The 115,526-nt window shown below is 43.4% G+C and overlaps 5 protein-coding genes across 10 annotated transcripts; 3 read left to right on the forward strand and 2 right to left on the reverse strand.

Moving 5' to 3' along the window:
• Positions 1-1,538: 1,538 nt before the first annotated feature.
• Positions 1,539-25,287, forward strand: LOC109872129 (anoctamin-8). Its single transcript, XM_020463248.2, has 17 exons — positions 1,539-1,784; positions 7,897-8,007; positions 8,638-8,770; positions 10,476-10,614; positions 10,737-10,833; positions 10,920-11,036; positions 11,249-11,376; positions 15,201-15,362; positions 16,539-16,691; positions 20,093-20,219; positions 20,879-20,934; positions 21,069-21,143; positions 21,248-21,910; positions 22,157-22,348; positions 22,693-22,824; positions 23,315-23,425; positions 23,915-25,287. The coding sequence occupies exons 1-17, from the start codon at positions 1,637-1,639 to the stop codon at positions 24,587-24,589; spliced, it is 3,219 nt and encodes a 1,072-aa protein (XP_020318837.2). The 5' UTR covers positions 1,539-1,636; the 3' UTR covers positions 24,590-25,287.
• A 194-nt stretch (positions 25,288-25,481) lies between these two features.
• On the reverse strand, positions 25,482-29,642 carry LOC109871913 (DET1- and DDB1-associated protein 1). The gene is made up of 5 exons (XM_020462939.2): positions 29,056-29,642; positions 28,663-28,743; positions 28,392-28,443; positions 28,128-28,189; positions 25,482-28,004 (listed from the first exon to the last, which is right to left on the reverse strand). The coding sequence occupies exons 1-5, from the start codon at positions 29,062-29,064 to the stop codon at positions 27,900-27,902; spliced, it is 309 nt and encodes a 102-aa protein (XP_020318528.1). The 5' UTR covers positions 29,065-29,642; the 3' UTR covers positions 25,482-27,899.
• A 1,001-nt stretch (positions 29,643-30,643) lies between these two features.
• On the reverse strand, positions 30,644-31,758 carry mrpl34 (mitochondrial ribosomal protein L34). Its single transcript, XM_020462988.2, has 2 exons — positions 31,597-31,758; positions 30,644-31,150 (listed from the first exon to the last, which is right to left on the reverse strand). Exons 1-2 carry the CDS (start codon positions 31,650-31,652, stop codon positions 30,832-30,834), a joined length of 375 nt encoding a protein of 124 aa, XP_020318577.1. The 5' UTR covers positions 31,653-31,758; the 3' UTR covers positions 30,644-30,831.
• Positions 31,759-32,850: 1,092 nt separating this feature from the next.
• Positions 32,851-42,063, forward strand: LOC109872387 (protein ABHD8). 2 transcript variants are annotated; one of them, XM_020463597.2, is made up of 5 exons: positions 32,851-33,241; positions 37,424-38,223; positions 38,625-38,795; positions 39,101-39,317; positions 39,558-42,063. In XM_020463597.2, exons 2-5 carry the CDS (start codon positions 37,433-37,435, stop codon positions 39,771-39,773), a joined length of 1,395 nt encoding a protein of 464 aa, XP_020319186.1. In that variant the 5' UTR covers positions 32,851-33,241; positions 37,424-37,432; the 3' UTR covers positions 39,774-42,063. The 2 variants fall into 2 exon arrangements, with proteins under 2 accessions (XP_020319186.1, XP_020319185.1); XM_020463596.2 differs by lacking the exon at positions 32,851-33,241 and adding an exon at positions 33,686-36,865.
• Positions 42,064-46,866: 4,803 nt separating this feature from the next.
• LOC109871450 (lysine-specific demethylase 4A) lies at positions 46,867-73,886 on the forward strand. Of its 5 annotated transcripts, none has more exons than XM_020462346.2 (22): positions 46,867-47,000; positions 47,506-47,669; positions 47,856-48,031; positions 48,400-48,514; positions 48,806-48,999; positions 49,234-49,283; positions 49,378-49,481; positions 49,637-49,774; positions 52,138-52,340; positions 52,476-52,627; positions 53,842-54,512; positions 54,737-54,962; positions 55,130-55,308; positions 55,558-55,777; positions 56,547-56,623; positions 60,222-60,277; positions 60,842-60,950; positions 64,266-64,454; positions 67,859-68,032; positions 68,502-68,621; positions 70,943-71,035; positions 72,456-73,886. In XM_020462346.2, exons 2-22 carry the CDS (start codon positions 47,529-47,531, stop codon positions 72,594-72,596), a joined length of 3,528 nt encoding a protein of 1,175 aa, XP_020317935.1. In that variant the 5' UTR covers positions 46,867-47,000; positions 47,506-47,528; the 3' UTR covers positions 72,597-73,886. The 5 variants fall into 5 exon arrangements, 4 of the variants coding, with proteins under 4 accessions (XP_020317935.1, XP_020317936.1, XP_020317937.1 ...); XM_020462347.2 differs by having other exon boundaries at positions 54,851-54,962; XM_020462348.2 differs by having other exon boundaries at positions 54,854-54,962.
• Positions 73,887-115,526: the final 41,640 nt, after the last annotated feature.

A 115,526-nucleotide genomic window follows, 5' to 3' on the forward strand; every position in this document is an offset into this window, starting at 1 on the left:
ACTGCCCTGTGTAGGGTGCTGTCTTTTGGATGGGACGTTAAATGGGTAACCTGACTCTGAGGTCATTAAAGATCCCATGGCACTTATCGTAAGAGTCGGGGTGTTAACCCTGGTGTCCTGGCCCTCAAACCATCACGATCACCTAATAATCCCCAGTTTACAATTGGCTCATTCATCCCCCTCCTCTCCCCTGTAACTATTCCCCAGGTCTTTGCTGTAAATGAGAATGTGTTCTCAGTCAACTTACCTGGTAAAATAACTAATAAATCAAATTAATTAATTGTTAATTTGGCATTATCTGGCTCTTACATGATTAATTTGAGCTGACCCAGTCATCTACAAGTTTTCAAGTACTGTAACGCTGCTCAGAAGCCTGGTATCTTTTCATATTTAATCGTCAAGTTATTGTAAGCAATTTAAAAAGTATGCTGAAATCCTCACTTGCATTGCAAAATGAATGTTATAATCCTATTCAAATGAAGACTAAACCAACATTTACAATGAATACTTAATACAAAAGCTTTTTCCTTTACATAGACTAATAGCCTCTCCCCAACAAAAGCCCAACAAGATTAACAATCATCCTCAACGGCAATTCAGTTGGATTTTGCCATGTCACCAGACTAGATCTACTGTACTCTATCAACCCCATTGATTAGCCATCAACCAGAAAGCCCCAATGCCTATGGTATTCTGCCAGAGTAGGGAGAGACAGTGGATTACAGAGCATTTACTCAGCTCAGCAGCAGCACTGCTACCTGGGCCCATATTCATAAAGCATCTCAGAGTAGGCGGGTGCTGATTTAGGATCAGTTTTGCCTTGAACATTATAGTGAATATGATTATATGGACAGGACCTCAGCAATCTGACTCTGAGACACTTTATGAATACAGGCCAAGATCATTTACCTAGTGTTCCCTGTAGGAGTTTAGTTAGGGCCTCAAGGTAGCAAGCAGGCTGGCACCTCATCGGGATGTCCTGTCTCTTGCCCTTTATACCAACAAGAAGCGTCTGTCTTTGTCATACTTTAACACGACTGCTCTCTAGCGGCCATGACACTGTACGGCAGAATCTGAAAGTATAACGGCATTGAGAAGTATCTCCTATAAATCGGTGCACTCCAAAGGGGCTTTTTAAACACAAACTATATTTATTGCAAATACGGGTTTCTCATAGGTCTATCCAAAGACTCTCTTCGTGAGCATCTATAATAATGACTTGCAGATCACATCATTTTGATTAGAGGTAAGGGGTCCTTTTGAGATAAAAGTACTCTGAATGGTTTGATATTTTGGCTCTACAGTACAATCAGGGCCCGTATTCATAGTGTCTCGGAGTAGGAGTGCTAATCTATGATCAGTTCTGTATTTTAAATCATATTAATGAATGAGTTACATGGACATGGGGGACCTGATCATAGATCAGCATTCCTAATCTGAGACTATTTATGAATACACGGCCAGACCTTCTCCATATGAACGCTCAAGGGAGAGAGAACCTGTTACAACCAAACTCTTTCTGCCAGGTTCAGGTCATAGCACGAACAGGTAGGATAGGCGGGTATCACCAACCCTGTTCATACAATGCTCATGCAACATCACCTTCCATAGTTGTAGCGCTGTCTTTTAATGCACCATGATCGTGACGATTGGGGCACCTGATCCCACCGCGTCTGTAAACAGCACCGCGGACGGCGACAGAGTAGGGGAGAGGATGGTGCCCACTGAAGACGACAAGATAACTAAGCAAAAACAGACGTATTCAATGTCGTTCGGTGTCCTGGGTGAGTGTCTTGAGGAATAGAGTATTTGTCGTCGTGAGGTGCATGAATTCAAGTTAGATGGTTGTAGGGAGGAAAATGATCAATGCTATTTGTGGTAGTACGAGACTATGATGCAGTATTTTCAAACATTCACGCAAAATGCCATTTACCCCAGGATTTGAGGTTAGTCTCATACAACGTTCATATTAGGCTACATGCCACGATTGTTTTTGTTTTTGGTGCGTCGCGTCCGGTAGCATTGTGCGCATTCCGATGAGCAGGGCCGAATGTGGCAGCTGTCTTTTGTGGTCCCACAGGTGTAGCCTAGCCTATGGGTCCAAGGCAATGGGACTGCATTTCAGTCTATTATATTGTTATGATGTCAGCTATGTATTGTAATAAATAATGGATTACATTATTTATTTCAGTAATCTAGCAGTCAAACAAGGGAGTTTAAACGGAAACTACGATTAAAAGCTAAATATTTAATGTTGGATTTGAGTAGCCAAAAGTGGCTATTTTATTAAAACTTTGTCTTGAAAAAAATGGATTGCGCAATGTGCATACATTAAGCAATCACACACATGTCTTACACGTCCACACTTCTTACGCAAATACTCAGCACACAGTTCACAATATTACAGCAAGCCGGCAGTCATCAGAACCATCTCGGACGCATTTTACCGCACTTCCTTTTGTTTTTGAAAATTCTGTCACAACGTGGTAGAGGCGAGAGCTAACTGACTGGTAAATTCTGTCACAACGTGGTAGAGGCGAGAGCTAACTGACTGGTAAATTCTGTCACAACGTGGTAGAGGCGAGAGCTAACTGACTGGTAAATTCTGTCACAACGTGGTAGAGGCGAGAGCTAACTGACTGGTAAATTCTGTCACAACGTGGTAGAGGCGATAGCTAACTGACTGGTATGTTTCGCAACGGTTGAAGAAAGTCATCAGCAGCAGTGCCAAAAAAAAACTCTATGGCACAGGACATGGCTTTATTATCAATTTGGAGATGGAGATCAAACTGGTCTCAGATCATTTGGTATTATTCTATATGTAAACCCGAGACATTCCATTTAGTCCATTTGTGGATGTCCATCACACATTTCATATATGTTTAGAATTACAATTTGTATTTATATACATAATGAAGTAGCAAAACTCAGAATATGTTACAAATTCGCAAAACGTACAATATGTTACGACATTTTCTAAACGTATGCTATTTTACGAATTCTAGCTAGTTGGCTAAGTGGCTAACGTTAGCTAGGTGTTAGGGTTAAGTTTAGGAGTTAGGTTAAAAGGTTGGGGGAAGGGTTACGGTTAGGGTTAGGCAAATAGTTATCTAAAAGGATTAGGGAAAGGGTTAGCTAACATGCTAAGTAGTTGCAAAGTAGCAAGTAGTTGAACAGTTGCTAATTAGCAAAAATGCTAAAGTTGTCCGTGATGGGGGATAATGACTCAATGCTCAGGGCCTGTATTCATAAAGCGTCTGAGAGTACAGTGATGATCTAGGATCAGTTTAGCCTTGTCGATTATAGATAAGCTCTGCTACTCTGGGACGCCTAATGAATACAGGCCCAGATATGCTATTGAATGAGGGGACATGGGGATAACCCACATTCAGTAGGCTTTGGACTGCATTTCTACTTTTTTTACAGTCAGACTATTATCCTCCATTAAGTACACACACTCACACACACAAAATTGGCCTGTAATTGATATTGGGCAGAATTGTGTTGATCATAAAGTAAAAGTGTTGGTTAGGAAAAGAGCACCACAGTAAAGTCAGTAGGTACAATCAAAGGAACATGACCCCATTTCCTATATCTGCTGATAGATGGCTTTTGACACGCTGCTACTAGTAGAGATAGCAGTCCCAGCACTATAGCAGTACCTAGGTTTAAACAGTGTTGGCAGTGAAGATAAAAGTATACAATTTAGTTGTGTAAGAATGGGGAATGATAGAGTAGTTGATGCTGTTCATAACTAAAGCCCTACAGTGGCACCTGGTTAGAGTGACAAGATTCATTTCCCTTCACAATCTAGACATGGCTCACACGTTAGGGGAGGGAAAGAGGATACCTAGTCAGTTGCACAACCGAATACGTCCACCGAAATGTGTCTTTTGTATTTAACCCAACCCCTAAATCAGCCTAGTGGTGTGTGTGTGTGGGTGTAAATGTGAAAGAGAGAGACAGTGAGAGAAAGAAAGTGAGAGACAGAGAAAGTGAAAGAGAGAGAGACAAAGAGAGAGAGACAGAGAGATGGCAGGGCATTTTAGAGGACAGGACATGTCAGTAACAGAACATTTATGGGATTGCCAGTCAACGTTTCTCATTCTTATTTGGTGTCACGTGGTTTGACTGGATTAAGTTGGATACTTTAAAATCAGCAGATCCTCTGTTTAGTACCTCCCATGTAGTGGTTGGTTTTCAATTGCAGTGCGCCAAAGCTACCATACAAGTACTGCAGCTTAGTAGAGTAAATACTGTGTGCATTATCTTCTTTGTACAAACAACTTAAATACACAGACCCTGTGTTGTACAAGAGGAGCCAAACTCTTTTTCAATCATACCAATGTAGAAAATGATAATGTCTAATACTTTCTGTTTTGGGATGATCTGTGTCCATTTCTTTTATTATTACCCACATTTTCTCCCCAATTGTTAGTAGTTACTGTCTTGTCTCATCCCTACAACTCCTGTACGGGCTTGGGAGAGATGAAGGTCAAGAACCATGCGTCCTCCGAAACACAACTCAAGCAAGCTGCACTGCTTCTTTAACACAGCACACATCCAACCCAGAAGCACCAATGTGTCGGAGGAAACACCGTACACCTAGCAACCTGATCAGTGCACTGCGCCTGGCCCGCCACAGGAGTTGCTAGTGCACAATGAGACAAGGATATCCCTACCGGCCAAACCCTCCCTAACCCGGACGACGCTAGGCCAATTGTGTCACCCCATGGACCTCCTGTAATTGATATTGGGCCTCCAGAGCCTGGGCTTGAACCCAGAGTCTCTGGAGGCACAGCTAGCACTGCAATTCAGTGCCTTAGACCACTGAGCCACCCAGGAGGCCCTCCATTTCTAACTTTCAGACAGCAGAATGCAGTAACACACTGCTTTGGCCTTGTTGATGGGCAGAAGAATGGGGAAGCTGACAATGAGGATTTGGCATTTTGGCAGAATCCTCCCTCTCCATCTGTCACCCATGTCAATCAATCAATCAATCAATCAAATGTATTTATAAGCCCTTTTTACATCAGCTGATGTCACAAAGTGCTGGACAGAAAACCCAGCCTAAAACCCCAAACAACATGCAATGTACATGTAGAAGCACGGTGGCTAGGAAAAACTCCCTAGAAAGGCAGGAACCTAGGAAGAAACCAGGCTATGAGGGGTGGCCAGTCCTCTTCTGGCTGTGCCGGGTGGAGATTATAACAGAACATGACCAAGATGTTCAAATGTTCATAGATGACCAGCAGGGTCAAATAATAATAATCACAGTGGTTGTATAGGGTGCAACAGCACCTCAGGAGTAAATGTCAGTTGGCTTTTCATAGCCAATCATTCAGAGTATCTCTACCGCACTTGATGTCTCTAGAGAGTTGAAAACAGCAGGTCTGGGACAAGGTAGCACATCTGGTGAACAGGTCAGGGTTCCATAGCCACTATGGTCAGGGTTCCATAGTTGAAACTGGAGCAGCAGCACGACCAGCGTGACTGGGGACAGCAAGGAGTCATCAGGCCAGGTAGTCCTGAGGCATGGTCCAAGGGCTCAGGTCCTACGAGAGAGAAAGAAAGAAAGAAAAAGAGAGAGAGAGCATGCTTAAATTCACACAGGACACTGGATATGACAGGAGAAATACTCCAGATATAACAGACTGACCCTAGCCCCCCGACACATACTATTGCAGCATAAATACTGGAGGCTGAGACAGGAGGATTCGGGAGACACTGGCCCCGTCCGACGATACTCCGAGACAGGGCCAAACAGGCAGGATATAACCCCACCCACTTTGCCAAAGCACAGCCCCCACACCACTAGAGGGATATCTTCAACCAACAACTTACTATCCTGAGACAAAGCCGAGTATAGCCCACAAAGATCTCCCGCACAGCACGAACCAAAAAGGGGGCATCAACCCGGACAGGAAGATCACATCAGTGACTCAACCCACTCAAGTGGCATACCCCTCCTAGGGACGGTATGGAAGAGCACCAGTAAGCCAGTGACTCAGCCCCTGTAATAAGGTTTGAGGCAGAGAATCCCAGTGGAGAGAGGGGAACCAGCCAGGCAGAGACAGCAATGGCAATTCGTTGCTCCAGTGCCTTTCCATTCACTTGGGCCAGACTACACTCAATCATAGGACCTACTGAAGAGATGAGTCTTCAATAAAGACTTAAAGGTCGAGGCAGAGTCTGCATCTCTCACATGGATAGGCAGACGATTCCATAAAAATTGAACTCTGTAGGAGAAAGCCCTGCCTCCAGCTGTTTGCTAAGAAATTCTAGGGACAATAAGGAGGCCTGCGTCTTGTGACCGTAGCATATGTGTAGGTATGTACGGCAGGACCAAATCGGAAAGACAGGTAGGAGCAAGCCCATGTAATGCTTTGTAGGTTAGCAGTAAAACCTTGAAATAGACTTAACAGGAAGCCAGAGGCTTGCACTTGGGTAATATGCACTAACATCTAGGAGCACGAGGACAGATGCAGAGCCATTAAAAGGTAATTTAAGTAGGCCTATTTTGAGATATCACAATATCTTTCAATAATGACAGGAATGGAGGTCTTTATTCCAGTGAGATTGCTATGGCGAACATCGGCATGTTTAGTTTTGCCCAACCTAGATTGAGGTACAGACACAGTCTCAATGGGAATAGCTGAGCTGACTACACTGACTGTGCTAGTGGCAGACTCCACTAATCTAACAGCCTGCTGTCTGGCCTGCACCCTATCTCATTGTGGAGCTAGGGGAGTTAGAGCCATGTCTATGTTCGTAGATAAGATGAGCACCCCTCCAGCTAGGATGGAGTCCGTCACTCCACAGCAGACCAGGCTTGGTCCTGTTTGTGGGTGAGTCTCAGAAATAGGGCCAGTTATCTACAAATAATATATTTTGGGAGGGGCAGAAAACAGTTTTCAACCAGCGATTGAGTTATGAGACTTTGCTGTAGAGCTCATCACTCCCCCTAACTGGGAGGGGGCCAGAGACAATTACTCGATGCCGACATATCTTTCTAGCTGATTTACACACTGAAGCTATGTTGCACTATTGACCTCTGACTGTTTCATCCTAACATCGTTGGTGCCGACGTGGATAACAATATACCTATACTCTCTACACTCGCCAGTTTTAGCCAGCACCATTTTAAGATTAGCATTAATGTCGGTAGCCCTGCCCCTTGGTAAACAGTGTATGATCGCTGGATGATTCGTCTTAAGTCTAATACTGCAGGTAATGGATTCACAAATTAATAGGGTTTTCAATTTGTCAGAGCTAATGGTGGGAGGCTTCGGCGTCTCAGACCCCGTAACAGGAGGAGTAGAGATCAGAGAAGACTCGGCCTCTGACTCCGACCGGTTGCTTAACGGGGAGAACCGGTTGAAAGTTTCTGTCTGCATTTCCTATCAGCATTTCCCTCCTGAAAGTTGTCCGGCTGCGGGGACCGTGCGAGGGGATTTATACTATCCGTACTTATTTGTGGCACAGACGCTGTTTCATCCTTTCCTACACTTAAATGACCCTTTCCTAACGATTGTGTCTGAAGCTGGGCTTGCAACACAGCTATCCTCGCCATCAGGCGTCCTCCTTTATATTATGAATACAGCAATTGCAATTGGAAGGTTAATGTTACTACTTAGCTTCGGCTGGTGGAGGTCCTGACGATAAAACTTCCGGGTGAAAAAGTTGAGCGAGGGAAAAAATGTAAATATGAAACGTTAATTAAAAAGTAAAAACCGTAAAGTTGGCAACAAACCGCACAGCAGCACGTAAACAAGTCTACAAGTTAGGACCAGAAATGATGTCCCCATTTCACTGTACTGACTGATGTGGACTATTCTTACCCTCCATCTCTCTCTCTCTCTCTCCTCTCTCTCTCTCTCTCCTCCCCCCCTTTAGATAATTTGTTTGGGAAACGCCTCTCGCAGGCCAGACAGTACATCATGTCCCATAAATCCTGGCTGAAAATGGTGCCCACGGAAGACTGTGATATCCTAATGACATTCTCAGGTACGCTAAATCACCACCTTCACCTTCCACAGTTCAGTCTCCTCAATCATGATGGGAAACTTCGAGGGGGAGTCTTATTGGCCGATGTGGGCAATGAGCCAATCACTCGTTGATGTCCGCAGGGACGATTGAATAATATCCATTACCTGTATGTTTGTTTCAGAGTTAGGCACTCTATAATTCTGCACACATGCTGTGTGGGTTCACACAAATGGATCTCATTGGTCAAAGCAAGTTTGCCACATGGATCCCAACTAAAATTGGGTTGGATATGAATTATTGCACTCATTCTTGCAGGATGGGATGAAATGAAGACCCCATAAACACTAGGGCGTTTACCTCATTTGATTGTATTGACCTTTTCATGGGTCCACCCTCCCACGGTTACCGTTGCTACCTCTGTCAAGCATTGAAGAATGTTGTTGATGCAGCCTCCTTATTTGAATGTTCCAAGAGTCTGATCAGCCTGATGAATTACTAGAATGTGAAGTGTTAAAAAAATGTCAAGCATTGAATGACTGTGACAGAGGTTCAGTATTAATTCATGGCAATTGGGCTGTGGCTGTATATGGATTTAAATGAATTAAATACAAATTCTGACATAGAAACTGACAATTTACTCCTTTGTAGACACCATAGACGACCACACCTTGCTATGGCTGCTGAACCACATCCGACTGGGAATCCCACAAGTTACAATCCAGATCCGACAGCATCAACACACACAGGGCTACGCATTCTTTATTACAACCACATTTGAGAAGTAAGACACTCCACTTCTTACATGACATTTATGTCGGAATTGTAATGGTTAAATGTTAATTATATGGTCGTTACCTAACAGGGTTAAATTCTCGGGCCGACTCTCTTCTCGGTATACATCAATGATGTCGCTCTTGCTGCTGTTGATTCTCTGATCCACCTCTACGCAGACGACACCATTCTGTATACTTCTGGCCCTTCTTTGGACACTGTTAACTAACCTCCAGACGAGCTTCAATGCCATACAACTCTCCTTCCGTGGCCTCCAACTGCTCTTAAACGCAAATAAAACTAAATGCATGCTATTCAACCAATCATTGCCCGCACCTGCCTGGCCATCAAGCATCACTACTCTGGACGGCTCTGACTTAGAATACGTGGATAACTACAAATACCTAGGTGTCTGGCTAGACTGTAAACTCTCCTTCCAGACTCACATTAAGCATCTCCAATCAAAAATTAAATCTAGAATCGGTTTCCTATTTCGCAACAAAACTTCCTTCACTCATGCTGCCAAACATACCCTCGTAAAACTGACCATCCTACCGATCCTTGACTTTGGCGATGTCATCTATAAAATAGCCTCCAACACTCTACTCAGAAAACTGGATGTAGTCTATCACAGTGCCATCCGTTTTGTCACCAAAGCCCCATATACTACCCACCACTGCGACCTGTACGCTCTCGTTGGCTGGCCCTCGCTTCATACTCGTCGCCAAACCTACTGGCTACAGGTTATCTACAAGTCTCTGCTAGGTAAAGCCCGCCCTATCTCAGCTCGCTGGTCACCATAGCAGCACCCACTCGTAGCACGCGCTCAAGCTGGTATATCTCACTGGTCACCCCCAAAGCCAATTCCTCCTTTGGTCGCCTTTCCTTCCAGTTCTCTGCTGCCACTGACTGGAACGAACTGCAAAAATCACTGAAGCTGGAGATTCCCATCGCCCTCACTAGCTTTAAGCACCAGCTGTCAGAGCAGCTCACAGACCACTGCACCTGTTCATAGCCCATCTGTATACAGCCCATATATCTACCTCATCCCCATACTGTATTTTTTTATTTTGCTCCTTTTGCACCACAGTATCTCTACATGTACATCCATCTTTTGCACATCTACCATTCCAGTGTTTAATTGCCATATTGTAATTACTTCGCCACCATGGCCTATTTATTGCCTTAACTCCCTTATTTGACCTAATTTGCACTCACTGTATATAGACATTGTTTTCTTTTTTCTACTGTATTATTGACTGTATGTTTTGTTCATTCCATGTGTAACTTTGTGTTGTTGTATGTGTCGAACTGCTATGCTTTATCTTGGCCAGGTCGCAGCTGCAAATGAGAACTTGTTCTCAACTAGCTTACCTGGTTAAATAAAGGTGTTCTCAACTAGCCTACCTGGTTAAATAAAGGTGTTCTCAACTAGCCTACCTGGTTAAATAAAGGTGTTCTCAACTAGCCTACCTGGTTAAATAAAGGTAAAATAAAAAAGATATTGTTACCACATCATTCGTAAACATCACATTCATAAATAGTGGCCTGGTTCCAGATCTGTTTGTGCTCTGTTGCAATGGTTGGTTTGACAATGACCATAGGAGGAGTTGACAAGACAGAACAGTCAGATATGGGACCAGGTAAATAGCATCTGAAACAGGACTGTCAAATAAAGCTTGTGTCCTACTCCCCTCTTGTCTTCCTCTCCTCAGCTTGCTGCGTGGTGCAGAGCTGACGGGGATGCGCAAAGTGGTCAAACCACAGTATGGAGGTGGAACACATAGGTTTTCCTGTGCAGAGGATAATATATACGAGAACATAGAGAGCGAGCTGTGCTTTTTCACCTCCCAGGTTCGTATCAGTAATGGCTATGATCTCCAAACATATTTAAACAGCTCTGATATATGTCCTGTTGCTGATTTTGACCTTGTTCCCACAAACTCTGTGGTTGTTCGATCACATCTTTTCTTCAGGAGCGTCAGAGCATCATCAAGTACTGGCTGGACAACCTGCGAGCCAAACAAGGAGAAGTCCTTCACAACTTCCACTTCCTGGAGGGACAACCAATCAGTAAACAATTGTTTTTGTATTTACTCATTGCCTGACTCTTCAGCATCACAATCAAATCTGAGACAGCTTTGTTATTGACTGATCAGTTCCAGAGCTGATGGCCAGAGGAGTAATCTATCAAGTGTTTCCTCTACACGAGCAACGGATCCTCAGTCAGCTGATGACGTCATGGGTCCAAGCTGTCTGTGAGAGACAGCCTTTGGGTGAGCAGCACCCGTTGAGACAATATAGCATGCTTAATTGTTACAATTAATTGATCATTCTATCATAGAATAAGATAATATCATTTGCACTACAAATACAATATCAATGGAAAGATACACATTTCTTAAAAATATAATTTACTAACTGAAGCCAAAAACCCATTGTGTCTGTCTTTGTCTGTCATGTTGTTGGTGTCATGTCTGTGTGTCAGATGACATCTGTGATTACTTTGGGGTGAAGATTGGCATGTACTTTGCCTGGCTGGGTTTCTACACCAACTCCATGCTGTACCCTGCAGTCATCGGCTTCCTGCTGTGGATCCTGGCTGAGGCTGACCAGGTAGGTGGTGCAGCATCACATTACCTAATGGAGATCTCACACTGGTCAACACCTACTCATTCAAGGCTTTTTCTTTCTTTTTACATTTCCTACATTGTAGAATAATAGTGAAGAAATCAAAACTATGAAATAACATATGGAATCATGTATGAAAGTAACCAAAAAAGTGTTAAACAAATCAAAATATATTTTATATTTGAGATTCTTCAAATAGCCACCCTTTGCCTTGATGACAGCTTTGCACACTCTCAACCAGCTTCATGAGGTAGTCACCTGGAATGCATTTCAATTAACAGGTGTGTCTTCTTAAAAGTTCATTTGTGGAATTTCTTTACTTCTTAATGCATTTGAGCCAGTCAGTTGTGTTGTGACAAGGTAGGGGGGGGGGTATACAGAAGAAAAAGACCAAGTCCATATTATGGCAAGAACAGTTCAAATAAGCAAAAAGAAATGACAGTCCATCATTACTATAAGACATGAAGGTCAGTCAATATGGAACATTTCAAGAACTTTGAAACTTTCTTCAAGTGCAGTCACAAAAACCATTAAGCGCTATGATGAAACTGGCTCTCATGAGGAACGCCACAGGAAAGGAAGACCCTGAGTTACCTCTGCTGCAGAGGATACGTTCATTAGAGACTTGCTTGGGACAAGAAACCCAAGCAATGGACATTAGACTGGTGGAAATGTGTCCTTTGGTCTGGAGTCCAATGAGATTTTTGGTTCCAACCGCCGTATCTTTGTGAGACGTGGTGTGAGTGAACGGATGATCTCCGCATGTGTATTTCCCACCATAAAGCATGGAGGAGGAGGTGTTATGTTGTGGTGGTGCTTTGCTGGTGAAACTGTCTTTGATTAATTTAGAATTCAAGGCACACTTAACCAGCATGGCTACCACAGCATTCTGCAGTGATACGCCATCCCATCTGGTTTGGGCTTAGAGGGACTATAATTTGTTTTTCAACATGGACAATGACCCAACACACCTCCAGACTGTGTAAGGGCTTTTTTTTTTTGCAAGAAAGAGAATGATAGAGTGCTGCATCAGATGACCTGGCCTCCACAATCCCCTGACCTTCATTAAGTTGAGATGGTTTGGGATGAGTCGGACCGCAGAGTGAAGGAAAAGCAGCCAGCAAGTGCTCAGCATATGTGGGAACTCCTTCACAACTGTTGGAAAAGCATTCCAGGTGAAGCTGGTTGAGAGAATGCCAAGAGTGTGCAAAGCTGTCATCAAGGCAAAGGGTGGCTACTTTGAAGAATCTCAAATATAAAATATATTTAGATTTGTTAAATACTTTTTGGGTTACTACATGATTCCATGTGCGTTATTTTATAGTTTTGATGTCTTCCCTATTATTCTACAATGTAGAAAATACTAAAAGTTAAGAAAAACCCTTGAATTAGTAGGTGTTCTAAAATGTTTGACCAGTAGTGTACCTGTCAGTAGTGCAATCTTAGAAAAAAATTTCCAAAAGGGTTCTTCAGCTGTCCTCATAGGAGAACCTTTTTGGTTCTAGGTACAAGCCTTTTTGGTTCCAGGTATAACCCTTTTGGGTTTCATGTAGAGCACTCTGTGGAAATGGTTCTACATAGAACCCAAAAGGGCTCTACCTGGAGCAAAAAGGGATATCCCTGGAACCAAATGTGGTTCTTTAACCCTTTTAGGTTCTAAGTAGCACCTTTTTTCCTAAGACTGTATCATACACAATATAGTTTAGCCTTGTCCATAATCTGACAATGACATAGTGTAGGAGTTTGCAAGATAGCACAAACAGATCTAGAACTAGACTACATGTAGCTATTCAAATTACTCACTTGTATCTCCACCCGGCACAGCCAGAAGAGGACTGGCCACCCCTCATAGCCTGGTTTCTCTCTAGGTTTCTTCCTAGGTTTTGGCCTTTCTAGGGTGTTTTTCCTAGCCACTGTGCTTCTACACCTGCATTGCTTGCTGTTTGGGGTTTTAGGCTGGGTTTCTGTACAGCACTTTGAGATATCAGCTGATGTAAGAAGGACTATATACAGTGGGGAGAACAAGTATTTGATACACTGCTGATTTTGCAAAGCATGTAGAGGTCTGTAATTTTTATCATAGGTACACTTCACCTGTGAGAGACAGAATCTAAAACAAAAATCCCGAAAATCACATTGTATGATTTTTAAGTAATTCATTTGCATTTTATTGCATGACATAAGTATTTGATACATCAGAAAAGCAGAACTTAATAGTTGGTACAGAAACCTTTGTTTGCAATTACAGAGATCATATGTTTCCTGTAGTTCTTTACCAGGTTTGCACACACTGCAGCAGGGATTTTGGCCCACTCCTCCATACAGACCATCTCCAGATCCTTCAGGTTTCGGGGCTTTCGCTGGGCAATAAGGACTTTCAGCTCCCTCCAAAGATTTTCTATTGGGTTCAGGTCTGGAGACTGGCTAGGCCACTCCAGGACCTTGAGATGCTTCTTACGGAGCCACTACTTAGTTGCCCTGGCTGTGTGTTTCGGGTTGTTGTCATGCTGGAAGACCCAGCCACGACCCATCTTCAATGCTCTTACTGAGGGAAGGAGGTTGTTGGCCAAGATCTCGCTTTACATGGCCCCATCCATCCTCCCCTCAATACGGTGCAGTCGTCCTGTCCCCTTTGCAGAAAAGCATCCCCAACTAATGATGTTTCCACCTCCATGCTTCACGGTTGGGATGGTGTTCTTGGGGTTGTACTCATCCTTCTTCTTCCTCCAAACACGGCGAGTGGAGTTTAGACCAAAAAGCTTTATTTTTGTCTCATCAGAACACATGACCTTCTCCCATTCCTCCTCTGGATCATCCAGATGGTCATTGGCAAACTTCAGACGGGCCTGGACATGCGCTGGCTTGAGCAGGGCGACCTTGCGTTCCATGACGGCGTAGTGTGTTACTAATGGTTTTCTTTGAGACTGTGGTCCCAGCTCTCTTCAGGTCATTGACCAGGTCCTGCCGTGTAGTTCTGGGCTGATCCCTCACCTTCCTCATGATCATTGATGCCCCACGAGGTGAGATCTTGCATGGAGCCCCAGACCGAGGGTGATTGACCGTCATCTTGAACTTCTTCCATTTTCTAATAATTGCGCCAAAAGTTGTTGCCTTCTCACCAAGCTGCTTGCCTATTGTCCTGTAGCCCATCCCAGCCTTGTCCAGGTCTACAATTTATCCCTAATGTCCTTACACAGCTCTCTGGTCTTGGCCATTGTGGAGAGGTTGGAGTCTGTTTAATTGAGTGTGTGGACCGGTGTCTTTTATACAGGTAACGAGTTCAAACAGGTGTAGTTAATACAGGTAATGAGTGGAGAACAGGAGGGCATCTTAAAGAAAAACTAACAGGTCTGTGAGAGCCGGAATTCTTACTGGTTGATAGGTGATTAATTACTTAAAAATCATACAATGTGATATATATATATTTTTTTTGATTCCGTCTCTCACCGTTGAATTGTACCTATAATAAAAAATTACAGACCTCTACATGCTTTGTAAGTAGGAAAACCTGCAAAATTGGCAGTGTCTCAAGTACTTGTTGTCCCCACTGTAAATACATTTGATTTGATTGGATTTGTTGGAATCTATTTGTATGTGTTTTCTCTCCTAATCACCACATAAAAATGTATGTGAAAAAATATGGATGTGTTGGCCTAGACTACAAAACTGTATTTCACCCACCATAGCATTTACCATCTCTGTGCTCTGTGATACATTTCCAGTGTTATTTGTTGTTGATATTTAGTAGAAAGATTCCCCTATTCTGTATGTATCTCATGTGGCTCACTCACTTCTCCACTCCCCCACAGACCAGCCAGGACATCTGCTGTGTGGTGTTTGCCCTCTTCAACGTGGTGTGGGCGACACTCTTCCTGGAGAGGTGGAAGCGGAGAGAAGCCGAGCTAGCATACAGGTGGGGGACACTGGACACTCCTGCCGAGTCCCTTGAAGATCCTAGACCCCAGTTTCGGGTGAGCGTCTTGTTATTGCATCCTATTCATTCAGAGTTAGGCCAAGATTCAATCTGGGCACGTTGTAGAGCACTTGACATTTAAAGATACTTTCCGATTGAGCTGAAATCTGCCCTGTTACCATGAATGTCTGCAGACGTTGAGAACATTGCCTTTAAAAGACACATTGTCGACAGCGCTCTACAACGCATCATAGATTGAATCCCGATCTTAGATTACTACCCGTGCTGTTTGGTTCCTTCAGGACAATGGCCAAAGTAGAAATTCCATCAGCTGTCCCAGGACCGGAGTTTACGGGTCTACAGGGCCGGAGTTTACGGGTCTACAGGGCCAGAGTTTACAGTTCTACAGGGCCAGAGTTTACGGTTCTACATGGCCAGAGTTTACGGTTCTACAGGGCCAGAGTTTACGGTTCTACAGGGCCAGAGTTTACGGGTCTTCAGGGCCAGACTTTAGAGGTCTACAGGGCCAGAGTTTAGGGGTTTACAGGGACAGAGTTTAGGGGTCTACAGGGCCAGAGTTTACGGGTCTTCAGGGCCAGACTTTAGAGGTCTACAGGGCCAGAGTTTAGAGGTCTACAGGGCCAGAGTTTAGGGGTTTACAGGGACAGAGTTTAGGGGTCTACAGGGCCAGAGTTTAGAGGTCTACAGGGCCAGAGTTTAGGGGTTTACAGGGCCAGAGTTTAGAGGTCTACAGGGCCAAAGTTTAGAGGTCTACAGGGCCAGAGTTTAGGGGTTTACAGGGCCAGAGTTTAGGGGTCTACAGGGCCAGAGTTTAGGGGTCTACAGGGCCAGAGTTTAGGGGTCTACAGGGCCAGAGTTTACGGGTCTTCAGGGCCAGAGTTTACGGGTCTACAGGGCCAGAGTTTACGGGTCTTCAGGGCCAGAGTTTACAGGTCTACAGGGCCAGAGTTTAGGGGTCTACAGGGCCAGAGTTTACGGGTCTACAGGGCCAGAGTTTACGGGTCTACAGGGATAAGTAATATGAGATATAGGTTCGGAGAGTGTTGTGTGAATTCCAAGGGGCCCTGGGGTTTCTGAAGGGGAAGTTGTCTCTGTCCTCCTTAGGTCCGGTTAACTCAATTGGTAGCGTGTGAAACTCTGGGTCGTGGGTTCGAGCCCCATTTTCGGGGCTAGCATTTTAGTTGGTGTGTGTCTGACTGTGTGTGTTTTTCAGGGTGTAAAGCGGTGTAGCCCCATAACAGACTGTGAGGAGTTTTACTACCCAACCTGGAAGAGGACGATTTTCAGGTGGATGGTCAGCCTCCCCATCTGTCTCCTCTGTCTCTGCTTCGTCTTCCTGGCCATGCTTGTCTGTCTGGAGATGCAGGTAAGAGACAGAAATCAACAGAAAATAGCTATATTGACATTTAAAGGCATTTTTAAACACTGCATATGTCGGCGGCAGTAGGAAATGACCTTTAAATTTAAACCGTGCTACAGATTGAAGCAAGCCCTTAGCCATCGGAATCAAGCATGGTCCACTATTGAAGTATTGAAAGAAGGTTGAGGACTGCAGCTTAATTCTCTGTAATAATATTTATTGTTCACATGTTTCCTTCGTCAAAAAGCACTAAGTATCGTTAGGGCTCGATTACAATCCAAATCGCGGTGGTTCAGCAGTACAAAATGTACATGTAATTTCCGATTGAGCCGACATACTGTACAGTGCATTCAAGACCCTTTGATTTTTTCCACATTTTGTTACGTTACAACCTTATTCTAAAATGGATCAAATAAATGTTTTCCCTCATCAAATTTACACACACTACCCCATAATGACAAAGTGAAAACAGGGTTTTAGAAATGATTGCAAATGTATTAAAAATAAAAAACAGAAATACATTATTTAAATAAGTATTCAGACCCTTTGCTATGAGACTCGAAATTGAGCTCAGGTGCATCCTGTTTCCATTGACCATCCTTAAGATGTTTCTACAACTTGATTGGAGTCCTCCTGTGTTAAATTCAATTGATTGGACATGATTTGGAAAGGCACACAAATCAAATCTAATTTTATTTGTCACATGCGCCGAATACAACAGGTGTGGACCTTACAGTGAAATGCTTACTTACAAGCCCTTAACCAACAATGCAGTTTTAAGAAAAATACCTAACAAAATAAGAAATAAAGTAACAAATAATTAAAGAGCAGCAGTAAACGTGTCTATATAAGGTCCCACAGTTGACAGTGTTCCGTCATCATGAAGTGCTTTGAGAGACTAGTTAAGGACCATATCACCTCCACCCTACCTGACACCCTAGACCCACTCCAATTTGCTTACCGCCCAAATAGGTCCACAGACGATGCAATCTCAACCACACTGCACACTGCCCTAACCCATCTGTACAAGAGGAATACCTATGTGAGAATGCTGTTCATTGACTACAGCTCGGCATTCAACACCATAGTACCCTCCAAGCTCGTCATCAAGCTCGAGACCCTGGGTCTCGACCCCGCCCTGTGCAACTGGGTACTGGACTTCCTGCTGGGCCGCCCCCAGGTGGTGAGGGTAGGCAACAACATCTCCTCCCCGCTGATCCTCAACACTGGGGCCCCACAAGGGTGCGTTCTGAGCCCTCTCCTGTACTCCCTGTTCACCCACGACTGCGTGGCCACGCACGCCTCCAACTCAATCATCAAGTTTGCGGACGACACAACAGTGGTAGGCTTGATTACCAACAACGACGAGACGGCCTACAGGGAGGAGGTGAGGGCCCTCGGAGTGTGGTGTCAGGAAAATAACCTCACACTCAACGTCAACAAAACTAAGGAGATGATTGTGGACTTCAGGAAACAGCAGAGGGAACACCCCCCTATCCACATCGATGGAACAGTAGTGGAGAGGGTAGCAAGTTTTAAGTTCCTCGGCATACACATCACAGACAAACTGAATTGGTCCACTCACACAGACAGCATCGTGAAGAAGGCGCAGCAGTGCCTCTTCAACCTCAGGAGGCTGAAGAAATTTGGCTTGTCACCAAAAGCACTCACAAACTTCTACAGATGCACAATCGAGAGCATCCTGGCGGGCTGTATCACCGCCTGGTACGGCAACTGCTCCGCCCTCAACCGTAAGGCTCTCCAGAGGGTAGTGAGGTCTGCACAACGCATCACCGGGGGCAAACTACCTGCCCTCCAGGACACCTACACCACCCGATGTTACAGGAAGGCCATAAAGATCATCAAGGACATCAACCACCCGAGCCACTGCCTGTTCACCCCGCTATCATCCAGAAGGCGAGGTCAGTACAGGTGCATCAAAGCTGGGACCAAGAGACTGAAAAACAGCTTCTATCTCAAGGCCATCAGACTATTAAACAGCCACCACTAACATTAGGTGGCTGCTGCCAACACACTGACACTGACTCAACTCCAGCCACTTTAATAATGGGAATTGATGTAAATATATCACTAGCCACTTTAAACAATGCTACCTTGAATAATGTTACTTACCCTACATTATTCATCTCATATGCATACGTATATACTGTACTCTATATCATCGACTGTATCCTTATGTAATACATGTATCACTAGCCACTTTAACTATGCCACTTTGTTTACATACTCATCTCATATGTATATACTGTACTCGATACCATCTACTGTATCTTGCCTATGCTGCTCTGTACCATCACTCATTCATATATCCTTATGTACATATTCTTTATCCCCTTACACTGTGTATAAGACAGTAGTTTTGGAATTGTTAGTTAGATTACTTGTTGGTTATTACTGCATTGTCGGAACTAGAAGCACAAGCATTTCGCTACACTCGCATTAACATCTGCTAACCATGTGTATGTGACAAATAACATTTGATTTGATGTCAGAGCAAAAACCAAGCAATGAGGTTGAAGGAATTGTCCGTAGAGCTCTGAGACAGGATTGTGTCGAGGCACAAATCTGGGGACGGGTCCCAAAACATTTCTGCCACATTGAAGGTCCCCAAGAACACAGTGGCCTCCATCATTCTTAAATGGAACAAGTTTGGAACTACCAAGACTCTTCCTAGAGCTGACTGCCCGGCCAAACTGAGCAATCAGGGGAGAAGGTACTTGGTCAGGGAGGTGATCAAGACCCCGATGGTCACTCGGACAGAACTCTAGAGTTCCTCTGTGGAGATGGGAGAACCTTCCAGAAGGACAACCATATCTGCAGCACTCCACCAATCAGGCCTTTATGGTTCAGTGGCCAGCCGGAAGCCACTCCTCAGTAAAAGGCACATTAAAGCCCGCTTGGAGTTTGCCAAAAGGCACCTAAAGAACTCTCAGACCATGACAAACAAGATTCTCTGGTCTGATGAAACCAAGATTGAACTCTTTGGCCTGAATACCAAGCGTCACGTCTGGAGGAAACCTGTCGCAATCCCTACGGTGAAGCATGGTGGTGGCAGCATCATGCTGTGGGTATGTTTTTCAGCACCAGGGACTGGGAGACTAGTTACAAAATGTGGAAAACGGGTCTGAATACTTTCTGAATGCACTGTATGCAACTTTTACCGTAAATGCAGTCTCGACTAACGTGGGAATAAGTCCTTTAAATTACAATCGCTCTATAGGATCCCTTAGTGTCAGAAATGGTTAGTGTGTACTGCCGTTTAAATCACAACTTTTCAGGGATAAGTGCTTTTAAGATCAAAGATAATGGCCCAAGGGTTAATTACCCTGTCTTGCTGTAATTCAATTTTTCTATTTTTTGGGTTGATCTCTTCTTTCTTTTTATAGGAGTTTGTGATGGAAATTAAGGAGTTACCCAGTATCACAAGATTCATTCCTAAAATTTTGCTGGCCATCGTTGTGACTGTATGTGGTGAGGTGTATAGGAAGATCGCCCATTGGCTCAATGATATGGGTAAGCCGTTCAGCTGAGATTCACTGATATGAGCAACAGGTGAGGAATGATCGGAGCAATGAGGTCGTCTCAAAAACCTGACCTAGGCAACAGCGACTAGGATCTGGTTTCAATGATGAACTCTTTATGACATGAACCACATCACTACTTTATCCGCTTGAATAAAATACTAAATAGTAGCTAGCAAGATGGAGATCACAGAGGTTATTTTTAGAGTGCATTTCACAAATGGCTAGTTTACATCAACTACCCTTCACTAAAACAACTGCAATGCTTTTGCCTGCAAACTTGTGTTTTGAATCGCCACATTCTGGCATGTCTGCCTCGTGGTTTGATGGGAGAGTCTCCGGGAATATTTTCCCCTGAACGACGTAGGAAGTGACATAGTTCCTCTATGCCAAAATATTCCATCATTGAAACCAGACCCTCTGTGTTGCCTAGGGTCAGGTTTTCCAGACTAGCAGTGAGGGCCCGACTCAGAGAAGGAGTAGTGATCTGGGATCAGGTCCCTTCCTGTTCATGTCATCTACAAGGCAAACGCTTTACGAATACTGGCTCTGATCTCTTCAGGTTTAGTACAAAGTGATCATACAGGTTTGTTCAGTAATCAGTATCAAATGGAGCGATGTATTTTAATGATTCTTATCACTTTGTTACAGAGAACTACAGACTTCAGAGTGCCTATGAGAATAATCTCATCATTAAAATGTTTTTTGTAAGTTAGACTTTTCATGTTTATTTTATTCCTACTGTTCTCTATTATCCAAAGGGCGTTTTATTGACTAACACTGTTGTATATATGTTTAGAAATGTCATGTCTCATTCAGACTCCTTCTCTTAATTTTGCAGTTTGAGTTTATAAATTCTTACCTTAGCCTTTTCTACATCGGATTCTACCTCAAGGACATGGATCGACTAAAGGAGGTAAAATCTGTCAATTAGGTTTGAAAAATGGAAAACATGATTGAACAAAATTATTCTTGCCAAAGAACAGCAATAACAGAATCACTCAAATGATCTCTTCACAGATGCTAGCCACTCTCCTGATCTTCCGCCAGTTTCTCCAGAACATCAAGGAGGTGCTCCAGCCTTATCTGTACGAGCACCACAAACTAGGAGTATTTACTCCCAAGATCGTGTGGGAAGTTCTCCAGGCCATAGTGATCAAGTACAGCCGCCTGGCTCTAGGAAAGGCCCAGGCTTCATGGACTATCCAATCACTGCTAGGCCCCAAAGGCCTTGCCACACATCCTGTGAATGGACAGACAGAACAGAACAAGAGAGGAGATCTAAAGGCTGGCTACAGGTTCACAGAGGAAGAGTGGGACATAAATGACACATTGAGGCAGCGGAAAATTAGCTTCAATGAGAAGGTGGATGTTGCCAGGGACGTTGCCATGGCGACCCAGCCCGAGGACAGCTTCCCGGAGGACAGTCCCACGATGGTGGAGGAGGGCATGGATCCTTCCAGCATCTTTGAGATGGGCGACGATGACAGTGACTATGAGTTATCTGAGACCAAGGAGACTAGTGTCTCCCCACCAAGTGGCTATGACACAGTAGTATGTCAGAGACGGAAAAATCCAATCCCAGAGAAAGAATCCACAAAGTCCTGGATTGACCCACCTGAGGAGCCCAAGTCTGTCATCCTTACCCAAGCAGAGATGGAGAGCTGCATGCAGACGTATGAGGTATGGCTTAGTTGTCAGATCTGTTGTTATGAACTGGATCTGCTGTCTATGTATCAATGCATCACAGTGCATTAGGTTATAGGTGTACACATGTTTAGTTTCATTTGAATGGACTTGAGTTAGTATTTGGTGCATACAAAGCATAGTGCATTCAGATTTGAAGTAAAAAGTGATTCAAACACAAATGCTATTCAATGACAGCCCATGCAGTTATATGACTTAGATTTTTGACCTCTGACCCAACAGGACACCCTGCAGGACTACCAGGAGATGTTCATCCAGTTTGGCTACGTCGTGCTCTTCTCCTCTGCCTTCCCATTGGCTGCCATGTGCGCACTCATCAACAACATTATAGAGATCCGGAGTGACGCCTTGAAGCTCTGTACTGGCCTGCAGAGGCCCTTTGGCCAGAGGGTGGAAAGCATCGGACAGTGGCAGGTTAGTGGTCGCTCACATCTGGGCTCGTGTTCAAAGACATCTCTGAGTAGGAGTGCTGATCTAGGATCAGCTCCCCCTAGTGCCTGTAATCTTATGCATTGTGATTTAAAAGGCATAGACTAACATAGACTATCACTCCTATTCTCCAATTATGAGTTTATCATGGTACAGTATGTCCCAGGACATATATTTAAATACATATTTACCTCACCTGCAATTAAGCTTAAACTTAGAGAACCATTTTAAAATCATGCAATTCTTCAAAAAAGCAAGACAACAGCTATTTCTTTCATAAAGATAATTTCCCTCTGAGATATTTTAATCTCTTCTCTTTCTGTGTGCAGACTGCAATGGAGGCCATGGGCTTGATCGCCATCATGGTGAACTGTTACCTCATTGGCCAGTGTGGTCAGCTGCAGCGTCTCTTCCCCTGGCTGAGCCCAGAGATGGTCATCATCTCCATCGTGGTACTGGAGGTAAAATAATGCAGTGGACATTGTGTTTTAGCACCTTCCTCAAAACTAAGGAGGCTGTACATAAATCACACAGAGTACGGACTATAAAACAATGTGGGGGGGGGGGCTGTTTAAGCACAAGTCAACAGCCTTCACTCAAATACGGCATTTTGTTTTGAAAATCAATTTCAGCGTTGTACAATAATGTAGATGCATATTGTGCTGTCTTTTTTTTTATTGAAAAAGACTTGACAGGTAATTGAGAAGAACAAGAGCTGCTGAAAGGCATGAGCCCAACGTGGGTCTCGTACCCACAACCCTGTGACTAAGAGTCTTAGGCTATACCAACTGATCTTGCCGGCTTGAAAAGATCAAGCAGCTCCCTCTACACATCACACACACAGCATGGCATCATCACACTCTTTCCACTCTGGTATAGATGAATTGCACTTTTCTGTGTTTTTATGTCACTGTTTGCTCAGTCTGTCCTTTGTTGTTTTGGGGCTGACAGCATTTTGCCATCCTCCTCAAATACGTCATCCATGTGGCCATCCCTGATATCCCTGGATGGGTCGCAGACCAGATGGCCAAACTGGAGTACCGTCGAAGGGAGGCTTTCAAGGTACAGTTGCATAGGTTGAAACACTTGGCTAAATCCACAGAGCAAGCTGTTATATACTGTCCGTGTCTATCACTATCATCCTCCCAAGTTTGTGTCCTTTATGTGTCTTCATAGCGTTTTAAAACATCTTTGAATCGTGTATGCCTGCATCATACAGACACTGTAGTATGTTTGAGTCCATCAGGGCATCTTTGAATCGTGTATGCCTGCATCATACAGACACTGTAGTATGTTTGAGTCCATCAGGGCATCTTTGTACTGAATGCATCAAAAGGATATGCCTCTGACACTTCACTTGAACAGTAACGTTGGTCTACATAACGCTGTCCTTATAATTTAATTACTGAACACATTTCATACAGTCATGAAAGTTGATGTCAGCATATGGTGTTTAACTTTACACAGTCATGACACAAACCAAAGCTAGATAGATAGAAAGTGTCTGCTCTCTTTATGCCACATATTGTATATTACCTTGTTCCTATGCAGAAGCACGAGCATCAGGCCCAGCAGCACTTCCAGCAGCAGCTGAGGAGGCGGCGTGAGGAGGAGGAGCTGCAGCGTCAGGCTCAGCTCCAGTCCGAGGCCCGGCAGGAGAGCGAGTACCACAAGGCTGACCACCAGCACCACCACGACAAGACCCAGGGCAAGCCTGGGGACAAGCCCAAGAGACCCAGCTCTCTGCTGGGCAACAACAACGTGATGAAGCTCAAGCAGATCTTCCCCCAGCAGGGGAAGTTCTCTACGGGCACTGCCCGATCCCCTCAGTCCCCAACCGGGGCAGAAGCAAAACTACCAGGTTTCCTCAGCTTCAAGTTCCGGAAGTCTCCGGAGTTGAAGAAGGAACCGTTGTCAGTAACACCAGCGCCGGGGACCGTGGTGACGACTGCTTCCGTGAACCAGGAGAAGTCTCAATCCCCCAGCAGGACCTTCAGCCCAGGGAAGCTGTTCAGCTTCAGCAGGTCAGAGGGCGCAGTGGTGTGTGCAAACGGAGCTCAGCCGTCCAAACCAGGTGATTCTGGCCCCCAGGCCGCTCCTAACACCCAGGCCACAAGGCAGGACTTGAACACAACTCCGTCAGGCGAGGAGCTACCCTCGTCTGAGAGCGAGAAGGGAGAAACAAGACTATCTAGCGATACTGACAACTCTGGCTCCAAGTGTTAGTCCATTGTCATGGCAACATGGAACGTTTAAGAAAGGGAAGCAGAGTACGATACATTTTTATCCTTGTTAAAATGTCACCATGTTAGATGGAGAGTATGATAAAAATTGTTATCCTTGTTAAAATGTCACCGTGGTAAATGCACTTCCTGTAGGTCATCCTGAACAAGCTAAATTATGAAGTGTAAGGTCAGAATGCATCAGGTTTTGGGATAATTCTCCACAATACAAATGACAGTAAATATAGGCTATATCTGTTCTATATACTGACTGTATAAGTGGATACTATGTACAAATTGTAACAGTTTAACCCCTTGAATGAAGCCCAAGTACTGTCATTAAATACAGTTATAAGACTGCATGACTTGTGGTTCTGATAATCATAAAGCATTCCTGTAAGATCTGGATGGCAGTTTCCAGTAAAGATTTTGTCAATCCATTCATCAGATTTGATGTCTTAAAAGCATGGCAAATCATCTGCATGCCTGAAATAAATGTCTCCAGTTATTCAGCACCTTCTAAACCAAGCCATCATATATTCCTGCAATAGGACAGAATAAGTACATTCACTGTGACTGTAAGAGATATTCTATTTTTCTTGACTTTGTTTTTCTATGAATTATTTTATTACATGAAGTAGTGAATGTACCTCAATGATGCAAAACGCACTTCAATAAACTTCATCATGAGACCACAGAAAATGTAAGGCATCACGTTTTTAACACAGCTACCATGGCAACTTTATCATGTAGCCTGCCTATTCCTGTCATCTGTAGTTATATTCATTTACTAGCCACCTCTGTGTGTATGCAAAATATGTTTTGGTGAATTACAATATAAGGAAACACAAACGTCATGGAGGCTCAGACAGAACAAACAAACGTTCATCAGCAACTTGACACTTCCCAGATCACTTTATTGAGACCAACGATCCAAAGTATTGAAACATAAAGTACTGTTGAAAGCACATCTTTGCAGAGGGTCATTGCCATATGGAATCAACCAAAAAATGTGTTGTTGTTTTTTAGCTTGCAGCTGTTGGTTTGAAAGAGAAACAATCAATAAACTTTTGCCCATTGGAAAAGTCAATGGTCAAAAAATGACCTCAAAATTTCATGGGCAAATATTTAAAGTGTTTTCATTGAAATCAACAGGAGTAAGGTCCCAAGACAAGTGCTTTTATATGGCATGGCCCCACATTCACACAGTTTAAATCACAGCACACAATGTCTATACAGGTCATCACACAGTTTACGGTTGAGAACTGAATGAGGGAGGGAGTGCATCATCTTCAAAACACGTGTCTACCTTTGGAAAGAACTCTCAACATTAACACATGTAGACAGCTAGCTTCACCAAGGAACATAAATGGTAGCTGATCGTCAGCCAGCCTCAAGATCAACTCAAACAAGATGAGCTGACACCACCTTAAACATATGGCCTGCAGAGTTTAAACTATACATGCATTCAAACAGGTAAGATACAAGGATCGAATGATCTAAAGGTTCTGGACCCTGCAAGTCCTTGAACTATTACTTGATAATGGTCTGAAGAACCAAACCATATACACACAAACTTTATAACCCATAGTTTTGGACAGGATTAACGACTCATTAGACAATACCAGATCTTTGTAAGTAGCAGCAGAAGGATAGAGAGAGCGGATCAGGAACAATACTCTCCGCTTGTGTATTTACAGCTGTCGATAATGTTACAAACAAAACTATGCCCCACATTAACAGTTTAACAGCATGCCTTATACGGCAGACAACTTTGAGACAAGGTTCTATACACCTGAATTGCACATGTATCCCACATATTGACTAAAGCAAGACATACTATAGGTTCACACAGATCGATTATACCAAGTTGCAATTTAGCAGCTTATGGTTTTACTTGTGGAGCCATCAAAGTACCTGAGCCAAGTTTAGTCTTGGCAGCTAGCTATACGTTTACTTGTGGAGCCATACCATGTTAATAGTCATAAGTGTTATAATATCCACAAACACTTATCTGTTTCAAGATAATTATAGATGTGATGGCAATCTAGCTGCTAGAGTCTAAGGGGAAACAAAGTTTTGACAAACACATTGAGCATCATTTGTTATGCGTTGCTACAAAATTGGTCTGTTTTTATACTGTAGAGAGCAATAGTGATGGCGTCTTTTTGTAGGCACTAACTCAGTCATGGCTCGTTGGCCAAAGCCTATGAGGAAATGAATATGGTTTTGGGAGGGGTTTTGGATAAATGCCAAAAAATAAGGTCTGTGGTAAACACAGGCTTAAATCGTATAAGTTTTCTTTTATGAATTAACATTAATCAGCTAACATCACCTCTTGTGAATTTTTAAGCATTTATGTAATTAAAACAGGGACAAAGGCTTCCTAATTCAAAAAAGTCCTGTTAACTTACTCATTATCTCATTGAACAAAACAGTTACGATGTCCTAAACCATTTATCCCAAAACACCATTCTTTCTCCCATAGGAATATAACACTTTTGGGGCTCAGTTTTTTAGGAGTACAAGCTGGCAAGCTCTAAAGGTTTGCATTTGGTATGCCTTTGTAGGAGCCCCAATATGACCCCGTGGAAGCATTCTCCATATGCACACTCTCCTTAACAGTGTGTATTTCCTCCAATGACATCACAATGTAAACAGAGGGAGGTTCCTTAAATGACCAAGAAACACATTTCCATTAAGGCAATGAATCACTCAAACCAGGAGAGACATAAACACCTTCACGAATACAGCATTCCCCATAACAACCTGAGACTAATTCAATCTAAAGTCTAAACACTGTCGTCATTTTCCAGTCACCGTAATAATTGTTGGGGATCTCTCATGCATCTTTCAGTGTAACAGTATAAATCACAAACTTAAACTGAGGCAATGGAGACCATATTCTATTCACTCCAAGCCCAGAAGGATATAAATGGCATGCAATTTAATTGATTAAATGGACATGACTTTAAAAAACACAGGTCAAAGTACAGATGAAGTACAAGTAAATTAATGAAAGCAAACAGAGCAATAGAAACATGGTCAAGCAAAAATGAATTTGAGGGGGAGGAGATAATGTTATTGTGCCTTTTGTTATCAAGGCAGAACTTTTCAGCTATGTGCCAATCGAAGTTAAGGGAAAGAAAAGAAAAATACAAAAGGAAATAAAATACAAAGAGACAAAACTGTCAGCGTCCCAAGTTCATGTTGAACAATGTAGGCAGTGGTCTGTCCTGTCTGTCAAATGCACTTTGCTTGTGTGCTTCTCTATCCATAATTGTGTGTGTGTTGCATGTTGATGACACAGCACTCTACGAGTCCTCATTCAACTCCTGACTGTCCGTTCTGGCAATTTTCCGTGGAGGTGCAGTGTTCTCCCCCTCACTGTGCTCCTGCTCCCGCTTTTTGGCTGCATTCTGTTAAGACATGGAGAGGGGTTGGAAAACTAGCTAACATATATGAAACAATACAGTGCCCATATCGTGTAAAGGAACGATACATTATGACTTTCCAAGGTATCAACTTTCCCATTACTTTACCTTTTTGTCCCACTGTTGGTGAAGGTATCTCAATAGAATATTTGTCTTCTCTGTGACAATGACTTGAAGGAAATATATATATTAGATCAAAACCAATATAAATCACAAAGAATGCATTAATGTTGTAAATATAGATCAATAATGTGTAACCTTTATTACTCAAACTTCACACTATTCTCATCCAAAGTACACATCAGCACAGATACTGTGGCAACAGCACAGATACTGTGTCAGAGTACCATTTGAATCGGAGGGGACACTCACTCTGTTCTGATGGATACTCCCGAATTGGAAGATACACAGAGGGCCTCCGGTTCTGAAACAAATACAGAAATCAGTGATAGAGTTTAAATCAAGTATAAGTCTCAAACATCAATAAATATAAACAAAGCTCAACTAAATGGCATTGTTTGGCACAATATCTATTTTGGACTTTAGCAATTCATGACCTCCAATATAGGTGAAATGCCAAACAATCCCATTCATTTGAGATTGCATTGACGTACAGAAATTGTATGGCTAGGATAACACTTACTGAAGTTTTGCAGACAGAGTCTGCGTGAAATCTGCTGAAATTGCTTTTGTTGAAGACAGGTAGTCCTTTTAAAAAATCTGCCTGTTTAGGAAAAGTGGGCAAGTGTGAGAAATGACCCAGGCTGACAGACTTTTCAAACTTTTTAGGCTGCTTCAAGTCTGAACAGTAGGATTGGGAAACATGTTCCTGGGATAGCCAAGCTAGTTAGTGAGCTAATAAATAAGATGAGTAGTTAGCAAGGGACAATGTGTTTCATGATAAGCCCAATACGTCTCTTTTCTAACTGTCATATCCAGTTAGCTAAGTCAGTTGAGGATCCAAAAGTAAAACACATTTCCTAACTGTTACACGTTTAGCTTGATAACTACATAATAGAAATGAAAGAGACGTTACCTTATCCATGGTGGCTTTTCACCCCAGAAAGACGACACAGGCAAAAAAAAAGTTGCTAGCTAACGTTAGCTGATGCGCGTGGAAAATCTGCTAGCAACAACACGAAACTGCTTAGCTAGCTATGAAATGTGATATTTAGCCGTGGCTTTCTCAAATATTCAAGATTACACAAAGTACATCGAATATGTACATAAATTCCAAGTCATTTCCAAGTATTTAATAAACTAGAAATTGACCACCAGCTAGCTAACTAGCCAAGCTTGTCTCTCCAGCTAGCAACTCGCTAACGTTAGCTAGCTACTATTATAGCCAGTGTTTTGTCGTAGCTAAGAAATCACTGGTTGTTTACAAATTTGAATAGAATATGCTACAATCAAATAAAGATGTGTTACTTGTCAAATTAGTTTTGACTTAGACACTAATAAAAATGTGTTGCATCGAATTACAAAGTATACTGTACTTCATTGATTGCTAGCTTAGCACGCAACTTAGCGTAACAAGAGCTGCGGTATAAGATAACAAGTCCATCTACTCCATTTCTGTTCCTAGTCCGTGTATGGGCGTTCCTCGTCTTCTTGCCTGATGCTCCATTGGCTACAGGAGAAGATGGACAATCGTAGAATGACACAGTACAATGCTCATTGGGTCACTAGTGTTTCCGTGAGAAACCAGCCCGCCAATGGGAAGAGGATCTTTGACCCTTACTGCAGATGCCTTCACATGTAACGTCACGGCAACAAGGTGTTCAGAAACATGCGCAATAGCAACAAATTCATTATTTTTAAATTTCAAGTATCTTTTCAAATTGGTAATTTCCTAACAAGTAGATATTATTCCCAGAAATGTATATATTTAATTTGTTGCGTCATCTCAAACCCCACTGACTTGTACCAATTACACACGCTCATGCAACTTTACAAAGTTTATTTATTCAGAAACTCAAGACAGCTCTTATTTATTTATTTTTTATTAACAACAAATCAATACATAAAGCACATGAGGGAACACAAGCATACATAGATTACAAATAATAGACAATCGAGCTAGGGGGTACAATATCACATTACAATTACACAAGGACCTTAAGGGACATGCATATACTTACAATTCTAACAGCTTTTTTGTTAGTAGAGCATTTAACCGTCTTAAAATACAGTTCAATTTCTTTTTGTAGGGTACGAAAATGTGGTTTTCTGTTTGTAAATTTACATTTGTGTATATGAAATTTGGCCAAAAGAATAATACAAGACAGCTCTTATTAGAGCAAGACAAAAAACTTGAATGACACATGTATTAGATTTAAAATTGATGAAGGTCAGAAGGTCTATCTATTTTAGCAGCAACTGAATAGCACAGATGCTTATAGCCCAGCACCTATTTATTAAAGTACAACATTCAAATTCTGGACCTAGTTCAACCCCACCACTGTATGTTGACATGTACAACTTTGGGTCTTTTATCACAACTTTCATCCTGCATGAATTAACAAGGTCATAAGCCATTTCAAATTCACTGATTGCAACAGCAAGGCTCTGAACTACTTCTAAGCCTCTACAAGATAGTTGCTGAAATACATGATGGGAAAACATTTGTCAAAGTGTGTAAAATATATATTTACATGGACAAACATCTGCCTTCGCATATCCAATAACTGACATTCAGTTCTACACACAACTGGGCCAGTAAGTCTTGAAGTTGTTATGCTTTTTCTCAACAGTGGTGGCAAAACCTGGGTACTTCAATAAGTTCACCAAAAAACGTTTGTCCATTGGGTGCTTAGTGTGACAGGGATTTTCGCCCTTTCAGCATTCTTCGGAGAATCACCTCAATGCCACCCTGAGTGCTGATCCTCTTGATCCAGCCATGGGTCCTCTTACGCTTTATATTCTTGGGCTGATACTCTGTGCCCCGCTTCCTTGTGCGAATCTGCTGGTGGTGCCAGGGGAGTTGTTGAAACACCCCTGCCCCCTCTGCCTGTGATGTGAGAGGTCCACACCGAGAGGTCTGGGGAGGTACACTGGCCCAGGACAGCACCCAACCACTCAGTGCTCGTGGCTGGTGGCCACTGGATGCTGGAAGCTGTGGTGCAACAATCCTGTTTGATAATAAACGTACCGGATGTTATTAGTTTTATGATTTAACCATGCAAACTATTCAGCAGAGTGGGAACGCATTCAAGCTTTAGGAAAATATGGCTGTTGGTTTGTGAAAATGTATAGCTAGTTTAGTTGTTTTTTTTTAAGCAGACTGTCATGAGAGTTAGTTAGCATCAGTTCATGGATAGCTAGTTCACTTAACATTCAAACATTTATTTTTTTAAGTAAATCCAACCATGTATGCAACACATTTGATGTGGTAAGACGTGGAGTGTGGCATCAAACGTGCAAAGAAAGCCCGCAACACCGCTGCAGCAACATCATTCATATATTCAGAAAGTTAGCCATCTTACGGTAGCTAGCTACCTAGTATACGTGGAACCTGAACATTTCATGCCACGAGGACTTCTAACACACATTCATTAGAAGATCGTAGCTATTTTACCTGGTGGAGCATATCACTCCATGAAACCGGGAAAATGACGACCTGATAATATTCATTTTAGACAATATTTTAGACGGTTTAATCGCTGACTTGGCTAGCTAGCTAGGCCACTGGGGTATTCGCTATGCACCCTCGTTCCATTCAGAGCTACGATTGGCTCTCGTTTTTCATCCAATCGAAGTGCAAGGTCACAAGCGTTTGAACGCAAAGATGTTGAATTGAAATGGAGATAATCCACTTAAATATGGAGATTTTAGACAAATACATGCGTATTTAAGTACTTGTATTTTAACGATTTGATAGATATACGATTTGATAAACATTTGATAGATATATTACAACATATTTCTAAATGCATGTTTTATTTATCACAATGTATTTCGATATATTACTTATAGTAACATATTTTCTACAGCCTTTTACCGCTTACAGACAGAGCTTCGAATATGATAGTATTACACACGTGGGTGAGTAGTTGTTTTATGCTTTTTATGCTAAATTAATTACAACTTTATGTGCCATTTCTTTGATAATTCAGATGATAATTAAGTTGTGAAACTTCAGGGGGTTGTAGGTAACCTTTTTCATGGCCCCCAGCACCATCTTGCCATGCAGGTGCTTTTCTAATTCTCTTAAATGTCTTTCATGGTTCATTTCGGCTTGGAATAGGAAGAATAATGCAATTCCACCTGTAGCAGTGGAGAGGCTGGTGGAGGTCAGTTATTTCTCTGATTTCGCTGTGACCTCTTGAAGAAGGCTGCAGGATGCTACAGGACTCCCCTTGAAAGGACCTGGCCAATGATCTAGTTACCAGACAGAAGAAGGAGTCATGTAGTCCCAGATGCTGCAGTGTTGATGCTGCTCATCTCACGCACATCTTTTTCCACATATATTCTACATTTCTATTTCATCTGTATGGGTTCATCCATCCATTCACCCATCTAGCTACATGTCACATTGACTTATATAAAAATCAAGACACACATACACACACACACACACACACACACACACACACACACACACACACACACACACACACACACACACACACACACACACACACACACACACACACACACACACACACACACACACACACACACATGCCTATGGAATGTGGATCTCTTGATTTGATCATTTCCCCACCCGGCCTTAGCAACAGGAATACAAGACATCCTATTGGCTTTAGTAGAACCAATGTTTGTGGCCTATTCGCTATATTTCTTGTCATTCAACAGCAGAAGGAAGCTGAGAGGAGAATTCCGTGGATGCGGAAAACAACAAGGGCAAAAGGGTTGGTAGAATCTCGCCCGTGTGCGCAGCGCCGAAGGATGCTGATCGAAAAAGCATTGCTATCTGTCATTACTATGGTCACTTTAAAATTGCAATTGGCACACTTTCCTAGTGTGCATTACTTCGATTTAAAGCATTATTCCATTTGTTTGATTAGTAAGATGTAAACTATCTCTAGGTAAAGACAATTATCAACTTCTCCATCTGGCAGGTTGCTTTTGAATTATACTAATATTGCAACCAATGCAACAGATTTTTCAGCTGCAGTTAATTATAAACAACCTATTGACTATCGTTTTATGGGAGAGGAGCATCATATTTCTGATCATCCTTAATCATCATCAGTAAGGTAAGAATTTCGTTTAAAAATAGGCCTGTGTGCACCAGTAAACGTTATTACTATATGTTGTTTCAAATTGATACCATATCTGAAACAGTATATTTTATGTTTCATAATGGGAATTCAGATAAATAGATGTCAATCATGATGCATTAATGCGCAACACACCAACTCAATATTGATTTATGTTGTTGGTATATACTGTATCTTGCTCATGGTCCTCTTACCATATATATAGGCTACTGTAGTGGCTATTTGGCAAATGGTTAAATATTTCATAATAGTTTTGAAAAAAATATTTAAAAAATGATCGTATGCTCAATTGTTTTACTTGAATTTGACTGCGCTCTGTGGTACATTATATGTTTATAGGTAGTACAAACATAACTAGTTATAAATTGCACATTTGCATTTCTTTACAGACTTGATACATTATTGTAATCGTAGATTCAGTGGTCCTCCAAACCAGGTATTTTGAATACTGTACATATGCATCAGAATGTATTAGGCTACTGGAGGCCTAGTGTGTGGGTGGAAAACTAGAGCACATAGCCTACCAAATGTGTGTTAAACATGACGCTTGAATAATCAACCTAATTCTGCATTGCAGATCAAATAGTAAAATGGCTGAGTAACATGGGTGAGAGAATTTAGAGGCAGTCCACTTGCAAACTCATTTAATTGACATTTTAGTCATTTAGCAGACGCTCTTATGCAGAGCGATTTACAGTAGTGAGTGCATACGTTTTCGTTTTTTTGTTGTTGTTACAGTTCTGGGCCACTACGGGAATCGAACCCACAACCCTAGCGTTGCATGCTCGAGAATGCTCGAGAATTCATATTCAAATCTCCATGCTCGAGAATTAATATTCAAATCTCACTTTAATTTTCGACCTTAATACGTGGGATTAAATGTCAGGGAACGTTGAGTCGAATGGTCCTTTGCATTTTAGGTCGTTTTCGCGCATAGTTTTGAGCTATAGTTCAAATCAGAGTTCGACTATTGTTATTATCGTTTGGATTTTTTATAATTTGGTCCGGTTGGTTTCACATTGCCAAATGTAAACGAACTACAATTCCCCCCCAAAAAGCACGTGTTCCTGCAAGTAATTTGTTTATTAGACAAAAATGCTCACGTTAAAACCCTTTGTGATTATCATGAAGCATCACTTGTCGCAATCTTCATATTACTTTCGCTTTGGGTTGACGGGAGGAAACAGCACTGCGACGTGAATTCAGTAGCCTATATCCTTGGTATAGCCCCGGTATCCTCTAATCTACATCGGATGCGCACTTAAATGCGCTGCTACTCACCGAACGTTTCAGAGATCTCAGGTTATGATGCTGCGTGTATTTCATCAAATGCTCGCAGTCAAACAATAACCATAATATTTTCCATTGTACGGACTGCGTTCTCACCAGCAGCGAACCGCACCACGGCACGAATTGAATCGGAACCGGGACTACCCTTTTTTTGGCGAACCACGGTGTGCGGATAGAGTATTCACACGAGTGTAGTGCAAGTCTCTTCGAGGTTTATCAATCATCACCTCACCCCGTGGAGGGAAGTCCACCTCCAACATACTTTCTGTTCAGTCTTATATCATGCCTGATACGATCAGATGATATAATAACCTCAATATGATATGCAATTACATAAGGGAGATGCAGTATATGCCTATATGTCATGGCTTTCGCAGTGCTATTACACATATTATCCACTATCCTGAACCCTAAACTTAATGTAATGATTTAGAGGTCATCACGTTAAATAAATACACATTTAGATGTGTCTATTGAATGTTATGATGGTAGCAGATGTTCATATGATTAATGACTCACTCACTGCTTGTAGCAGCTCACCATATTGACCCACCAAGGAAAGGCAATCCCAAATTTCACTTGGCTCCTGGATGAAACAGGATAGTACAGGATGCATCAACCTTCACAACACTCGATAAATTCTCTCCGTCTTTCCCACTCTATTTTTCTTTCCTTCCTTTTTTCTCGCACCCTCTCCGTCCCTGCCTCCCTCTCCTTATCCACCTTCACTCCTCCACTCCCTCTTTCTCATCTCACTCCCTCTCTCAATCCCTCTCCCCCTCAGCCAAACATTGATCCCTGTGAGCCACTTCAATACGTTAATGAACTCCCCTGTGTGTGTGGAGGCAGGGATAGAGTGAGCAATAAGCTGCACCTCATGCAGAGGTGTCATTTACCAGGATCCATGGCCCCTCCTCTCTCCCCATTACCTGCTTTCTGATGTCCCATCTGTATATTAAACCAAACTTCATTAACTTACCTTCGCCGAACCTGCACTCTCAAAATCGTTAAGCTAAACAAAACTTGTTTTTGGCATAAGAAGCCTCTCATTTCCCAGTGCACCTCATTTTCTTAATAAACTTCGCTAGGTCAGCGTCAGCGATTAGCATACACATCTGGGTCGGGAATTGGAATATGCATACACAGCAGTTTTATATGCTGCTATTCAGCATTTTAATGGCAAGCATTACACAGATGGACATTTCAATTACATGTAAGAGTAAAGAGATAGAACAATGAGACTTAGTCTGTTTAAAATGCACCCGTGAGTATTAATCATTTAGACACATCTCCCCTTATTGTGAATAAATCATGTGTGAAGCTAGAATATGAATCCGGGGTTGAAGGTGATTGGATTTGGGTAGTGAGTGAGAGAAGGGTGAACTTGAGTCACATCACCCTTCTCGTCAGAGCTCTGCCATTATTATTGTGTGTGTGTGTGTTTGTGTGTGTGCGTGCGTGCGTGCGCGTGCGTGCATGCGTGTGTGTACGTGCGCGTGTGTGTGTGTGTGTGCGCGCGTGTGTGGCTTGACATTTATATAAGTCAATGGTGTGACCTTGGTGTGAATAACAGGAGCGAAATATAAATGTTGATTAAAGCCAGTGTGTCAGGTCAGCTTTTATAGGAATGGTTTCCACAAACTCATCATTAGAAAAGCCTCCCTGTTGTGTAGGCAACACTTTCCTGAGAATTGAAAATGGCTGTGGGAGCTTTCCCCAGACCTCACTGACTGTAGCTATGAGCATGATTTAATCATATCGGTGAATGTTATTGACTGGAAACTCAATCAAATGTCTTGCATGTCCGGGATCTTAATTTCTAAGCATAAATAGATCATAAACTCCAGCTTTACATAAGATAATTAAACGATAGACCAACAGTTTAAATTAGGTTACGTTAACAGAGACACAGTTACTGTACTTAGGAAACAATGAAGTCTGGATCCAAGTTCCAACACATATTGTAGATATGCCACTTCCGTTCTGCTTCCTGTTGACAGTCTATGTGTCTAAATTTAAACAGTGTGATATAAAATACTCCAATACCCGACTGCCAAAAACCTCTTGAGCCATTATTGGACATAACCGTCTTCGGAAAGACCATCGTCTGCTGGTGTACTGAAAACCAAACCCCATTGGCACATGGAATACATACAGTCAGTGAGCAGTTGGCATGAACCCAGCTGTGCCATTGCTAACATTCTATTTATACCCTAGGGTCCAGGGGCCATTTTAGAAGAGCCTTGTCTATTCTTAGTTTGTGTCTAGGTCATTATGTGAATGGATTCTGCTTCTCCACACTAAGACAAAGTGGGTATTGTTTTTACTGTTATATATGGACTGATGTTGAACCCAGTGTGAAACTGGTACTTTTTGAATTGAAAGCTTAATGATTGAGAAACCCTAGGGTGTTTATCATGGAGCAATTGTCATGTACAAATAACTGTTTTGTAGTTTTCTGTGTGGTGAACTGTTGTGGTGAGAGCCAGGGGGAACTCCTTTTTAGGTTGTTATACTATGTTTGTTGTGTATATACGGTATGTTATAATCAGAGACTTTGTCGACACTCAGATTATGTTACCTACAGTGGAGGCTGCTGAGGGGAGGACGGCTCATAATAATGGCTTGAATGGAGCAAATGGAATGGCATCAAACACATGGAAACCATGTTTGATGTATTTGATACCGTTCCACTTATTCCGTTCCAGCCATTACCACAAGCCCATTCTCCCCAATTGAGATGACACCAGCCTCCTGTGATTACCTCATGTTCTTACCACAGTACTTACTACCTATCCATTTGAAAATTTCATTTTTTTCAATGAAAAAGATAGCTCGTTGGCATTTCTCATGGATTTGTCTCTGCAGGCAGGCACCATGCTGACCAGCATTACAGATGGGATCCTGTGCTGTCTGACTGGGAAGGCTGCCAGCCTGGTGATGCCCGTCGACTCTTCTGAGCCAGCGGACACCTTCGAGTTTGTAGAAGTGAAGCCTGGGAGAGTCCTCAGGGTTCGCCACATCATGCCCGAGCGCCGGGCACCCGTAGTGACGGAGGAGGACCAAGTAAAGGAGCCAGAGCAGGAGAAGAGCAGTGGAAACAGCAACAACAGTAGCAGTGTGCACTGCAAACGCAAGATCACTGTCTACCGCAACGGCCAGCTAGTCATTGAGAACCTTGGTGACGTGCTGCACTCTGAGATTGTCCAGTGCCAGAATGGAGACGTGGAGCCCTGCAGCACCGTGGAGGTGGAACTGGCCGACTATAAGGAAGTGCCCACATCTCCTGAACCCAAACCCGCACCTCCCCTGTCCATGGTCGGGGAGCAGAAACCCGCGCCCCCGCCTCGCCGGCGCCGCCGAAAGCCCAAGCGCATGGTGATGATTGACTCGGAGAGGGAGATCTCCAGCTGCAAGGGGACGCACTCGGACGTGGCGCTCTTTTTCGTGCACGGGGTCGGCGGCTCGCTAGACATCTGGGGCAGCCAGCTGGACTTCTTCTCGCGGCTAGGGTATGAGATCATCGCACCTGACCTGGCGGGCCACGGGGCCAGCACGGCCCCCCACATTGCGGCGGCCTACACCTTTTACGCCTTGGCCGAAGACATGCGTGCCATCTTCAAGAAATACGCCCGTAAACGCAACATCCTCATTGGGCACTCCTATGGGTCAGTATGCTTGCTTCTCTGTTAAAAATGAACGGTCAATTGATTACCAAGTATCATCTTATGTCTTAGGTCAATTAACAGATGGAATATCATGATAGTAAATGAATAACAGTATTTGAACATGCCTTGAAACACATAATAAACCGGTGCTGACAATGACTGATGAAGAAGAACCAATCAAAGAGCAGCATTATGACGATGTCACAATTAAGGGACCAATTAGAGAGCAGGGTTATGACGATGTCATGATGAAGGGACCAATCAAAGAACAGGGTTATGACGATGTCACGATGAAGGGACCAATCAGAGGGCAGGGTTATGACGATGTGATGATGAAGGCACCAATTAGACAGCAGGTTCCCAATACATTGTTTTTACACGTTTGATTATATCCCTTTCAGGGTATCGTTCTGTACCTTCCTGGCCCATGAGTATCCCGACCAGGTTCACAAGGTAGTGATGATCAATGGAGGGGGGCCCACAGCTCTGGAGCCCAGCCTCTGTTCCATCTTCCAGCTGCCTTCTTGTGTGCTGCACTGCCTGTCTCCCTGCCTGGCCTGGAGCTTTCTCAAGTAAGGAAATCATCTCTTCTATTTGTAGACAAAACAATATTGAAGTGCAGACAAATCAACAACACATTTCCAGACAAAACAACATTTGTAGACAAAATGGCAACACATCGCTTTACAAATAGAACAACAACCTATTGCTGTAGACAAAACAAAACCAATATTTTCTTCGTACAGAATGTATACTGTAGTGTACAGTGTCAATGCTTAGCTTCTACTGCATACAAAGAGTAAGAGGAATTTACTGTAACACATAATATCGAATGTCAAGTAATACTGATGGCTATGAGTCTTTCCAACATGTTCAGGGCTGGGTTTGCCCATCAGGGAGCCAAAGAGAAGCAGCTGCTGAAGCAGGGCAATGCCTTCAACGTGAATCCATTCGTGCTGCGTGCCATGATGAGCGGGCAGTACTGGCCCGAGGGGGATGAGGTGTACCACGCTGAGCTAACCGTGCCCATCCTGTTGGTGCACGGCATGTACGACAAGTTTGTGCCCATTGATGAGGACCAACGCATGGCCGAGGTAAGGAGACATACATTTATGAATACCAATCCATGTCAATTGAGTAAGGAAGCTCTAATACCCATATATAAAATATACATTATATCAATTAAATTTGAAGTTGTTATGAAAGAGGAATTCAATTAAATTAAGATATGAATTATGAACAGTCCCTATATCAAGCCCATCATATTCAATGACTAATATCATATTGTAAAAAAATGTATATCTTGACTGTAGCTATTATCCTTTTAATTTCAGATCCTTCTGTTTGCTTTTCTGAAAGTCATCGAGGAGGGCAGTCACATGGTGATGATGGAGTGCCCTGACACAGTCAACACCCTCCTGCACGAGTTTTTCCTATGGGAGCCTGACATGTCCAAAAAGAAGGCCGCCAAGACTGATCCTGACAAGACTGTCATAGTCAATGGTGTTGTCGCCCAGACACCAAAACCAAACAAGCCCATGGACAAATAACCAATAATGAGTCTCATTTTACATGAGCAAACCCAATCCGAGGGCCTGTCTTTGGCAGGTGGCACGTGGTCTTAAGGCTGCTCGCAGGCTGAGAGCTGTTATTAACTGGGCCAGAGTTTGTTGTGGAAGTGGAGGGGAGGCACCTGGTGCTCCAAGCTAGAGTTGGCATTTGAGTAGGACTGTGGCAAGAAAAATGAAGAAAAGGATGGAAAGAAGAGGAATCTGACAGAGATGCGTGTTTCTCTTTCCCCTTTGACAGCTGTCTGTGCTTCATCATGTGGTGTATGTAATCAGACAGACCTCGGGTCCAGAGGATGTTATTAAAACACAATATCCATTTGTAATTCTCTTGAGTACCAAACTTGGTTGGTGAGTGGACCATTGTGAACCAAAGCGAGGAAGGCATGACCATTAAATGGTGTGTGGATCGCCTTGCTACCTATCATCCATTATCTTGTGAGTAATATTTCACTGCTGATTGGTGTCCTGATGAAATGATGATCTTATAAAACTGGGTCCATATTATGGATTCACTTCAAAGCGGAAAATAATTCACTTGGAAAACTGTGAAACTATCCAGACAATACGGCAAGTAGCCTTGTGGTTAGAGGGTTGGGCCAGTAACCGAAAGGTTGCTAGATCAAATCCCCGAGCTGACAAGATAGAAATCTGTCATTCTACCCCTGAACAAGGCAGATAGGCCACTGTTCCCCGGTAGGCCGTCATTGAAAATAAGAATGTGTTCTTAATTGACTTGCCTAGTTAAATAAAGGTTAAATAAATGTTTTTTTTAAATGACAATTAAAAAATACAAGTCAATGAGTGACTGGTGTATTATGGGAGTAAGATTTGTCACGTCACATTGCGATCCAGTTTGCATGAGGTCATCATCATGGTAATCATCCCCTACTAAGCAGGTTATAGTGTTGACTGGATGGAAGTGGTGGATGGATTGGTAATTGTTATGGCAACAAGTTACTACAAGACATACACCACACACCTAAACAAATGGGCCATACAAGTTCAACAACCTCATAAAATATAATCAAGCCAAAGTAAAGCTGTTAAACATGTCCTTAAGCAAACTAAATATCTGTCCGTTGCAGTCAGTATCTGTCTGTGCATTCATTCACACCTGCAGTCTAGGATACAGGTTCGCTTTTGAAACATAGTGATTCATCTATACCCAACATGGAGCATTTTGCCTCAAGAACATTTTGCGGTGTTATCTGATATTATGCATTTAGAAACCTATGCTTACTCTGTGTCTAACCTAACTGGACTATTTGAAGTTGCTGCATGAATAGGCTTTTAAGATATTAGAGAATTTTCTTGTCAATATACAGTTGAGAAATCCAAAAACCTCCCCTGTCCTCTGAGAGTATAATCTAAGTGGCATTATGGACAGAGGAAACGTTGGACCAAAGCTTTGGTGATAGGCAAACCAAATAATGTAAGAGTAGTCCATAACAATTATTTTTAAATACTGATGCTAGTTATTCAACTAACAATAGGGCAACTCATTTTGCCTCTGAATTTGATATAACACCATTATGAATGATGTTGTTCTTCTGTCTACCAGATAGTATAGAAAAGCATTGTCCTCCACTACCCTCCAGTCAATCTGTTTGTGCTTGCAATGTCAAAGGTCGTCCATGATAATAAGCTAAAGGACATAAGTTTTCAGGTGCTCATTTGTGAACGTTTTCTTGTCTCATAATGAGAGTGTGTGATTTGATCTGTGATTAAGAAGTAGGAAGCACAGTAACACATGTATCTGATTCAATCTCTCCGACTGTTAACATGCTTTACTCACATATGCATTAACCTGAGAAAGGATCAGAGATGATTATGCAATTTCTAAGGAGATGAGTTATGAACTGTACAGAAAGATAATGCATAAGTAATGGAAACAAGTAGGTTGAGGAACAAATAAGTTTGAATTGGCTGTTGAAAAGAAGATGTATTCATGTAGACTGTCAAAAATACCATGAAGTGCTGCTGATCCAGTCTGCTTAGGCACTGTATAGATTGTTCCGACAGCTATATGGATTGAAGGGCGCACATTTGCTTCCTCCGCTTAATGTCTAAAAAAAACAGTTTCTCCTATCCAGTGTGCTATCATTTGTGGTTCAAAATGTGTAAATGTCATTAATGCATTTATTCCTAGACATCAGAACTCATGCACTGCCTGAATGTAGGTGCATATACAGTTCAGATATATGGACATGTTCAGTTGAGTGTATGAATGTGCCTTTCCTGGCATGAAATAAAACAAACGTTTACATTATATGGTTGTTTTTGTTCTTCTGTGAATTAATGACTGAATGAATGAAAATGAATGAATGAAAATGATTGAATGTAAATGAATGTGTGAATTAATGAATTAGGACCATTTTATTGTGACAGACAAAAGTAACGATGGCTTTGAGTGTACATTACTGGCTCTGAGGCCTGGGTACCCCCCCAGGAGCCCCCCTCCCACCCCCCTGTTAGGCTTGTGAGGCTATCTTATATCATAACATTTTTGACTATGGCAGACTCAGTGTTCATTATTTTGCCCCATCATATTGCCTAAAGGAGATGTCCTTGTCCATCATAAGAAACAAGCCTTTTCACCTCCTCACAGAAAGATGCCACCAAATCAAATCATATCAAGTCAAATTGTATTTGTCACATGCGCCCAATACAACAGGTGTAGACCTTACCGTGAAATGCTTACTTACAAGCCTTTAACTTAACCAACAATGCAGTTTTAAGAAAATAGAATTAAGACAATATTTACTAAATAAACGTAAGCAAAATAAGTAACGATAAAATAACAGAGGCTATATACAGGGGGTAACAGTGCCGAGTCAATGTGCGGAGGTACAGGTTAGTCAAGGTAATTGAGGTCATTTGTATATGTACACTACCGGTCAAAAGTTTTAGAAAACCTACTCATTCAAGGGTTTTTCTTTATTTAGATTATTTTCTACATAATAGTGAAGACATCAAAACTATGAAATAATACATATGGAACCATGTAGTAACCAAAAAAGTGTTAAACAAATCAAAATACATTTGACATTTGAGATTTTTCAAATAGCCACCCTTTACCTTGATGACAGCTTGGCATTCTCTCAATCAGTTTCACCTGGAATGCTTTTCCAACAGTGTTGAAGGAGTTCCCACATTCTGAGCACTTGTTGTCTGCTTTTCCTTCACTCTGCGATCAATCCAAACCATCTCAATTTGGTTGAGGTCATGGGAATGTGGAGGCCAGGTCATCTGATGCAACACTCCATCATTCTCCTTCTTGGTAAAATAGCCATTACACAGCCTGGAGGTGTGTTGGGTCATTGTACTGTTGAAAAAAAATGATAGTCCCACTAAGCCCAAACCAGATGGGATGGTGTATCGCTGCAGAATGCTGTGTTAGCCATGCTGGTTAAGTGTGCCTTGAATTCTAAATAAATCACAGACAGTGTCACCAGCAAAGCACCTCCACACCATAACACCTCCTCCTCCATGCTTTACGTTGGGAAAGACACATGCGGAGATCATCCGTTCATCCACATCGCGTCTCACAAAGACGGCGGTTGGAACCAAAAAATCTCCAATTTGGACTCCGAACCAAAGGACAAATTTCCACTGGTCTAATTTCCATTGCTCGTGTTTGTTGGCACAAGCAAGTCTCTTCTTCTTATTGGTCTACTTTAGTAGTGGTTTCTTTGCAGCAATTCGATCATGAAGGCCTGATTCACACAGTTCCCTCTGAACAGTTGATGTTGAGATATGTCTGTTACTTGAACTCTGTGAAGCATTTATTTGGGTTGCCTTTTCTGAGGCTAGTAACTCTAATGAACTTATCCTCTGCAGCAGAGGTAACTCTGGGTCTTCCATTCCTGTGGTGGTCCTCATGAGAGCCAGATTCATCATAGTGCTTGACGGTTTTTGCGGTTGCACTTAAGACCTTAATGTCTTAAAGTAATGATGAACTGTCATTTCTCTTTGCTTATTTGAGCTGTTCTTGCCATAATATGGACTTGGTATTTTACCAAATAGGGCTATCTTCTGTATAGCCTCACTACCTTGTCACAACACAACTGATTAGCTCAAACGCATTAAGAAGGAAGGAAATTCCACAAATGAACTTTTAAGGCACACCTGTTAATTGAAATGCATTCCTCATGAAGCTGGTTGAGAGAATGCCAAGAGTGTGCAAAGCTGTCATCAAGGCAAATGGTGGCTATTTGAAGAATCTCAAATATAAAATATATTTTGATTTGTTGAACACTTTTTTGGTTACTAGATGATTCCATATGTGTTATATTCATAGTTTTGATGTCTTCAATATTATTCCTCAATGTAGAAAATAGTTTTTTAAAACGAGTAGCAGCAGAGTAAAATAATGCAAATCTAAAATAATAATGTAAATAATGTAAATAATCCGGTGCCCATTTGATTAATTGTTCAGCAGTCTTATGGCTTGGGGGTAGAAGCTGTTAAGGAGCCTTTTGGACCTAGACTTGGCGCTCCAGTACCGCTTGCCATGTGGTAGCAGAGAGTACAGTCTATGACTTGGGTGACTGCAGTCTTCGACAATTTTTTTGACATTTCTCTGACACCGCCTAATATAGAAGTCCTGGATGGCAGGAAGCTTGGCCCCAGTGATTTACTGGGCCATACGCACCACCCTCTGTAGCGACTTATGGTCGGATGCGAGCAGTTGCCATACCAGGCGGTGATGCAACTGGTCAGGATGCTCTCGGTGGTGCAGCTGTCGAACTTTTTGAGCATCTGGGGACCCATGCATGCCAAATCTTTTCAGTCTCCTGAGGGGGAATATATGTTGTTGTGTCCTCTTCTCGACTGTCTTGGTGTGTTTGGACCATAGTTTGTTGGTGATGTGGACACCAAGGAACTTGAAGCTCTTGACTAACTCCACTACAGCCCTGTCGATGTAAATGGGGGCGTGTTCGGCCCTCCTTTTCCTGTAGTCCTCGTTCAGCTCCTTTGTTCTGCTCACGTTGAGGGAGAGTTTGTTTTCCTGGCACCACACTGCCAGGTCTCTGACCTCCTCCCTGTAGGCTGTCTCATCATTGTCAATGATCATGCATCAACCAATGATAATCTAGTTTTAACCCAGTCTCTTTTACAGTGCCTTCAGAAAGTATTCACACCCCTTGACCTTTTCCACATTTTGTTGTGTTACACCAGCATTTCAAATGTATAAAATGTAGGTTTTTTTGTCACTGTCCTACAGTCAATAACCCATAATGTCAAAGTGGAATTATGTTTTTAGAGATGTTTACAAATGAATTAATAATGAAAAGCTGAAATGTCTTGAGTCATTAAGTATTCATCCCCTTTGTTATGGCAAGCCTAAATAAATGCAGGAGTAAAAATGTGCTTAACAAGTTACATAATAAGTTGCATCAACTTACTCTGTGTGCAATAATAGTGTTTAACATGATTTTTGAAAGAGTACCTCTCATCTCTTTACCTCACACATACAATTATCTGTAAGGTCACTCAGTTGAGCATTGAATTTCAAACACAGATTCAACCACTAACACCAGGGAGGTTTTCTAATGTCTCGCAAAGAAGGTCACCTTCTGTATTGGTAGATTGGTACAAATAAAAAAAGGAGACATTGAATATCCCTTTGATCATGGTGAAGTTATTAATTCCACTTTGGATTGGTTATCAAATACACCGAGTCACTACGAAGATACAGGTGTCCTTCCTAACGCCATTGCCGGAGAGTAAGGAAACCAATCAGGGATTTCACCATGAGGCCAATGGTGACTTTACAACAGTTACAGAGTTTAGTGGCTGTGATAGGAGAAAACTGAGGGTGGATCAACAACATTGTAGTTTCTCAACAATACTAACCTAATTGACAGAGTGACAAGAAAGAGGCCTGTACAGAATAAAAATATTCCAAAACATGCATCCTTTTTGCAACAAGGCACTAAAGTAATAGTGAATTTGTTTGGGGGAAAGCAATTCACTTTTTGTCCTGAATATAAAGTGTTATGTTTGGGGCAAATCCAATACAACACATTACTGAGTATCGCTCTAAATCTTTTCAAGCATAGTGGTGGCTGCATCATGTCATGGGTATGCTTGTAATCATTAAGGGGTGACTAAGCACAGGCAAAATTGCTTACCAATAAGACAGTGAATGTTCCTGAGTGGCAGTTACGGTTCTGACTTAAATCCACTAGAAAATCTATGGCAAGACCTGAAAATGATTGTCTAGCAATGATGAACAACCAATTTGACAGAGCTTGAAGAATTCTGAAAAGAATAATAGGTAAACGTTGCACAATCCAGTTGTGGAAAAGCTCTTAGAGATTTACACAGAAAGACTCACAGCTGTAAGTGCTTCTACAAAGTATTGACTCAGGGGTGTGAATTCTTAAGTAAATGAGATATTTCTGTATTTAATTTTCAATATGTTTGCAAAAATGTATAAAAACATATTTTCCCTTTGTCATTATGGGGTATTGTGTGTAGATTGGTGAGAAAAACATATATTTAAACCATTTGAAATTCAGGCTGTAACACAACAAAATGTGGAATAATTCAAGGATGTATAAATACTTTCTGAAGGCACTGTGTATATTTTTTAGTGGTATACTCTAATTTATTTGGACAAAAGGGATACAGCTAATTCAACTCACCTTCCTTTTCTGCTGAAAACTGGCTGTGGGAACTCCACTCAGGTATTTCTTTCTACGCCTGCTACATTAGGTTAGATATTGCACGTCTAGTGGAATAGGTTGCTGTTTATTAAATGATTAATTCCTTAATAAATAATGTATTCCTTATTTGTATATACACTGAGTGTATAAAACATTAATTATAATTATATATATATATTTTTACATACATTTGTATTATTTTTTTAATTAAATAGTGGTATATAGGTGTAGGGTTGGAGGTGGGGCCATTTTTTCCCTTTCCCCCCTTTTCATTTTCAAAATACAAAATATCACGTGCTCGACTACACACTCCCGCACAGTAGGTGGCGGCATGCACAAAACAAAGGTGCGAACGCCATGATTCCAAAGAAGAAAGTGCCCGTCGTCAAAATCGTTCATTGATTGGCTACGTCTGATCCTGTGCGTGCGCTTGTGTACTATTAGTAATGGAGAACAAATCCTCTTCGGGGTAAAATCGGAATTAAGTGCTATCGATATCAAGTCACCAATTGCGCAAGATTTATCAGTGTTGGTAAGGTATCTTGTTTTAAAGATGTAATTTGACACCATTTTTAGATTGTTTATCACGAATACGTCGTTGACGATGGCTAGCTAGTAGCAATAATAAGATGGCTTGCTAGCTAAGTTAGCTGTCATGTAACTAGCTAACTATCCATGAATCATGCAGACATTCATTAAACTAAATATCTAGCTAGTTATTTTTTTATCATACATTCACGTTCACAGCAAAAAGTCATCTTCGACCGAACTGCTTCATCCTCATGTTTACAAAGCTACTCTTATCTTATTTACAATCGACCAACAGTTTGTAAATACGCAGTAGTCTAACGGTGGTGTCACTGGGTGTGTTCCAACAAACCTGTCACGCTGTCCAGTCATGAACCAACATGACGGAACAACCCCCCCCCCCCCCCCCCCCCTTTGCACAGATGTCCGTTGTATTCGCTTCCTAACACATCACTGTCTGTTGTTAAAATGTCACAATTATTATGATTTTGAAACCTGTTTTAATTCAGATCTGCAGGGCTTGCTATTTAGTATGTCGTCTGATTCGGGGTCCCAGACTCCTGGCTCCAAGGGGATCATGACCTTTCACCCCACTGCTGAGGAGTTCCAGAACTTCAGCCGCTACATTGCCTACATGGAGTACCAGGGAGCACATCAAGCCGGCTTGGCTAAAGTGAGCACTGACACAAAGCCTTGTGAAGATTTTTTTCTGATTTGTATTACCAGGCCTCCAGTTAGGCAAAGCAGCTATGCACAGAAATACACACATTGTGAATATCTTTTAAAAATATAAATGGCCCAAGTTTTTGCGAGTGAAATACTTTACTGTAACCGATACTAAAACGGACTGTTTTTACAGGTCGTGCCACCAAAGGATTGGAGGCCCAGGAAGTCCTATGACGATATAGATGGCCTGGTGATCCCAGCTCCCATCCAGCAGGTAGTGACGGGCCAGTCAGGCCTGTTTACCCAGTCCAACATCCAGAAGAAGCCCATGACCGTCCGAGAGTTTCGTAAGACGGCCAACAGTGACAAGTGAGTCTGACTGCACCAGAACTGGAACAGCTATAACAAAGTTTCATAACATATTACACACAGTCTATCTATGAATGAGCTATACTGTTTGTTTCCTCTTGTATGAAGAATTTGTTGATATGGTCTGTGCTTGGGGAAAGTCACTCTGTGTACATGCTTTTTGTCTAAGGAAATGATACAGCGAACAAAGTTAATAACGTTATTTATAACAGAGGGTTTGTATGATTCACGTTGTTAGTAATTCATGTGTTTCTCAAGATCTCTTGGGATTTTGAAAGGCTCTGGCTCACAGGCACTTATTTGAAAAAATGTATAGTTTCTAATCAGCTGTACTGATTGACCCCCCCCCCCCCCCCCCCCCATCATAGGTTCTGCAGTCCTCGCTACGCCGACATTGAGGAGCTGGAGAGGAAGTACTGGAAGAGCGTGGCCTTTAACTCGCCGATCTACGGTGCAGATGTGAACGGAACACTTTACGACCCTGTGAGTCATTACGAATCCCCCCCAGGGGTGGTTTTACTATTCTATGGTGTTAACATGTTGTTATTGTTCCTGGTTATAAGAATGCTGCCTGGTGAGTGATGTATTTTGTGGTTGTGTAGACAAAGGTTTTGTAAACTACTTGTACGTGTTTCTCTCAATCATGTGTTACACCCACAATTTTAAATTCACAACCAATCTAGAAGGCTGCAGAGTGGTTTTGTTCCACTACAGCGCTGAAGAAGATAATGATATCCAGCAACAATAGTTACATTTTTCTGTCATTCTCTCCAGGATGTGACTGATTGGAACATCGGAAAACTGAACACCATCCTGGACACGGTGGAGCATGCGAATAGCATCACCATCGAGGGGGTGAACACGCCCTACCTGTACTTTGGCATGTGGAAGACCACCTTTGCCTGGCACACTGAAGACATGGATCTCTACAGTATCAACTACCTCCACTTTGGAGCGTCCAAGTCCTGGTAAGTAGCTACACTATTACTCACATACCGGTAGTAGATGTATTGGTAGTTGTGTGTGTGTGTATAAGAGCCACGTTTTTAAGCATCAACATGCTGATGATGGTTATGTAAGTGTAGTTTGAGGACTCGTTGTCACGATTGAAAACAACACTCGCCAAGTGATAGAAATGGCAACAATTTGAACGTCAGTGTTATAACAGAAGATAACTGATTCATGTTCTGATACCCCCACAGGTACTGTGTTCCTCCAGAGCAGGGGAAAAAAATGGAGCGTTTGGCTCAAGGTGAGAGGGATGATAATGTGTGTGACACGTTTTACCTAATTAGAAAACAACTGCTTTTTAACTAGTTTTAATCCGACACACTGTTTCCTTTCAGGGTTTTTTCCTGGTAGCCACCAAAATTGCAAAGCCTTCCTGAGGCACAAGATGACCCTCATCTCGCCCTCCATATTAAGGAAATATGGCATTCCATTTGAGAAGGTAAGCCCTCATGAATAGTAATGATTTTCTACTTTTTTTTAGCTGCATTTATTGTATACTAACCTAAGACCATGTGGGATTTTTATCAACTTATGTTGATCACTTATATAAAGCCTTGTACAGTATGTGATAGTTTTGTCCTGTCCGTGTTTCAGATCACTCAGGAGCCCGGTGAGTTCATGGTAACATTTCCCTATAGCTACCACGCCGGATTCAACCATGGCTTCAACTGTGCCGAGTCCACCAACTTTGCCACCGAAAGGTGGATTGAGTATGGAAAGCAAGCCATGCTGGTAAGGAAGAGTTACATTTTCTTTAAGTGCTCCTCGTTTAAACCATGTACATTAGGGATGTTAATCGGTTAGCCGCCGAAAGCATGACAGTCAAATATATTTATTGATCTATAGGTTAATTTGCATAATTTTGTTGAATTAAATTGTGGAGTGTGTATTTTTCATTAGTCGCCAGGTATCTTATCGCACAGCATACAGAGCCTAGTTTGAGAATAGGAATATCCTGTCACCTGTCAGACAGAATGAGAGCAGCTCCTGAAAAGCTGCTACTGGAGTGAAACAGGCTTTTATAAGGCCAGTCATTCCGCAACAAATATCCATTTTTAAATGCAATCACATGTTAAAAAGTGTTTTGATGAACACAATTATTTTTACTATTTTCTACATTGTAGAATAATAGTGAAGACATCAAAACTATGAAATAACACATATGGAATCATGTAGTAACCAAAAAAGTGTTAAACAAATCCAAATATATTTATATTTGATTCTTCAAATAACCACCCTTTGCCTTGATGAATGCAATGCTAAGCACTTGTTGGCTGCTTTTACTTCTCTCTGCGTTCCAACTCGTCCCAAACCATCTCAATTTGGTTTAGGTCCGGTGATTGTGGAGGCCAGTGCATCTGATGCAGCACTCATCACTCTCCTTCTTGGTAAAATGGCCCTTACACAGCCTGGAGGTGTGTTGGGTCATTCTCCTGTTGAAAAACAAATGATAATCCCACTAAGCGCAAACCAGATGGCAGGGCGTATCGCTGCAGAATACTGTGGTAGCCATGCTGGTTAAGTGTGCCTTGACTTGTAAATAAATCAGACAGTGTCACCAGCTAAGCACCACCACAACATAACACCTCCTCCTCCATGCTTTACGGTGGGAAATACACATGCAGAGATCATCTGTTCACCCACACTAATTCAAAACTAATTCAACAGAATAGCAAACTTTGAATTATAAAATAATTCAGTCCTTACACAGGTTTTGGGAAAGTCCATCTCACATAGACACGGCGGTTGGAACCAAAAATCTAAATTTTGGACTCCAGACCAAAGGAGAAATTTCTGCCGGTCTAATGTCCATTGGTTTCCTTTAGCCATTGGTTTCCTTTAGCCATTGGTTTCCTTTAGCCATTGGTTTCCTGGTTTCTTTGGAGGAATTCGACCAAGAAGGCCTGATTCACACAGTCTCCTCTGATCAGTTGATGTTGAGATGTGTCTCTTACTTGAACTTTGAAGCATTTATTTGGGCTGCAATTTCTGAGGCTGGCTAACTCTAATGAACTTATCCTCTGTAGCAGAGTAACTCTGGGTCTTCATTTCCTGTGGTGGTCCTCATGAGAGCCAGTTTCATCATAGCACTTGATGGTTTTTGTGACTGCACCTGAAGAAACTTTCAAAGTTCTTAATGTTCCATATTGACTGACCTTCATGTCTCAAAGTAATGATGGACTGTTGTTTCTCTTTGCTTATTTGAGCTGTTCTTGCCATAATATGGACTTGGTCTTTTACCAAATAGGGCTATCTTCTGTATATACCCCTACCTTGTCACAACACAACTGATTGGCTCAAAAACATTAAGAAGGAAAGAAATTCCACAAATGTAACACCTGTTAATGAACACCTGTTAATTGAAATGCATTCCAGGTGACTACCTCATGAAGCTGGTTGAGAGTGTGCAAAGCTGTCAAGGCAAAGGGTGGCTATTTGAAGAATCTCAAATGTCTTACCTTGCTCCAAAGTAGCCTAGCCAAATCCAACCATCGAAACGTAGAGGCAATTATTTGATACAGACTTCCTCATGCCAATAACCAATGTTTCTTTCCTGTTCTATTGGTTTTCATATCTATATTCTTTTGTTGTTCAGAAGCCATAGTCATATTGGTAACCCATTCTAGTTGTTGCTGTTAGATTCCCCCGCTTTCTAACAGAGATTTTCATCTCAGTCGCATATGGAACAGACCCCATTAGGTGTTTTCCCGAAGATTTCATTTTAGCAAATGTTTTATTAGCTGCTTCATTACAGCAGTTGCATGTTCAATATAAAGGCTATTAGCCCTTTGACTGTAACATTATGGGCTTGCTATTGTTGCATGTGTCCATTTTAAGATCTTATTGAAAAATGTCTTCCTTGTATGCATGTGTAATAACGTAATTTTACTGTTTGGCGAAAAATATAACCATTGTTGACCAGTTAATGGGGTGTCGGTTAGTCTGTAGAAAGAGGGCAAGTGGGAAAAGACTATACTTAGTATTAATAACAATCTCGTATGACTCTCTATTAGACTGACCTTGGTTTATTTACCTCTGGGAGCATTAGTACATCCCTTAGTACAGAACTTATTCTCCCTACCTCTTGCCTCCAGTGTACGTGCAGGAAGGACATGGTGAAGATCTCCATGGATCTGTTCGTGAAGAAGTACCAGCCAGACCGCTACGAGCAGTGGCTCGCGGGACGGGACACGGGCCCCATCGACCACTCAAGGCCCACTCCAGAGGCCAAGGAGTTCCTGGGGGAGGAGCAGGGGAAAGACTGCATTTCCCAGGAACCAGAGGTGGAGAGAAAGAGGTCAGAAGAGGTTCATTTTTATGTTGGTAGAGGGTGCTATAGAGCAGATTTAACAGTATATGGATGGAACATAAAAAAAATTTAAAAATGCTTGACATAAAAATGATTCAACTTGAATGTTTTATGGCTCACCAGCCCAACACCGAGGATAGGGACCAAGAGGCACTGGGTGTGTCTGGATGTACCTGACAAGGTGGTCCCTAAAGATGAAGAAGAGGAGTATGACAAGAAGGCCAGACTAGGCCTCACCGCTCTGGGCACGGGAGCAGAGGACTGCACAGATACAGGTACCCTCACTTTAAAACCTAGAAAATGACACGCAAAATCAGCACAGAGGATGCATGATACATTTGTAAAATTAGGGGGTAACACAAAATATCAGACTGATACTTGTGACTGGATTTAAACCTGGAATCTGCATTAGGGAAACATTTATTGTTTTTGTTTTGTTTATGAAAGGGAAGAGAGGAGCGTCTGTCACACGTGTAATGATGTCTGCGGGGGAGAAAGTGTTCTTTGTTTTGAAGTTATTTCTTTGTTGTAATATCGCAAACTGCCATTTTGGATTCCAGCTTTAATAAGCTCCAGTGTCCCGCCACAGCCACCAAATGGTTTGAATACAGGCCACTTGTCAAATCAGTTTATTGGTTGCGTACACAGGTAAGTAGGTGTTGAAGTGGTTGCAGTGAAATGCTTATGTTACTAGCTGCTAACAATTCAGTAAACTACAAACAACTTGTGTAGTATTGTAGTAAATGGGTATCGATCTTCTGCCTGGCTGCCCAGACTCCTTGCTCCAAGCAAACACTACGTCATGTCCCCGGATGTTAGTTTCAGTGGAGGCTGGTGGGAGGAGCTATAGGAGGACCATCTCATTGAAATGGCTGGAATGGAAAAACATGGAACGGAGTTGACCATGTGGTTTGCATATTTTTGATACCGTTCCATTTATTCAATTCCAGCCATTCCACCCCCCCTCCCATAGGCTGTCTGATTAGTCCATAAACCGATTGGTTGGGCCAGAACACACGTGGTTAAAGCCTAGTGGTTAGAGCGTTGGACTAGTAACCGAAAGGTTGCACGATCTAATCCCCGAGCTGACAAGGTATATATCTGTCGTTCTGCCTCTGAACAAGGCAGTTAAGCCACTGTTCCTAGGCCGTCATTGAAAATAAGAATTTGTTCTTAACTGACTTGCCTAGTTAAATAAAGGTAAAATATATATATATATCTTTTTTTAAAGTGGTGGTTTGAAAATTTGTAATTGGCTTTGATACTCTGATTGGTTAGAGACGAGCCAATCGCTGATGACTTTTTGTACAATATCCCTCGTCACCACAAACGACTTCAACGATGGCAGTCTCAGACTGAAGTTTGTAGTGACAGAGCAGCGGAAGTCGTCATGATAATCGATCTGCGTCACTCATCCACTATGGGACTCAGTGGATATTTGGAAATGCTATCCCTGTTGCTTCTCCTGACACAAATGTTTGTATTTCAGACACACCAGTGAAGCTCACCTCGAGGGAACTGCCTAATTTAAAGACGGACCCTACGAAGGGCAACAGCAGCACAAGCCCGGCTCCACAAAAAGTCACCATCCCCTCCACCAGCAATCACGCAGCGACCATTTTGGCTCAACCCCAGTCGCACAGAAACGGCCACCTCCCAGTAGTGGCTCCCCCGGCCAGGACCGGTCCTTCCGCTCAGCCTGTCCGAAAGCTGGGGTTGGCCAGCCTCCTCTTCCACAAGACCCAGAGCCCGAAGGAGACCATGCAGGTCCACAGCTATGCCCGTGAGAACCAGCAGCCGATTCACCACACCCAGCTCCACGTGCACAGTTATGCCAGGGAGCACCTGCCACGGCACCTCCAACCCCACCTTCAACTCAAGGCCCAGCTCCAGTCCCAATTCAAAGCCGGGCAGCAGGAGTCCCAGGTCCCATTCACCAAAGATGAGCATATCCAGGCCGAAGCGCAGAGTCCCAGGAAGGGAGAACAGGTTGAAACAAAGGCCCAGACCCAAGGCCTCACAAAGTGGCAGCAGCCAGGTGAGGCCCAGGCTCTGGAGGAGAAGTCCGAAGCTAAGGCCCCTAGCCTCCCGGAGCCTGTCCAAACCCACGCACATACCAGGCCAACCAAGAGGGCAGAGGTCAAGAGGGACAGGTGGAAGGTTAGTTTACCCTCTTTCATGATTCTATCTTTAGAAGTAATTTATTTTTGGTTATGGGTATGTGATGATAGTAGAGACTGATATTAGAGGCAAATATTTTAAAGATTAAAATGTCACATTGATGTTTTCACACTTGCCATACAATAGAAAATGGCATTAGATGTGGAAACCACACATATGAGCCAGTTGATGGTCACTCATCTTCTTCCTGTCTCTTTCCCCAGCAATGTCTTTCCCCAGTGCAGGCGGAGTTAACGTTAATCAAGCAGACAAACTTAAACTTAAGTAAGCCGATGATTTTACATCCAAGTAAACTGACTAACATAAGTCCAAATAAGCAGATGGACTGCAAGAGCGTGAAGAGCGTGAAGAGCAAACAATATCCTCTCCTCCGCCAGCTGCCCAAACAGCACCCACTCCTCAGCTCCAGTGAAAGCCACAGTGATGACGGTGAGCACCTGCTTCTGGTGCGTTAGAACAGTATCCCATCATAGACTTCTATAACAAGCAACCTTTTCAACACAAGTACATATTCACAGTGATAGAACAGGGCCCTAGTCTCTCTTTCTCCTCTCTCTTAACCTCCTCCGTTACTCTTTCCCACCTCTATCTTGTAGATGAGCTGTATGTTGATATGAAGGATGAACCAGAGGAGAGGGAGGAGTGGGCCAAGCCCCTGGCCCAGCTGTGGCAGAGCCGACCTTACAACCCCCAGGCGGAGAGATCGTACAACCAACGCATGGGCCTGCAGGCCCCCTACTGCTCCATCTGCCTGCTCTTCCACACATACGACCAGGTAGAGTGGAGAGGTCCTTGGTCTTTGCCTTATACTGTAGCTGTTGTTAATGGGCCCTCAATCCAGCTGTTAATGAGTTTTATTTTAGAAAAAATAATAATAATTCAAGTTTGAATTATCAATTAGTTTTTATGTACCTTATAAAGACATTTAGGCAACAGAAAAGCAATTCAGCCACCAAGCCAGCTATGCACAATAGTAGTCGTAGAAATGACAATTAGACCTTTAATAATACACATCTCTCTCCAGTCGCAGTCGAGCAGCAATCCCAGCTACACTGTAAAAGGCCGGCGCGGGGACAGACAGAGGTCCAAGCCCCTGATCCCGGAGATGTGTTTCAGCACCACCAGTGACAAGACCAACAGCAGCAGCAGCAGCGGCGAGGGCCAACTCTACACCCCTCACCTGGAGGAGGACGGCACCAGCCTGCTGGTCAGCTGTTCCCAGTGCTGCGTCCGCGTCCACGCCAGTCAGTAGCTACAGTCTCATTCACAATCCCCAAGTCTGAAGACTGTTCCATGTGTTTCAATTGACTGTAGTACTCCACATTTCAATGAATATTAGTTCATTCACACCCGTTGTTAGACAGCACTTTTCCATTGATAATCACTAATATGCTCTTGCTGAATTCCATTTAATTCACATCAACAGTCTAACACCAATGTTTAGAGCATTTCATTTATTTTAGAATTATATTCTCAGTCGTCATTGAAATGACTAACAACAAATTGAAACTAGTGTAGAAATAATGGACCTGTGTAACAGAACAAATACAAGCACCCCCCAAATAATATTTATTATTATTATTATTACATTTAGTCTCTTGACTCTGTCCCTCTTGCTAACAGTCATAAAAACTAAAGCTAGACAGTCTGGGAGCATTGGAAATTCCAAAGCCTTTGATAGGGGACTATTCTTTGCAAATTATGACGGCGAGGAAATGTAATCTATTTTAAGTGCGGTGAAGACTGAATGTGGCCCGCGGGGGGACAATGAGTTTGACACCCCTGTGTTTAATGTGTTCCATATGTTTAATGTAATCAATGATATGCTCTCAAGGAATACCAGTTCATGTCAGAGTTCAGTAATCAATCCAGAATGTCCATTCTCATTTATTAACAATGATTTGCAATGACGTGCACTTTAATCAATTGATTTGCATGGCACATAAATGCTAAGTGCCTTTGTCACCTCTGTCAATAGAAAATGTCTTCTAATGTTATCTGTGTGTCCCTCAGGTTGCTATGGAGTGTCTGTTGACCAAGTGTCAGACGATTGGTTGTGTGCTCGCTGTGAAGCCAACGCTTTGACTGAGGTCAGTACTGCAATGAAGTACAACTGAAACCATATCACTACACAAGCAAATCAACACTACATGATCTTAGTTATGGCAACCCTAACTAAGCTCAGGAGTAAAAATGTGCTTAACAATTCACAAAAGTTGCATTAACTCACTGTGTGCAATAGTGTTTAACATGCTTTTTGAACGACTACCTCATCTCTGTACCCTACACATATAATTATCTGTAAGGTCCCGCAGTCGAGCAGTGAATTTCCAACATAGATTCAACGACAAAGACTAGGGAGGTTTTCCAATGCCTTGGAAAGAAGGGCACCTATTGGTAGATGTGTAAAAAATATATATAAAAAGCAGCCATTGAATATCCCTTTGAGCATGGTGAAGTTATTACACTTTGGCTGGTGTATCAATACACCCAGTATCTACGAAGATACAGGCGTCCTTCCTAACGCAGTTGCCGTTTTTTGTATTTTTATTCCAAAACATGCATCCTGTTTGCAACAAGGCACTGAAGTAATACTGGGGGGGAAAATGGCAAAGCAATTCACTTTTTGCTCCGAATACAAAGTGTTCAATTTGGAGCAAATCCAATATAACACATTACTGAGTACCACTCTCTATTTTTTTCAAGCATACTGGTGGCTGCATCATGTTATGGGTATGCTTGTAATCATTAAGGACTGGGGAGTTTTTCAGGATAAAAAATAATAGAAATGGAGCTAAGCACAGGCAAAATCCTAGAGGAAAATCTGCTTCAGTCTGCTTTGCACCAGACACTGGGAGATGATTTTACCTTTTAGCAGAACAATAACCTAAACACAAGGCCATATCTACACTGGAGTTGCTTACCAAGAACACAGTGATTTTCCTGAGTGGTTGAGTTACTTTTGACTTAAATCTGCTTGAAAACCTGAAACTGGTTGTCTGGTAATGGTCAGCAACCAATTTGACAGAGCTTGAGAATTTTGTAAAGAATAATGGGCAAATGTTGCACAATCCAGGTGGGGAAAGCTCTTAGAGACGCAGAAGGACAAACAACTGTAATCACTGCCAAAGGTGATTCTAACATGTATTGACTCGGGGATGAATATTTATCTAATCAAGAGATAGTGTTTTTAATTCTCATTATTTTTATTTTTTTACAAATATAAAAAAGAAATCTTCCACTTCGACATTAGAATATTTCGTCAATCGTTGACAAAAAATGGCAATCAAATCCATTTTAATCCCAGTTTATAACCCAACACAATGAGGAAAGTTAAAAGGGTGTGAATACATTCTGAAGGCACTGTAGATAATAGCAGAGCCATACGTATACATATGTGGATGTTAATCCTAGAATTAAGCCTTGAAGAAAGTGGAGGATTCATGTTCAACAAACAATACACTTCTGTAAGATTAGAACCAATATTGTCTGAAAATGAAAAGGGTTAGAATGACTGTAGCTAGCACCTTCTCCAGTTATTTCTCAATGACTCTGTTTTCCCTCTGGGATGACTTGGACAGAAGCCAAAAATACAGAGTAACAAACCGTTACATAATTCCTCTGCTGAGCACCACAACAGAGGATAGTTCAAGTCCTATCCTGTACCGAGTCTCACACGCCAAGTCATGAATCAGATTTTGGACGTGTGATTCTTGATTATTAATGGACTATTTTAGTGAAATTAATTTCTCCCCTCCGAATACTGCTACCTGTCAAGCTGTGAAATATGTCTCTTTTTGATGGCCTCGCAACTTGATATAACCAAATTTATCCACTAGATGACAGTGTTGTCTAAGGGAACGGTCATGAACATTCCTGCTTTTAACTCTCTGTGGTACCCAATGTGTTTGATCAGAATCACTGATCTTTATCACTTCAGTAATTATTTGGGATGCAAGGTGATTTGTAGATCAGTGATTATGTGCAGTCCAACTAAGTTAATTATAAACCATGCACAACGGCAAAGTATTGCCGTTAATCATTGTACCTGTGTTCCTTGTTGAAATAAAGGTATAATAAATTGCCATAGCTCTTACTTGTGGACATGCACATTTCTGGCTTACCCCCGCCACTAACTGTAAAGTTACTGATTGACCAGAGTTAGCTTAACGTCCTACGTCCACAAGATTCTGGAAAACCCACTGCCAGGCAGTCGCAGTACTCTGGCCAGCTTTCTTTGTGAAGGGCATTGCCACAGACAACGTGGAGGAAAGTTTCACATAAATTCATTACCTGAATGTTCTATTTATTAAAGTCAGTTAGTATTTGGTATTTTATTAGGATCTCCATTAGCTGTTGCGAAAGCAGCAGCTACTCTTCCTGGGGTCCACACAAAACATGAAACATGACATAATACAGAACATTAATAAACCAGAACAGCTCAAGGATGGAACTACATAATTTATTAATTCACTGGCACCAAGTGGCAAGAACTGGGTATGTTTTAATGATTACCAATAACATAAAATACTATAATTACCATTTTACTATGTTGTTTACTGTATACAGTTGAAGTCGGAAGTTTACATACACTTAGGTTGGAGTCATTAAAACAACATTTTCAACCACAAACTATAGTTTTGTCAAGTCGGTTAGGACATCTACTTTGTGCATGACACAAGTACATTTTCCAACAATTGTTTACAGACAGATTATTTCACTTATAATTCACTGTATCACAATTCTAGTGGGTCAGAAGTTTACATACACTAAGTTGAATGTGCCTTTAAAACAGCTTGGAAAATTCCAGAAAAGGATGTCATGGCTTTAGAAGCTTCTGATAGGCTAGTTGACATCATTTGAGTCAATTGGAGGTGTGGCTGTAATTCAAGGCCTACTTCCAAACTCAGTGCCTCTTTGCTTAACATCATAGGAAAATCAAAACCATCCCACCTGTGAAGCACTGGGGTGGCAGCATCATGTTGTGTGGATGCTTTGCTGCAGGAGGGACTGGTGCACTTCACAAAACAGATAATATCATGAGGAAGGGAAATTCTGTGGATATATTGAAGCAACATCTCAAAACATCAGTCAGAAAGTTAAAGCTTGGTCGCAAATGGGTCTTCCAAATGGACAAGTCAAGGTATTGGAGTGGCCATCACAAAGCCCTGACCTCAATCCCATAAAAAATGTGTGAGTAGAACTGAAAAAGTGTGTGTGAGCAAGGATGCCTACAAACCTGACACCAGCTCTGTCAGGAGGAATGGGCCAAAATTCACCCAACTTATTGTGGGAAGCTTGTGGAAGGCTACCTGAAACGTTTGACCCAAGTTAAACAATTTAAAGGCAATGCTACCAAATACTAATTGGGTGTATGTAAACTTCTGACCCACTGGGAATGTGATGAAAGAAATAAAAGCTTAAATAAATTATTCTCTCTACTATTATTCTGACATTTCAGATTCTTAAAATAAAGTGGTGATCCTAACTGACCAAAGACAGGAATTTTTACTAGGATTAAATGTCAGGAATTGTGAAAAACTGAGTAAATGTATTTGGTTAAGGTGTCTGTAAACTTCCGACTTCAACTGCATGTACCACATAATGGACTATAACATTAAGTGTATCCAAAATGTGATGTTAAACACTAGGTCAGAGGTAATCTGTGTGCGTCTTTTGCTCCCTCAGGACTGCTGCCTGTGTTCACTGCGAGGGGGAGCTCTACAGAGAGCCAACAACGACAAGTGAGTATAGTACAGCAATTTGAGGAGCTACCAATTTAATGGAGGCCTCAAGCTCTAGGCTAAATACATTTTGTTACACCGATGCTACAACCACTCTAGTCTGGTATTTTATTAGGATCCTCAGTCTGTAGCCAGTGGTCACACTTTACCCTCCCTGCTGAATCTAGGACACTTCAGTCAATGAAAAAGGCAGGGAATGCCTGTAGTCCAAGCTAGCCTTCTCTGTCAAGTCTCTGTAATGGCTTGTGACAGTGAGGAGCCTGTGCTAGTCTACAGTAAGATTATATTATAAGTTGAAGGATGATGTTGTCTATAGCATAGCGATATATAATGGAAACCTGTTTTTGTCTAGGCTACATGTGATCCTAACATTTTTGTATATTAACAAAATAAATGTTTAATGCCCACCCTTAAAAAATATATATAGTTTTTGTCCATGTTAGTTATAAATAACATGTTGTAATTTCCTTGAATTGGGAATGAAGGCTCAGTGGAAACTTTCCCCTGATGTGTCACACACCTATAGTCTGTTTATTGTGCCGATCTATTTGCTGTGACACACAGGTGGGTGCACGTGCTGTGTTCGCTCGTGGTCCTGGAGGCGCGCTTCCTGAACGTCGCCGACCGCAGTCCCGTGGACCTCAGTTACATCCCTCTGGCCAGGTTCCAGCTGGTGAGCTACTGTTCCTCAATGGTCACAGTCAGGGCCACAACACTACTTCTGTGCCTAAAATGTGTTCAGATTTTGCATTGGTGGTTAAGATGTCTATTTCAACCGTGTGGTCTGGGCTCCACAGTGCGAGCATTTCACTCGCATTTGTGAATGAAAATAGTCCAGGATGATCACATTTATAGTAAAATAAATGCTGTATTAGCTGGGGGGAGGGGTTCAAAGTATTTCTGCTGTTTTGTTTCATAGCTGGTAAATGTTATTGCACAAAGTCAAAGAACTATGAATCCTATATAGCCTATTCCACCTCGCGCTGCAACACTGCCTGGCTGGGGGTATAACAAAAGTGAGAATTTATTCTTGTGTTTCTTGGCTATTTACATTTGTTTTGTTCACAAGCTAGGTTGTTTTTCTATGTTTGAGTTTCATTTGCTAGGGAAGACAACGCTTCTACTAGTCAGATTCAATCTCACAGGCACTGACATGACTGGACTCACCTTATCACAGTAACATCTGGCCCTTAAAGGGGCAGGTGAACATTTGTCTCATCTATGATATTTTGGTTAAAAGACAGGTCATAAAATGTTTTATTAAACAATAAACTACATTACTACTTACTAGTAATACATTTGTTTTAGAAACATTACAAAGCATGCTCATCTGTTTTTGTGTGTTATGTTGGTTTAAATTGAGCTAAAAAACTATATTTTTGTTGGTAAACACTGAGTCATGGGAGATTTTTTTTAAATCTACCTTCCACAGTGGCTGGTGAGGAGAAAAGTTATTTTAGGGTCTGCTTCTGTGTATCGACTTCCTGTCATTTAATTTCCATGGTTGTCGTTTAACAGTGGTTTTCTCAACTGCTGAGCAATACAGAATTCAAGTTCCCTATAGACTTTTCTCATTTGAGTTTAGGACTAACTGTTTTCCATATGATGGGTATAGTTACATTTTCCATATAAATATTTGCCTATGCTGGTGCCATTTGATAATTTTTTATTTTATTAGGACCCCCATTAGCTACTGCTAAAGCAACAGCTACTCTTCCTTGGGTCCACATGAAACATGACATAATACAGAACATTAATAGACAAGTACACACCTGTGCAAAAGTTTGGGGTCACTTAGAAATTTCCTTGTTTTTGAAAGAAAAACACTTCTTTTTTTTTTCTCCATTAGAATAACATCAAATTGTTCAGAAATACAGTGTAGACATTGTTCATGTTGTAAATGACTCTTGTAGCTGGAAACTGCAGATACAAAAAAAAAAAAAAGGAATATCTACAGAGGCCCATTATCAGCAACCATCACTCCTGTGTTCCAATGGCACAATGATGAATATCTACAGAGGCCCATTATCAGCAACCATCACTCCTGTGTTCCAATGGCACAATGATGAATATCTACAGAGGCCCATTATCAGCAACCATCACTCCTGTGTTCCAATGGCACAATGATGAATATCTACAGAGGCCCATTATCAGCAACCATCACTCCTGTGTTCCAATGGCACAATGATGAATATCTACAGAGGCCCATTATCAGCAACCATCACTCCTGTGTTCCAATGGCACAATGATGAATATCTACAGAGGCGCACAGAGGCCCATTATCAGCAACCATCACTCCTGTGTTCCAATGGCATGGTGTGTTAGCTAATCCAAGTTTATCATTTTAAAAGGCTAATTGATCATTAGAAAATCATTTTGCAAATATGTTAGCACAGCTGAAAACTGTTGTGCTGATTTTAAAGAAGAAACAAAACTGGCCTTCTTTAGACTAGTTGAGTATCTGGAGCATCAGCGTTTGTGGGTTTGATTACAGGGTCAAAATGGCCAGAAACAAAGAACTTTCTTCTGAAACTCATCAGTCTATTCTTGTTCAATTAAAAATCAGCCGTTTCCAGCTAAAATAGTAATTACCAACATTATCAATGTCTACACTGTATTTCTGATCAATTTGATGTTACTTTAATGGACAAAAAAAAAAAAGCTTTTCTAAGTGACCCCAAAATTTTGAACAGCACTACATACATTCATGCTCCTAATCATCATCAATGTTAATGGCTATACTGCAGCCATTCATGTCTTCTCATACATTCTCTACTGCTACCTCTAAGCCGGCCCTAATATCCTGATCCCACAGCCACCCGTGTTCTGTAAACACCAGAGGGAATCAACAAGGTCCGTGTCCTTGGTCTTTCAGTCTGACATCAATACTGTGTCTAATCATGTGGCATTCCACCGAGGTCGTTGACTTCTGCTCAGTTCCCCTGATGTGAACAAAGCCACACATAGGCTGCTCATGCAATTTCACTATCCTGTAACCTTTATTTAACGAGGCAAGTCAGTTAAGAACAAATTCTTATTTACAATAACGGCCTACAGTGGGTTAACTACCTTGTTCAGGGGCAGAATGACAGATTTTTACCTTGTCGGCTCGGGGATTCGAACCAGCAACCTTTCGGTTACTGGCCCAACGCTGTAACCACTATGCTACCTGCCATCCCTGAATATGAAACAAACAAAAGTGTGTCATATGGAGCTTCACCAAGGGTCCTTCACTCCCATTCAGTTCACGAAATGAACATAATAATTTGTCATATGGGCCTTCAACGGAGTCCGTCACTCCCTGCTCATATGAAATGAGCCAAATAGGCTTATCAAAAGGAGCTTCCTCGAGCTAAGGCTTCCCCTCAGCAACCATGAACAGTGCCTCATATGGAGCTTCCTCCAGCTAAGGCTTCCCCTCAGAAACCATGAACAGTGCCTCATATGGAGCTTCCTCCAGCTAAGGCTTCCCCTTAGCAACCATGAACAGTGCCTCATATGGAGATTCCTCCAGCTAAGGCTTCCCCTCGGCAACCATGAACAGTGCCTCATATGGAGCTTCTCCAAGGCTTCATGTTGGTGGGTCAGTCTGTTTTCATGGCTGTCACTTCTTACTCTGACCACTTCAGTGTGATTGCTTTGTTTGTCCAGTTTGGTCTACAGTGAGGAAGTGGACTGTATGTATTTATTGGAGTCATATTCTAAACTGGGAACAACAGACAATGTGTCATCTGGGAGCTTGAAACGGTGAGAAAGGAAACGTAATATCCTATATGCCCCCCCCCCCCCCCTGTTTCTTTCCCTTTATCCCGCCTTCCATCTGGCCCTCTCCTCCTCCTCCTCCCACTGGTGATCCTCCTCTACTTCCTCGCCCTCCCTCCCTCCCTCCCTATTCTCATCTCCCCCTCTTTCTTGTCACTGCCTCTTCCCTACAACCTTTTCAACTCCCACTGTACTTCTCCCCACCCCCCCTCCACCCCCCCTGCAGAAGTGTTTCTACTGTAAGCGCCGGGTGAAGAGGGATGTTGGCTGCTGTGTTCAGTGTTCCCATGGCCGCTGCACCACTGCCTTCCACCCCACCTGCGCCCAGGCGGCTGGCCAGCTCATGCAGCCTGATGACTGGCCCTTCATCGTCCACGTCACCTGCTACAGGCACAAGTCACCCGTCCTACCAGAGGTAGCTTCTACTGGGGTGGGGGTAAACCTTTGGTTCAGGGAAGCATTGCATCACGTTTGTAAATGGTCAGAAGTGTCTTCTGACTCTTTTTGTCCCAAAAAGCAACTATTTTAATTGAAATAAATCCTGCTCATAGGTTTACCTAGGCATATTTAATTTCTTGGCTTTTGTTATTGCCGCCACCATCAATTGGTTAATAGATATTATTTGTGTAGCAGACATGACATGTATCTTAGTTGTCAGGTTGGAATCCAGTTTGACGCCAGACTAGGTGAAACAGGTCAAATCATGCTTCCCTAATCAAATGTAGAGCAGCAGAAGAAACCAGAGACCATGTGGCCATAGGAACATCGCCTCCCTTAGAGTGAGAACTGGCAAGCCCAAGCACGTACAGATCATTTGTCATGCGACATGATGAAAGATCACATTTACTCTTTGTCCTGATTCCTGTTGTGAGCATTGTGTCAGCAAGTCAGAACATGTTGCAGATTCAATCAATGACATACTCTCCCCTGGTGTAGAGTTACTGTTGTGGGTTAGCCTGTCAAGCATCCTTGGCTCGGATTTAGATTTCTTGTCTTTGTATACAGCTATGTAGCCTAGGCCAGTGTTTCCCAACTCCAGTCCTCGAGTACCCCTAACAGCAGACATTTTTTGGCAGCGTGTGGGCATCTGGCACATGACTTTAAGTCCCTTTTTGTAAAACTCTGCTAAAAGGCATATATTATTATTCAACTTGTCAACTAATCATCAGGCCCTAAATGAGTTGAATCAGGTGAGTGTCTGGGGCTACCACGCAATGTGTGCTGTTGAGGGACTGGAGCTGGAGACACTGGTGTAGGCCATTGGTTGAATCATCTACAGCACGTGTCCAACTCATTCCACAGAGAGCCGATTGTCTGCGAGTTTTCGCTCCACCCTTGCACTTGATTAATTACCTGGTTGTCTTGGTCTTAATTGAAATGGAAAAACCAAAAACCCGCAGATACGTGGCTCTTCGTGGAATGAGTTTGACACCCTATGATCTATGGCCCTTCTGCTCCACACTGTATTCAACTGGATTTTTCTCCTCGGGGGCAATACGAAGGTTCCAAATGTCAATCCTCCACATAACATAGTATACAGACAACACATTCTGATTCCCAAACATTATACAGACAACACATTCTGATTCCCAAACATTATACAGACAACACATTCTGATTCCCAAACATTATACAGACAACACATTCTGATTCCCAAACATTATACAGACAACACATTCTGATTCCCAAACATTATACAGACATCACAATGTGTGTATGAGTACTATATAAAAAGCTGTATCTATAAATGGTTGCATGTTCCAGACAGATTGTTTCTTTTATGCTAATACTCCTGTAATTGTCAACGGTTGGAACAGAGGGAAGATCAACGCTTCAGCTCTACAGGTTGTCTCTGATGTAGTCAGTCAGTGCCGCAGGCTGCACAATATGTCCTCTAACGTGCTGCAGGCTCTCTCTGGCTTTTGTCGAAGCTCAGTGCTTAAATTAGCTAGTTGGGGAGGGGAAGTTATGTTCTAGTTGAACCGAAGACATGCGGAGACCGAACTAATGTTCAGCTAAATGCAAATGAATCTTCTCTGGTGTATGGTTTGTCTAGATTTAAATACCTCTGCTGAATGAACTTTAAAATAAGCTGTTAATGTCTCACGTGACCAGAACAATTCGCCACTACTGAAATAGCTTTTCTGAATCCTCTTTGTTTGCATTTATTTTCTCTTACCAAATGTAATACATCAATTGGAAGTATATGCTGTGTGTTATCTTTATGGTCATCTGTTAATGGTGCTTTATTGAGTGGTATAATAATTGTAGACTAACTCTTTAATCTCCCAGCGTAATAAGGCAGCCAAGCAAGATTTGATTTCTAAACTGAGTTAACCGAGGGCTCATGCATTGTCTGGTTCTTAATACTTTAGCTGAGTTCAAAAGCACACAGTGGGGATAGAAAGGCACCAACCCTTTTAAAATGGTTCACCTTTTGTTGCCTTACAGCCTGAAATGAAAACGCATCAAATCAGACTTTTTTTCCAGCTTTATTAACACACAGTAACACACAGTAACCTACAATATCCAAGGGATTTGCTGACGGGTGTAAAATCGAGCACACAGCCATGCAATCTCCATAGACAAACATTGGGAGTTGAATGGCCTTACTGAAGAGTTGAGTGACTTTCAACGTGGCACCGTCATAGGATGCCACCTTTGCAACAAGTCAGTTCATCAAATGTCTGCCCTGCTAGAGCTGCCCCGTTCCACTATAAGTGCTGTTATTGTGAAGTGGAAATGTCTAGGAGCAACAACATCTAAGCTGCGAAGTGGTAGGCAACACAAGCTCACAGAGCGGGACCGCCGAGTGCTGAAGCGTGAACAAATCGTCTGTCCTTGGTTGCAACACTCACTACCGAGCTCCAACCTGCCTCTGGAAGCAATGTCGGCACAAGAACTGTTCGTCGGGAGCTTCATGAAATGGGTTTCCGTGGTCGAGCAGCTGCACACAAGTCTAAGATCTCCATGCGCAATGCCAAGCGTCGGCTGGAGTGGTGTAAAGCTCGCTGCCATTGGACTCAGGGGAAACAAGTTCTCTGGAGTGATGAATCACGGCAGTTCAACAGACGAATCTGGGTTTTGCGGATGCCAGAAGAACGCTACCTGTAAATGATGGTCTGTGGCTGTGTTTCATGGTTCGGGCTAGGCTCCTTACTTCCAGTGAAGGGAAATCTTAATGCTACAGCATGGTGACATTCTAGATGATTCTGTGCTTTCAACTTTGTGGCAACAGTTTGGGGAAGGCTGTTTCCTGTTTCAGCATGACACTATCTCCCGTGCACAAAGTGACTTCAATACAGAAATGTTTTGTCAAGATTGGTGTGGAAGAACTTGAATGACCTGAGCCCTGACCTCAACCCCTTCATTTACCTTTGGGATGAATTGGAATGCCGACTGCGAGCCAGGGCTAATCGCCCAACATCAGTGCCCAACCTCACTAATGCTCTTGTGGCTGAATGGAAACAAGTCCCTGCAGCAATGTTCCAACATCTAGTGCAAAGCCTTCCCAGAAGAGTGGAGGCTGTTATAGCGACAAGGGGGGGGGACCAAATCCATATTAATACCCATGATTTTGGAGTGAGATGTTCGACGAGCAAGTGTCCACATACTAAATATTATATTTTATTTATCTAAATGTATGGCTCTTAAAATAAGAAATGATTAGATAACAAAGGAGTAGCTTTTACAGGTCCACATTCCTTCATTTGTTTCCAATTACCAAATGTCATATTTGTTTAACGGTGTCTGGTCTTTATGGTCATCTATTCATGGTGCTATATGGAGTGTTTGATCTTTGACCTCATGTCCCCCTAGCGTAATATGGCGGCCATGCAAGAGCTTGAGGTCGGCCAGCAGGTTATCTGTAAGCATAAAAATGGGCGCTACTACCAGTGTGAGGTGCTGGAGCTGCTGACCACCGCCACCTTCTACGAGGTCGTCTTCGACGACGGCTCCTACAGTGACAACCTCTTCCCCGAGGACATCGAGGTGAGGAGACTATACCTTTTGTCGTTGGATGCATGCGACAGCCACAAGTTCTGAAGCTCTATCTGAGGGTGTTGAGAAACATCAGAAGACACATCTATGTTGTTTGCTGTAACAAATAGACAATGCAGTTGTATTGACATTTAAATATATTCTAAACAAACTAATCACTGTGGCAACAAATGAAACTAAGTTTTGCCGGAAACATTTCCGTTCTAAATGTTGTATTACAATGAGGAGCCCTAATGCAGCAGTGTCAATAGATCTGTCTGCTTTTATCAGTGCTGTGGTATTCAGTGGTATGGCAAACACAGTGGTAGTATTGGTCATAGAAATTGACCAATCCTAAAAAGTGGAAACAAATCAATCCAGTCGTGCTGTGGGCTATATTGACTTGATTTAATGGGCCTGGCGTATTTAACTGTGGCTCACTGAACTAATACGATGGCTCTTGTCTACGGTTTGGTTTCAGAACCGGGACTGTATCAAGCTGGGCCCTCCAGCAGTGGGCGACGTGGTGCAGGTGCGCTGGACGGACAATCTGCTGTACGGGGCCAAGTTTGTCGCATCGCACTCCATCCTTATGTACCAGGTACCACATTCACTTTTTTTTTTTAAACCTTTATTTTAACTAGGCAAGTCAGTTAAGCACAAAGTCTTATTTACAATGTCGAAATAAAGAACAATAGCTCCCAGTAGCAACCAAACGGCAGGCCAAGAACTCATTGAACTAAGAATTTGTTTGGAGAACTTGTTTGAGAATTTGTTTAGAGCATCACATATTGCCTTAACCCAGCACACCCAATTGGAGAGAAACCATACCAATGCTCACTTTAAGTGGATCCATTGATAGATCATCATTATACACACTAAAAGGAAACAGACATTTTGTAATTTAGCAGAAGAGCTTATCCAGAGCGACTTACAAGAGGAATTAGGGTTAAGGGACTTCTTCAAGGGCACATTTTTTTCACCTAGTTGGCTCAGATTCCAAAAAGCGACCTTTCGGTTACTGGCCCAACACTCTTAGCCGCTAGGCTACATACTTTCGGTTACTGGCCCAACACTCTTATCCGCTAGGCTACATACCTTAACACCTACAGATGTCGCCACAATAAACTTAAAGCTACAATATGTAACTTTTGGGGTGACCTGACCAAATTTACATAGAAATGTAACTTATAGATATTTTATTCCCATAGAAAGCAAGTAAAGAAGCACTAGATCATCTGTTCTATGTGTAGCTATTTCTATGCTTCCCATTATGGAAGTTCCGTTTCTGTCTTTCACTTTCGGTTTTGTACACCTGCTTCAAATGGCTGAAAGTAAAAGAAAAAAAAAGAAAAAAATAGTGGTTATGGAAAATATAGTTCAGTGGTTTAGATGGTACAATGATTCTCTACACATTGACTGCTTGTTTTGTCAAACTGAAATGGGGCAAACTATTAGAATTTTAAGAACCAGGAAATGTCGCTGTGATTTCTGCATAGTGCACCTTTTGAGGATTACTTCAAATCAAATTTATTTATATAGCCCTTCGTACATCAGCTGATATCTCAAAGTGCTATACAGAAACCCAGGCTAAAACCCCAAAACAGCAAGCAATGCAGGTGTAGAAGCACGGTGGCTAGGAAAAACTCCCTAGAAAGGCCGAAACCTAGAGGAACCAGGCTATGTGGGGTGGCCAGTCCTTTTCTGGCCAGTCCTTTTCTGGCTGTGCCGGGTGGAGATTATAACAGAACATGGCCAAGCATGGTCAAATAATAATAGGTGTCACATGATCTCAGAATATATACACACCTGTGGTCTTCAAGCGGCACCATGAAGACCAAGGAGCTAACCAAACAGAGCTGGGCTTTACAGAACAGTGGCTTGAAAAAAGACATTGCTTAAAGAAATAAATAAGCAAACACATTTGGTGTTCGCCAAAAGGCATGTGGGAGACTCCCCAAACATATGGAAGAAGGTACTCTGGTTAGATGAGACTAAAATTGAGCTTTTTGGCCATCAAGGAAAACGCTGTGTCTGGCGCAAACCCAACACCTCTCATCACCCAGAGAACACCATCCCCACAGTGAAGCATGGTGGCAGCATCATGCTCCGGGTATGTTTTTTATCGGCAGGGACTGGGGAAACTGGTCAAAATTGAAGGAATGATGGATGGCCCTAAATACTCTTGTCTTCCAGAGTTTTGAGACTGGGACGGAGGTTCACCTTCCAGCAGGACAATGACCCTAAGCATACTACTAAAGCAACACTCGAGTGCTTTAAGGGGAAACATTTAAATGTCTTGGCATGGCCTAGTCAAAGCCCAGACCTCAATCCAATTGAGAATCTGTGGTTCAACTTAATGATTGCTGTACACCAGCGTAACCCATCCAACTTGAGGAGATGGCGAAATTGTGCCTTGAAGAATGGCCATCCCAGTGGCTAGATGTGCCAAGTTTATAGAGACATACCAAGAGACTTGTAATTGCTGCAGCTGTAATTGCTGCAAAAGATGGATTTACAAAGTATTGACTTTGGGGGGGTGAATAGTTATGTACGCTCAAGTTCTGTTTTTGACTTGAAAAATATTTTTTATTGTATCTTTAAAGTGGTAGGCATGATGTGTAAATCAAATGATACAAAAATATATATTTTAATTCCAGGTTGTAAAGGCAACAAAATAGGAAACATGCCAAGGGGGTTGAACTTTCACAAGCCACTGTAGTTAACATATTTTACCCTTCATACTGCTGCATACACTTTGTTCCTTGTGACCAGGACAAATTCCAGGCCCTAATTTGGGTGCTGTTAAATGGATAGTTAACCGGTGTTTTTGATATATGGTGACTGAAGTACCTTCTTAAGTAACGTTGGATGGAAGCTTGTTTTTGCGTGACTTGTCATTGTTTTTTTGTGCTGACTCAGATGGAGTTTGAGGACGGGTCGTCGTTGTCTGCCAAGAGGGAAGATGTCTACAGTCTAGATGAGGAGCTGCCCAAACGAGTCAAGTCCCGAATGGTGAGACGCGTCTCTCCCAATGTTCCTTAATCCAAACTGATTTATATCAGATTAGGTGATATGAAATCATGCATTTTTATGACATTTTTTCATGAATATTGGATTCGGTCCATGTTTAATGCCAATCTATGTAAATGTATTTCTTCATAATTCATAACAAACTCAGCAAAAAAAAGAAACGTCCTCTCACTGTCAACTGTTTATTTTCAGCAAATTTAGCATGTGTAAATATTTGTATGAATCTAACAAGATTCAACAACTGAGACAAACTGAACAAGTTCCACAGACATGTGACTAACAGAAATTGAATAATGTGTCCCTGAACAAAGGGAGGGGGGTCAAAATCAAAAGTAACAGTCAGTATCTGGTGTGGACACCAGCTGCATTAAGTACTGCAGTGCATCTCCTCCTCATGGACTGCACCAGATTTGCCAGTTCTTGCTGTGAGATGTTACCCCACTCTTCCACCAAGGCACCTGCAAGTTCCCGGACATTTCTGGGGGGGGGAGGAGAGAATGGCCCTAGCCCTCACCCTCCGATCCAACAGGTCCCAGACGTGCTCAATAGGATTGAGATCCGGGCTCTTCGCTGGCCATGGCAGAACACTGACATTCTTGTCTTGCAGGAAATCACACACAGAATGAGCAGTATGGCTGGTGGCATTGTCATGCTGGAGGGTCATGTCAGGATGAGCCTGCAGGAAGGGTACCACATGAGGGAGGAGGATGTCTTCCCTGTAACGCACAGCGTTGAGATTGCCTGCAATGACAACAAGCTCAGTTCGATGATGCTGTGACACACAGCCCCAGACCATGACGGACCCACCACCTCCAAATCGATCCCGCTCCAGAGTACAGGCCTCGGTGTAATGCTCATTCCTTCACCGATAATCCGACCATCACCCCCAGTGAGACAAAACCGCGACTCGTCAGTGAAAAGCACTTTTTGCCAGTCCTGTCTGGTCCTGTGACGGTGGATTTGTGCCCATAGGCGACACTGTAGCCGGTGATGTCTGGTGAGGACCTGCCTTACAACAGGCCTGCTCAGACTATCAGCCTATTGCCGACTGTCTGAGCACTGATGGAGAGCGTTCCTGGTGTAACTCGGGCAGTTGTTGTTGCCATCCTGTACCTGTCCCGCAGGTGTGATGTTCGGATGTACCGATCCTGTGCAGGTGCTGTTACACGTGGTCTGCCACTGTGAGGACGATCAGCTGTCCGTCATGTCTCCCTGTAGCGCTGTCTTGGTCTCACAGTACGGACATTGCAATTTATTGCCCTGGCCAATTCTTTGAAAGACAGGGTCCTGAAAAAGGGAAGTACATTTTTTTGCTGATTTTACTATGTTAATGGCACTTTACTCCTAGATAACTGGATGCTAATTTATTCATGGCCTGTCTCTCCCTCGCTCTCTCTTTCAGTCCAAGGCGTCAGACATGCGTTTCGATGGGATTTTCACAGAGGAGGAGGTTAAGCAGGGCTCCAAGAGACAGCGAGTCATCAACTCCCGTTACAGAGAGGACTACATCGAGCCTCTCCTATACAGAGTTATGATGGAGTAACCCTCCACTACTTTATGAACTCTCCACACACCCAGAGAGGGGGGTATCTTTGGGGCACCCACAGCCTGGACAAGTGGCTCCAACCCTGGGTACTATTCGGAACAAACTCCCTCTCTGGGTGTGTAAGGCTTCCATGCCCCTGGGGCATTTTTTTAAAACCACGGCTGGGATTTTAGGGGAGTTTCGGTTCTTTATGAAACTCTCCTATTTCTGTGAATTGTTTCTTCTTCCTTCACTGTCCGTTAATGACGATAGGAACATGCTGGGCATTTCAGTATAATCATACTCTCATCTGACAACTTGCTTGAGTCGGCATTCTAATCTCTAGCTTTACCCATCCAAAAGCATTCATTTGACATTTTTACATAAAACACGAAAGATGTTATTTCACAGTGCCAGCCATAATTCAATATGATTTTCAATAACATGCTGTTAACTGTGATTACAAAAAATCTGAAGTGCTTTATGTGCTTTGCAATGCATTTTATGGACTTCATATTATCTCCAATAGGAATGTGCAGGTTTGATTGTGTCTGTGACAATAGGAATATCTCAGTTAGCAGGCCAAGCCTTAAGGCCAGTGTTTTCTTGTTGGGTTCAGTTTAGCTTTACAACTTTAAAGCTTTGGATTTATTGCATTTACATTTGTCAGTTGTGTAAGTTTGAGAACAACTGTTTTACCACAGCTCACTGCGCTTACAATCTCCAAAAATCCCCAAGATGTATTTATATTTATGTGGATAGGTGTTTGGGTGCACATTTGTTCTCGTTTCTTGAATTGTTATTTTTTTTATTGCCATCCCATGTTGAATTGGTAGTATGTATATGCCAAGGTTAGTCAAGTTACTCATTCTGCTAAAAAGCACTTATTAACCCCCCTGTTAAGTCCAACTACATTATTACTATCTGAAAGTTCCAAAACGTTGTGTCCTGCTGAATGTGCACCTGGTCAATTACAGCCTAGGTGTAGACTAGTTGGTGTGTGGTCTTATCACAACCAAGGATGCCAAAATGTTTTTTTTTGGACAGGGGAAAATTATATTTTCTAATCATTTGAAGATTGTTTATCCTTCTCATGCTTTGTCGACGTTCCTTGTTGACATGAATCGTTGGTATTTGGGTAGTGTTGTGTATATGTAGCTCATTTAAAGTATCTCAGGAGGACTCACACACCCTTACCACCTCACTCAAGTTTTGTTGCCATGGCTACTGTCTGAAGCGTTTGGAGTCATGTGCATTACATTTGTAAACATCAACTGTTGCAGTAAAGACCTGACTGGGGAAAAAAAGCTTTGTCTCTCGTTTGCTGTCCCCTGATCTGAAACATCCTGTCAGACATACTTCACTTGAATAAGGTCCGATAGCTTTTTTTTCTTGAGCGGATGTTCAGGGGGCCGGAACATATTTACAAATAACTTGTAGACCACAAGAAGCCCAGATATAATATCTGCCTAAAACAATCATGTCAAACCTTGCTTACATGTTGTATACAATCAGGTCACTACTATGCATGGGAATACTTTGGAACATGTCCAAAATTAAATTGGAGCTGATTTGCGGTTGTTTTTAGTCGTCATCCACCAATAAAACGTGATTAAAAAAACATTTGCTCAGAAATTTGGGTGCCAAATAAACTCACCCGTGGACCAAATTCGACCCACGAGCTACCAGTTGGAAAACCCTGTAATAGATTGATACAAAACATTAAGAACATCTTCCTAATATTGAGTTGCACCCTTTGCCCTCAGAACAGCCTCAATTCGTTGGGGTATGGACTCTTAAGGTGTCAAGCATTCCACAGGGATACTGGCCCATGTTAACTCCATTGCTTCCCACAGTTGTCAAGTTGGGTTGATGTCCTTTGGGTGGTGGACTATTATTGATACACACGGGAAACTGTTGAGCGTGGAAAAACCCAGTAGTATTGCAGTTCTTGACACAAACCGGTGTGCCTGGCACTTACTACAATACCCCGTTCAAAGGCACTTACATTTTTTTTGTCTTGTCCATGTCTCAAGGCTTAAAAATCCTTCTTTAACCAGTCTCCTCCCCTTCATCTACACTGACATCAATAAGGGATCATAGCATTCACCTGGTCAGTCTGTAAAGAGCAGTGTATATCACAAAATTAGGTTCTTATGTCTGACTTGTTCCATTTTATAGCAATTCAGGAAGGGGAATCTGTTTTGTCATAACTGTTAACTTCTCCTTTAACTGTTATAATTTGATGTTAGACTAAATTCAGGGTGAGAAACAATCTATGGGCTACTGTAAATCCATGGTTCAGCTCTCTTTAAACAGCAATTAAACTAGCCGCTATAATCCATGGTTGAGTTTTCTTTAAACAGGCATTACAAACTAGCTACTGCTAGCCCAAAATCTATGGAAGTGATGGAGCAGGCTTAATTTTTTAAGGACATATAAGGTTCCAACAAAAATGGAGCTGATTTAAGGTGATTTGGACTGTTCATCTTTTTTTAAACATGCTCACAAGCCATCACTTCCATATTTCTTTGCTTGCGGTAGCTGAAGTTTGCAATGGCTATTTTTAAAGAACTGAACCATGGATTACAGTTTATCCTGGTCCATAGACTATTTTCAGGGTAAGGAACCATCTGTCAAATTGTGAACTTCTCCTTTTAAAAGGGCAATTCTGTTACTTCATCTCCAGCACCTGTGACATCACAGGGTATGAGTAAAAGTGATTTAAAAAAAAACCTGCAGCAAGTTTAATTTTCTTGCTACCCATCACCACAAATCTGTGTTTGAAAATCCGTTTTTCAAACGTTTTAACTTTAGATGATGTAGTGTTCGGCCTAGCGACATTTAGAGATGTGCCGTTTTCACATGTTGACACTGGTATTGTGCTGGAGATTATGAAAATGAGGTTGAAAAGCGGTGGAGTTGCCCATTTTTAAGTTCATAACATGAACGTTGTGCAAGAATAATGAAAAAATTCAGCAACGTTGATGAACATCAATTTCACAGTGCCACACTTCTCTGTAGTTCCTGGTCAGGCAAAGACTGAAACAAATGGCATCAGAAACTAAAGTCCTCTAGTCTGGTTCTAGAGGCAGAGAAAAATACAGTTTACAGGGAATGTATTATTCCTTAACACTGTGAAGTTGAGAAAAGGGGCTGGATGGAACCAAAGCAAAGAAAGTAAAAGTTAGTCCCCTCTCCTACCTTACCTGCCTTCCCACTACTTACCTAACCTTTAGCACCACCAGATGCACTAACCAAAATACAGGTGGTGGTCCTCCCAGTTCTTACCTAGTGTGCATAGACAGATGAAATACTACGGGTTATGTATGCCCGCAGGCCTCTTGCCTCAACACTCCCAAGGTGTGTTCCGCTTCCCCCCCGGGAACAAATGAACAGAACCATTTCAATAACCAAAAACACTAAGTCCTATTGGCAAACATACCTCGGAAGGAGCGGCTACAAAATATTATCCACAAAACTTTTCATGACCGCCACAACAATCAACACAGGACATAAAAAGAAGCCCTCTTCCTCAGGGCAGGAACACTGGCTTTTATCAAGCCGGAGAAGGAGTTGGTAATGAAGAGACAGCTGTATCCTCTGACAAGAGGGAGGGATCAAAACTCCAATCTGCGATGGGGCCGACCAATCAGCTACACACAATACCCCATAGTGACAAAGCAAAACTAGGTTTTTAGAAAAGTCTGCAAATGTATTAAAAATAAAAAACTGATATCAAATTTACTAAAGTATCCAGACCCCTTTACTCAGTACTTTGTTGAAGCATCTTTGGCAGCGATTAGAGCCTTGTCTTCTTGGGTATAACGCTACAAGCTTGGCACATCTGTATTTGGGAAGTTTCTCTCATTCTTCTCTGCAGATCCTCTCAAGCCCTGTCCGGTTGGATGGGGAGCGTTGCTGCACAGACATTTTTAGTTCTCTCCAGAGATGTATGTTGTTTTTTATGTATTATTTCTTCCATTGTTAGCCCAGAATCTTAAGTGTTATTACATACAGCCAGGAAGAGCTATTGGATATCAGAGTGACGTCAACTTACCAGCACTACGACCAGGAATACGACTTTCCCGAAGCGGCCCCTTTGTCCGCACGACCGACCGAGGGCATTTGAACTGATTCCAGAGGCCGACCCGCAACAATGCCGCTGGAGGAGAGGGAGCCGGAGCAGCCTTCTAGTGAGACTTGAGGCGCGCACACCACCCATTTCTTTTACAAGCATTTCGCTACACTCACAATAACATCTGCTAACCATATGTATGTGACCAATAACATTTGATTTGAGATGTTCGATCAGGTTCAAGTCCGTGCTCTGGCTGGGCCACTCAAGGACATTCAGAGACTTGTCCCGAAGTCACTCCTGCGTTGTCTTGGCTGTGTGCTTAGGGTCGTTGTCCTGTTGAAAGGTGAACATTCGCCCCAGTCTGAGGTCCTGAGCGCTCTGGAGCAGGTTTTCATCAAGGATCTCTCTGTACTTTGCTATGTTCATCTTTCTCTCGATCCTGACTAGTCTCCCAGTCCCTGCCGCTGAAAAACATCCCCACAGCATGATGCTGCCACCACCATGCTTCACCGTAGAGATGGTGCCAGGTTCCCTCCAGACGTGACGCTTGGCATTCAGGCCAAAGAGTTCAATCTCGGTTTCATCAGACCAGAGAATCTTGTTTCTTATGGTCAGTCCTTTTAGGTGCCTTTTGGTAAACTCCAAATGGACTGTCATGTGCCTTTTACTGAGGATTGGCTTCCGTCTTGCCACACTACCATAAAGGCCTGATTGGTGGAGTGCTGATTGATTGATGGTTGTCCTTCTAGAAGGTTCTCCCATCTCCACAGAGGAACTCTGGAGCTCTGTCAGAGTGACCATCGGGTTCTTGGTCTCTCCCCCAACCAAGGCCCTTCTCCCTCGATTGCTCAGTTTGGCCGGGCGGCCAGCTCTAGGAATACTCTTGGTGGTTCTAAACTTCTTCCATTTAAGAATGATTGAGGCCACTGTGTTCTTGGACCTTCAATGCGGCAGAATTATTTTGGTCCCCGTCCCAAGAGCTGTGCCTTGACACAATCTACAGACAATTCCTTCGACCTCATGGCTTGGTTTTTGCTCTGACATGCACTGTCAACTGTGGGACCTTAAATAGACAGGTGTGTGCCTTTCCAAATCATGTCCAATCAATTTAATTTACCACAGGTGATTTACCAATCAAGTTGTAGAAACATCAAGGATGATCAATGGTAACGGGATGCATCTGAGGTCAATTTCGAGTCTCATAGCAAAGGGTCTGAATACTTATGTAAATAAGGTATTTCTGTTTAACATTTTTTATAAATTTGCTCAGTTACTAAATGTTTTGCTTTGTCATTATGGGGTAGTGTGTGTAGATTGAGGGGGGGAAACTATTTAATCCATTTTAGAATAAGGCTGTAGCGCAACAAAATGTGGAAACAGACCCCTTGACTTAATACTTTCAGAATGCACTGTAAATATAACCATAGAACATACCATGTGGAGAGCTCCACTGCAATTTGGTGAGTGTTGGCCCCTGGCACTCTGTGCACTTCTACTCCTTATGGGATTAATTAACACAAACAAACATTACAATAATTCACTGTGGTAATTCTTCTTCCGGTGTTTTCTGCAGTGCGTATCGCATACAGAGTCAAACATTTTTTTAAATATATATTTAACATAAATTGTTTTTATAATAATCAAATAAAAATACATAAATAGTAAATAAGGTTATCCAAACAATAATTATAAATACAATCTGGCACAAAGAGAAGATTCATGTGGGAGACAGGTCTCATGTGAGAGAGTTATGACTGGGCACCATTAGATATACAGTGGGGCAAAAAAGTATTTAGTCAGCCACCAATTGTGCAAGTTCTCCCACTTAAAAATATGAGAGGCCTGTAATTTTCATCATAGGTACACTTCAACTATGACAGACAAAATGAGGGGAAAAAAATCCAGAAAATCACATTGTAGGATTTTTAATGAATTTATTTGCAAATTATGGTGAAAAATAAGTATTTGGTCAATAACAAAAGTTTATCTCAATACTTTGTTATATACCCTTTGTTGGCAATGACAGAGGTCAAACATTTTCTGTAAGTCTTCACAAGGTTTTCACACACTGTTGCTGGTATTTTGGCCCATTCCTCCATGCAGATCTCCTCTAGAGCAGTGATGTTTTGGGGCTGTTGCTGGGCAACACGGACTTTCAACTCCCTCCAAAGATTTTCTATGGGGTTGAGATCTGGAGACTGGCTAGGCCACTCCAGGACTTTGAAATGCTTCTTACGAAGCCACTCCTTCGTTGCCCGGGCGGTATGTTCGAGATCATTGTCATGCTGAAAGACCCAGCAACATTTAATCTTCAATGCCCTTGCTGATGGAAGGAGGTTTTCACTCAAAATCTCACGATACATGGTCCCATTCATTCTTTCCTTTACACGGATCAGTCGTCCTGGTCCCTTTGCAGAAAAACAGCCCCAAAGCATGATGTTTCCACCCCCATGCTTCACAGTAGGTATGGTGTTCTTTGGATGCAACTCAGCATTCTTTGTCCTCCAAACACGACGAGTTGAGTTTTTACCAAAAAGTTATATTTTGGTTTCATCTAACAATATGACATTCTCCCAATCTTTTCTGGATCATCCAAATGCTCTCTAGCAAACTTCAGACAGGCCTGGACATGTACTGGCTTAAGCAGGGGGACACGCCTGGCACTGCAGGATTTGAGTCCCTGGCGGCGTAGTGTGTTACTGATGGTAGGCTTTGTTACTTTGGTCCCAGCTCTCTGCAGGTCATTCACTAGCTCCCCCCGTGTGGTTCTGGGATTTTTGCTCACCGTTCTTGTGATAATTTTGACCCCACGGGTGAGATCTTGCGTGGAGCCCCAGATCGAGGGAGATTATCAGTGGTCTTGTATGTCTTCCATTTCCTAATAATTGCTCCCACAGTTGATTTCTTCAAACCAAGCTGCTTACCTATTGCAGATTCATTCTTCCCAGCCTGGTGCAGGTCTACAATTTTGTTTCTGGTGTCCTTTGACAGCTCTTTGGTATTGGCCATAGTGGCGTTTGGAGTGTGACTGTTTGAGGTTGTGGACAGGTGTCTTTTATACTGATAACAACTTCAAACAGGTGACCATTAATACAGGTAACGAGTGGAGGACAGAGGAGCCTCTTAAAGAAGAAGTTACAGGTCTGTGAGAGCCAGAAATCTTGCTTGTTTGTAGGTGACCAAATACTTATTTTCCACCATAATTTGCAAATTAATTAATTAAAAATCCTACAATGTGATTTTCTGGATTTCTTTTTCTCATTTTGTCTGTCATAGTTGAAGTGTACCTATGATGAAAATTACAGGCCTCTCATCTTTTTAAGTGGGAGAACTTGCACAATTGGTGGCTGACTAAATACTTTTTTGCCCCACTGTATTAAAATTGCATACAAAAAACACAAATGGATAGCATACGATTATAGATACAATTTGGCTACATAAGCATACAAACATTTACAATGAATGGCAAAATCACAATAATCACAAGAATGGCTTCATATCAAAGTCTACGTTGAGACCAAAGGGACAAAATCTTAAATTTAAAGACCCTTGCTCCCTTCGGTCAAAAATTTGATCTGAGGGCATTCTTGTAGCAAAATTGTATCAATCGTATGCTATCCATTTGTGTTTTTTTGTATGCAATTTTAATATGACAATTAACCAATGATCAGGCTACACCTAGCCATGATTACGGACACCTGTGTGTCCTTTGACACAATATAAACTAGTCACCCCGCAGCATTTGTCATTATATCCTGATGAAGACAGCTTGTCTGTTGAAACGTTGGATATTAGGTTATTCAATTATTGCATCTGAGCTCCTAGAGTGTGCAGCTCTCCTTTAATTTTTAAAGATATGTAGTAATCATATTCATTACATGTCATTATGTACATTGTGTTGAGAGGGTGAAATATCATACGCCCTTACTGATTTATGTCCTGGGTAGACCTCTGACTGTTTCCCAGGTAATGTGGGTTCTACTAGTTCAACCATAGTAGTCATGCCTTGAGCTCATGCACCATACTAGGCCATTGTGCTCTGACATGTACAGGCATTGACATGTACAGGCATTGCATATACCAACTCCAGAGAGAGTTCTGCCAGGTTTCTGTCCCTGTAGGGCAGAGAGAGACTTGCTGTGAGGAGAGTGGCTGTGTTCAGGTGGTTGGTTCATCGACTCTGTTCAGTTCTATCTCCCCCGGGGGCCTGGGAGACTTCCAGAGAGCCACCTGTAGCTACATGACTGGCTAATGAGCATTGCCGCTGGGCTGCGTGCCCTCGCACCCCACCCTTCCCCGGGCCCCGGCAGAGGTTCATATCAACATCTGCTGACAGACAGGCAGAAATGTCGAGCCTTGAACTGAGCAGCTTTGTTTGGCTTTTCCATGTGCCTCTGCCAGATGGAGAAATCAATGGTCGCTGACAACAACAAAAAAATCGTAAGATCACCTGTGTCTGAGAGTTTAAAAACGAGGCAAACCACAATACTGTATATGCATATGAAAATACTTTTCTAACTAAATGATGTTTGAATTGAATTATATTTCAGTAGAATTAATATCAAAACTCCCCAACAGTGAAAATGTGTTATGACTTGGGCCTACACTTGCATGAAAGCAAGATTTATATGTGACATATTCATAGTAACATTTCTATATTTCCTGAGGCGATTCAGAGCTGAAGGTACACCGGATACAAACAAATGTTTTATTTGCTCAAAGTCGCAAAGTCCTTTTGGAGACAAGATGAAACAGACCCTCAATAGATATCATCAAACTGTCTCTGTACCCCAGGTTGTCAATGTAGTTCATCTCTAATGGTGATGCCATTGTGGTGTGAAATGTTACTCAGAACCGGAGGTCTGTTAAAGCGTAGTGTATAATATCTTTTGTCTGAGCAGCAGTGCTTGATGAACTCTGGTAAGAGAGGAGTTGACTCACTGCTCCCCATTGTGCTGGTTGCGTAACACCAGGGGAGTTGACACACTGCTCCCCATTGTGCTGGTTGCGTAACACCAGGGGAGTTGACACACTGCTCCCCATTGTGCTGGTTGCGTAACACCAGGGGAGTTGACACACTGCTCCCCATTGTGCTGGTTGCGTAACACCAGGGGAGTTGACACACTGCTCCCCATTGTGCTGGTTGCGTAACACCAGGGGAGTTGACACACTGCTCCCCATTGTGCTGGTTGCGTAACACCAGGGGAGTTGACTCACTGCTCCCCATTGTGCTGGTTGCGTAACACCAGGGGAGTTGACACACTGCTCCCCATTGTGCTGGTTGCGTAACACCAGGGGAGTTGACACACTGCTCCCCATTGTGCTGGTTGCGTAACACCAGGGGAGTTGACACACTGCTCCCCATTGTGCTGGTTGCGTAACACCAGGGGAGTTGACACACTGCTCCCCATTGTGCTGGTTGCGTAACACCAGGGGAGTTGACACACTGCTCCCCATTGTGCTGGTTGCGTAACACCAGGGGAGTTGACACACTGCTCCCCATTGTGCTGGTTGCGTAACACCAGAGGAGTTGACACACTGCTCCCCATTGTGCTGGTTGCGTAACACCAGGGGAGTTGACACACTGCTCCCCATTGTGCTGGTTGCGTAACACCAGGGGAGTTGACTCACTGCTCCCCATTGTGCTGGTTGCGTAACACCAGGGGAGTTGACACACTGCTCCCCATTGTGCTGGTTGCGTAACACCAGGGGAGTTGACACACTGCTCCCCATTGTGCTGGTTGCGTAACACCAGGGGAGTTGACACACTGCTCCCCATTGTGCTGGTTGCGTAACACCAGGGGAGTTGACACACTGCTCCCCATTGTGCTGGTTGCGTAACACCAGAGGAGTTGACACACTGCTCCCCATTGTGCTGGTTGCGTAACACCAGGGGAGTTGACACACTGCTCCCCATTGTGCTGGTTGCGTAACACCAGGGGAGTTGACTCACTGCTCCCCATTGTGCTGGTTGCGTAACACCAGGGGAGTTGACACACTTCTCCCCATTGTGCTGGTTGCGTAACACCAGGGGAGTTGACACACTGCTCCCCATTGTGCTGGTTGCGTAACACCAGGGGAGTTGACTCACTGCTCCCCATTGTGCTGGTTGCGTAACACCAGGTGAGTTGACACACTGCTCCCCATTGTGCTGGTTGCGTAACACCAGGGGAGTTGACACACTGCTCCCCATGGTGCTGGTTGCGTAACACCAGGGGAGTTGACACACTGCTCCCCATTGTGCTGGTTGCGTAACACCAGGGGAGTTGACTCACTGCTCCCCATTGTGCTGGTTGCGTAACACCAGGGGAGTTGACACACTGCTCCCCATTGTGCTGGTTGCGTAACACCAGGGGAGTTGACACACTGCTCCCCATTGTGCTGGTTGCGTAACACCAGGGGAGTTGACACACTGCTCCCCATTGTGCTGGTTGCGTAACACCAGGGGAGTTGACACACTGCTCCCCATTGTGCTGGTTGCGTAACACCAGGGGAGTTGACACACTGCTCCCCATTGTGCTGGTTGCGTAACACCAGGGGAGTTGACACACTGCTCCCCATTGTGCTGGTTGCGTAACACCAGGGGAGTTGACACACTGCTCCCCATTGTGCTGGTTGCGTAACACCAGGGGAGTTGACACACTGCTCCCCATTGTGCTGGTTGCGTAACACCAGGGGAGTTGACACACTGCTCCCCATTGTGCTGGTTGCGTAACACCAGGGGAGTTGACACACTGCTCCCCATTGTGCTGGTTGCGTAACACCAGGGGAGTTGACTCACTGCTCCCCATTGTGCTGGTTGCGTAACACCAGGGGAGTTGACACACTGCTCCCCATTGTGCTGGTTGCGTAACACCAGGGGAGTTGACACACTGCTCCCCATTGTGCTGGTTGCGTAACACCAGGGGAGTTGACTCACTGCTCCCCATTGTGCTGGTTGCGTAATACCAGGGGAGTTGACACACTGCTCCCCATTGTGCTGGTTGCGTAACACCAGGGGAGTTGACACACTGCTCCCCATTGTGCTGGTTGCGTAACACCAGGGGAGTTGACACACTGCTCCCCATTGTGCTGGTTGCGTAACACCAGGGGAGTTGACTCACTGCTCCCCATTGTGCTGGTTGCGTAACACCAGGGGAGTTGACACACTGCTCCCCATTGTGCTGGTTGCGTAACACCAGGGGAGTTGACACACTGCTCCCCATTGTGCTGGTTGCGTAACACCAGGGGAGTTGACACACTGCTCCCCATTGTGCTGGTTGCGTAACACCAGGGGAGTTGACATCATCCCAAAATGTACATATTATATTGGAAAACCTTTTTGAACTGTGACACATTTTATTATGATATACTGTTGCAATGAGAAAACTAAGTAGGGCAAGTTGCTAAGTGTATGTTTTCTACTTATACTGTAGGCTATATGGATTTCTATGTTATTTAGTTATTCTTTTAGTGGTTCTTTTTTTCATAACTTTTTGTTGTTGTTGCTCAATCCCACTGAATGAGTTATTTATTACACCGCTTACATTCAGTAATACAAACATGAACCAGTCAATGATGAAGTGATCTGTCAAAGGGAAGAAAGGCCCTTCCCCTTCTCTTAAAGGGAAGAAAGGCCCTTCCCCTTCTCTTAAAGGGAAGAAAGGCCCTTCTCTTAAAGGGAAGAAAGGCCCTACTCTTAAAGGGAAGAAAGGCCCTTCTCTTAAAGGGAAGAAAGGCCCTTTCCCTTCTCTTAAAGGGAAGAAAGGCCCTTCCCCTTCTCTTAAAGGGAAGAAAGGCCCTTCCCCTTCTCTTAAAGGGAAGAAAGGCCCTACTCTTAAAGGGAAGAAAGGCCCTACTCTTAAAGGGAAGAAAGGCCCTACTCTTAAAGGGAAGAAAGGCCCTTCTCTTAAAGGGAAGAAAGGCCCTTCCCCTTCTCTTAAAGGGAAGAAAGGCCCTACTCTTAAAGGGAAGAAAGGCCCTACTCTTAAAGGGAAGAAAGGCCCTTCTCTTAAAGGGAAGAAAGGCCCTTCTCTTAAAGGGAAGAAAGGCCCTTCTCTTAAAGGGAAGAAAGGCCCTTCCCCTTCTCTTAAAGGGAAGAAAGGCCCTTCCCCTTCTCTTAAAGGGAAGAAAGGCCCTTCCCCTTCTCTTAAAGGGAAGAAAGGCCCTTCCCCTTCTCTTAAAGGGAAGAAAGGCCCTTCTCTTAAAGGGAAGAAAGGCCCTACTCTTAAAGGGAAGAAAGGCCCTACTCTTAAAGGGAAGAAAGGCCCTACTCTTAAAGGGAAGAAAGGCCCTTCTCTTAAAGGGAAGAAAGGCCCTTCCCCTTCTCTTAAAGGGAAGAAAGGCCCTACTCTTAAAGGGAAGAAAGGCCCTTCCCCTTCTCTTAAAGGGAAGAAAGGCCCTTCCCCTTCTCTTAAAGGGAAGAAAGGCCCTTCCCCTTCTCTTAAAGGGAAGAAAGGCCCTACTCTTAAAGGGAAGAAAGGCCCTTCTCTTAAAGGGAAGAAAGGCCCTTCTCTTAAAGGGAAGAAAGGCCCTTCTCTTAAAGGGAAGAAAGGCCCTTCCCCTTCTCTTAAAGGGAAGAAAGGCCCTTCTCTTCTCTTAAAGGGAAGAAAGGCCCTTCCCCTTCTCTTAAAGGGAAGAAAGGCCCTTCCCCTTCTCTTAAAGGGAAGAAAGGCCCTTCCCCTTCTCTTAAAGGGAAGAAAGGCCCTTCTCTTAAAGGGAAGAAAGGCCCTACTCTTAAAGGGAAGAAAGGCCCTACTCTTAAAGGGAAGAAAGGCCCTTCTCTTAAAGGGAAGAAAGGCCCTTCCCCTTCTCTTAACGGGAAGAAAGGCCCTACTCTTAAAGGGAAGAAAGGCCCTACTCTTAAAGGGAAGAAAGGCCCTTCTCTTAAAGGGAAGAAAGGCCCTTCCCCTTCTCTTAAAGGGAAGAAAGGCCCTTCCCCTTCTCTTAAAGGGAAGAAAGGCACTTCCCCTTCTCTTAAAGGGAAGAAAGGCCCTTCTCTTAAAGGGAAGAAAGGCCCTTCCCCTTCTCTTAAAGGGAAGAAAGGCCCTTCCCCTTCTCTTAAAGGGAAGAAAGGCCCTTCTCTTAAAGGGAAGAAAGGCCCTTCTCTTAAAGGGAAGAAAGGCCCTTCCCCTTCTCTTAAAGGGAAGAAAAGCCCTTCTCTTAATTAAAGGGAAGAAAGGCCCTTCTCTTAAAGGGAAGAAAGGTCCTTCTCTTAAAGGGAAGAAAGGCCCTTCCCCTTCTCTTAAAGGGAAGAAAGGCCCTTCCCCTTCTCTTAAAGGGAAGAAAGGCCCTTCTCTTAAAGGGAAGAAAGGCCCTTCCCCTTCTCTTAAAGGGAAGAAAAGCCCTTCTCTTAATTAAAGGGAAGAAAGGCCCTTCTCTTAAAGGGAAGAAAGGTCCTTCTCTTAAAGGGAAGAAAGGCCCTTCTCTTAATTAAAGGGAAGAAAGGCCCTTCTCTTAATTAAAGGGAAGAAAGGCCCTTCTCTTAATTAAAGGGAAGAAAGGCCCTTCTCTTAATTAAAGGGAAGAAAGGCCCTTCTCTTAAAGGGAAGAAAGGCCCTTCCCCTTCTCTTAAAGGGAAGAAAGGCCCTTCCCCTTCTCTTAAAGGGAAGAAAGGCCCTTCTCTTAAAGGGAAGAAAGGCCCTTCTCTTAAAGGGAAGAAAGGCCCTTCCCCTTCTCTTAAAGGGAAGAAAAGCCCTTCTCTTAATTAAAGGGAAGAAAGGCCCTTCTCTTAAAGGGAAGAAAGGTCCTTCTCTTAAAGGGAAGAAAGGCCCTACCCCTTCTCTTAAAGGGAAGAAAGGCCCTTCCCCTTCTCTTAAAGGGAAGAAAGGCCCTTCTCTTAATTAAAGGGAAGAAAGGCCCTTCTCTTAATTAAAGGGAAGAAAGGCCCTTCTCTTAATTAAAGGGAAGAAAGGCCCTTCTCTTAAAGGGAAGAAAGGCCCTTCTCTTAAAGGGAAGAAAGGCCCTTCTCCTTTCCACTGACACTGACTTTGCTGATAAATGCTGTGTTGAGGGAAAATGCACGTGATTGTGATGTTGTCTCACTTAGCTATCTTAAGATCAATGCACCAATTGTAAGTCAAATCAAATATTATTTGTCACATGCACTGAATACAACACCTTACAGTGAAATGCTGAATACAACAGTGAAATGCTTACTTATGAGCCACTAACCAACCATGCAGTTAAAAAAATTACAGAAAGGAATAAGAAATAAAAGTAACAAGTAATTAAAGAGCAGCAGTAAAATAACAATAGCGAGACTATATACAGGGGGATACCTGTACAGAGTCAATGTGTGGGGGCACCGGTTAGTTGAGGTAATATGTACATGTAGGTAGAGTTATTAAAGTGAATACGCATTGATGATAACAACAGAGAGTAGCAGTGTGGGTGTATTGCATGTGGGTGTATTGGGTAGGTCCTCAGGCCCCACAATGAACAATGAATAGGAGAGCCATACTGAGGCTATGAATTACCCAATGACAAACCAAGACTGAAGCGCTGAAGTGGGCCACTAAGAATAATTGGATTTAATACAGCCAATGTGAAAGTGTGGGAGATCGGTAATGGGGGTAAGGCAATGGGGAATGTGTGAGTTATTTCGACAGGTGTGACAGTTTCTAAATGAAAGGTGACAGAAGTCAACAGTAATCACTAGGGTCTCGCCTTTCATACCACCAATGATGTGATGGCTTTCTCCATTAACAGTAAACCATCGGAAATGCAGATCAATTGTGCCTCTTTATTTTCATCCACCATTCTCTCACCCAAACCCCCATTCTCTCACCCAAACCCCCATTCTCTCACCCAAACCCCTATTCTCTCACACAAACCCCCATTCTCTCACCCAAACCCCCATTCTCTCACCCAAACCCCTATTCTCTCACCCAAACCCCTATTCTCTCACCCAAACCCCTATTCTCTCACCCAAACCCCCATTCTCTCACCCAAACCCCCATTCTCTCACCCAAACCCCTATTCTCTCACCCAAACCCCTATTCTCTCACCCAAACCCCCATTATCTCACCCAAACCCCCATTAGCTTCACCCAAACCCCTATTCTCTTCACCCAAACCCCTATTCTCTCACCCAAACCCCTATTCTCTCACCCAAACCCCTATTCTCTTCGCCCAAATCCCTATTCTCTCACCCAAACCCCTATTCTCTCACCCAAACCCCTATTCTCTCACCCAAACCCCCATTCTCTCACCCAAACCCCCATTCTCTCACCCAAACCCCTATTCTCTCACCCAAACCCCTATTCTCTCACCCAAACCCCCATTATCTCACCCAAACCCCCATTAGCTTCACCCAAACCCCTATTCTCTTCACCCAAACCCCTATTCTCTCACCCAAACCCCTATTCTCTCACCCAAACCCCTATTCTCTCACCCAAACCCCTATTCTCTCACCCAAACCCCTATTCTCTTCGCCCAAATCCCTATTCTCTCACCCAAACCCCCATTCTCTCACCCAAACCCCCATTAGCTTCACCCAAACCCCTATTCTCTTCACCCAAACCCCTATTCTCTCACCCAAACCCCTATTCTCTCACCCAAACCCCTATTCTCTCACCCAAACCCCTATTCTCTCACCCAAACCCCTATTCTCTTCGCCCAAATCCCTATTCTCTCACCCAAACCCCCATTCTCTCACCCAAACCCCCATTCTCTCACCCAAACCCCCATTCTCTCACCCAAACCCCTATTCTCTCACCCAAACCCCTATTCTCTCACCCAAACCCCCATTCTCTCACCCAAACCCCCATTCTCTCACCCAAACCCCTATTCTCTCACCCAAACCCATATTCTCTCACCCAAACCCCCATTCTCTCACCCAAACCCCTATTCTCTCACCCAAACCCCTATTCTCTCACCCAAACCCCTATTCTCTCACCCAAACCCCTATTCTCACCCAAACCCCTATTCTCTCACCCAAACCCCTATTCTCTCACCCAAACCCCTATTCTCTTCGCCCAAATCCCTATTCTCTCACCCAAACCCCCATTCTCTCACCCAAACCCCCATTCTCTCACCCAAACCCCCATTCTCTCACCCAAACCCCTATTCTCTCACCCAAACCCCCATTCTCTCACCCAAAACCCCTATTCTCTCACCCAAACCCATATTCTCTCACCCAAACCCCCATTCTCTCACCCAAACCCCTATTCTCTCACCCAAACCCCTATTCTCTCACCCAAACCCCTATTCTCTCACCCAAACCCCTATTCTCACCCAAACCCCTATTCTCTCACCCAAACCCCTATTCTCTCACCCAAACCCCCATTATCTCACCCAAACCCCCATTAGCTTCACCCAAACCCCCATTCTCTTCACCCAAACCCCCATTCTCTTCACCCAAACCCCTATTCTCTCACCCAAACCCCTATTCTCTCACCCAAACCCCTATTCTCTTCGCCCAAACCCCTATTCTCTCACCCAAACCCCTATTCTCTCACCCAAACTCCTATTCTCTTCACCCAAACCCCTATTCTCTCACCCAAACCTCCATTCCCTCACCCAAACCCCTATTCTCTTCACCCAAACCCCTATTCTCTCACCCAAACCCCTATTCTCTCACCCAAACCTCCATTCCCTCATCCAAACCCCCATTCTCTCACCCAAACCCCTATTCTCTCACCCAAACCCCCATTCTCTCACCCAAACCCCCATTCTCTCACCCAAACCCCTATTCTCTCACCCAAACCCATATTCTCTCACCCAAACCCCCATTCTCTCACCCAAACCCCTATTCTCTCACCCAAACCCCTATTCTCTCACCCAAACCCCTATTCTCTCACCCAAACCCCTATTCTCTCACCCAAACCCCCATTATCTCACCCAAACCCCCATTAGCTTCACCCAAACCCCCATTCTCTTCACCCAAACCCCTATTCTCTCACCCAAACCCCTATTATCTCACCCAAACCCCTATTCTCTTCGCCCAAACCCCTATTCTCTCACCCAAACCCCTATTCTCTCACCCAAACTCCTATTCTCTTCACCCAAACCCCTATTCTCTCACCCAAACCCATATTCTCTCACCCAAACCCCCATTCTCTCACCCAAACCCCTATTCTCTCACCCAAACCCCTATTCTCTCACCCAAACCCCTATTCTCACCCAAACCCCTATTCTCTCACCCAAACCCCTATTCTCTCACCCAAACCCCCATTATCTCACCCAAACCCCCATTAGCTTCACCCAAACCCCCATTCTCTTCACCCAAACCCCTATTCTCTCACCCAAACCCCTATTATCTCACCCAAACCCCTATTCTCTTCGCCCAAACCCCTATTCTCTCACCCAAACCCCTATTCTCTCACCCAAACTCCTATTCTCTTCACCCAAACCCCTATTCTCTCACCCAAACCTCCATTCCCTCACCCAAACCCCTATTCTCTTCACCCAAACCCCTATTCTCTCACCCAAACCCCTATTCTCTCACCCGAACCCCTATTCTCTCACCCAAACCTCCATTCCCTCACCCAAACCCCTATTCTCTTCACCCAAACCCCTATTCTCTCACCAAAACCCCTATTCTCTCACCCAAACCCCTATTCTCTCACCCAAACCTCCATTCCCTCACCCAAACCCCTATTCTCCCTCCAAAACCCCCATTCTCACACCCAAACCCCCATTTTCTCACTCCCACTCCATAATCCCTATTTTTCCTCCTTATGCCCCATTTTCTCTCCTTCCGCCTCTCTCTCTATTTCTTTCTCTCTCTGCGTCTCTATCTTTCTTTCTCTCTGTCTATCTCTCTCTCTGCATCTCTTTCTTTCTTTTTTCTTTCATAAGGAATGCAAAAGTTATTCAGTACACATGGCTAAAAGTTAATGAAGGTGGTGTCAGTGCAGCAATGTTAGACAGGTTGTATGTGTCTGATCACTACTGTAGTAGGGTTGGAAGGTTAGACAGGTTGTATGTATCTGATCACTACTGTAGTAGGGTTGGAAGGTTAGACAGGTTGTATGTATCTGATCACTACTGTAGTAGGGTTGGAAGTTTAGACAGGTTGTATGTATCTGATCACTACTGTAGTAGGGTTGGAAGGTTAGACAGGTTGTTTGTATCTGATCACTACTGTAGTAGGGTTGGAAGGTTAGACAGGTTGTATGTATCTGATCACTACTGTAGTAGGGTTGGAAGGTGTTACATTACTCCTTTGGGTTTTTCTGATCACCATAATGTGACTGTTGATATTCACTTGAACTGAGGTTTATTTCTACATGAAAGAGTGAAGGGTGCCTTGATTAGGTCTCGCTTTGCTACCCTCAAGGAAATGAATGCTCCTTGCATTTTTTTTAACCACTAGGACAGTCGACATCACAACACAAACAGATGGTCTGCCTTCGTCTCCCTGATGGGAAGCTGACCACGGATGACGGTGAGACACATCAACATGCCGTGGATTTCTACTCTGCCCTCTATAAGGCGGAAGATTGGGATCCTCTGTGTGCTGAACAGTTGTTACATGGACTTCCTCAATAAGGCCCTGAGCAAAGAGTTGCTTTGGACTCTGACATTACTCTACAGGAGCTGTCCACTGCAGTTATGCAGCTCTCATCAGGCCCCTGGCATCGATGGTTTACCATCTGAGTTCTAAAAGCACTTTTGGGGGTCTATTGGGGGAGGGGTTATGAAGTGGTGTGTGAATCTTTTCATGAGGGTTCTCTTCATGTACAGTGGGGCAAAAAAGTATTTAGTCAGCCACCAATTGTGCAAGTTCTCCCACTTCAAAAGATGAGAGAGGCCTGTAATTTTCATCATAGGTACACTTCAACTATGACAGACAAAATGAGAAAAAAATCCAGAAAATCACATTGTAGGATTTTTTATGAATTTATTTGCAAATTATGGTGGAAAATAAGTATTTGCAAGATTTCTGGCTCTCACAGACCTGTAACTTCTTCTGTAAGAGGCTCCTCTGTCCTCCACTCGTTACCTGTATTAATGGCACCTGTTTGAACTTGTTATCAGTATAAAAGACACCTGTCCACAACCTCAAACAGTCACACTCCAAACGCCACTATGGCCAAGACCAAAGAGCTGTCAAAGGACACCAGAAACAAAATTGTAGACCTGCACCAGGCTGGGAAGACTGAATCTGCAATAGGTAAGCAGCTTGGTTTGAAGAACTCAACTGTGGGAGCAATTATTAGGAAATGGAAGACATACAAGACCACTGATAATCTCCCTCGATCTGGGGCTCCACGCAAGATCTCACCCCGTGGGGTCAAAATGATCACAAGAACGGTGAGCAAAAATCCTAGAACCACACGGGGGGACCTAGTGAATGACCTGCAGAGAGCTGGGACCAAAGTAACAAAGCCTACCATCAGTAACACACTACGCCGCCAGGGACTCCCCCTGCTTAAGCCAGTACATGTCCAGGCCCATCTGAAGTTTGTTAGAGAGCATTTGGATGATCCAGAAGAAGATTGGGAGAATGTCATATGGTCAGATGAAACCAAAATATAACTTTTTGGTAAAAAATCAACTCCTCGTGTTTGGAGGACAAAGAATGCTGAGTTGCATCCAAAGAACACTATACCTACCGTGAAGCATGGGGATGGAAACATCATGCTTTGGGGCTGTTTTTCTGCAAAGGGACCAGGACGACTGATCCGTGTAAAGGAAAGAATGAATGGGGCCATGTATCGTGAGATTTTGAGTGAAAACCTCCTTCCTTCAGCAAGGGCATTGAAGATGAAACGTGTCTGGGTCTTTCAGCATGACAATGATCCCAAACACACCGCCCGGGCAACGAAGGAGTGGCTTCGTAAGAAGCATTTCAAGGTCCTGGAGTGGCCTAGCCAGTCTCCAGATCTCAACCCCATAGAAAATCTTTGGAGGGAGTTGAAAGTCTGTGTTGCCCAGCAACAGCCCCAAAACATCACTGCTCTAGAGGAGATTTGTATTGAGGAATGGGCCAAAATACCAGCAACAGTGTGTGAAAACCTTGTGAAGACTTACAGAAAAAGTTTGACCTCTGTCATTGCCAACAAAGGGTATATAACAAAGTATTGAGAAAATGTTGTTATTGACCAAATACTTATTTTCCACCATAATTTACAAATACATTTATTCAATCATTCATTTTCTGGAATTTTTTTTCTCATTTTGTCTGTCATAGTTGAATTGTACCTATGATGAAAATTACAGGCCTCTCTCATATTTTTAAGTGGGAGAACTTGCACAATTGGTGGCTGACTAAATATTTTTTTGCCCCACTGTATCTTGTCAACGTGGGGTGCTTTCATTGTTGCCAAAAAAGGGAGATTTGGCTCTTCAAAAAAATTGTGACCTATTGCATTGCTGTGCGCAGAATATAAAATGTTATCTAAATGTCTCTCAAACAGGTTGAAAGAGTATCTGGGGCTGTTGGTCCACAAGGACCAGTCTGACTGTGTACCTGACCGCTCTATTGTTGATAACCTGTTTCTAATAAGAGATGTTTTAGACATTTGTAAACTGTCTGATGTGAATGTAGGTTTACTTTCTTTGGATCAGGAGAATGCTTTTGACTGTGTGGACCGACATTATTTGTTCAAAACAATGAAAGACTTGGGGTTTGAGGATGTTTTTTTGTCTTGAATGGCCTCATGTATGGTGAAGGTGGGGAGTGGTTTGAGCTGCCAGTTATAGGACAGTTATATTGTCTGGCAATTGAACCAATGCTTTGTTTTTTTAAGAGCGAGTCTAACTGGTTTCTCTGTACCAGGTGTAATGAAGGGTCCCACGATAGCACTGTCTGCGTATGCAGATGACGTGATAGTTTTTATTATAGGGGGTGAGGATGTTAAGGTTCTCTCAAACACTTTAAAGGTGTATGAGGGGCCTCCTCAGCTAGAGTCAATTGGGAGAAGAGCGAATCGCTGTGGGCAGGTCAGCTTCAGACGGGGTCCACTCCACGGTTACCAGGGGGGCTTCAGACGGGGTCCGCTCCACGGTTACCAGGGGGGCTTCAGACGGGGTCCGCTCCACGGTTACCAGGGGGGCTTCAGACGGGGTCCGCTCCACGGTTACCAGGGGGGCTTCAGACGGGGTCCGCTCCACGGTTACCAGGGGGGCTTCAGACGGGGTCCGCTCCACGGTTACCAGGGGGGTTTCAGACGGGGTCCGCACCACGGTTACCAGGGGGGCTTCAGACGGGGTCCGCTCCACGGTTACCAGGGGGGTTTCAGACGGGGTCCGCTCCACGGTTACCAGGATGCTTCAGACAGGCAGAGATGGGATGAAGACTTAGTTTTTTTTTCTAGGCTCTGATGTCTTTCAGAAAAAGAACTGGGAGGGTTTAGTGGAGAAAGTGTGTGCCAGATTGTCAAGGTGGAAATGGGTGCTACCCCAGCTTATTGGGGACGGGTGCTGGTAGCCAATAATCTAGCTGCCTCAACTCTGTGGCACAGACTAATGATTTTACAGCCACCGTCTGATACAAGAGCTTTAGAGAACCCTTGTCAATTTCTTCTGGTCAACATTGGATCAAAGCTGCAGCCCTGTACCTGCCACTGCACCAGGCCTGGTGGACATTTCTTCCAGGATCATGGCTTTCCGGCTTCAAGCAGCCCAGAGACTGTTGTACAGTGACGGTTCTAGCAGCCCAGAGACTGTTGTACAGTGACGGTTCTAGCAGCCCAGAGACTGTTGTACAGTGACGGTTCTAGCAGCCCAGAGACTGTTGTACAGTGACGGTTCTAGCAGCCCAGAGACTGTTGTACAGTGACGGTTCTAGCACCCCAGAGACTGTTGTACAGTGACGGTTCTAGCTGGGTCGACACAGCCTATACAGTGATGAGAAGAGTGGCTGTTTGGGCTTAGACAAGCACCTGTTTCTCTTAAAGCTAGAGGGGAGTGATTTGTCTGGCTTGACTCCATTCTATGAGTCTGTTATGCAGGCTTGGAGAGTCCTTGTCAACACTGCCATCCAGTCCCGTGTTCTGAGTTCAGCCAGCCTACGTGCATGCCTGTTAGGTGTGGGGTGTACCAAGCTGGGTCATCTGATGTGGAGTAGGAGCAGATTGTTGGAGGAGCTGGGAGAAAGAGCAGGGATCCGATCATCTCGCCTACTGAGGAAGGTTATAACTGAGGTCTGAGATTCCTTGCCAGTACTTCATCAGCAGTATGTGACGGACACTTCCAATTCTGATCGGTGGACGGAGGGTCTGGATTATGTGTTCCCTGTGCTGAATGTTAGTGCTGCTGCGGGGGCATTAGAGGAGGACGTGGGGATGCTGCTTTCCTTCCATACCCTGGAGGGGTCAAATGGACGAGTTGGGCGGGTGTGTTTGGTCCAGGTGCCTCCCCAAAAGGCTGTTGGTGGTATTTATATAAACTGCCTATTGAAAAGAGGACACCTGACCTCCAATGGAGGATAATACATGAAGCCACCAGGGACACCTGGATCCTTCTGTTGGGGAGGGGTGTCCAGTCTGAAAGTCTGGCACACCTGTTCTTACAGTGTCCCAGGTTGGTCGGGATGATTGACCTGATCACTAGCTGGTTCTCAGTTCTGGGAGAGGTTTTCTCTTCCCAACAGTTTATATTTGGGCTAAAGTACAGGTTTAGTAATCTTGCTTAACTTTGTCAGGCGCAGCTAAATGAGAAATTTGTTAAACACGAAAGAACAGTATTCGGGGACAGGGGTCTGTGGATATGGTGGGAATGCGGCAGGGGATGTTGGCAGCGAGACTGTGGGTTGAGTTTGCCTATTACAAACTGGTTAACAATATTGGGCTGTTAATGAGTATTCAGAGGCTGTTGTTTAGTTACGGTGGAGGAAGATTTGGTGTTGTGTTTTTAATTGTTGTGTAACCATGGTTTTATTTGAGTGTTTGTGTTGTGGCTTCCCAGACCCAATAAAGGATATAAAAAATATTTTTAAAACGGTATATTTTTCTCTTTCTGTCTCACTTTCTTTTTCTCTCGATCTCTCTCTCATGTCTCTCGCTCTGACTGTCTCGCTCTCTTTCCGCTCTCTCTCTGTCTCTCTCTCTTTCATGTCTCTCACTCTCACCACTACTATTTGGAATGATAATCACAACAACAATAATAGTAATAACAATATTGGGTAATAATAACTAAGTATTTCTCACAGTAAGGGAGAAAGTGCATCTCTGTCTCTACCTCCCCTGTTGTGCAGTGACCACATACACGCTCCTCTTTGGGTAGCCATGTCTTTTTGTGTCTGCCGGTTTCTATTGCCAATTAGTAGTCACTTAGCCTGTACTTGGTAAGGATCGGTCTCTGCTTCGTATCTCTGACAGAGTAGAGATAATCAGCCCATTCATATTCTCTGTTTAGGAACAGATAGCAATGTATTCGGTTTTGGATTTTGTTTAGTTTTTCCAATGTTGTAAATATGAGTCCTTTGATTGGTTCATGATTTTGTCAATTGGAATTCTATATTTTGAAGTAGTGCTAGTGTCAGCTTGGTTGGTTACCAACCAGGTTTGAAGTGCTTTAAATTGCAGACTTGAATTTAGATGTAGCCAACATTTTAATGATCTTGTCTGTATTTGAATTCCCTCTGAAAAGTGGCCCAATTCTGCCCTACATGCATTAGTTGGTCTATTTCTCTGGTCTATTTCTCTGTAGAATTTTCTGACAGAATTCTGCATGTACAATTGGATGCTTGTCCCACATTTTAAAGTCTAGTTTATTGAGTGGCCCCTAAACCTCACTTCCGTAAAGAGCTATTGGTAGGATTACACTGTCAAATATTTTAGTCGAAATTCTAATTGGGATGTTGATTTTGAATAATTTCATTATTATTGCATACAATGCTCTTTAGGCTTTTTCTTTGAGAGCATTCACTGCCATATTAAATGTTTCCTGATGCAGATATGGTCAGACCAAGGTACGAGTCATTTTTAGCGTGTTCAATTATGGTGGTGTTCAGGGTGAATTTTTATCTGTGTTTCTGACATCTGTCTTTTGGGGGGAAAATCCAGATTTTCGCTTTTTTTTTTTTTATGTACTGCCAGGGCCCAATTATGGCAATATTTCTCTAGAATATTAAGGTTCTGTTGATGACCTTCTTTGGTTGGTGATAGAAGTACCAAATCATCAGAATATATAAGGTATTTTACCTCTGTGTCAAATGGTGTCTTGGGGCTGGAGAATGGTCCAACATGTCTGCTAATTAATTGATATAAATGTTGAAAAGATTTGGACTCAAACTGCAGCCTTGTCTCACACCTCGACGTTGTGAAAATAATTCTGTTCTTTGGTTTTTGATTTTTATTGCACACTTATTTTCTTTATGCATACATTTGATTAAATCATAAACCTGACCACCAAGCCCACTTTGGAGAATTTTGTAAAATAGCCCTTCGTGCCAAATAGAATCACATGCTTTTTTAAAGTCAATAAAGCAAGCAAAGACTTTGCCCTCTTTTTTTGGGGTGGAAGTGTTTATAAATGTATAGTATAATAATAATATATATATATATATATATATATATATATATATATATATATATATATATAATAAGAAATGTATAAATTATAGTGTTTAGAAAGACAATTTGACAATTACATATTAAAAAAAAATATTGAAGAAAGGTTTGAATTCTTGAATTCAAAATGCTACAGGAAACCTTTCCCAAGTTGCTGTTTACACAAATTCCCCTGTAATTATTGGGGTCTGATTTGTCTCCACTTCTGTGGATAGGGGAGATGAGCCCCTGGTTCCAGACCAGGAAAGTAGACAGAAGTTAATACCATGTTGAACAATTTAAGCACAGCATTTTGCTGTGTGGCTTTGTCATGCTTAAACTGTTCCACATGTCCCCAGAACTGATTTTGGTCAATTGTGCTTTCAATTTTATCAAGTGTCTTATTGGTATAATTCAATTTCTTGCATTTCAGTGTATGTGTCTACTTTTTCAGAGTTTCTAAGTATTCATAGCGTAGCAATGGGTTGTTTTACTGCTTATGTTTTTCATTTGGCATTTGTCTTAGGTGTTTTGTAATCGTTGTCAAACCATTTTTCAGAAACATTTAGTTTCTGATGTTCAATTTCTGTGGATTTCTCAAATGTGCTTTTGATGCTGCTTATTTGGATGCAAATGATGTTGAGTAGCTGAATTGACACCTTTATTGTTTTGGTATTGTGAGTTATTGAGGAACTGTATAGAGTTCATCATTTCATTTGAGTTCAATGAATCTCTCTGTACTCTTTGGAACCCATCTGTACGATTGGTTTATGTTGTTTTTTGAATTAATATTGCTGGTTAATTTCTTCAGAAACACGTTGATCTGACAATGGTGTCTGTGGTCTGACAGTGAATGCGATAATGGAGGAGGGGTTAATGTCAGTGATGTCATAATCAACCACACTTGTCCCAAGAGCCGAGCAGTAAGTAAACTGACCTAAAGAGTCCCCTCTGATTCTACCATAAAGCATGTACAGGCCTAAGGCTCGATAGAGATGCACTAACTCCTTCCCATTTTTGTTCAGTATTTGGTCAGGACTGTTTATTTTATTTATAAGAGGGCTACTGTACAAGGAGGGGTGTCCAAATATGTGGTGGTTATCTCCCACATCAGTGTAGTCAGGCTCAGAACCTGTTCTCACATTGAAATCTCTACAAAGAAACACTTTACCTTCTGCCTGAAACTGAATCATTTCTGTATGGAGATTGTCAAAACACTGATCATCATAATATGATGAATCTGAAAGAGGAGCATAAACTGCACATATGTATACATCATTGTCACAATAGATTGTAACTTTGTTAAGTTTTAGCCAAATATGATTAGTACCTTTTTTCATTTCATTCAGTGCTAAGACCTGCTTATGCCAAATGATGATTCCACCTGAGTCCCGGCCCCATTGAACATTTTTATGTTTGATTGATGGTAGTAAACTTTCTCTATAGCCTGAGGGACACTGCGTATCTACGACACCATGTTTCCAGTAGGATTATGATGTCCTGTCCCTTGATGTTTTTAATCAATTCTGGATTTGTTGTTTTATCTCACTCTCTCTCTCTTTGCCTTTGTGTCTCTCTCCCTATCTCCCTCCGTCTCTGTGTGTCTCTCTCTCTCGCTCTGTGTCTCTCTCGCTCTGTGTCTCTCTCTCTCTCTCTCTGTCTCTCTCTCTGTCTCTCTCTCTGTCTCTCTCTTTCCTTTTGTCTCTCACACCCTTTCTGCTCCTCTCTCTTCTTCTCAGTCAGTCAGTCAGTCAGTCAGTCAGTCTGTGTCTGTGCCTCTCTCTCTCTCGCTGTCTCTTTCCCTTTCTCTCTCTCGCTCTCTCTGTCTGTCTCGCTCTCTGTCTGTCTGTCTGTCTGTCTGTCTGTCTGTCTGTCTGTCTGTCTGTCTGTCTGTCTCTCGCTTTCTCTGCCTGTCTGTCTCTCGCTTTCTCTGTCTGTCTGTCTCTCGCTTTCTCTCTGTCTGTCTGTCTCGCTCTCTGTCTGCCTGTCTGTCTCTCGCTATCTCCCTCTCTCTCTCTGTGTCTCTCCCTTTGTCTCTCTCTCTCTCTCTCTGTCGGTCTGTCTCGCTCTCTGTCGGTCTGTCTCACTCTCTGTCGGTCTGTCTCGCTCTGTCTATCTGTCTGTCTGTCTGTCTGTCTGTCTGTCTGTCTGTCTGTCTGTCTGTCTGTCTGTCTGTCTGTCTGTCTGTCTGTCTGTCTGTCTGTCTGTCGCTTTCTTTGTCTATATCTCTCTGCTTCTCTCTCTCGCTGTGTCTGTCTCTCACAGAGAGAGAGAGCTCTGCTTCTCTTTCTTTCTTTCTTTCTTTTTCTTTCTTTCTCTGCCTGTCTGTCTCTCGCTTTCTCTGCCTGTCTGTCTCTCGCTTTCTCTGTCTGTCTGTCTGTCTGTCTGTCTGTCGGTCGGTCGGTCGGACTGTCTGTCTGTCTGTCTGTCTGTCTGTCTGTCTGTCTGTCTGTCTGTCTGTCTGTCTGTCTGTCTGTCTGGCTGGCTCTCTGTCGGTCTGTCTCGCTCTCTGTCGGTCTGTCTCACTCTCTGTCGGTCTGTCTCGCTCTCTGTCTGTCTGTCTGTCTGTCTGTCTGTCTCTCGCTTTCTCTGCCTGTCTGTCTCTCGCTTTCTCGGTATCTCTCTCTCGCGCTCTCTGTGTCTCTCCCTTTGTCTCCCTCTCTCTCTGTCTGTCTCGCTTTCTGTCTGTCTGTCTGGCTCGCTGTCGGTCTGTCTCGCTCTCTGTCGGTCTGTCTCGCTCTCTGTCGGTAACTGCAGCGTTCTCTCTCTACTTCCTGTCGCAAGGCATTCTGGAACTTGCAGTCAAAAGCATAATCCAATACAACAAAAATATGTTTGTATTTCTCTCAATCTCCAACACACGAATTCTAATACAATTACATATGTAAATAACTGTAAAGAAAATATCTTTAGATACACCTCAATGAATTAACTGTAAACATTAACTCTGTAACCCATTAAAGTTACACTGTATCTCTCTTTCAGTATCTTTCTTTCAGTCTGTCACTGTCTTTCTCTCTGTTTGTCTCTCGCTCTCTCTGTCTCTCTCGCTCGCTCTCTTGCTCTGCTTTTCTCTCTCGCTCTCTTCGCTTCCTCTCTTCTCTGTGTGTCGCTGTCTCTCTCTGTTTGTCTCTTTCCCTTTGTCTCTCTCGGTGTCCCTTTCCCTTTGTCTCCCTCTGTGTCTCTGTCTCTCTCTCTGTCTGTATGTGTCTCTGCTTCTCTCTTTCTGCTTCTCTCTTGTCCTTTCTGTCGCTATCTCTGTCTCTCTCTCTCTTTCCCCTTTGTCTCCATATCTCTCTCTTTCTGTCGCTATCTGTCTCTCTCTCTCTTTCCCCTTTGTCTCCATATCTCTCTCTTTCTGTCGCTATCTGTCTCTCTCTCTCTTTCCCCTTTGTCTCCATATCTCTCTCTTTCTGTCGCTATCTCTGTCTCTCTCTCTCTTTCCCCTTTGTCTCCATATCTCTCTCTTTCTGTCGCTATCTCTGTCTCTCTCTCTCTTTCCCCTTTGTCTCCATATCTCTCTCTTTCTGTCGCTATCTCTGTCTCTCTCTCTCTTTCCCCTTTGTCTCCATATCTCTCTCTTTCTGTCTCTTCCTCTTTCTTTCTTTCTTTCTGTCTTTTTCTCTCTGTCTCTCGCTCTTTCTGTCTCTCTTTCTCTCTCGGTGTCTTTTCTCTGTCTCTCTCTCTTCTCTGTCTCTCTTTTTTCTTTCTATCTTTTGGTCTATTGGTTTCTCTCTCTCTCTTGGTCTCTCTTTCTCTCTTGTTCCCAGAGCTCTCCTTCATCTCAGAGGGTATTAGTTGCTTGGTGGCCATGTGCCAATCACATGGTGGTCAGGTGGTAGAGCTCAGGTTACCTCATACTTTTTAACAACTAATTTAGGATCAGCCCAAACTTACCCTAAACCATGTTCTGCTACACAACAAAAGCAGCCCTGGAACAGTGGTTAAAGGTTTAAAATACAGTGGGGCAAAAAAGTATTTAGTCAGCCACCAATTGTGCAAGTTCTCCCACTTAAAAAGATGAGAGAGGCCTGTAATTTTCATCATAGATACACTTCAACTATGACAGACGAAATGAGAAAAGAAATCCAGAAAATCACATTGTAGGATTTTTAATGAATTTATTAGCAAATTATGGTGGAAAATAAGTATTTGGTCGATAACAAAAGTTCATCTCAATACTTTGTTATATACCCTTTGTTGGCAATGACAGAGGTCAAACCTTTTCTGAAAGTCTTCACAAGGTTTTCACACACGGTTGCTGGTATTTTGGCTCATTCCTCCATGCAGATCTCCTCTAGAGCAGTGGTTTTGGGGCTGTTGCTGGGCAACACGGACTTTCAACTCCCTCCAAAGATTTTCTATGGGGTTGAGATCTGGAGACTGGCTAGGCCACTCCAGGACCTTGAAATGATTCTTACGAAGCCACTCCTTCGTTGCCTGGGCGGTGTGTTTGGGATCATTGTCATGCTGAAAGACCCAGCCACGTTTCATCTTCAATGCCCTTGCTGATGGAAGGAGGTTTTCACTCAAAATCTCACGATACATGGCCCCATTCATTCTTTCCTTTACACGGATCAGTCGTCCTGGTCCCTTTGCAGAAAAACAGCCCCAAAGCATGATGTTTCCACCCCCATGCTTCACAGTAGGTATGGTGTTCTTTGGATGCAACTCAGCATTCTTTGTCCTCCAAACACGACGAGTTGAGTTTTTACCAAAAAGTTAGATTTTGTTTCATCTAACCATATGACATTCTCCCAATCTTCTTCTGGATCATCCAAATGCTCTCTAGCAAACTTCAGACGGGCCTGGACATGTACTGGCTTAAGCAGGGGGACACGTCTGGCACTGCAGGATTTGAGTCCCTGGCAGCGTAGTGTGTTACTGATGGTAGGCTTTGTTACTTTGGTCCCAGCTCTCTGCAGGTCATTCACTAGGTCCCCCCGTGTGGTTCTGGGATTTTTGCTCACCGTTCTTGTGATCATTTTGACCCCACGGGGTGAGATCTTGCGTGGAGCCCCAGATCGAGGGAGATTATCAGTGGTCTTGTATGTCTTCCATTTCCTAATAATTGCTCCCACAGTTGATTTCTTCAAACTAAGCTGCTTACCTATTGCAGATTCAGTCTTCCCAGCCTGGTGCAGGTCTACAATTTTGTTTCTGGTGTCCTTTGACAGCTCTTTGGTCTTGGCCATAGTGGAGTTTGGAGTGTGACTGTTTGAGGTTGTGGACAGGTGTCTTTTATACTGATAACAAGTTCAAACAGGTGCCATTAATACAGGTAACGAGTGGAGGACAGAGGAGCCTCTTAAAGAAGAAGTTACAGGTCTGTGAGAGCCAGAAATCTTGCTTGTTTGTAGGTGACCAAATACTTATTTTCCACCATAATTTGCAAATAAATTCATAAAAAATCCTACAATGTGATTTTTTCTCATTTTGTCTGTCATAGTTAAAGTGTACCTATGATGAAAATTACAGGCCTCACTCATCTTTTTAAGTGGGAGAACTTGCGTAACGGATGTGAAACGGCTAGCTTAGTTAGCGGTGCGTGCTAAATAGCGTTTCAATCAGTGACGTCACTTGCTCTGAGACCTTGAAGTAGTTGTTCCCCTTGCTCTGCAAGGGCCGTGGCTTTTGTGGAGCGATGGGTAACGATGCTTCGAGGGTGACTGTTGTTGACGTGTGCAGAGGGTCCCTGGTTCGCGCCCGGGTATGGGCGAGGGGACGGTCTAAAGTTATACTGTTACACTTGCACAATTGGTGGCTGACTAAATATTTTTTTGCCCCACTGTAACTAGAATCAAATCAAATCTATTTATATAGCCCTTCGTACATCAGCTGATATCTCAAAGTGCTGTACAGAAACCCAGCCTAAAACCCCAAACAGCAAGCAATGCAGGTGTAGAAGCACGGTGGCTAGGAAAAACTCCCTAGAAAGGCCAAAACCTAGGAAGAAACCTAGAGAGGAACCAGGCTATGTGGGGTGGCCAGTCCTCTTCTGGCTGTGCCGGGTGGAGATTATAACAGAACATGGCCAGGATGTTCAAATGTTCATAAATGACCAGCATGGTCGAATAATAATAAGGCAGAACAGTTTAAACTGGAGCAGCAGCACAGTCAGGTGGAAGTTGAAATTGGAGCAGCAGCATGGCCAGGTGGACTGGGGACAGCAAGGAGTCATCATGTCAGGTAGTCCTGGGGCATGGTCCTAGGGCTCAGGTCAGTTGAAACTGGAACAGCAGCATGGCCAGGTAGACTGGGGACAGCAAGGAGTCATCATGTCAGGTAGTCCTGGGGCATGGTCCTAGGGCTCAGGTCCTCCGAGAGAGAGAAAGAAAGAGAGAAGGAGAGAATTAGAGAACGCACACTTAGATTCACACAGGACACCGAATAGGACAGGAGAAGTACTCCAGATATAACAAACTGACCCCAGCCCCCCGACACATAAACTACTGCAGCATAAATACTGGAGGCTGAGACAGGAGGGGTCAGGAGACACTGTGGCCCCATCCGAGGACACCCCCGGACAGGCATGGCTGAACTGTCAAAGAATTTCCCCATTATAAGGCTGTTGGTGACTAATAAGGAAGTTAGCAGAGGTCATGTTATTAAGAGGAACTTACTACTATATACATGGCTTGGTCACATCCAGAATAGCGACTGTCCACTGTACACTCCCTTATGATATCAATAACTCAACGGTCACATTTTGGCACTGAATACTGGCCAATACACCTGCGGTTTAATCATTATCCAGGGAGGACTTTTGTACCCAAACGTCTTTATGCAACATGCAAATCAAATCTATACCAGTTACCCATCTCAATTTCCCAAAAGTTGTTTTTTTGTGTGCAGTTACACAGAATAACTGACCCCAGCCCCCCGACACATAAACTACTGCAGCATAAATACTGGAGGCTGAGACAGGAGGGGTCAGGAGACACTGTGGCCCCATCCGAGGACACCCCCGGACAGGCATGGCTGAACTGTCAAAGAATTTCCCCATTATAAGGCTGTTGGTGACTAATAAGGAAGTTAGCAGAGGTCATGTTATTAAGAGGAACTTAATACTATATACATGGCTTGGTCACATCCAGAATAGTGACTGTCCACTGTACACTCCCTTATGATATCAATAACTCAACGGTCACATTTTGGCACTGAATACTGGCCAATACACCTGCGGTTTAATCATTATCCAGGGAGGACTTTTGTACCCAAACGTCTTTATGCAACATGCAAATCAAATCTATACCAGTTACCCATCTCAATTTCCCAGAAGTTGTTTTTTTGTGTGCAGTTACACAGAATAATTTCAGTTTCAGTTTGAGGGAGGAAATTCTAACTACATATTTCACAGAGGAAGGTGGCGGACATGAGCAACTGGAACCTACTTCTGGCCTTCATGAAGAAACGCCACTCAGAGAACATCTCAATCTACTTCTTGTCCAAAAGTATAAGTAACACGGCATAAAGGGGTTGCTTTACCACCAGCAAACACATTGGATACAGAGTGTTTTTTTAAGAAGGTTTCATTTAAAAGAGTGCTCTCTCTTTTGAAGAGAAGAATTTGGCTGTGGCTAAGTTCAATTAACTTCACCCATCAAAGTGATGCATTATTCCCAAATGCGTGAAGAGTCCGATGGACCAATGCGTCAAACGCGGCCTTAGTTAGCCAAAACAGAGAGCCGGGAGAATATCCTGACACATAGGCATTGGTTTAATCAGCTTAATCTACATTTGACATTTTTCACATTTTAGTCATTCAGCAGACGCTCTAATCCAGAGTGATTTACAGTTAGTGCATTCATTGTGAAATAGCTAGGTGGGACAACCCCATATCACAGTCATAGTAAGTACAGTGCCTTGCGAAAGTATTCGGCCCCCTTGAACTTTGCGACCTTTTGCCACATTTCAGGCTTCAAATATAAAGATATAAAACTGTATTTTTTTGTGAAGAATCAAGAAAAAGTGGGACACAATCATGAAGTGGAACGACATTTATTGGATATTTCAAACTTTTTTAACAAATCAAAAACGGAAAAATTGGGCGTGCAAAATTATTCAGCCCCCTTAAGTTAATACTTTGTAGCGCCACCTTTTGCTGCGATTACAGCTGTAAGTCGCTTGGGGTATGTCTCTATCAGTTTTGCACATCGAGAGACTGAAAATGTTTTCACATTCCTCCTTGCAAAACAGCTCGAGCTCAGTGAGGTTGGATGGAGAGCATTTGTGAACAGCAGTTTTCAGTTCTTTCCACAGATTCTCGATTGGATTCAGGTCTGGACTTTGACTTTGCCATTCTAACACCTGGATATGTTTATTTTTGAACCATTCCATTGTAGATTTTGCTTTATGTTTTGGATCATTGTCTTGTTGGAAGACAAATCTCCGTCCCAGTCTCAGGTCTTTTGCAGACTCCATCAGGTTTTCTTCCAGAATGGTCCTGTATTTGGCTCCATCCATCTTCCCATCAATTTTAACCATCTTCTCTGTCCCTGCTGAAGAAAAGCAGGCCCAAACCATGATGCTGCCACCACCATGTTTGACAGTGGGGATGGTGTGTTCAGGGTGATGAGCTGTGTTGCTTTTACGCCAAACATAACGTTTTGCATTGTTGCCAAAAAGTTCAATTTTGGTTTCATCTGACCAGAGCACCTTCTTCCACATGGTTGGTGTGTCTCCCAGGTGGCTTGTGGCAAACAACTTTAAACAACACTTTTTATGGATATCTTTAAGAAATGGCTTTCTTCTTGCCACTCTTCCATAAAGGCCAGATTTGTGCAATATACGACTGATTGTTGTCCTCAAATCAAATCAAATTTAATTTGTCATATACACATGGTTAGCAGATGTTAATGCGAGTGTAGCGAAATGCTTGTGCTTCTAGTTCCGACAATGCAGTAATAACGAACAAGTAATCTAACTAACAATTCCAAAAAACTACTGTCTTATACACTGTCTCTGGACAGAGTCTCGCACCTCAGCTGTAGATCTCTGCAGTTCATCCAGAGTGATCATGGGCCTCTTGGCTGCATCTCTGATCAGTCTTCTCCTTGTATGAGCTGAAAGTTTAGAGGGACGGCCAGGTCTTGGTAGATTTGCAGTGGTCTGATACTCCTTCCATTTCAATATTATCGCTTGCACAGTGCTCCTTGGGATCTTTAAATCTTTTTGTATCCAAATCCGGCTTTAAACTTCTTCACAACAGTATCTCGGACCTGCCTGGTGTGTTCCTTGTTCTTCATGATGCTCTCTGCGCTTTTAACGGACCTCTGAGACTATCACAGTGCAGGTGCATTTATACGGAGACTTGATTACACACAGGTGGATTGTATTTATCATCATTAGTCATTTAGGTCAACATTGGATCATTCAGAGATCCTCACTGAACTTCTGGAGAGAGTTTGCTGCACTGAAAGTAAAGGGGCTGAATAATTTTGCACGCCCAATTTCTCCGTTTTTGATTTGTTAAAAAAGTTTGAAATATCCAATAAATGTCGTTCCACTTCATGATTGTGTCCCACTTGTTGTTGATTCTTCACAAAAAAATACAGTTTTATATCTTTATGTTTGAAGCCTGAAATGTGGCAAAAGGTCACAAAGTTCAAGGGGGCCGAATACTTTCGCAAGGCACTGTACATTTTCCTCAAAGTAGCTATCAGCAAAGTCAGAGCTAGTAAGGGGGGGTCTCCCACAACACCTTCCCCGTACACTAGTTGTGACCAGGAGTACAGCTACGACTGGTAGTGACTTTTGATAGCAGGTTAGGGTGAGCATTTTAGCTAACCCTAATCATTTTCCTAACCTTAACCTCATTCTTCTAACCTGCTACGAAAAAAAGTAACTTCCAGTAGTAGCTGTATGGCACCTAGTCAGAACCCCGTACACAAGCACAACATATACGGTCATTGGGGTTCTCTCATTTGGGCAACAACCTGTCCTCCGTCCTCTCTCCTCCATGACTAGTTGAGTGGTCGAGGAGTGTGTCAATTCGTTATAGGCAAACAGAAGAGTGTCCTAGTGACATTTGCTAGCGTGTCATTATCAGAGATGTAGTCAAATAATGATTTACTTCTCTCATTGACTTCCTGGTCTGCTTGGTCTGTTTCGAAAGCGTTCCCAGAAGTCTCACGATGTTGTGCATCTGGGTTTAGAAAGCTCCCGTTAGGTCTGAATGGGATAAATGCCACTTCACATTGTAGCTTGTTTATAATAGTATTTTTGTACACGAGTTGTATTTTTTATATATATATTTTTTATATAACCTTTATTTAACTAGGCAAGTCAGTTAAGAACAAATGCTTATTTACAATGACGGCCTACCCCGGCAAAACCTGGACGACACTGGGCCAATTGTGTGCCGCCCTATAGGACTCCCAATCACGGCCCGTTGTGATACAGCCTGGAACCGAACCAGGGTCTGTAGTGACGCCTCTAGCACTGAGATGCAGTGCCTTGGACCACTGCACCACTCGGGAGCCCCTAGTTTTAATATGATCAACACTAAGAGGACCTAGTAATGCACTGCAGCCGCCATGGCATTTCTCTTGAAATGTTCTTTTCTTTTTCACTTTGACCTGCTGCTATCAGGCAGTGAGCAGGCTGTTACTGAGTGAGTGAGTCAATGAATGGGGGAGGACCGGAGGGGTGTGTGTGCGTTGAGAGCACTGGTTGAGAGAGTGCTGCAGCAAGAGCTGGGCTCCCGAGTGGCGCAGTGGCTGTATCACAACCGGCCGTGATTGGGAGTCCCATAGGGCGGCGCACAATTGGCCCAGCGTCGTCCAGGTTAGGGTTTGGCCGGGGTAGGCAGTCATTGTAAATAACAATTTGTTCTAAACTGATTTGCCTAGTTAAAAAAAGGTGAAATAAAAATGGAAAAAAAAAGAGGCAAACTGGGTGGTTTGAACCATGGATGCTGATTGGTTGAAAGCCATGGTATATCCGACATGTACCAAGGGAATGACAAAACATACATTTTTACTGTTCTATTTACGTTGGTAACCAGTTTATAATAGCAATAAGGCAACTCAGGGGTTTGTGGTATATTGGCCATATACCACACCTCCTCGGGCCTTATTACTTACTCATAGCAGTTTTAAAAAATTTAATCGACATCAATTGACGTAACATTTAATAAGGGCGATTTATCTTTTCTCTTCCGACATATTCTTAAACTCGCAAGAATTGTTATTTTGATGGAAAACCAAATTTAGCTTCTTAGTCTACATTGTTAAAAATGAAGTTGATAATCCTTCTTAATTCCCTCGATAACATTATGTAAAAAAAGGGTTATTGGATAAATGTGGTAACTTCTCTCTTGCTGCAAATGTTTTTGGGGCTAGTTTTGGTTTTCAGGGTCATTGGGTTTATATTTTAGCTAGACCTGGCAACCCTGTGTCTGATACATGTTTACTCGGTCTTGACTGGGTCTTGGACAGTGAGGACTCGTCATTTCTGCCAGAGACCATCCTAGACCAGCAGAGTAAAAACTAATACAGTAATTAACAGCTTCAATTGGACTGCAACAGGGAGAGAGAGAGACACAGCTACATGTGCGCTCACATTTTTCAACATGTTTTTTACAAAAGGATTTTGAGTTAGAAAAACGTGATTTTTCGGCAGAGACATATACAGGATGCTACCCTCCACAGCAGATTCAAAACTCCAAAATAAAACCACATTTTGGACTAAATTACCTGGAAGGATTACTACTACCAAGGATTTCCTTGTCAAGCTATACAGAGGGTGCACTGGCAAACAAACAGCAGAGACAGACCAGATACAACTTCAATTCGCACTGCGGTGTGAAGTGAGAGGTGTTGAAGCCTTTGAGCCAAACAAATGGCAGGAGTCTCTCACAGTCTTTCTACAAGAAATCTGCCTCCTGAAATAAAAGCTTCTCCAAAGTGGATGTGACACCTACTCCCATTGCCTGCTGCACTGCTGCACGGATTCCACCTGGTGATCTGTTCACTGTCTGCCCTGGCCTGTCTCTCCCTGTCTGGTACAGGTAGCCCCACCACACTCCCCCCTCTCTGTTCACCGTCTGCCCTGGCCTGTCTCTCCCTGTCTGGTACAGGTACCCCCACCACACTCCCCCCTCTCTGTTCACCGTCTGCCCTGGCCTGTCTCCCCCTGTCTGGTACAGGTACCCCCACCACACTCCCCCCTCTCTGTTCACCGTCTGCCCTGGCCTGTCTCCCCCTGTCTCCCCCTGTCTGGTACAGGTACCCCCACCACACTCCCCCCTCTCTGTTCACCGTCTGCCCTGGCCTGTCTCTCCCTGTCTGGTACAGGTACCCCCACCACACTCCCCCCTCTCTGTTCACCGTCTGCCCTGGCCTGTCTCTCCCTGTCTGGTACAGGTACCCCCACCACACTCCCCCCTCTCTGTTCCCCGTCTGCCCTGGCCTGTCTCCCCCTGTCTGGTACAGGTACCCCCACCACACTCCCCCCTCTCTGTTCACCGTCTGCCCTGGCCTGTCTCTCCCTGTCTGGTACAGGTACCCCCACCACACTCCCCCCTCTCTGTTCACCGTCTGCCCTGGCCTGTCTCCCCCTGTCTGGTACAGGTACCCCCACCACACTCCCCCCTCTCTGTTCACCGTCTGCCCTGGCCTGTCTCTCCCTGTCTGGTACAGGTACCCCCACCACACTCCCCCCTCTCTGTTCACCGTCTGCCCTGGCCTGTCTCTCCCTGTCTGGTACAGGTACCCCCACCACACTCCCCCCTCTCTGTTCACTGTCTGCCCTGGCCTGTCTCTCCCTGTCTGGTACAGGTACCCCCACCACACTCCCCCCTCTCTGTTCACCGTCTGCCCTGGCCTGTCTCTCCCTGTCTGGTACAGGTACCCCCACCACACTCGCCCCTCTCTGTTCCCCATCTGCCCTGGCCTGTCTCCCCCTGTCTGGTACAGGTACCCCCACCACACTCGCCCCTCTCTGTTCCCCATCTGCCCTGGCCTGTCTCCCCCTGTCTGGTACAGGTACCTCCACCACACTCCCCCCTATATGTTCCCCGTCTGCCCTGGCCTGTCTCCCCCTGTCTGGTACAGGTACCCCCACCACACTCCCCCTTCTCTGTTCACTGTCTGCCCAAAATTCTGAATGCTGCCCCCTACCCTAGTGAGGTTAAAGGTAGCTGCCCCTATCATCGCCAAGCCTATATCCAACCTTTTTAATCTGTCTCTTCGTTCTGGGGAGGTTCCCATTGCTTGGAAGGCAGCCACTGTTAGTCCTTTATTTAACGGGGAGATCAAGCTGATCCTAATTGTTATAGGCCTATTTCCATTTTGCCCTGTTTATCAAAAGTGTTGGAATAACTTGTTAATAACAACTGACTGGCTTTCTTGTTGCCTATAGTATTCTCTCGGGTATGCAATCTGGTTCACACTTAGGTTATGGATGTGTCACTGCAACCTTAAAGGTCCTTAATGATGTCACCATTGCCCTTGATTCTAAGCAATGTTGCGCTGCTATTTTTATTGACTTGGCCAAAGCTTTTGATACGGTAGACCATTCCATTCTTGTGGGCCAACTAAGGAGTATCTCTGAGGGGTCTTTGGCCTGGTGTGCTAATTACAGTGGGGAGAACAAGTATTTGACACACTGCCGACTTTACAGGTTTTCCTACTTACAAAGCATGTAGAGGTCTATACTTTTTTTTTCATAGATACACTTCAACTGTGAGAGAAGGAATCTAAAACAAAAATCACATTGTATGATTTTTAAGTAATTAATTTGCATTTTATTGCATGACATAAGTATTTGATACATCAGAAAAGCAGAACTTAATAGTTGGTACAGAAACCTTTGTTTGCAATTACAGGGATCATACGTTTCCTGTAGTTCTTGACCAGGTTTGCACACACTGCAGCAGGGATTTTGGCCCACTCCTCCATACAGACCTTCTCCAGATCCTTCAGGTTTCGGGGCTGTCGCCGGGCAATACGGACTTTCAGCTCCCTCCAAAGATTTTCTATTGGGTTCAGGTCTGGAGACTGGCTAGGCCACTCCAGGACCTTGAGATGCTTCTTACGGAGCCACTCCTTAGTTGCTCTGGCTGTGTGTTTCGGGTCGTTGTCATGCATCCAGATGGTCATTGGCAAACTTCAGACGGGCCTGGACATGCGCTGACTTGAGCAGGGGGACCTTGTGTGCGCTGGGGCTCCAAATCAAATCAAATCAAATTTATTTGTCACATACACATGGTTAGCAGATGTTAATGCGAGTGTAGCGAAATGCTTGTGCTTCTAGTTCCGACAATGCAGTAATAACGAACAAGTAATCTAACTAACAATTCCAAAAAAAACTACTGTCTTATACACAGTGTAAGGGGATAAAGAATATGTACATAAGGATATATGAATGAGTGATGGTACAGAGCAGCATAGGCAAGATACAGTAGATGATATCGAGTACAGTATATACATATGAGATGAGTATGTAAACCAAGTGGCATAGTTAAAGTGGCTAGTGATACATGTATTACATAAGGATGCAGTCGATGATATAGAGTACAGTATCTACGTATGCATATGAGATGAATAATGTAGGGTAAGTAACATTATATAAGGTAGCATTGTTTAAAGTGGCTAGTGATATATTTACATCATTTCCCATCAATTCCCATGATTAAAGTGGCTGGAGTAGAGTCAGTGGCATTGACAGTGTGTTGGCAGTAGCCACTCAATGTTAGTGGTGGCTGTTTAACAGTCTGATGGCCTTGAGATAGAAGCTGTTTTTCAGTCTCTCGGTCCCAGCTTTGATGCACCTGTACTGACCTCGCCTTCTGGATGACAGCGGGGTGAACAGGCAGTGGCTCGGGTGGTTGATGTCCTTGATGATCTTTATGGCCTTCCTGTAGCATCGGGTGGTGTAGGTGTCCTGGAGGGCAGGTAGTTTGCCCCCGGTGATGCGTTGTGCAGACCTCACTACCCTCTGGAGAGCCTTACGGTTGAGGGCGGTGCAGTTGCCATACCAGGCGGTGATACAGCCCGCCAGGATGCTCTCGATTGTGCATCTGTAGAAGTTTGTGAGTGCTTTTGGTGACAAGCCGAATTTCTTCAGCCTCCTGAGGTTGAAGAGGCGCTGCTGCGCCTTCTTCACGATGCTGTCTGTGTGAGTGGACCAATTCAGTTTGTCTGTGATGTGTATGCCGAGGAACTTAAAACTTGCTACCCTCTCCACTACTGTTCCATCGATGTGGATGGGGGGGTGTTCCCTCTGCTGTTTCCTGAAGTCCACAATCATCTCCTTAGTTTTGTTGACGTTGAGTGTGAGGTTATTTTCCTGACACCACACTCCGAGGGCCCTCACCTCCTCCCTGTAGGCCGTCTCGTCGTTGTTGGTAATCAAGCCTACCACTGTTGTGTCGTCCGCAAACTTGATGATTGAGTTGGAGGCGTGCGTGGCCACGCAGTCGTGGGTGAACAGGGAGTACAGGAGAGGGCTCAGAACGCACCCTTGTGGGGCCCCAGTGTTGAGGATCAGCGGGGAGGAGATGTTGTTGCCTACCCTCACCACCTGGGGGCGGCCCGGCAGGAAGTCCAGTACCCAGTTGCACAGGGCGGGGTCGAGACCCAGGGTCTCGAGCTTGATGACGAGCTTGGAGGGTACTATGGTGTTGAATGCCGAGCTGTAGTCGATGAACAGCATTCTCACATAGGTATTCCTCTTGTCCAGATGGGTTAGGGCAGTGTGCAGTGTGGTTGAGATTGCATCGTCTGTGGACCTATTTGGGCGGTAAGCAAATTGGAGTGGGTCAAGGGTGTCAGGTAGGGTGGAGGTGATATGGTCCTTGACTAGTCTCTCAAAGCACTTCATGATGACGGATGTGAGTGCTACGGGGCGGTAGTCGTTTAGCTCAGTTACCTTAGCTTTCTTGGGAACAGGAACAATGGTGGCCCCCTTGAAGCATGTGGGAACAGCAGACTGGTATAGGGATTGGTTGAATATGTCCGTAAACACACCGGCCAGCTGGTCTGCGCATGCTCTGAGGGCGCGGCTGGGGATGCCGTCTGGGCCTGCAGCCTTGCGAGGGTTAACACGTTTAAATGTCTTACTCACTTCGGCTGCAGTGAAGGAGAGACCGCATGTTTTCGTTGCAGGCCGTGTCAGTGGCACTGTATTGTCCTCAAAGCGGGCAAAAAAGTTGTTTAGTCTGCCTGGGAGCAAGACATCCTGGTCCGTGACTGGGCTGGGTTTCTTCCTGTAGTCCGTGATTGACTGTAGACCCTGCCACATGCCTCTTGTGTCTGAGCCGTTGAATTGAGATTCTACTTTGTCTCTGTACTGGCGCTTAGCTTGTTTGATAGCCTTGCGGAGGGAATAGCTGCACTGTTTGTATTCAGTCATGTTACCAGACACCTTGCCCTGATTAAAAGCAGTGGTTCGCGCCTTCAGTTCCACACGAATGCTGCCATCAATCCACGGTTTCTGGTTAGGGAATGTTTTAATCGTTGCTATGGGAACGACATCTTCAACGCACGTTCTAATGAACTCGCACACCGAATCAGCGTATTCGTCAATGTTGTTGGCTGACGCAATACGAAACATCGTATTGACGGCGTAGTGTGTTACTAATGGGTTTCTTTGAGACTGTGGTCCCAGCTCTCTTCAGGTCATTGACCAGGTCCTGCCTTGTAGTTCTGGGCTGATCCCTCACCTTCCTCATGATCATTGATGCCCCACGAGGTGAGATCTTGCATGGAGCCCCAGACCGAGGGTGATTGACCGTCATCTTGAACTTCTTCCATTTTCTAATAATTGCGCCAACAGTTGTTGCCTATTGTCCTGTAGCCCATCCCAGCCTTGTGCAGGTCTACATTTTTATCCCTGATGTCCTTACACAGCTCTCAGTTCTTGGCCATTGTGGAGAGGTTGGAGTCTGTTTGATTGAGTGTGTGGACCGGTGTCTTTTATACAGGTAACGAGTTCAAACAGGTGCAGTTAATACAGGTAATGAGTGGAGAACAGAAGGGCTTCTCAAAGAAAAACTAACAGGTCTGTGAGAGCCGGAATTCTTACTGGTTGATAGGTGATCAAATACTTATGTCATGCAATGAAATGCTAATTAATTACTTAAAAATCATTAAATGTGATTTTCTGGATTTTTGTTTTAGATTCCGTCTCTCACAGTTGAAGAGTATCTATGATAAAAATTACAATTACATGTTTTGTAAGTAGGAAAACCTGCAAAGTCGGCAGTGTATCAAATACTTGTTCTCCCCACTGTACCTCAAAGAGTGCAGTGTATAAAGTCAGAACATCTGCTATCTCAGCCACTGCCTGTCAACAAGAGAGTACACCAAGACTCGATCCTAGGCCCAACGCTCTCCTCAATTTACATCAACAACATAGCCCAGGCAGTAGGAAGAACTCTCATCCATTTATATGCAGATGATACAGTCTTGTACTCAGCTGGCCCCTCCCTGAATTTTGTGTTAAATGCTCTACAACAAAGCTTTCTTTGTGTCCAACAAACTTTGAACTCTTATTCACTACAGAAGTGATACCTCCTAGCCGTTGAGTTAGCAACAGCAGCTGCAAACGCAGGTTAGGAAGGAACAGACAGAGTATCCCGTTTACCACACAACGACGTTACTACAACGTATTCAATTGACAACCAGAGACATTCTTCAAAGGATTCGGTTGGGCAACACGGCCTTCCATCTACCACCAACCTACCGAAGCGCAGCTCAGAGTAAATATTTATTGCATTTTCCTTTTCCAAATGGGCGGTAATTTAGAATGCATAAGATACTGTATTTACGATAGCACAGCTTTGGCCTTTGTTCCTCAGTCTTCCCGCTCCTTCACTCAAACCCAGCCCCTTTTCTTTTGCGTAACAAGCTGTCATATCTGTTCCGCCCCTAAGGGACGTTTTCCTTTATGACGTAATTTGTAATCAAGTTATGATTTAATTATGTGTATGTGTAATTCTGTGTGATTAGTTAGGTACAGTGCCTTGCGAAAGTATTCGGCCCCCTTGAACTTTGCGACCTTTAACCACATTTCAGGCTTCAAACATAAAGATATAAAACTGTATTTTTTTGTGAAGAATCAACAACAAGTGGGACAAAATCATGAAGTGGAACGACATTTATTGGATATTTCAAACTTTTTTAACAAATCAAAAACTGAAAAATTGGGCGTGCAAAATTATTCAGCCCCCTTAAGTTAATACTTTGTAGCGCCACCTTTTGCTGCGATTACAGCTGTAAGTCGCTTGGGGTATGTCTCTATCAGTTTTGCACATCGAGAGACTGAAATTTTTTCCCATTCCTCCTTGCAAAACAGCTCGAGCTCAGTGAGGTTGGATGGAGAGCATTTGTGAACAGCAGTTTTCAGTTCTTTCCACAGATTCTCGATTGGATTCAGGTCTGGACTTTGACTTGGCCATTCTAACACCTGGATATGTTTATTTTTGAACCATTCCATT

The sequence above is a fragment of the Oncorhynchus kisutch genome, linkage group LG27 (assembly GCF_002021735.2).
Source record: "Oncorhynchus kisutch isolate 150728-3 linkage group LG27, Okis_V2, whole genome shotgun sequence".
Lineage (NCBI taxonomy): Eukaryota > Metazoa > Chordata > Actinopteri > Salmoniformes > Salmonidae > Oncorhynchus > Oncorhynchus kisutch.

Coding starts and splice junctions, on each gene's coding strand:
- LOC109872129 (XM_020463248.2), top strand. CDS start 1,637: ATGATCGTGACGATTGGGGCACCTGATCCCACCGCGTCTGTAAACAGC. Junction 15,363..16,538: donor ATCCTAGACCCCAGTTTCGG/GTGAGCGTCTTG, acceptor TGTGTTTTTCAG/GGTGTAAAGCGGTGTAGCCC. Junction 16,692..20,092: donor TTGTCTGTCTGGAGATGCAG/GTAAGAGACAGA, acceptor TTCTTTTTATAG/GAGTTTGTGATGGAAATTAA.
- LOC109871913 (XM_020462939.2), bottom strand. Junction 28,444..28,662: donor ACTCTGTCTGCAAAACTTCA/GTAAGTGTTATC, acceptor TATTTGTTTCAG/AACCGGAGGCCCTCTGTGTA. Junction 28,005..28,127: donor ACCAACAGTGGGACAAAAAG/GTAAAGTAATGG, acceptor ATGTCTTAACAG/AATGCAGCCAAAAAGCGGGA.
- LOC109871450 (XM_020462346.2), top strand. CDS start 47,529: ATGTCGTCTGATTCGGGGTCCCAGACTCCTGGCTCCAAGGGGATCATG. Junction 49,482..49,636: donor ATGGCATTCCATTTGAGAAG/GTAAGCCCTCAT, acceptor TCCGTGTTTCAG/ATCACTCAGGAGCCCGGTGA. Junction 52,628..53,841: donor AGAGGACTGCACAGATACAG/GTACCCTCACTT, acceptor TTTGTATTTCAG/ACACACCAGTGAAGCTCACC.
- LOC109872387 (XM_020463597.2), top strand. CDS start 37,433: ATGCTGACCAGCATTACAGATGGGATCCTGTGCTGTCTGACTGGGAAG. Junction 38,224..38,624: donor CTCATTGGGCACTCCTATGG/GTCAGTATGCTT, acceptor TATCCCTTTCAG/GGTATCGTTCTGTACCTTCC. Junction 38,796..39,100: donor CTGGCCTGGAGCTTTCTCAA/GTAAGGAAATCA, acceptor CAACATGTTCAG/GGCTGGGTTTGCCCATCAGG.
- mrpl34 (XM_020462988.2), bottom strand. CDS start 31,652: ATGAATATTATCAGGTCGTCATTTTCCCGGTTTCATGGAGTGATATGC. Junction 31,151..31,596: donor GGAGTGATATGCTCCACCAG/GTAAAATAGCTA, acceptor ATTATCAAACAG/GATTGTTGCACCACAGCTTC.